The sequence below is a fragment of the Haliotis asinina genome, chromosome 8 (assembly GCF_037392515.1).
Source record: "Haliotis asinina isolate JCU_RB_2024 chromosome 8, JCU_Hal_asi_v2, whole genome shotgun sequence".
In the NCBI taxonomy this organism is placed as follows: Eukaryota; Metazoa; Mollusca; class Gastropoda; order Lepetellida; family Haliotidae; genus Haliotis; species Haliotis asinina.
The window spans coordinates 64,248,089-64,392,267 of NC_090287.1; the positions used below are offsets into that span (position 1 = coordinate 64,248,089).

The following is a 144,179-nucleotide window of genomic DNA, read 5'->3' on the forward strand; positions in this document are numbered from 1 at the left end:
GTGGATGCACGTGTCAACGTACATGTCCATGAAAATGTAAATGTAAACGCACATGCAGTTGTAAATGTAAGAGTAAATATAAACGTGAAAATGTAAAAGTTAACATAATGCAAATGAAAACGTAAATGTAAATACAAAGTAAATATAAACGTAAAAAGAAATACATATGTATGTGTAAACGGGTATATATATATGCATACGTAATAATATGCAAATGTATTAGTAAATGTAAATACAAAGTAAATATAAACGTAAAAAGAAATACATATGTATGTGTAAACGGGTATATATATATGCATACGTAATAATATGCAAATGTATTAGTAAATGTAAATACAAAGTAAATATAAACGTAAAAAGAAATACATATGTATGTGTAAACGGGTATATATATATGCATACGTAATAATATGCAAATGTATTAGTAAATGTAAATACAAAGTAAATATACACGTAAAAAGAAATACATATGTATGTGTAAACGGGTATATATATATGCATACGTAATAATATGCAAATGTATTAGTAAATGTAAATACAAAGTAAATATAAACGTAAAAAGAAATACATATGTATGTGTAAACGGGTATATATATATGCATACGTAATAATATGCAAATGTATTAGTAAATGTAAATACAAAGTAAATATAAACGTAAAAAGAAATACATATGTATGTGTAAACGGGTATATATATATGCATACGTAATAATATGCAAATGTATTAGTAAATGTAAAAGTAAATGCTCATTGAATGAAAACATCTAAACGTACTTCTAAATACAATGTACATATATATAAACAGGATATCAACCAATGACGCATTAACTTCAAAGGTCATATAGTATCCATAGGAGTTAATCCCTACGCGTTTTCGTTAATCCGCGTTGTGGATAAAAAGATGGATGTTTGTATTTCAAAAGCAAATGGATATATTTATGGGAAAATCGACAGTACTGAAATACGTCTTGAGATTTCCTTGTGGGGTCGCTTATATATTGACACATTTCGAGTTCACTTTCAGTATCAATATCCTTAAAAATCGCTAGACGAGGGTGTTTGTTGCTGGATAGCTTTGAACTGAATAGCAGCACGCCCGAGACTGCCTGAAGCCCGTGTTAGTGGACGAGGGAGGAATAGACACAGGGCTACTTGAGCCCCACTTCATGCTAGGTGACCCAGACTATGTATTAGCGGGCACTCCTCCGACCCCAACGCGGGGACAGCTGTTACCCTCCCACCTGGGAGAAGAAGAGGAGAAAGAAAGGGGAGGGGGGGGGGGGGATAAATGTATACTTGTTCGTGATCTTACCTTTGTCTGTCTCCCTGGCATTCCGGTTCTGTTTCACTTTTCTCAAATGAACCCCTTTTATAGTCATCCATTGAGTCTGTCCCTGTCTGTGTGTCTTAATATGTTTGCATGTGTCTGTATGTGCATCTGTGTGTATGTCTGTTGGTCGTCTATTTGTATGTGTTTAGTGCGTGTCTATCTTTGTATGTATGGGAATAAGAATGAACACCTGTTCTGTTACATATTCAAGTTGATCTAATTCTTTCACTTCTTGAGTTTCTCTCTCTATCAGAGGGTTGGGCAGCCGAATGCAAGAAAATGTCCTTTTAAAAAAAGTGTTCGTGCGTTACACTGAAGATCCAGGTTCGACTCCCGTCATTTCTGGTGGCCACAGTCGTGATGCTGCGGGACTATTGCGTAAAGGGGCATAAAACCATGCTAATACACTCACTCACTTACCCTGTGAGTGTCCGACGTATGCCTGTTCTTTCTGTGTCTGTATCTTTGTGTGTGTGGCTGTCCGTATGTAGGACCAAATCTTCGTCTCTTTTAGTGTAGCGAGACTAGCTATTTAAGTGCCACGTGACTAATGGTTAGTCTCTGTATATGTATGATTTTGTGCATGTATGTCTGCTTGACTGTCTGTACGTCAATGTGTCTGTATTTACGTGCAGGTATGCCTGTCTGACTTTCTGAACTTGTGTGTTTGTCTGTCTGACTGTACGTGTCGTTATGTCTGCAAGTGAGTGTATTGTCCCCTCCTCTCCGCTACAACATTACAGCAGTTCTTTCAGGCAGATGAGAAGCTAGCCGCGAACCCTCTTTCCGCTCATTTGGTTTGATATCTCCAGGGTCGGGATTACAGCCTCAACAACTGTCACGTAACAAAAGAGGGACCGCGCGGGAGAAAAAACAAACAAACAAAAATATAAAAAAAACCCCGGTGGTGTCAATGGGATCCGGGCTGTGTGCTCTGCTTGTTGGACGTACAGATGCTTCAAAGGCCAGGGAAGGGTAATGCCCTGTCGCGACTTGGGTCACCATCAGGGTAAACGTAGACATTTAGAAGTCGTGAGCGCAGCTGGCGAGATTGTGTCACACAAGGCGACTGAATCCGTCCCTCCCAATTCACTCAAATAATCCCCGTCAGCGCTTTCTCTGAATACAGCGTTGAGCGGAAAGCCCCCACACAACAACGACATCTAACTTGAAAATGTTTACAGGTAATTACATCTGAGATTTAAGAGCTGGAACGGTGATAAAAAGCAAATAAGGAATGTTTGCTCTTTGTAATTTGAATATGCCGTAATTAATGAAAATATAGAACATCCGATATCACCCAGATGAACATAATGGAAGATGACAAATCAGCTATCAGGCATAACATTTCGTACAGTTTCCTATTTTTACTTTGAAGCTGAATGTCAGAAAGAAACAAATGACACCTTTCTCTTCCAACTCGGAAACCAAATCACCAATACCAAACGCCTGCACGAGCAGCTCTCTCAGTGGGTGGGCCCATCATAATATAATGACAGTAAAAGAAACGCAGTCCACGAAAATAAGAAGAAATCTCATAAAAGTAAGCGTTCATGTGTATGTCTTCTGTTTGAGAGTTTGGAAAAAGCAAGAGATGCGTTTCTTTTGCTGTTCAGTACACATGCATTACGGGGTTAGGTTACGGGGTGGGGTTGGGATGAAGGGGAAGGGGCTGTAGGTGTGGAGGAATGTCGTCCTATGTTATCATTTGTAGTGATTGATGTTATTCGAGGGAAACCCCAATTCAACAATAGAACAGGGAATTAAATGATTGCAGCGACGGTGATGGTGTTGTAGGCGTCGGATTGCGATGTATGGGATGGTGGGTGACCTCACCATGCACAGGTATTGCCTATATATGTAATGTTTTCAAGTGCTAGGAAAAAAAACATACTCAAGTTTTACCATTGGAGGTGGCTACTGGTGCTCAATATGTTCGAGTCCATCGTTTCAGGGTGTTGTCCGTTACTGCACCACATCTCCATAACGACGAGAGTTCACTGTACGAGTTTGCACACTGTTCATGCGTTCATTGAGGAAATGTAACAAGTGTATCAGGTCTGGCTATACTTCATTGAAACAGAATATCGGGTCATTGGCCAATACGCAAGGACGTCTGTCAGACCTTAGAGATTAATTTTTTTTAAAAAAGATATGAATCTAACCCAAATGTGGTATCATATGGCATACTGAGCATTATTTTTATACCCATTTCGGTTAAATTTTCAGTTTTTAGATATGTGCTCTCCAAGAAGACAACTGTGTTTCTTGGATTATATGTCAGTATTAGTTGTCATTGTCCTTACCACACATTACCCGGAATGTTGGATCATTGTCCGAGTACATCACTGAACGATTCTAATCAATCATTAGGCTGCTGAACTGTTAATTAGGCTGGAACTTCCGTATTACCACTGCAGGCGACGAGCTGCGCCCTCCTGCGACCGACTGTGTGAGGCTGACGGAGAGGTCAGAGGTTACAGCAATCCCGCGGCACATGACTGTCATTAGCCACAAGGGCAGTGCACCGGCAACATGTGCAGCGCGTGTGCCAGGGCAGGGGTCCACCTACAGCGTGTATGGAGAATGCCTGGAGATATTTGGCGATGAAGTTAAAGACGCGAGCACTGTACGTGTCAACTGTGTCAGCTGATTATATGTCAAAAACAACCATTGATCTAAACCTCCATACCTAAGATCAGAAAGTCCTCCGAAATAAGAAATAAGAAAGTCTGTATGCGGTAGGAAAGAGCCATGTGGTGGCAGGTGGCACGAAGAGAAGCCGTGTGTGGTTGAAGGAGAGATGAGAGAAGTCTTGTGTGGTAGGAGAGACGGAGACAAGCCGTGTGTGGTGGAAGGAGAGACGGAGAGAAGCCATTCGTGGTAGGAGTCAGAAGCCGTGTGTGGTAAAAGGAGAGATGACAGAAGACTTGTGTGGTAGGAGACACGAAGAGAAGCCTTGTGTGGTAGGAGAGACGGAGAGAAGCCGTGAATGGTTCAATTAGAGACGGAGAGAAGCCGTGTGTGGAAAAAGGAGAGGTTCAGAAAAGCCTTTTGTGGTAGAAGGATAGACGGAGAGAGGCCGTGTGTGGAAGGAGAGGTTCAGAGAAGGCTTGTGTGTCAGAAGGAGAGACGGAGAGAAGCCGGGCACGTAGTTGAAGAAGTGACGGCGAGAGGCCATGTATGGTAGAAGGAGAGGTGGAGAGAAGCCGAGTTTGGTTGAATGAGACTATCCTTGTGTACCACGCGGTCAAATACACGTGCCAAATATAAACAACATGCCATATTATCATTTAAAATTAGTGTCTAATTGCCATTCAACACATCGAAACAATCAAATTTACATTTACAGCTCGTACCACTGAACGAAATGTGTATCGTGAAAATTCATGTACATCATGAATTTTAGCTCAAGCTTCGTGTACAATAGTCGTGAAATTGCTAGCACAGGGATAAGGCTAGTTGAATCCCTGAACGCCCAGATTCCCTTCCACCAGAGTGTGTCCCGGCTGGTGGTACTGAGTTTACACGACACCCTGCAGAACAAAATGCCTTTGAGCCCAGATCAATACTCCTCTTCTATACACAGCTGACTGTTTATCCGATCTTAGCCGATGCAGCATACACTAGATGCCAGTATAAATCACACATTTGTCAAACAATATTCACCGATAGTGTTGGCTTGAATTATTTAACACTTCGATTAAGTAGCCCAAACATTTGCGGCCTGTTGCGCTATTGTCCGAGTCGCAGGACTGGGACACACTGTTCCTTTGTGGGCAGCGCTCTGACATCAGGCGAGCATCGCGACCTACCAATGGGGAGATTTCAAACAAATATGGGCGGAAATAGTTCTCGACATAACTTTCTGTAGCACCTGTGTTGTTCACAGAGTATATGTTTGTTGGATGCATGAACTCGTGATGTGCCAGAGTTGATCATTAAATATGTGTTTATAGATGACAACAAAGTATATATTTGTTGGATCTAACAATACTTGATGTGACTGTGTTGACAACGAAGTATATATTTGTTGGATCTAACAATACTTGATGTGACTGTGTTGACAACGAAGTATATATTTGTTGGATCTAACAATACTTGATGTGACTGTGTTGACAACAAAGTATATATTTGTTGGATCTAACAATACTTGATGTGACTGTGTTGACAACGAAGTATATATTTGTTGGATCTAACAATACTTGATGTGACTGTGTTGACAACAAAGTATATATTTGTTGGATCTAACAATACTTGATGTGACTGTGTTGACAACAAAGTATATATTTGTTGGATCTAACAATACTTGATGTGACTGTGTTGACAACGAAGTATATATTTGTTGGATCTAACAATACTTGATGTGACTGTGTTGACAACGAAGTATATATTTGTTGGATCTAACAATACTTGATGTGACTGTGTTGACAACGAAGTATATATTTGTTGGATCTAACAATACTTGATGTGACTGTGTTGACAACGAAGTATATATTTGTTGGATCTAACAATACTTGATGTGACTGTGTTGACAACGAAGTATATATTTGTTGGATCTAACAATACTTGATGTGACTGTGTTGACAACGAAGTATATATTTGTTGGATCTGTCCAACAATACGTAATGTGGCAGTGTTGACAACGTGCAGTCGTAACTGTTGACGTTGTCATAAACGAAATGTTCGTTCACGTTGTCAGCGTCTTCACACTTGTACGACATGCTGGTTGTGGGAGGATCCAGGGTATAGTTCCCCAACTGATCAAGCGGCTAAACACGGTCACCCATTGGTGGGAAGCCATCAGAAATACGACCACCTACCCGACGATGTTAACTGTGTATTTCCTAACTGCTGTATTTGAACTGAATAACTATGATCTGACTATTGAATGCAGAGTGAGTGGGTTTGGTTTTATACCGCTTATAGCAATATTCCAGCAAGATCGCGGTGGGGGACACCAGAAATAGGCTTCTCACTTTGTACCCACGTGGGGAATCAAACCCGGGTACTGAAGTGACAAGCGAATGTCTTATCCATTATGCTAAACCACCGTCCGACTGAACACAGAAACCAGGTCAGCTTACAGAAGTAGCCCCAGGAAGGCATGTTATATACAGACATGCTGGTTCACCTGCAGAAAGACCATTTTAGCAATGGCTAAATGCACTACATGCACGTTTTGATACTGTTTTATTGAAATCAGAGGAATATTATTTCAGCTAATATGATTCGGTTTCTGATTGCAATTAATGTATTTTCATCTCCAGTGAAAGAATGAGTCATACTGACTTTAATGACTGTATTGTATTGGAGTGTAGTGGAGTAATGGTAATTGCCTGTCCTACAACAGTATATCCACAGGAAATAAATGACACTAAGAACTGCATTAAGTAACAAATAATAATTATATTATGGAATTTCAAACCTCTGGGACAGGTTAGAATTACTTCCCTTTGGTGTGAGCAGCAGCATCGGACAAAAATGGCGGCCCTTGAGATTAATCAATTTATCAACATTGTCGTTTACTACCACCGATCGGAATGATAATAAAATTGAGAAAATAACCCAAATAACCACACCGAAGAGTAGCCTTGTCCAGACGAGCCATTTACCTGAGTCTCAGACTTTGATCTTTGAATACCCATTTTCGTGGACTTCACCTTAATACTTATAGAAGTGCATCTGTTAGGGATTTGCTGACACATCGAGAGAAGCTGTGATAGAACCTATATAAAGAATACCCGTCTTAGTCACGCCACCACGCCCACTACTTCCAGCTGGCATCCACACATGTCACGGTGACTGTCTCTGGCGTTCTTCTGACAAAGTCAGACGAGGTGACGCAGTATGCGTCCTAGTGTTAGGAATCGTGTTGATAAACTAAGAAACAAAACCGTTATTCTTAGACTACGTGACAGTACCAATGTATAGGTCACGAACGTGGACGTTAGCTCGACCAGGCTGTTTGTTTTAGTAAGTTGTCATTGCCAATCTGCAGACCATCAACTCAATACTAAGATCGCTTTCAGACCTTGCTGCATACAAATAATCATAGCAACATGCAGCTGCGCATGCATACTGTCGTTATTAACATGTATTGAAGGAAATGTTTTCCAAAGGTTAGGCTCGACTTCTCCTCAGTTTAATATGACGTCACGGAAACACGTCTGTTGCACATTTTGTTGGGGCACATGTACTGCTCGCTGCGTTGACCTATTAAACCAACACATGTTTCTATTGTGCATTATGAAACTCTTCCGACTTTGTAAGCTATATAACAAGTACAAGCAGGAAGTGAGGAGCTTGATGAAAACTGCGGCCTTGTATACGTTAGAGAATCCATACCCTGCAAACACGATCAGTAAACAGTGCACTAAATCAACAAATGTATGACAAACGAATGTTTGTAGGTTCAGTCGCCTCCATCCACCACCGCGCCCAAGCCCCTTCACCCATCCTGGACTGACTGCTGAGACCTTGACTTTGCAGTGACATTGATCTTGACCTACCCATGAGTATTTCGAGAGAGAATCAAATATCTATCTGTAGTGGTCACTAGAGGCTCCTGATCGGGTGGTCAGACTCAGCCTCGTGGAAGTATGCGTGTCTTCGTACCCCGAAGTAGATCTTCATTCACAATATCTATGATTGGGTTGTCTGGTGAAGATTCGCTTGTTACAGGCCTCTGATAAAAGAGGAGATGGTCAGGCGCTGTAATAAGGAACAAACCAACAAAACATTGGCTTTGTCAAGTGCGTGTAAACCGAAAAGTTTATTCGAGCTTAATGGAGAGATCGTTTCAATGTTGTATACAAATGTCTGGTTGTTAATCTACAATTATCAATTACACTACTGTACCATAGGCAGTACCTGTTACATTGGCAGGGGTTGTCTAGTGTGTATCTGGACCTGCGTCCTGGGGATCAGGTAAACAACAAGAGTCGCACGGAGTATGCCAACGGGCGCCTTGAAATAATGTAACTTGTAAACAAGGCAATAGTTTTACGTACTGGTGAAATGTAAACATGTCCATTCACCCGATCGGTGACCTCGGCAAGAAAGGTGAACCGAGCAGCGCCAGGTCCACCCAGCAGATCTGGGGTTGAGGTAGGGAGTGCCCCCAAACCGAAAGGCAGAAAAAACATACTTTTTTAAAATTACACCTTTACAAATGCCATAAATCAAGTCGCAAATACCTTTGAGTTTTTGTTTATCGACTTCACAGGTCAAGGTCACCGTGAGCCGCACAAGTTTCATTTTCCGCTTCTTGTTTACGCTCAGCTGGTTCAAACATCAGATATTGAACTGTGACATGATAACCGACTTTGTCCTTCATAAAGTGAGTTTATATTTTTGACGTTAGCTTAACTAACCTATAGATAAAGCCTTGGTTTTGAGGAAGTATATGTATACATGTATACTCAACAGCCTTCTGTACTACTTCTGTGACACGATCCGTGACATCCAGTGAGCAGCCGTCCATACCTATAACATTCTCGTTATAACGCGCTCATTAGGCATGTCTTACACAATACTTTCAGTCACGTGTTTTACTCGTTAAATATTAAACGCCATTTGCATACGCGGTTTAAAGAGGGTGTTTCGGCAGTATCAATGGGATTACGTTTCGACAACCAACACATAGGGGGAGACATCTAACCTCAGACACAGACACAGATACCCACTCATAAACACACAGACACAGATTCCCACTCATAAACCCATACAAAGGCACACAGACACAGATACCCACTCATAAACACATAAAGGCACACAGACAGATAGACAACAGACACACAAAAACGCCCAAAAGGTGTATCTGCTCATGAGACTTATGTTACTGCATAGTATGACACCCTAGTGCTCATCATGGTCCCATTTGCCAGCGCTTCAGATACAGTTTACACTTTGGTCTCTTGAACCAGATGGGGGTGGGTAAATTTAGAGGGGCGGGCCACCTTGAACAGTCCCTACCTGCAACATGACTCGCCTTCTGTGTGGGAGATGTATGTGTAGCAGGGCGTGGAGTCATCATACAGATGACATCCTTACCTTGTCAGCTTGGTGACGGGGTTAACCTCTGTGGTCATGTGGACAAAGTGCTCTACTTCGGATCAGAAGGTCCGTCGTTCGGACTCGGATATTTTGTGGCCGCTACATCTGCACCCAGTCCTCCATCCTCACTACCAACAGGTTTTTACTGTTTCACGTGAAACAGCACTATATAAACAACAATAACATCAGTCAAGCATCTAAAATGAAAAAAGTCAGAAAAATTTATCTTCCTGTTTGAAATAGGATTCGGTTACAGTATAGATATATGCTTGAATGAATGTAAATTATTAAAAGAAAAAAAACACTTTAAAAACCATTAAAATATGTAAGTGATACTACATTAATATTTATTTGATTATTATTCCACGATAACCTGTTTATACAAATATATGTCCTCGTGTTTCAGCTTGACCCAGTTGTGACAATGAAAAATCGACTATTTACACAGTGTTTAACATTTCAATAGACAGACTGTACAAGCTAGCGGCGATATCGGATATACAAATGTGGCATCGCCTGAATAAATGTACTTATACCTACACATCAACTACACAGTACATGCAATAATGTCCGTTCAAAACATATCATGATGATGGTTAACTTGATATACTGACGTCCATACGCTGACTTTTATATCAAGCTAACACACAATGAGAAGCGATCCTGCCCCTTGTGCTGGTTGTCCGGAGGCTGGTCATTCCGGCGGATGATATGGGAGTTATTAGGTAGCGAGCATGCGCAGTGCGTGGTAGGCACCAAGGTAGCGACAGCTGGGTTCTCCACGTGGGTGAGACTGGACGGGGGCACAACATAAGGCGAGAGGTAATGGGGGTCCGTCATTGCCTCCAGGAGTAACGGTAAATGTCAGGGACACTTGTCAGGTCAGGTTATTAAACAATTACATTATACAAGCATATAAGGAAAGTAACACCTGTACATTCTACTTATAAGGAAACATACAAATGGTAATTGTACCATGGTATGCGTATGTTACTTTATAAGTAGAATATATATATATATATATATATATATATATATATATATATATATATATATATATATATGATTATTTCCTTATGTAAGGAATATTTATGTTTGTTTACGTCTATATACAATATTTTTTTACGTTCGAAAATATCAACTTGCATGAAAAGATCATGGAACAAACGTGGTTCCCATTATGCACGTGCAGTTTTGAGGAATCGTGAACAGGCAAAATCCTATATAATGCTTTTAGAGGTTTATTGACATTTTTAGCTAAATAAAAGAACATCATGATGACGCGACACACAGCTATACATCGAAACGTCGACACTTGACGTTCGAAGGCCGACAAGCTGCATAGTGAATATGTTCACGTGCACTTTATGTAGAGTAAACATTAATACGGGTCATTTGCAGAGAATAGGGAATATGTTCAAGCCGACTTTATACAGAAGCTATGCTAAGCACTTTGCCCATTACAAAGATTTGCAACATGGTGGATATGATACCAGAGATTCATCTCTAGGCATTCAGTATACTAGACATAAACAAACGCAGTTAGTTATGAAACTGATTTGGCTTTCCAGAATCTTGCACACAAATAGCACGGCCAGACCTCTCCCTGGCAGAACCTGATTCCAGCAGGTCCCGTGACCTTGACCCCACTTTGTACGCGTTCCAACGCCGGACGCAACCCCTTTCGTTCACAGAACTCCCCAGGTGTGGGACGCCGGTACTACTTACTAGTGATGACCGTGATCTTAATTGTCGTTATTGGTGCCCTCGGAGGGCATCGGACGACACGAACTAAACGCTGGGGGTGAGAGGGGCGGTCCACCGCGGGACCTAATTACTTCAAGATCGTAGATGGGTATGCCAACGGGTACGGCAGCCCAGCCGGGACAAGAGAAATCGGTATTATGATCGATCGTTTGCTTGTAGTGATTTAATATGTTCCCAATATTGGCTGTCAGTTCGCTTGGTACGGAAGCCATTGGGCTGGTTGGTACAGCTTTCACCGCCTGTAGGCTCTCTGTGGACAATCATACATGCACTGTTATCTAGTCTGGCCGGCAATGTGACTGTGAAACATAGAATATACCGGTAGTGGAAGTTAACACTCCAGCCTGTTTGATGATGGAGGATAGAAATGAAATAAGATGGGAATCATTACATTCATGGTGAACCAGAGTATTTGACTGGATGTCATAGGCGATGGTACAATAATTGTCTCACAAGTACATTTTCCAGTCATGTGAAGATTGCTAATTTTGTTTATTACATCATGTTTTCAAATAAACACTATTTTGACGGTCAGTTTATGCAGCTTAATGAAACGATAATAGTCTAGATTGCAGAAAAGGAAGTCTAGCCAATTCTAATAAATGGAGAAACACGACAGTTTTTTATAGTTTTGTAAATGATTTCTTAGAGTCCGCGACACAGTGACAAGCGTGGTCACGTTCAGCTGAACTCCAGCGTGTAGAGAGCGCTTGACGACCATTCCAGGTGTCTCTTCGGAAGAAAGATTTGGCAAAATTATCTCTCCTTACACACAAATAGGACGATTGTGAAGGTTAGTAATTAGGGTGTTCCCTGGTCTCTAAGTGAAAGGAGTGAATGGGCGAGTTGGCTTTTAAAGTCGCCTTCAGTATTATACCACTTACATAGCGAGGCATCTGTTGTGAGTCGGAGGAAAGCACGAAGGGGTGTAGGTCTCACTCAGGCAGTGTGCAAAACAGTTTCCAAATTTGTTAGTCAGTCACGCTAGCTATGCCTGAAAGTTGCCCACAAAATAGTTCACTAGCCCGCAATTTGACAGCTGAAACTAAGCAAAAGATTTTAAAAAATAGATAAAGTTGCTAATATGATGAACATTTTTATCAGACCATAATCTTGCATGATTTAACCGTGTATTATAGCTAACGAGTGATATATTCACAGAGTGATATATTCACAAAATGTCCCATGAAGATGCACTATCCAGGTCAGTCACTGTGGAAGACTTACTGGCCAGACTGGAGTTTTACTTGCCATGGGCTTGCCAGTGATTATTTCGCGGACTGGTCTCAGGTATTTTCCGCTTTCTGCAATACCATACTCATGATTGTGACAAATCAACAAACACAACGGGGGCGAACCGGGATTCGAACCCAGGTTCTGGTGCGCTCAGTGGACCTAATGAATGCATACAGACCGCGGCCATATAGCTAGAATATTGTTGAGAGCGGCATTAAACAAACAAACTAAAAAACCAACCAACCAAACACAAAAACCCCAAATAAACAAACAAAAGGTGTCTACGTGATATAATAGGTACATTTAGCTGATGGTATTTTACTGCCGAGCAGAGGGAAGATGATACTAACGGTTATTCCACGGATGTATTGGATACAGTATCGTTGTGTTGAAGCTGTAGTTTGCCGTGTGTTGGTGACTGTCAACCCCAGTTCTAAAATGAAAAGTTTCTTTTCCCCTTCAGTTTGTGTCTGTATATGCGTGTACGGTTTGGCTGCATGATCAATATTTACACCTTGACAACATGTCCAGCAACATAATTTGATGGTGATATAATACAATTTAAAAATAGTTTCATACATGTTGGAATATTCGACAGAAATGTAAATCAAACGCCGTATACTCGCGCTGCAGTTTGTTGTTGGTCACGTGGTACCAGAGTTATGCATGGAGAATGTGATCAACACAATTATACATCACCGACAAGATATCTGTCAAACCGCCTTTACCTCAAGTAACATGGCAATGTGCAGCTTAAACTTGGTTGCCATGATTTGTCTTGCACTAGGTAAACTCTCATATAACCTATTATCGATTTCCCCTCCGTGTAGCCAGTGCGTTTGACCGCTTCCCACCCAAGCGCGCACTTCCGTCCGGTTGGCTGGTGAGATGTGTCTATATATATGCATGTGGATACCGTTACATACCTTATTTTAAATTCTTCACACCTTTGAGAGGGTAGCGGCCTTGCGTATATCGAGAGACATGAAATGTGGTATGATATTGACTGTCTATTTTGGGGTGCGAGATATATGAAATATGTTATGATGTTGTATGGTTAGGGTGTGAGATGTATGAAATACTAGTATGTTAAGTTGTACGTTTTGGGGTGTGAGATATATCAAATATCAAATGCTGGCGTGACAAGTGTTGTATGTTTTAGGTTGTGAGATACATGAAATATGTTATGTTGTCCGCTTTGGGGTGTGAGATATATGAAATATGATGTAATGTTGTATGTTTAGGGTGTGCGATATATGAAATACGTTATGTTGTACGTATTCGAGTGTGAGATATATCCACTATGTTATGTTGTTGTACGTTTTGGGGTGTGAGATATATGAAACATTTTTATGATGTTGTATGCTTTTTAGTTATTTATATGAAATATGTCATGATACTGTATGTATTTCAGTGTGAGATATATGAAATAGGTTATGTTGTATGTTTTAGGGGTGAGACACTTATATAACCAGTATTACGGGTGTAAAACCTCCTCATTTGAACTTCATGAAAAGCGAAACAGGTCATTGTCAAACCTAAAGCCATTTGAAGCTAAACAACGACTGTGCCAAAGTTTACAAACTATAACTCGACGTCAACGTAACAAAGCTTCGAGTGATGCGATACCAAATATACACAGCCGATTCTGTAGACAGGGGCGAGTAAGCTAAGCTCCTGACAGACACTGGTGTGAAGGAGAGCCAACCTGCTGTATGGGTGTCAGTCCTCCACTGCAAGAAACACTGATCTGGAACTGAAAGCAATGACTGATCACGAGGAAGGTGTTTACAGAACAGCGAGATGACTGCCGAGTAGTAATGTAGATATACTGCACAACGTGAAAGAAAGCAGAGTCGTGTTGGCCTTGAAACTTTTTCACTGTTTGAAGAACCGAGATAATGCCTCGGTGTTATCGGTGTTGATTGGACCTCATAAGGTCCAAGCACTGTACTGATAAACCAAACATAATTATCTGAGATAATGTGGGATTCGAACCATGGATAAACACATTCTAGAAAGCCAGTTGGCTGCCCACCTGTAAAGAAAAGTAGAACTGTGTAAAGGTGCAGCGGTAGCAGTGACGATGTTTGGTTGTTTGGTTGATTTATTGCTTCACGCCGCTCTCAGTAATATTCCAACTATATGAGGGCGGTCTGTAAATAATCAAGTCTGAACTAGACAATCAAGTGATCAACATCATGAGCATCGATCTAACTGGGATATGAAGCAACCAAATCAGCGAGTCTGCCACTGGTCCCGTTAATCGCGACGTGACAAATGACAAGTATATATGATTGAACCTGTCACGGGTAGTTTGTTGTGGTAGAGGCAGTGGTAGTGAGAGTTGGTAGTGGTGGAAATGAGTGGGTTAAGCAGCAGTAGTAGTGAGTGAGTGAAAATGGTTTAACGCTGCTTTCAGCTATATTCCAAAAAGATCACCAATGGAGAACACCAGAAATGGGCTTCACACCTTACACCCATGTGGGATTCGAACCCGGCCTTCGGCGTGACCATCAAACGCTAAGCGTTTTAAGCACTCGGTTCTTCCCCCATCGCCCAAGCAGCAACAGCAGCGACAATAGTAGTAGTAGCAGTAGTAGTAGCGGCTGTAGTAGTAGTAGCGGCTGTAGTGATAGTGTGGTAGTAGCGGTTGTAGTGGTAGTAGCGGCTGTAGTGGTAGTAGCGGCTGTAGTAGTAGTAGCGGCTTTAGTAGTAGCGGCTTTAGTAGTAGCGGCTGTAGTGGTAGTAGCGGCTGTAGTGGTAGTAGCGGCTGTAGTAGTAGTAGCGGCTGTAGTAGTAGTAGCGGCTGTAGTGATAGTGTGGTAGTAGCGGTTGTAGTGGTAGTAGCGGCTGTAGTGGTAGTAGCGGCTGTAGTGGTAGTAGCGGCTGTAGTAGTAGTAGCGGCTGTAGTAGTAGTAGCGTTTGTAGTGGTAGTTGTTCTGATGAAGAACGTACGTGTCACGTATTCATTTGTATGTATAAGAATAGTTCACAAAACTAATGTGAAAGACCTTGGAATATACTATGGTAATATGTTCATGACAGCTTTATAGTATAGTTCTAGAGAGTGTAAGCTCACGAAGTTTGGTCAGTATATATTGGTCAAGTCCATCATGGCCAATTATAGGTTGAATTGGCATTTTTGATGATTTGTTTCGGTATGTGGATACCAAAAGGTATCAGAATCTGCAAAGTTGTGTATTACGTTGCATGTGACCTTTAAGAAAGTGTAATGATGTCCGTGACGGCGAGAATGTACAACCAATTAACTCGCAGATTGCCACTTCACATCGCTTGCAAATCATGTGTGCACGCGCCACGAGAGGAAATATCTTCCCACTCGTGACATTTGCCTACAACACGATGTCATACACTTTTATATCAGCTGATCTGATGAGACGCACAAGGAGAATTATCGAATATACAAGTCTACCGCTGTCGTAGTTGCCTCGAATCTACTAGTAACTGGCGGCTTACGCTACACATTCATAAACATTCCCGGCGACCGGCTTGGCTGGCAACCTGCCAGAAATGGCATGTGCAACTTCGGTGCTGATGTTAGAGTTGTTACGATTAACCAATCAGATTACTTGGATCCTAGAACGGTCCATATACTCAGGAGGAGTAGATCAACAATCTAAGCGGGCGAACTTGACACAGTTACATAAATAATCGGGTCTAACTTTATTTTTCTTAACTATCCAACACACCATTAGCTGTTTATATCGATTAGGGGTGTGCTACCTTGAAAAATGCAGTCTGTTTTCTTAATATTCGTGTTTCACACGTGTGACCTATTTCCTGTAGAACCTGTCTCCCCCGTGGCAGAAATACTGAAACCCACCATTCAATATAGACCATAACAGCCCTCCACACTCGCTGCAGACGAGTAGGGCTCGCAAGAAGGCAGAACTGACCAGACTCAAAAGAAACATGGGACGGATTTAATATTTTTCCGGGATGATTTTCAATTCTATATGATTTATCCGTCTTCTCAAAGGAGCTACGTGGCAACACGGGTGGTGTCACTTCTCCGCTTCGCCGAGCTGGCGAAGGGGCGTCAGGGAGACAGAACCCAGGATCTGATCTGGGGAAAGGACCACGTTAGTAGGATATTACGAATGACTTCCGCGGAAATGCTACGGTTTCTTACTCAAAAGCTTAAGTCTCAGTCTATAAATGAAGTTCAACCATTCCCAGGGCAGGTGAGTGTCGCATTTTACAAACTATGCACACCCATCACCCCTATTGTCATTAATAAACTAGTCCGCCTCGTCGCTACGAGAACCTTGATACGCTTACTACTACGAGTGTGCGGCACGCTTTTGATCTCGACGTATTTTATGTGATTTGCAGTTTTCGCTAAATTGTGGAGCAGTAACTTTTACATTTGTACTGTTTCTCACTGGGATTTATATGTATACTGTATAAGCGTAGTTAGGACCAGTTGTCATTCCCCAGGAAATGAAATTTATTCAAGTTAGACACCTGGTAAGACGACTTTTTGACAGCGACCACTTTCTTTGTTCTCGGTAAATATACTATTTATAAGAGATACGAGGAGCGGCCTGTTGTGTAGGCGAGGCGTATTTACATTACGATGACAGTTCAGTAGAATGCACCAGAGATTCTTTGCACAATTGTTAAGACCACTTGTCCCCGTAAACGTGTCTATCAGCTTTATTTATAGGCATATTGACATATACAGTAAATGTTTGATAAGTAAGGGTCCCAGTGACAGTGGTAATTGCCGACCGAAATTTTCAGCCACTGGTAATGTTGACCTTTTGAAATGTTCAGTTTGAAGAAGAATTTTGTGGATATGGCTTAAATTAATGACACCCTTGTCGTCTGCCAGTCTTGGCACGTGCAGTGCGGCAGGGACCGCGCGTGAGGCAATATCTGCTGGTGTCATCATCCTCCTCTACTCCTCTTTTGTTGCACAGACGGATGAGGAGGACAAGGACTCCGGAACTGAGTCTGATGACGAAAACGCACAATTCGAGGACCTTGAGGACAGTAAGTAGCAGTTGTATGTCGTGCCGATAACTTTCCCTCATGGCAGTGTAACAGTGGATGATGTGACAGTACCAGTGCACTTACCTACTTCGTTTGTCAGTATGGGTACTATGCAAATGTGTAGTGTGAGAATAATGAGCTGGCGTCGTTGAGAAATGTACATGAAAATGATAGGTAGAGCTTGGAATGGAATAATCTAGTTTCCGTTTTGATTTTCCTGCAAACAGTGGATGGTGTAGTCTCCTTGCATACAGTGTAGCACTGTGTGCAGTTTCCTTGTGAGACCAAGTGAAAGTGTGTGGAAGTTCTGTAGCACCTGCTGTGTGCGTTATATATTTTATGCAATGGGTGGTACAATCAATACTTTCTAGATGCTGGATGACAATACACCATATTGCAGTGAATGTGGTACCAGAAGGATGAGGGGGATGGGGGTGGGATTTCATAGCTATCATATTGCAGTATACAAGAAGATGATTGGGGAATTATTTTGAAATACTGCACTGGTGAAGAATGTAAGGTGAAAACACCTTGTATTAAACTGGTGCCACATAACAGCAACAGTGGTATTTTACAATACTTCCATCCTCTATTCAGCATTATTAGATTGCAGTCAATGAAGTATGAAACCTTTTCAGAAGGATTTTCAAAGGATGTAATGTTTGTTTTTTTTTATTTAAAACAATAGATGATATCAAATTTCTGGTCATTCAAAATCATATATACACTCTTGAAGTCCATCTCTAAAATGTATGTAGTTTCCTTTATGTTATATTTTATATTTAATGTTTTCCATACTAACATAAATATTCACACTTGTAGTCTATCATCTTGAATTATACATAATTCCTTTTCATATTACATTTATATTATTTTTTATTGCACAGTTTTAAGGCAATAAATTTCTCAGGTAAATGATTATCCTTCACCCTTACTGAACAACCCAGAACTCCTCCCCACCCTATCAACCTGCCCAAATGCACCTACCTTGATGTACTGGTCTCCCGGGATTAGCCTGTTATCATATTTATACTCAAGCTCTTAAGACGAAACATAACATATGCAGCTATGTCTATCATGGGAATTGTCTGAAATGGGAAATATATAGCTACAATGATATGGAAAGGGCAATATTTTTGTAGTGAGCTCCCACAAGCCAATGCACAAAGGCCCAGTCCCTCTGCACAGTAATCAGCTCCCATGTTGGCAGCGAGCCAAGCTAAGCTACTGGAGTCTGTGGACTGACCGAATTCAAATACCTGGTCCACCAGGCTTGCAGTGTTACCTAACCTCTCCCTGTCGTGCTGTAATGGCCACTGTTGACTTCTATTCTCCATTACTCTTACATTTGATAATACTGAACTTCTTGACAATTTTCTTTTTGATTAAAATAACACATGTCTAATCCATATCTGAGTTATTCATTTAAGCCAAGATGTACTCCCTTTAGGCTAAATTGCCCCTGAAATGGTTTATTGGTCAATTTTTAGACTGACTTGTGTGTTTGGGATTTTTGTTAACTGTGAAGATGTAAGGATTCCTGTCATGTTTCACGCATGTGAATTAATAGCAGTACTTAACTCTGGCCAAGCCTAGTCTCATTGTATTGATATGTGTGGTGACGTAGCCCAGTGGTTAAAACATTGACTTTTTATGGTGAGGACCTGGGTTCGATTCCCCACATGGGTATAAAATGGTGAGCCCATTTCTGGTGTTCCCTGTTGTGTTATTGCTGGAATATTGCTAAAAGCAGCGCAAAAAATACTTACTCACTCATTATTGATCTTAAAATATAGTACTTGTTGTTGCCTTGCCTGGGGATAAAACATGGACTGCTGAGCTGTGGTTAGTGTACATTTTGAAGCAGGGCATCCATATTACATGGCTGCATGGTGACATGGTGGACAAGCTCTAAAATCTGCAGTTGTCTTTTTAAAACACACATACACTCTCTTTCGTCTTGCTGACACAGCTATATAAGTGTACAGAGATCTTGGATAGGAAGGACATAGCCTCCTCTCATTATCATGCTCCACAACTGGAATAGTGTTCACGGGAAATTGGTAATGATGAGAGAAATGTTTACAATGTACTTTTAAATCTTTGTTTCACTTTGTATTTCGTTCATGTAATATTTTTTTTAATATTCTGAACTTAGCCTCGTTTTATGTTTTGACCTCATGAATACTGCATGATGATCATGTGACTCAACAAGGATGACAACTGAACAGGTGACTTCTGGGATGAATAGCCTATTCTTATGCTCTAGGGGGATATGAAATAGTCATGCATTGAGGGATACAATATCTTTATACACCATGTGAGAAAGATATCTACCATGTAATCTTTACACGTCTCTTGTATTATCTTTCAAATTTAGGTTTCATTGGGCATTACTTGTTAGATACTTTATTCCATATACTTTCAGCTGAAGACCAGGTCTGGCACTAAATACTCAATGTTATATACAAGTTCTGGTTTACAGAATTTCATGTGATGTTATAGCAATAGAGCAGGTATTATCTTTAATGTGTATGTACCTCAAAGCACCTGTTTTATGAGTCAAGCTCCTGAATTTGCGGTATAGGAGGATGCTTCCAAAAGTTCTGAATTGTGGTTGAGGGATACTGTAAATCTGTAAAACATGTCGCTGGTAACTGTAAACACATGATCTCTAGATACTGGAATCTGTGACTATCTGGGGTTGAATATTTCTTCAGCAACCCATCCTTGCTACAAAAGGTGACTATGCTTCTTGTAAGAGGCGACTAACGAGATCAGGTGGTCATGCTTGCTGACTTGGTTCAAACATGTTTTTTCCCAGTTGCGCGGATCCATGCCTATGAGGTTGGTCACTGGGATGTCTGATCCAGATGCGATTATTTACAGCCTGTCACCGTGTAGCTGGAATATTGCTTTGTGCAGTGTAAAACTTAACTCACTCACTCACTCTAAATGTTGGACTTTGATACAAGTCTTCTCACCTGTACTGCAAGTCAGGCAAGCTATCACCATTACTAGATGTAAAGGTGTAGAGAAATCAATAGGCTGGATCCCTATGTGCTAGATTAATACATTAAATACAGACAGGTTTTTTGCATAACTGTTAATCATGTAAAGTGCAAATGAATAAACCTATTTCAATAAGAACTATATCTTTGCCTGGTCAAGGTGACATTTGCTATTAATTTGCTTTTCCTGTAAAATCACTTATTGCAGCTGTTTTCAGGGAAGCACTACTTGTAGAATTATGCACATGCTTATGATGTCAGTACATGGCAGGATCTTAGCCTCACACTTCCCATCCATGGCCAGGGAAACAGTACTTGAAGAATTTTGCTCATGGTTATGTCAGTACGAGGGTGGGACGACAATGTGGATGGTCTAGTGGATAGAGAGTGTGCCCAAAAAGTTGAATGTTTCGAACCAAAACATGGTAGGAGATGGTACTTGATTCCCAACCTGGCATGCATTTTTAACCAGACAAAAGAGGAATGAAGCTAGCTGACTGACTGACTGACTGACTGACTGACTGACTCTCACTCTTATATAAACATTGACTTGACGGCATACCATACACCAAGTGATGATTCATAGTTATTTGTGCGCATCATATCATTTGGGATCTGTGTGAAAGTTTGTAACTGATTTCAATTATGTGCCTTAGATGGTTAAGTAATGGAAGTCACCTTTGCATAATTTACTGTGAAATCATTTATTTTCGCGCGGCTTAATTTTCGCGGAAACAGAAAAATTGACTAATTCGCGCGGTTTAATTTTCGTGCATCATCAAAGTACAGAAATCATGAGAGTATAACAACACAGGAAACTGTAAACTGTAAAGAAATGCGCGAAATGCGCGAAAATTAAACCCCCGCGAATAATAATGATTTTACAGTAAGCAGATTGATTTTGGCCATTGATTCTGACTGAACACTGATGTTATTGAAAATGATCAGTTATTACACCAAAGTGAAGATATGCTTGGAAAATATGCTTGGGATTTAAAAATGGAGTGGATATCAGATTTGATTTGAAAAAAGAAAAACCAAGTTTTCATGAATGAATTATTTGTCAGTATATAGATAATATAGCAATGCAATGTTTTCAGGTCATATTAATAAGATAGCATATTGTAGAGAGCTTCGGTCATGGTGTACTTTGAATGGTTTAGCCTACATGTAACACAAAGGCCATCTGTGGAGAAAGCAAGACACTTCCTTCCTATCTGATCAGCTTACATGTGAGAAGGACATACTCTAATCAGTATATCACTCCGACAGACAGCGTGGTGGCAGGGACATATATCAATTATGTACTATAAATCATCTCTTTTGTGGAGGTGGCAGAAGAAAGCACGCCTATGCAGATCGGACCATTATGAATAAGACATAAGATTTCCTGTTTCTTTGGGAGAGATTGTATAAAATAGGTTATTACATGCAGACTCATATGAATATATACATAAGATATGTATCACATATGTATCACATGTCACATTTAGCAATGAAGGATGCCAGATTAAGGGGTGATACACACATATTTTCTTCAAGGCACAATAAATACATTGTGAAATTCTGCATTATCTATGTTTGTTATGAATTGTAAACATTTGTTTCAAAATGTCTTCTTGCTGAATTGTAACTCTGGTTGTTCAAAAGGGCAAAAAGTAGAATAAATATGGCATTCTAAACAAATTGTTTAAAAAAATAGCACATGCTTTCTATATTTCAATTTACCACATGGGTACAGTGTGTGGAGCCCATTTCTGGTGTCTCCAGCTGTGATATGGGTGAAATATTGCTGAAAGCAATGTGAAACCCACTTTCTCACATCCCCCCCCCCACACTTTTCTTGGGCTGTGTGTCCAAGCCACTATATCAGTGTTCTGATACTGTTGTTATTTCGCTTCAAGAAGCTCCCTTCCCAAGGGTAGAAAGGTATGATCCATGCATTTTGCAACATTAGCTGTTTGTATTTTCTCCAGGGATATATGGGGTACAATGTATTTTCACCGGGTACATATTGAATATGATGTATTTTCACCAGGTACATACTGAATACAATGTATTTTTCATGGTATATTAATTATATATTTTCTCATGACGTATCAATCAAAGTGTACTTTGATCTAGTACAAAAGCTATCCTGTGGAGAGCAAAATTAGATAAAACAACCGCTGTCTCTTTTGGCTAAGTCAGGATTAATTGTGAATTAGTCTGGCAAAAAACTTCCTCTCCTAATTAAGTGCTTCACTATTTCTTACTTAAATACACTCATTAAGGACATCAAAGCTGCATTCAGCAACAGGAAGTTGTAAATTCATAAAAAATGCACAAAAAAAGAAATAAAACCATGGACAGCCCTGCAGGGTGAAATACTTCAGCTTTTTCCTCTATTAATATTGTGTGCGATTTCTCAATTAAGCTTGCAAATAACCATGACGCAAGGGAGTGTCATTCCCAGTTTTATGATGGCAACAGCAATGTGATCAAGGGTGTGACATGGCTGGCTTTATAACAGGTGGTCTGCTTGCAGTCAGCTGCTGCATCAGTAATACATCCCAGCTATTTATACAGTTTGTTTGTGGAAGTTTAGCGACATGGTGAATATTTCCTGTTTCCACCATTTGCAGCTGCATGAACAAGTTGAAAATAGCTCTGTAAGCCCTGATAAGACTCATTTTTAGAAAAGAAAACCTTCGTACATGCATAGTTACTGCTCGAAATAACTTAAACAACTCCCAATTCTTTCATTTTGGTATAGTTATCTGTCATAGCTGACAGAGCAACTGACATTATGAGAATTGGGTGTTTTAAATTCCACGTCTTTTTTAGTAGAATACTTTCCTGAGAATTTTATTAATATATTTGGGTAATAAGCAATGAAATGTTTACACTGATGAAGTGCTTCCACAGTATGTTAGGATGATGCGGCAAGTAGTGTTGTATTGTTGTACGTGGAGTGCTAGGTGGCCCCCTGGGCACAGCTCTCGCCACTGCCCATATATTAAATGGTCAGCAGTGCCTTTGATGGTATCTTGGCATGCTACTGACTAGGCATCATATACACATTATTGTGTAAATCTTTACTGTATGTAGAGATCTCAACGGACTCCTTTTGTCGGTAGTCTTGGTGGCACGCTGCCAACATTCTTTATGGACAGGAATTCAGAGTATATGTATGAGAAGCCAAGTTAGTGAGTATGAAAGTGAGGGTGTGACTGTGTGTCTTGTTGTCTGTGAGTGAGTGAGAGAGGAGGTGGCAAGTGATCAGCCTGTTTTAGGAACATCAAATGGGGAAAGTAACCTATACATTTAGTTAAATAAGATTGCATTACAATCAGTTTCTTTGCACAAAAAAACTCATGTTTTGACGTTATTTCATTCTTGTAAGTATTTGAATTTTAGTAAATTAACGTTTTTTCAAGAGAATGCCTTGGTTTGTAAGAGGGTTATTCAGCCACGCTCACTTATTGTCAGGAAACAGGTTCACACAATTTCCAGGTCCATGAATAGTCACGGCAGTTAACCCGCTACTGCAGCTAATGGTATGAAAAATGGGTATCATTTTGAAGTTAGGAAACTTGAGCTGTTTAAAGTGCTCATGTGATTTTCTGAAGTAACCAGCATGTTTTCAACTCATAAAAAATATTTTGTTATGTATTTGGTTGTTTATGAGGTGAGAGAGAGGCAGTGTTTGTGTATGTGTGCTTTTGTGTGCCCTCCTACAGCAAAACTGGATCCTTTTGCATTGTGTTAGGACAAAGTGTGGACCAAAGCAAAGGCCACTTGCACAGAGACACAGGGAAAGTGTCCTGTTATGTTGTGCGTTTAGCGTGTGTTTGCACAAGTTGATGTACTGTTTATTGCCGACACCTGGCCTAAATAACCCTTAGCTGACCAGGTCATTACTTCATGGAGACAAACAGACCCCCTGGGTGTGTAGGGCCTGAATACTTTCCTTATGTTGAAAGTGACTGCTTCAAGATTGTTATTTTGACGTCACTAATTTATGAGTTTGTCAAAGATGCTTGGCTAAATTTTGCTCCTGTTGCTATATGGCCTGACTTTCTATGGCGAGGTACCTGAAGTTTGCCCCATTGTAAGTGAATGTAAAATCCTCTAAATTCTCTGTACACACAGCACTTTAACTTCTGAGTTATACAGGGACGACTTGCCTTGCATGTCACCTCATTACTTGTGAGGCGGTTGACATTAACTTCTTCACAAGTAATGTAAATGTAATGTGTGACTGAGTGAGTTTAAATTATACACCACTTTTAGCAGTATTCCATTATCACAGTGGTGATGGGGATGCTAGAAATGGGCTTCACATCCTGTACACCTGTAGGGAACTGAACCCAAGTGGTCTGCATGAAGAGTGAACACCTTAACTGCTAGGCTTACCCTACTGTCCCCAGATGAAATGTATGAATCAGTAGGCAGCCAAACAGTGGTAAACACCACGCTCGAATACTTCATTGTTCTAAATTCAGTTACTCTAAACTATTCAGTGTTGAGTTAGATCAGTTTTGTTTCTTGTGATGCAGGTTTTTTTGGCCAGTAAGTTAGACACAAATGGTGAAATGTCTTGAAATATGTTTTGTTTAGGGCTTTTTCTCATTTTCAAAATAACAGTGTGGGTAAATTAGAATCAAAATTAAGGTTTAAGAAAATCTGTGTATTAATGTGACATGCAGACCAGTGAACTCGGACCACCACAGGTTGTGGGTGTTCTGTAGTGCAGGCTTCATATCTGGCATCAAGTTATAAATTTTACCCCTAGGAGTCCCATCCTTGAACAAATTTATGTAAATTGTGACTAAGAAGGCCCATGATCAGAGGCGGTTGTGTGACAAGTTGCATAAACACCATCCATACCACTGCCACAATCCTAATATTTTGTATCTCAAGGCCGAGTAATCCATATCCAAATCTTGCGTTCATGATGGACAAACAATGAAATCCCATATCTTCTCCTTGTCAGCCTTTCCATGAGTCAAAGTCCGCTTTTGTTTATACTGTTGAGAATGTTGCAAAGGAAAAAGGCGTTGGCTATTCATTTAATAGGAGTTAGCGAAGGCCTGTATTAATACTCAATCGCTGTTCTAATGGAAGCGAAATTGTCATAAGAAAGGGCTTCCTTTTAAGGCTCCGACAAGACGAGGGATGAGGTGAGCCTTACGATATTGATTGTTAAAGGCGAACACTCGGGAGCCAATCACTTTGTGCCATTTAGCTTGAGTGTCCTTCGTTGTGAGTGCAGCTCCGGGATGACTTAGGGATTAATAAGCAAACACAGCAACAAACAGACTCCAGCTATTACATTTAAAGAAATGATGAAATAAAGATGGGTTTATTTCATCTGTTGCTGAGTTTGAGCGGACTTCAGGACTTTATCAAGGAGGGAAATTTGAGGGTTTTCTCCAGGGCAAGCCTCCTTAAGATAGTGATTTGCAATAATTCTCTGGAAAATTGCTGAAGTTTACACTAGCCTGATTGTGTTGTCCATTGCAACTACTCCATGTAGCCTTTGGCTTTCTGTCAATGACTGTTGATCCATGGGAACATTGGTCTTCATTAAGAATATTGATGCTTCAGCTGACTATATTGCCCTGCTGAGGTGGTCAGGCACCATAGTGGTTTAAGTAGTAGCCTTCAGATTGAGTCTGGGTTCAATTCCCAATGAGTATGTCTGTGAACTGATTTGTGTTTTCTGGCCCGCTACAGCGGCTTGAAACTAAATACTTGTCTGAACTTTTATTTTTATCATTTAGTCATTATGATGGATACATGATGCTATTTATTTTCTTTATGTAAAGGAGAAAGTGTACCTTTAGCTAATTAACATCTAAATGTGAAGTCCAACCTCCCATGGTCACTCAAAAACAAAGCTTGAGAAGTAGAGCAACTGTATCAAGTTATATTAACTTGCAAATAATGTCATCAAATGAGGTCACAAAAACAGTATGCATTTCGTTTTTCTGATCATTTATGACATCTGATCTCATGTTCTGTAACAGTTAAAGTACCACTGGTATACACAGTGTACCTTCTTTAATGTCATTGCTGACTTTAAAGTACAAGGACATGTAGCAACACTATCCATAAGTGTTGAGACGTCTCCAAGTATAACTATCTCTATTGAGGTCAGTTGGTTATTAATGCTCGTATAATGCATGATTTGAAACTAATAACTAATTAGTGAAAGCCTTTACAAGTCTGTGCAAAGGAAAGGTTGAATTTATCCAATATTCCCATATAGGAATAGGTCACATGTCAGAGCCACTGGACTGTACAACACTGGCTTGTCTACATTATTACAGTGTTAGTACTGTTACAAATCAAAGCCTGGAACAGTCCAGTACTGACTGGTCATTTTTTTTCCATAAGGCAAGACCAGTTTTATATTTCTTGTTTTTGCCCTAGAAAAATTAAAGGCAGGAACAAAATAAACAACCAGTCAAAGCACGAAACCTGCATGAGTCTTTTAGTGTGTTTATCTCAACTAGAAATAAATTAAGTGAGATTAGGTGTCACACGCATATCATTAGTATTTCACTTATATCACACTGATTCAAAATAACATTAGGATTATATTTTTGGAGTGGGAAAATGAATTTATATTTTTTTCTTATCTCTTGAAAAAATACGACTGGTTGATGTGTAAAGCAAGAAATATAATTGGTCTGGCCTAGGTATTAAATAGCATTTCTTTCACTGAACGTACTGAATGCTTCCCCAGTCAGCCGTAGCCATTGCTCAGTCACACTGGTGCACTATCACAAAGAAAATACATGCATTGTACTGTCCAATAGAGGACTGTCTTTGGTTTATTTACAAGGATGTATGTATGTGTTTATTATAGCTGCCGTTCATGCTTCCTGCTGAGTGTAAGAGCTGCAAGGGACTGTCGAGTAGTTCAGTCAGACTCTTGATTAGAAAGATAAGGCTTTCCCCAACCACCACCCCACCTGGAGTAGAGCTGTAAATAGTTAGATACAGTGCCTCATGTATAGGAAAAAATGTTTGTAAGATTGCTAAGATTGGTTATATTTTTGAAGATCCAGGGGAAAAGGTTTTTTGAAAAAGTTCCCTACATGAAATTTGTAGGAAGTTCATTTAGTATTGGGTTCTCAAAAAAAATTATGCATATTGCTGAGACCTTTGTACACTCTGGTACGAACATTGGCCAGTATTGTGATATATCTGGATGGGAAAGAATGTCAGTATGTAATGTCTTTGGATTTTATCAATAAAAGGGGGACAATAGACATGGTGTTCAGAATCATGAAGGGCAGTTTGACAGACAAAACATAGTGGTAGGTTGTCTGTGTGATGCCATGGTGACATATTCTGGAGGAACACGCAATCTGACAACATGCATTTGTCAGCCTCGCCCAGCCTTTGTAAGCACAGCTATTGTCTGTAGGTCCTTAAAGTACAGGCAGCAGTAGTCATGTACTTACTATGCTCATTGTTAGTGTTTATGTGTTTCAGTCACTCTTGTGTAATCACTTAGATTCACAAGCAGCATTTCTATTGCATCCTCCATCATGATTTTTTTCTGAGAAGTTTTTATTTGAACCTTTTTCACAATTAATTTAAACTGTTTTTGACTCCTTCAGATTTAGACGAGGACCGGGCCCATCATGACACGTCCAGCTACGGGTCAGCGTCCCCTGTGAACCATCCTCCCAGCCCGGTGTCAGTGGGCTTTGGGGAGATGGATGGCATGAGAACACATGAACTTACTGTCAATAGTTTGGACTCAATCAGCTACACCTCAGACTTAGATGGACATGGGTGGGATTTTGAAAGACATAGCTCAGAAGAGGAACTTATTGAGATAAATAATCGTGAAGCTGTAGCTGAGAAGAGGAAGTGGTCACAAGTGAATCGTGGGAGTGTTGGTGACAGTGCTGGATCCTCAGATGAAGAAGTGCGCGAACTCCTTAAACCTCAGCCGGTTGTACTCAGTGCTTCCCCACCCTCGGGTGTTCAAAAACTCCACTCCTCACCACAGGCTAAGTTCTTTCTTGCCAATGTGAGTCCCACAGCAGTGGTGGCAGCCATATCGCCACGGAAACGGCACCGACAACTCTCTACCTCTGATTGTCCAACTGATTTGGATCCCAAGACTGTGATTCAGAGGCCCTGTCTCGACTTTGAAAAAATGCAGGTGAGTGATAATAATAATGTTTGTATACTCTCTGAAAAGTGTTTGTTTCATGTGCATCGTCTAAAAACAATGGCTACAAGACATGGTTGGACTGTCCTGTTGTAATTCTGTTTGTTCTGTTATTGTATGAGAAGTATTGTCTTGGCTCTATATATCTTCAATAGCAGATCATACATGAATATTACACCTATGGAGCAATGGGATACATATTGAACAGTTGGATTCCAATACAATCATTATTACAAAATACACAATGAACATATCTGTGATACATTGTATATTGCATTATCAGGAATTTAATAAAATGCATACTGATGCATCAGGATATTGATACAATACATATTACACAATCAATTGTGATACATTGTATATTGCAGTAACAGCACTTTGATTAAATGCATATTGATGCATCAGGATTTCGATACAATACATGTTACATAGTAAGGGTTATGATACATTGTATATTGCAGTAACAGCACTTTGATTAAATGCATATTGTCTTAACATTCCTGGTACAGACAGTAACAATTCCGCCTTTATAGAGATACCATCACAAGTGTGGATTATGGTTCGTTATGTATCTGCTCCTTTAGATCAGCAGACTAGTCTCCCTCTTCAGGGTTACTAAGACCTGAAAGAGAAGACAGCTCTTTATGGTCACTTGTTAACAACGTCAAGACAGTCCGACAAGTCTTCTGGGCCTTCTTGAATAATGTAAGATAGAGTTACAGGCCTACATCTTTTGATGACTGATCTTTTGAACTTGGATGGTATACTCTATAATATTGCCCGGCCATGGAGATAAGGCTCTCAGTTTGTATGTGTAGGAGATAACCATCAAGGTTACTGAAAAGGTAGGCACGGATTCAAGACTTGGTACAATCAGCCAGATCACCTGCTGTACAGTGTCAGGTGGCAGTGCACTAGGTAATACCAGAGTCTAAATCACTCTGACCAGTTGTACAGGCAAATAAACACTGTGAGATAATAGCCGCAGATTATCCTGACACTGGGGAAATGGTCCCCGGGATACCACCATCTTATGTCCGTCAGATAGCCAGATATCTGGTCAGGCAGGCTGCCGCAGGGCTTTGTACGTTTACTTACCAACATTATTTAGATGATGCAGGGTCACTCCTCGGCTATGGAAACATGAAAAAAAGCTTTGTATAGAATGCATGGTTCTCCTTTCGGGGTTGATTCTTCCGTCAGTGGGGCCAGATCCTTTATTGTATGTTTGATCACTGTGTTGGTCTCGGCATGTGTGGACGCTGTTTGTTTGGATTCATCTTCAAAGATATCCATGTGCTGACTTAGCTAGCTGCTCAACATGGCTGGACAGATACGTGCTTATCATCCACATATCTTGCATACTTTGTTCAAACAGAACTTGTATAAAATGTTAAAAAGAAATGAGCATTGTTTTTAAATGTTAAGTTTAGTGTCAAAGTTATTAGTGATATGTATTCATGATCTCTCAAATAATAATCATGCTTGTAATATCTAAGTAACATTGTTTATCTATTTAAATTCTAAATTTTAAAATTGCCAAACCATGTAGTATCTAAATTACATTGCATATCTGTTTATTTTTAATATTACACTGCCTTTAGATGTGATATCTAAATTATGGTATCTCAGCTCTTAATATCTAAATGCATTGCTTGTTTTCTCTCCATGTAATGTACAAATTTCTTTGCCTATCACTATAAATCTAAATTACATTTCTTAATCATGTAATATTCAAATTCCATGACCTTTCCATGTAATGGCTCAGTTACATTGCCTCGCCAGGTAATTTTAAAATGACATTGCCAATTCATAACAGTTGGAGGATAATTCATGTTTTATGACAGGTAAATGATATTGTCTAGGTATGTGATACTGATATGGACAGGACTCTCATTCTGCATTTAATTCAACCTATCAGTGAATAATTTGTATACTTTTTTTATTTGTCATTGAATTAAACAAAAAGTTAAAATTTTAATTTTCCCATAAACATGTCTTCATCTGACACGGCTAGTACATCACAGAATGCCCCAGTGCATAAAGAGAGCATCATGTATTGATGTCCTATTGTTTATGGTAGGGTAGGGTTATAGTGCTTTTATCATGTCAGTATCGGCTTTGTGCATTATTTAGCCTGGTGTGCGATATAACTTTTGAGATATGGTGTTTTGTAGTAGCTGATCTGCAGCATTGTTACTGTGTAAAGTGCAATTCTAAAGCAAAGAACAGTCATCATAAGTGTGTGTTTAAAAGTAAATATTAAATTGTTTCTTGACTTACGAATGACAAAGTCATGAAATTATCTCCACTTATATATAAGACCTCAAACAATGAGTCACTTTTAACTGTCAACATCAAACTGAATTGTAGGGTAAATGGAGACTGGCTGTCTTCTCTTCTCGAGTTGCTTTTGGTCTGTTGCCGCTGTGGGAGGATTGTAATAGCTCAGTGGCTTTCCTCATTTTCACCCACTAAATATGTGTTTGATTCCAACATTGGAACCATGGTCTTTCCCTCTAAGACACTGCAGGAATATTTCCATTAGTAGCATGTAAACCAGTTGCCCCAGATCCTTATTTATTGAAAGAAAAAGAATTGAGGACAGTTTGGCAAGTTGGATGGCCTCAGCTGTATAATCAAGCATTCTTTAGCAATCAATTTTAAAGTTGGATTTTTCTTTCATAGATTTTTAAATGTAAAATAATTTAATAGCATGGATTGAATGTTTGTCATAATTTCTCTCTCGGGCACAACATGAAGGAGATAGTAGTATCGATAACCAGACTATAGAAGTTAGTAGTGTTGCAGTACATGCAGAGATGCCAACCTCTACGATTTAATTGTAGTTGCTACAAGTTTTAACTTCAAACTACGCCTATACGATTGCACTAGAAATCCTACGAAATTTGAATGAAATGCATTGAAATTCAGATATTTAGACAAAAAAGTATATTTTCAACGATGAAATACATTTTCGGACTTCATGTACCTTCCATTCATTATATTTAATGACATATTTGAACTGGAATGATTGCAAGTAAAAAATGTAATTTTAGTGGTAGCGAAGCTGATTTCAATACCTTTGTGTTTTGACCAATTTAGTTAAATAATTTAACCACATGACTGTAATATCATTCATTTTTTTCTCAGAAACCAACATGTTTATTTAGTTAACTACTAATTTTATGGTCAAACTACTAATTTTGAATTTTTGTTGGCATCTCTGTACATGTATCATGTATATAACATTATAAGACCAGTAACCACAGTAATCAGCAAGTTCCTACTGACAGGGAAGGATACAGTCACTACTCTGTAAGCCAGAGACAAGTGAAATCTAAGTGTAGCTTTATTATCCTTATAAGTCTAGCAATTTTACATAACCAATAATTGAAAGTGAGCAGCCGATTTGTTGGATTTGACATATGGCGTTGACCCCTGCTACTTGTTATTACCACACAATAAGTTTGAAATGCGGTTTGTACTGACTCATTTTTCATCAGTATAGAATGGCTTGACAGTCAATATTAGTCAATGTATTGACATTAGAGGCAGCAGCATGTGCACTGCTCCGCGACTGCACCTGATGCTGACAGAATTGATTGGTTAATCCTCCTTGCTCCCCTACCCGCATGCTCTCTACATTGAGATTGTGTAGTACTCACTGCTGCCGGAAATGCTTTATTGTATGCCCATATCAGCTGTGTGGACTTCAGACAAAGGAGTTGTTTACCTGTACTACTTACTTGATTGATATAGGAGGTGTATATTACATGTGTTGTTGAAGTATACGGAGGGTATTCACCCCCTCTCGTCATGTCTATAACATCATGGTCCAGTGTTTTGTTATGTAGATAACACTGAGTGGTTTATTGTCCATGATAATAGGCATGCTTATTTCAGCCTGGAAATATATGCTGATGTAGAGGTTGTCATGCAAGAGTGTTTAGAGATGGTCAATATTCTGTGTTAGGAATAAACATTGTATTTGGCCAGCCTTGGTTCAGCTATGCTACCTGTAGACACACATTTTGGGCATCTTTGGCTATTATTTTGATAATGATAACAATTATTCCTGTCATTTGTACAGATGGTTATTTTTGACTTGATCACTGATAAGCAAGGCTGTGCCCTGTTTCTCTGATAGAGAAGGCTGGTGCTCCGTTTCCATGATACACAAGGCTGGTGCTCCGTTTCCATGATACACAAGACTGGTGCTCTGTTTCCATGATACACAAGGCTGGTGCTCTGTTTCCATGATACACGAGGCCGGTGCCCCGTTTCTCTGATTGACAGGTTTGGTGCCCTGTTTCTCTGATAGACAAGGCTGGTGCTCTGTTTCCCTGATCCACAAGGACGGTGCCCGGTTTCTCTGATTGACAGGTTTGGTGCCCTGTTTCTATGATAGACAAGGCTGGTGCCTGTTTCTCTGATAGACAAGGCCGGTGCACTGTTTCTCTATAAACACTGAAAGTACGACCTTCCAGACCATGTACAGCATATTTATCTATTATGTTGAGTCCCTGTCAGTGAATTTTCAAGGGACTGGGATCAATATTCATAAACAGCAACATCAGATCAAACTTAAAAAGTATGGTTGTTATTGTTATTCCCTGCAACGCGTTTTGGGTGGGGGTTTATTAAAATGCGCCTGTCCGTTTATCATTTATCTTTTCCAGAACAGAACTTTTAGATGGTTTAATATCTATTTCTTCACCAAACTTGGTACATAGATTGATCAGGTGGTGTACTGGTGCGTTTTGGTAGTTTTGGAATTCTGAATGAAATAAATTTGGCATTTCCATGGCAACAAGTTTGGCCTCAACTGAAATTAGTTGTGGTGCTCTTTTCCAAAACAGAGCACTGAAACCATTCCTTAATTCTTCACCAAACTTAGCATATAGCTTGGTCTACTGGTGTACTGGTATCTCTTGGTAATTTTTGAATTCTGATTAAACTATTTTGGCATTTCCATGGCAACAAGTTTGACTTATACTGAAATTGGTGGTTGTACTCTAAAACCTTTCATTACTCTCCGTCCACTTTTCTCTATACACACCAAAACTTCGGCATAATCATAACTTGTAGACATATTCATGAAAGATATTTTGCCCTTGAGGGAGGATATTGATGACTTTGTCTCCCAGTTATGTTCATTACATCAAGACCTAAACATCTGATACAACTGACATCATGGAGTTAGTGGTAGTGGCCACCATTACACTTGATTCTTGATGGATTACTAAGCCCTGATTATCAATCTGCTGATTGTGAGCAATAACCAGCTCTACTCTTGTTCATATGTGTCCAATGCATTACAATTCATCTTGCACACAAACCTTTTTTTTATTAATTGTAATGTTTTTGATAAAGCATAGCTTTTCCCCTGTTGTTTCCATATGTTGAATCAAGAAAACTAGCCTTTTATTGACTAGACTAGGCTTTTCCGATAAAAGTTTGAAAAAAAAACACAATGAATTTCACAGGCATGGTTGTATGACTGACTAACTGACTATGTATAACAAACATTCAAATATCAAAGCTTTGGGGTAGTGTTCCTGTAGCTTCTTTGCATTGCTGTACAACCACCATTTGGCCCTCTCTTTAAGACATTTATCAAGAGGGCATTGAAGGTATCTGAAAGAGCTCATCATTGCTTTGGCATATCTTTTGTTCATATAGAAGGTAATGTTAGTGATAGGTAATGGCTATGTGTCTGGACAATGCCAGACAGGCATGGTCTGGAGGATTGATGACCTCCATGTGGTCAGATAGACTGACCGTTCCAGCCAGGATGGCTTCTCCTGAAAGAACCGACAGCTTACAGAACAGACTTGTCCTGAAGCATCTTATCCAAACAGATCCTTAACAGCATCTTCCATCACTTCCATTCTGTTATTGTTCAAACACCCCAAATAACATGTTTGAAGTATCATCTTTCCCTTGTCACCTTTTTACCTCAATAATATACCTTACAAGACAATTGGTTTGTTATTAGTTACCATTATAATGTTTTTGCTTTGTTTCATGTCCATTTGTAGGAGTTTGTGTCAAGAAGTTTATTACCTCACTACCTAACTCCTGATATTGCAGGTCTAAAGATATATGAGTTGGTTCTCTTTAATGTTCATTTCGTCCCACTTTTGTTAATCTTGAGATGTCATTCACCTTTTTCTCCTGCACTGGTCAGCAGGAGCCAGATAGTCATCACATACCGTACATGTTCAACATTCAGCAAACAGGAAGAGCTGCAAGGAATGCTGGGTATGAGACAGGCTCCATTTGACCTGTGTGGGCAGCAGAGGGTGTGATGAAGCAAACCATGTCTTGTAGGGTTAGGGGCTTTCTAAAAGTGACTTGGGAACTCATTGATTTGATGGAGGGATTCATCCTGGACCATCTGGCAGCCCTGGTAGATTTGATTTAAATTATTTAAACATGATAGGAAGAATATGCTCAACTTTTCCAGATCTTCCTTTATCATCACAAATATATGTGATAACAGCTCATAAACACATGCTTATGACATGCTGGGGATTGTACAATAGACCAATCATGATGATGGACAGTGCTCTGTGATTTTATTTACTTGAATGTCAAGCAGTTTAACATTCCCCCAAATATATTTGCACAATGTCCCATTTTCAGAAAGGCTCCATTTCATGTTTGTCATGCAGGGTTTAAAAAATCCCATCGCCCGGCGCCCGAGACACATCATGCAATCAAAAATTGGCCTCTTACTTGACTGTGGGCTACTAGATAATTTCTACCTACGATTTCAAACTGGAAATAAAATTGGATTTCATTTCATATCTGAATGTATCTATTAAATTTCACAGTTTTAATAAAGTAGGCTGTCTTCCATTGCTATTTATCACTTTTCGATAAATAGCCCCGCAAACAATAACATCAACATTATTCTTTAATAATTTCATCAATATGTCATAAAAATGAGGGCAAGTGCCTTGTGGCAAGTGGCTTTTGAAAATAGTTTAGAACCCCTGGTCATGAAGTCCAGTTCTTCATATGCATGGTCTTCATAGTGTAGATGCATGGTCTTCACAATGTAGAGCACAGCACTAATTCCCACATTGGGAAAGGGCCTACTCTGTGGCAGAGCTTTGGCACTGTCTTTGCCATCTGACCATGTGACAACTCCCACTGAAAGGGGTCACTGAGATTGGCAGACAAATGTCAATTAATATTTCATACATATATATGTGTTCTGTGCTTTTTAACTGTATTTGTAAAGGTCATCAACGATTAGTTTTAGATGATTATCTGCTGTCTGCTTAAGATAGGCTTTTAGCTAGCAAGATGTTAGTAGGATATACAAGACACAAATGACATTTGTATATAGTAAATGTCATGCTTCTATCATATTTTGATGAGCTCTCATTTGTGTAGAGAATTGTTTTTGGTCTTGTTTTAAACTTGGTGTTCAGCTATATGACAAGGGTTTGAAGTGATAAGGTCAGGAGCAGACAGTACTATGATAGGTGTCATCAGTATCAAGCTACACATTTTGGATTTGATGACATGTATAAACCATATCAGCAAGTCTGACCACCCAGTCCTTGATCACTGAAGATCAGTTGTAACCCAGATCTTCATTGGGTATAGAAAGGCTGTGGAAATAAACAGTAAATGTTGCAAGATGGTACTGTATTTGGTTTATTTTCTCATCGGACCAAGATAGCTAGCCACCAAGTGGGCAAATAACATACCAGTCCCTTTAGTGGTCAGAACAGGAAAATATTGACATGTTGTCGAAGGTCATTTTCACACACTGTGGATTGAGATGCAAACAAAACCCTACGTTTGAATGGACTCTGTTTCTAGCCGTAACAACAGCTTTGTTAACCCCATAGGATTAAGGGAGAACTGCAGTCTCGGCCAGAGTTTAGTTGAATCAAACATGTGGAAGGCTCCCAGACAATTTCTGGATATAGGTTGGATGGGCCCTTGTTTGATTGTGTAGTACACGAATTGGTCCTTTATTACAACAACTCATTTCTTCAGTGCATAGTGGCACAGTCCATTCTATGAATGTTTAAAGTGAAATAAAACAGCCTTTTCCTTTAGAGCCCTTTCCTTCTATGTAGGGTAGGACAGGCTATTCCAAGAGTATGTTCAGTTACAGAACAGTCCATTCTTTCGATGAATGGTAGAATAGCCAATTCATTCAGCATGCTCGGTTGTAGAACAGTCCATTCCTGCAACATGTTCAGTGCTTAGTAGAATAGCCGTTCAGTGTGTGGCAGAAAAGCTCATTCCTTTTTTGTATGGTAGAACACTCCAAGTTAGAGTTGCTATTCCTGAAATGAGACCACATAAGCCCATCCATTAGAATGAGTTTCCACATCCTTTACCAAACATGTATAAATTAACAGTATCTCTAAGTCGGCAATCTTTGACAATGAACAAGTAGCTGACTGCTAGACATGAAAAGATGGCCCTATTGGTTGCCATGAATAGAGGGCAATAAGGCCATCTTTGCAAATGATGTGGTGTCCTATCAGACTGACAGGGTCTGATGGTGGACCTGCCTCTGGCTGCTTGGTCCCCTCAATTAGGCTGCCCCCAGGTTTATAATTACCATCAATAGGCCACTGCTGCCATCTTGGTCACCACCCCATATGTTTGTACTATCCTCTTGATGGTCATGCTAATCCTTATGCTAGGAGGTGGATGACAATGCGCAAGGTTTCATCATTACATCAGTGTCAAAAGAACTGGTGGCATTACTTACTGGGAGGGTTTTGCTGGTGGTTGAGTAGCCCAGTGGCGTAGGCGTTTGCTTACTGTGGGTTTGATATCACCATTTGTAAACCCTTGCTGGCCTATGTGTTCAGGTAATGACCCCAAATATCACAATCCTTAATTTATAAATGTCACCAGTGTAAATTTTAAATTTATATCTGTTCTGTTGCAGTCGACTTGTATCAACACATTTAAAATACATATAACATCTAGGTTAGAACTGAATAATGTTTTAAACTCTCATGCAATCATAAACAGAAAGCTATTCCTAATACATCTTACAAACAGGATAAAGATCACCAGGAACCAAACAGGGCACCATTGGGTAAATGTGCAAGGGGGCACCTGCAGGTTCTGTTTCGAATCTATGCTACAATACTTTCTTAAAGAAACAGTCAGTAGTAGTCAACCATAAAACCTTTCCTAGAATTTTGCAAGTTTATCAGTATATGCTCATGTTTGTGTTCCAACAGAAAACAAATGGGAGAATACAGGATGACTGGAAGAGATGTTCACTTCTCCTGTTTCTTGTTAACCTTTATCATTACTAAGCTGGAGCTATCTACATGTTGTAGGACTTCCAGTATCACCTAGTGGCCTCCATAGATTTCCTTACATGGGAAAGAATGTTTGCCGTTGCCTATTAAAAGCTATGAGGAAGCTTAAAATGTATACCATTCCACCTTCAAAGGTCTTTTGCCTCAAATATTGAGATTGGATTACAATTTTAGATTACAGAATGAAGTATTTTATATTCACCTTCACTGTATGTATGTGTCTCAGTGATGTTGGTTTCATCTGAAATTACTAACTTTCAAATGACAATAAATGCTACATTTAAATATTTATCAATTGAAATGAAATGTTTGACTTTTACGTTGCAGTAATGACAAACATTTGAAGATTATATGTACTTTTGCAATTCTTCCGGAAAGCAATTTAGCTAAATGCATTAATTTTTGTTACTTGTTTATCTGAATTGCTTGTATAATTTTTTTCAAATACTGATTGTTGGAATTTCACTTAGAATGAATGTAGTAGTTGTGTGAATATTAAATGTAAACACATGGAAATAATCATTTAAAATGGATTCCATTGTGCCTTAAGACCAAACATTTATGTTCATGGAATCACCGGATATGTGAAAGTCAGGTTTTCGAGAAAAGGATGAATTAATTTGAAGAATCTTTATTTTAGAATACTGGACGGATTGTGTTGTCATTTTGGCAACATGATTCCTGGAGCTTTCTCTAATGACAGAAAAAAACTGTGTTGTTTCTGTTACCAGCCACTTGGTGTGTTGGGGGTGGGGATGGTGGATGGAGAAGGGTTTGTGGGGTGAGGGTGGGGGTGAAGTTGAGGGAGCGGGATGGGGTTGGAGACACAACATGGCAGCTTGCCAGACTTAGCAACACAGCACGCAGGACACTGTGACTGTTGAATGTACAACTTATACAATTGATGACTTACTCAATCTATTACTGTTGTATATCATACCACAGAGTATGCTGATTGCCTTCTGAATCTCTTACACTGTTACTGTTGAATATATCAATTATGCCACAAACTATGCTGGTTAATTATGGTACTGTTTTTACACTTTTACTGTCAAGAATATCAGTTATGCCACTGTGAATGACTGTCAGAACTGGAAACAAAGATGTGATGTGGGCAGTGTAACATAGAGCTTATGTCACCTATAGTGACAGGAGTCCTCAAGCTTTAGATATCACAATCTGTAAATGCTTGGTGGCAGTGAAGCTGACAGGCCTAACTAGACGAGACAGAGGTTTGCTGCTGATAGGGACGGGGAGATAGTGGTGAATTCTTGACCCGTTCATTATGGACCTATAAAATGGCAGTACTAGAAATCAGGCTAACAGATTCTGATGGAGGTTTGGTCCCTCTATGGCAAGCTTGTAAATGGGAACATTATTTATGAATACTTGTTCAGTATTTGAGTAGGACTTTGATGGAAAGCTGCATTACTACCAAGGCCATAATTGCCTCTTCTTATAATTGACATAAATGAACACTGTGCCTATAATGCAATAACATCCAGCTGAGGAAATGCTACAAATTTGATTCCAGCATGTCTTATTAAATGCTTAGAGAGAAATATATGTCTTCTGATCAGTCGGCTGAAGCAGGAGGTTACTGCAATTACTGACTGATACTATTTACAAATATTTGGCCATTTAGAAGAGTACAGCCTGGATAAATAGATACTTGATCTTTGTCGATATTGTGCCCTGGTCATATACTGTCCTGTCAGCTATCCGACTCATTGCTTCACTTTGTGAATGTAATGCATATTTGCTGTACTGAACATTTGCCTTAATATGACTGGTTTCATGGTGTAGTTGTTCTTCAAGTTCCTGTGGAATGTCCTAGAACATATCTTGACAGTTAATTGTTGAAATATTGATGTGGTCATCTAATGATGATTGATTTTATTTAAGGTTTTAAGGACCTTTCTTTTACATGATTACTTCATACGTACATCAACAAAACATAATATGTATCTAAAGTGTCTGTCAAAAGTTAGTTTTAAGGATATGTTTTGTGAATCTTCAAGAATTTCAAGACTGTCGTTTTGAGGAAATAACCATGTTGACTTCTACCTTACCGACGCTTGATTCTGTTTCTTTGAGAGTATATGGCTTACCATATAGGACATGAGAGATTAGGCCTACTGCACGATGCTGTTTGTGGTGTGAGTGCAGGTCATTCTTACCCGTTTCACAGGTGTTAATATTTTAAATTGAACATTATGATCATAAATCAATACCCACAGAATATAAAACTTCACACAGTAACGCAATATTTTCTATTTTGTTTCAGAAAACATCTGTAAAGAAGCCATGTGTCCATAGTTTGAGCCGGCCCAAACTAGTGAAGATACGGGTAAGTGGATAGTTTTGTGTTTCAGCTGATGTTGTGATGTTGCCAGGTTGGTGGGGATGTTACAACCATGATCAACAATATTGGACATACTTTCTCATTTGTCTGGGCCCGACACTCTCAACCCTTCGATAACAGCACAGGGCCCTGGCAGGTAAAACATGTTTTGTACATGCCAGGTCCTCACTTGGGAGGTTCTCAAATGTTGTAGACACTGCAGATAAATGCTTTCTGAAAATCCAATGGACTTTGAATATAATTGTTCCGATTGTCATGGTGAATTTGTGTCTTGCTGGAACTGTGGTGTTCGATTTTAGAGGCTTGTATGCTCTCTGGTATTTTTTTGGTTGTGTGGTGAAAGTTTTATTGCCCCATGTTAAATGTCAACATTTTGTTGTTGTCTTGATTTCGATCAAACAAGTATGGTATCAGTACACTCATGACAGCAGGGAAACTAACCATGGAAAATAGGGTGAGATCCATTGTGACACTGCTTTCACATTTTCTCAGAAAATAGCTAGTGGCTAGTCGGCCATTATGAACACAGATACAGAGTCAAGGGCCTTTGTCAGTGTCTCGCTACGCAGTCTGACTTGACGTAGTTTAATATTCATGTATTCCACGTACATCCTGCACAACTTTTCAATGTCACTACGCTGTGTGACGGGATGTGGTTTGAATCTAACATGAATCATGTCATACAAAGAAGTTACGAATCATACTACATCTCTGATGATCCTTTCCGATTTGAATCGAGTTGAAAGTCACATATTTTACATGACATGCTTGTTTTATGGTTGCCATACAGTAGCAGTAGGGTTCCCATGTTACCATGCATGCACGCTTACATTGGACTTGTGGAGTGTGTAATTATATGGAGGGAAAAAAAAATAGGGGATCACATGAAAGCACAAGTTTTCCCTTATATTTTGGCTTGGAAAGATGTATGGGTAGTTAGAATAGGTTCTGTGGCTTGGAGGGCGTGTTTGAATCATTGTTTTACTAAAAGAATCTCATTATTGTGTTCATCATACAGAGCCAAAGACAAGGTTTTCCGAGCAAACGTAATCTGTGCTGACATTTAAGATGTGTGTGTAAATGCACAAATAAGTTTACTGTTCTTGGTGTTCACATAGAAGAACTGCGGATTCAGTAATGTAATACTAGGTTATCAATCTTAATGAAAAAGAAGACAAACTTCCTGTTGTGCTCATTTATTATCAAATTTATTGTGAAATTCAGTCAGCGAAATGATGGCTGCACAGTTTTTGTTGGTGTTGGCTCTGCTAACTGCTGTGTGACCGCATGTTGCGAATCAAATACTTTTGGTCCTTGACAACATTATTTTGAGATAAAAAGGATTGAAGTTCCTACGTTATATCTTTCCCATTAATTGATTAACTATGGAACATCAGATCTGATTTCGAACTTGTTTTTATTGGGTGATGTGGATTAAATTAGCTCAGTGTTATGATTTGGCAAGAATCAATTATTTGTAGAATTAGGAAAATGCTTTCAATAGAAAATGTCTTCTGATGTTGTTAATGAATTCTCCATTGAAGCAGCTTCAATAATGATTGTTTTTCTGGATGTGTAGCTGAAGAAATTGGCCATCAATATTTAGGTAGCTGTAGTATCAGTTGTGGCAGTGACTGGATGTTTGGGTTCTGCCTTAACGTAGCAAGTCCCGGAATGATTTACACGCTAGTTGCCTGTTTTGTCATGTAACATCACCGATAATTGATTCTGCAGTGATCTGCGATTGTGAATGTTGGCACTGAGCCAGGTGTCGCCTCAATTCATATGGATTCAGTGATGTTGATGCTGCAACGTCAAACGCTGGCACTGTGCCAAGGTCAGTTATCCCTTAACAGCAGAACACAAATAGTATGAGACAGTTCTGAGTGATCACAGGTAGTTCAAAATCACAAGTTTTAAAATCAAGTGTCATATTTTCTTTCTTATGAATGTAGGAGATCATTTCACAATGAGGACCATTACAGTCTTAGATGTCATATGTATTTGAAATCATACAAGTATGAACTGAGACTTTACTCAATTTGTGTATTATTGGTAAGTGTTTGGTAGTTGTTTTCTCCAGGATGTAATTGGAAAATAATCCAATCTGGCACTCTAGCTGTGCACATTGTGAACAAACATTTCATCAGACTCAACAAGGTTGGACATTGGGCCATTTCTTCCACAAAGAGGTTGTCGGCCATAAACTCCCTTCTCTTTCATACTGATGTTCTGCCTGAGTTTAGAAGTTTGAAAGGACACTGTCCCTATTCATGTCTGATGGGGGCGTCCTCACCAAACAACATTGCATCGGTGTTTTCATGGAGGTGTTTAGCCAAGACTTCTTATTGTGTAAGGTAAAGCTCTGGATAGAAAGTAGCTAATTAAAGCTCTCGGGCTTGCATACTGGGGTAATATTCTGTTACGTGGTTTCAGCACCCCCTAGTGTGGTTGCTTCAAAGGAGAGAATGAATGGGCTGCAACCACTCTCCTAATGTAATGGACACGTGGCAGGCCCATCGTACCAGCTGCCGTACCTGCTATTCAAGTTTCTGTCTCCATCAAACCCACTTTTTAAAAATTAAGTTTATGGGGAGGTGATGTAGAAGAGAGCTTGTGTTATGTGTTGAAATGTAAGGGTTTCCATGGCTGTCAGGATTGCAGTCCGCCTCTCCATTCCGCCACTGCACTTTAGCCTGTCAGACTCACTGTTATGGTAATGGCTGGCTGTACAAGGGTAGATCCTGTACACAGCTACAGCGGCAGCTGATACGCCAGAGTTTGGAATTACAAGTATTGAGAATCAGTCTTTTTACCTTAAACCTTTAATAAGCGTAAACCTTGGTGATTGAAACGACCACCCACTGGGGCAGAGGAGCATATAATGCTTTCTGGATGGAATAAGTGGAAATGTGGGGAACTTGCAACTTGTTGCTGTCTGTATTTTTGTTTCCTATTTGATATTTTTTTCTTGAAGTAAACATTAGAAGCTGGTGACTTTACAAGGCGTAGAGATGATAGGGACAGTTGGTTAGTGTTTGCTACAGGATCAGTGGACTTCCATTTCCAATCTTGCTGTTTTCAGACAGCAGATTTACAAACAATCATTAATGATTTTATCATGACAAACATGCACTGAATATGGTTAGAATTGCTGAAGGTCGCCTCACAGATGCATGATGGAACAGACACAAGTATTCTGGCATGACCCCAGCTCATGAAAGCGGAAATATTGGGCCAAGCAAATCACATGTGCACCACCCTGGGGCCCTTTGTTATATTGACTTTGGCTCCTTGTTTGCTGTGAGGTTTCTCATCCAAGGGAAGCAGCCATCTTGGAAATGACAGCATGTCCACCAGTCACAAGGAATCTTGGTGCATGGTCTGAGTCTATTACAAGTCTCCGAGAGTGTATTTTGGGATATAAGTCTGATGTTTGTTGATTGGCTTGATGAGAAGCGTATTGGCAGAATAAAAGGCAGTGTTGACATTGTGATTACTGCCACGTGATAGGCGCTGATGCTTGTCCCGAACCTCAAGAGGTGTTTCTAGTACACCAGTAATGGAAGGTGTTGCCCAGGGTTAGCATGGTTAGACTGGAATGAGCCAGCATGTCTACACTATCCTAAAAAGGCACAATTATGTCCTGAAAATGTGCAAGTTATAGAAACAATTGTTTCTGCTTGTTTTTTTCTATCAAAAAACACAACGCCATGCAGTTGAGGTGGGATGGGGTGGGGAAGCCTAGTGGTTAAAGCATTTGCTCAACATGCTGAAGACCTGGGTTCGATTCCACACATGGGTACAATTTGTGGACCCAATTTCTGGAGTCCATATGCACAGAGTGATCTTAGCACTGTGTAAAGAGTAAAAGAAAAACGCCTTGGCATTTAGTCTAGTCTATGTAGTCGTTATGTATCATGCGCTGGAAGCCCTGTTTCAATGCCAACATGGTTACTTTGGGTTTCCTTGGGTCTCCCTTGTTTTCAGCTGGAAAAATTGTAAAGGAACCATACACCCTCATTCACTCATTTCTTATACATGTATATGTTGAAAGTGGGTCTTCTATGATATTCTTTGCTTTGGTCCTTCCTCTACCTGCTTTGCATTTTCTCCCCTTACACCCAATATGATGTACACCCACAATACCAAGGCCCCTGTCATGATTGACAGGATTAGAAACTAATATCTTTAAAGAAAAAGCAATATTTGTGTCCAGAAATAAATCCCTATTCATGACGTCTAATGAAACTACCCAGTAATTGCATATATCTTCCTTCCTTGAGGCTTATTAAGTAGGTATGTGTGGATTTGTGTGGAATGTCAGAGTGAAATGTCTGTCTTTGTGTGATTAAGGTAATCAACTGAAAACCATGACAATAGGTTTAATATGGGGTGAATGTCAAAAATGAAAGCAGAGATATAAAGTTTACGTATGGCTCTTCCATTGTAGAAAGCATAGCACTGTGCAGCATTAGAAATGTACCAAACACCACCAAGCCGACTGGTTTCTGAATGTCTTCCTGAAAAACATGGATATGTAACTGTGCTCCATGGCATGAGGTAAAAAAGACTGATGGCTTGGTCAACGGGAATTCTCTGGGTGGTCAAGTAAATATATGTCCATGTTAAACTTCGCCATGGTACAGTAGTGCCAGACTGCTGAAATGTTATGTATGTATTTTGATAGTGAAATGAAACTGCAGTAGCTAGTTTGATACCAGTTCAAATTGTTAATTGTGGTTAAGTGGATCTTGAGAGTTTTCTGGATTTGTGTCCAGTGGAGTTTTGAAAAAAATTTCAAACCCTGCCTGATGACAGGATTTTGCTAGTTTCCGTAAAACATGAAAATATTGGATAAGGTTTATGTATTGTTCCCAGTAAACATTTGAGCATTTTTATCAAGGGAGGAAAGGTTTGTAAAATGTTCTTTTGGTTGAGCAATTTTAATGGAGTTTGTAATTTTTTTCTTGACATATTAAAAAAATGTTTGAAGGAAGCTTAACTTGGCTGTCAGGGTAGAGGCACCAAGGAGAGGTCCACAGCCAAATGGGAGTATATGCAGCTGGTAGACTATGATGATACTTTAGAAACTTGTCACTGGATGACTGCCCCCAGGACAAAAGTCACTGACTGGAGAAATGACAAAAGACAGAAATGAAAGAGAAAACTTACTGTGAGTCAGAACTAGTTTAACTATTTACACAAGAAATCATCCAAAATTTTCATGATGTCAAATTATTTTGCTCCATGTATTTAGAAGCAGACCTTGTGTTTTCTCACCTCATTTCATGCACTGCTATGGGATTAATGTCTGCAACATGTAGGTTTTGTTGAGCTGGTGAAGCACCATGAATGAATCATAAGATACTAACTAGAGTGCATTCTTTTTGATTGATTTCTTGTAACACCTGTTCTCTAGCCATTTGTTTAATGTAGAGGTCGCACCTTCAGCCAGTTTGTCAAGGTCCTTTTTTGTCTGAGCTTGTCAGCATTTACATCATAATCAATACAGTCAACATGATCTGGTTGATGTGCTGCTCGTATTCACATCTCGTGTCCTGTGATAGAGTGGTGTGTGCAATATACACGTTATCTAATGGCAGTATCCAACAGGAATCTTTTACATTAATGAATAGTAGCAGGAATAATAGCTATATTTCTTAAAGCCCTTTTCAGTAAAGGAAACATTTGAAGTAGGGGAGTGTTGGGTAAATGTGGTGTAATTTTATTGATGCCCCAAATATGATATGAAAATTTCTGTTGCAGTAAAACGATACTCACTGACAAGGACCTTTCATGGCCGACTGCTATGATTTGCTTGTTTTTGAAGTATTGCATTTGTATATGTGTATGAATAGACTGTACTTCATGGTTTGGGACGCAATACAGCTGCTCAGGCATGTATAATTCACATTGAATTGCTTGTATTGGCAGATATTGTGGTGCATGAAAGTACCAGTGGCATGTCACATTTCACTCCCCACCTTAAGTCTTAAGTTAAACCCCGGAACATCTGGGATTTTGTAAGGGATAATGATTGTATGGATGTCCTGCTTGTTGAAAGGGTTTATTGATGTGTTGAATATTTTCCAGCCTGTCTTTCAAAACTATGAGTGTACCAAAATCATTTGAAATTTATAAGAGAAGTTGAATCTAGTCTCCTTAATGAGAAATTTTGAGAGCATTATTTTACCCATGACAGTTGGTGGGATGGCAACAGAAGCAGTGGAGCTTGACATGACTATTGTCGGATACTCATAATTTAAATTAGATCGGACAGCATAATAGGATGAAATCCTCCTCACAAGAGATGAGACCCAGAGGGTCTAAAAATCTCAGCAAGCCAATGCCCCAAGTAATTTCATGTCCAATTGATCAGCAAAAGGTCCTGGATTCACACTGATGGACAAGGGAATTTCATTGCATTGATTGTTCCAGTGGCTGGAGTCAATGCGGTACAAAGCCTCCTACCCACCCCCTGGTCCTCACATGGATGTAACTCGTGGTCAGACAAGAACCTCCTGGGTACATTAACTGACCTTCACCTTAAGATGTGGTCGGAGAAGCTCCGTATTTTACTTAGCACCAATCATATTGTGCCTGGTAGAGAAACCTCATACTTTCCTAGGAACTGATGAGTTGCAAAAGTCATAAGTAGTTTTGGTGTTGAAAGCCTCATTACTATCTTATTTCTAATAATATTGGAAAAAAAATTGTAAAGTTTGATTCCTTTTAGAGAAATGTCCAATAGTCCTTGGTACTCATTATACAAGACGCCAGTAAGTTGCTTCTCTTTGTGTTTGTCATTTGTATGATTTATAAGGCATAAGTGGCTATAGCCACCGGTGCATGAGCAAGTGCTCACGTTAATGGTTTGAGTTGTTTATAAAGATCAACAATACACTTATGAATTGCATGGGCTAGTATTGAACATAAGGAGGCCGGGGTTCAATCTATTCTGCATGTCTGGGTGTGGTGTACGTGATCAACATAACCAGCATATATCGTTTATAATGCTAAAAGAAATTAAGCTCTGTTTTTTATATTTTACAACCAAACAACAGCAGTTGTTTGCGAAGTGTTGAGGATCTAGAGAGAGGTTTCAATGTACTGTGCAGTAATGTGACGGAGTAGATGACCTGCCTGGGTTTGTTTACCTCCCGATACCTCTCCAACCCCTTGTGTTGACCCAATTTTCTGGTTGTCACTTTTCCTCACCATAGCAACTTCTCACAATTGAAGGAAATATGGCTTTATAGATTAATTTTTCATTCAATATTTGTCTAACAGTAAAATATACACGACCAGTTTATCAAACAGGGATCAGGTAAAGGTTGTGATTGAGAATAAACAGCCAACACTTGAGCTATACTGGCAGAATATGACTTCATGGATATCTGCAGATACATTCAGTGATAAACTGTTGTAAAGCAGGGTTTATTGCCAAATAAAGTTGACATCCTCATACCGAGCACCACAAAAACACCATTTATCTTTGATATTGGTCAGTGTAAGGCCTCTGGAGATGTGATAACAAGGTTTGTTCATGTTGACCTCATGGTGTTTTATTACATTGTATCATTTATGAGCTAGGGTAATGAGATGACGGGCCAAGAGGGCATTAAAATGGTTATAATCTCCTTAGATAATACTGTTAACTACCTGACTGATCTTGATAAATTATTCTTCATGAATATTTTTCATGCTTATAAGTTTTAAAAGTTAATTTTTTTAAGTAATGTCTCCATGCAACATGATCTGTACCTTGAAGTGACCTTGCCTTCATTATCAGTTAATGCAGAATTGAGTGATATTTTCTTTATTTCCAGTGAAAGAAACAAGACCGTTTTGGTACCTGTGAAACAATAATTTTTTAGTACACCTGATGCAGGTGCCAAGATATCATTCAGGAATTTCTTTTAATGTTTTTTTTGTAACTGGCAAAACAGTCTCTGCCATACTCGTTCCTTCAAGGACATCTTGATAGAAATGGGTATGGAGTATTTTGGCTTATGTGTGACATGTTCAGTGACTATTTGGCAACAGGAGGTAGAATATAATTACTCTACTCTGTGGCTTCCATAAATACACTGTGCAGTGATGCTGTTACTGAGCTATGAAACAGTTTCAGTAAACACCTTGTGCCAAGGTCTGGGAAATATTTTGAAGAGAGAATGATTTACAAAAACACCAACAAAATGATGGTATTTTCCATTTGCAAACACATTTGATATTGAGGACACAATATTGAATCTTTAAGCTGACAATGTGTAGGATGTGATTTCACTCTTAGCTGTGTGTGCTTAACAGTGCTGGGTCAGGTCTCTTTGTCACATGAGAGTAAATGCCAGCATTATTTCTAATGACCGTTACCCTGCTACAAGGTAGGAAGACGGAGTGTGTCTGAGAGAGTTAAATTTGTAATTACTTCCTTTACTTACAAAACATCATTCATGGTTTTTACACATAGGTGTATAGTGCTATATTTCCTGAATTTATGGCAGAATGAGGATAAGAATTATTGCAGATTAAAATTACTTTATATCTGTATTGTCATTGGTTGAGAACATATCACTTGACCTTCTTTAGAACAGGTTATTGCCCTGAGACCAACCTAGCTGTGCAGTGATCAAAATGCCATCTTACCCTGTGTGATTAAGTCAGTTGACACAAAGGAGAAAAATACTTTCGGCAGGGCTGCACCACAGAGCTTGTGAAGCAGAATCACTCATCAAAAGCTCAAGTTGAAATATTCCTCTATTTGTATAATATTTGATTTAATAATGATCAACAGTTGTTTGTGCGAGATCAATATTTTTATGCCCATAACTGATATTGACCTTGGCCATGGTCCTCGGATCAGTGTCACTTTCTTTGGGCCATAAAACATGATATCGCCCTCATGAATGGTCAATAATTGATAAATCTGCTGTTTGCTTGGCAAACATGCCCTGAGTAATATTTCCCCCTGAGTAATATGATTTATCACAAACAGCGTCAACACTGAATGCACTTGAAGAAAACTGGATGTGCTTCTCATAGACCTATGAGTTTGTATTCAACTTATCAAACGTTCTAGATGACACCTTTGACAGTACACGTGTATATTATTTTTTAGCAGTGGCATATACAGCCTACAGTGGCAAAAACTGTAGTCGATGTTTAGTGGTTCTGAAGTTGAGGTGCCGGGTGTGTGTTTACTCTTCTTGGTCACGGGTGAATAACGCTTGACAAAGACTGGTCACCTTAGTACTTGCTGCCCCTCTGGACCAAGGTTCCCCGAAAGCTGATCCCAGCCTGTTCCACCCGCCTCCAAGCTGACCTATCAGTTGAAATGTGACCGGGGCTATTACACCCGACTGTGACCAAATGTAAGCTTATCTGGAAGCCAGAGAAATAATGGCAGATCAGAGTGCAGTATGTTTTGTGTGTGTGGACCTGGTGACCCACACAGTACATGCTCAAATGATGAGAGTCATTTCCGTGTTTTCTCTTATGCATGAAGTGACTTATCAGAACGGCAAACAACACATTCTTTTGGTATCTTTACATACGAAATGTGGCTGATCTGAACTTAAGTGCTCATTTATTTTGTATTCATTTAGTACTGAAGATCCAGCTGATAAAATTTCATTTCAGGAATGTAGTGTACTATTTTAAATGCCATCTTGGGAAAGAAGTGTGATAATCACAAAATGTTAATTTGTCTGCTCAAAACAGTGCTTCAGTGCATCCATACAAAGATGTTCACTGTGGTTCTAACTTGAGTGGTGGGTTAGCCTTGTGAAGATCAAGGTTCTATTCTCCACAAGGGTACACTGTGTAAAGCCATTTTCTGGTGTCCCCTGTCATGACAAAGCAGTGTGAACATACTTGCTCACTGGTTCAGATTTGATTATTTTCAAACTGTGATCATATGGCTGGAATGTAGCTGGCATTGCTGTGGTGTTAAACAACAAAACATAAACAGAGGTGCAACACAGCATACATATTAAGGAAGGTTACAGTGATGTTCCTGTGACGTGATGCATGCACATGACCATCAATAACTTGTCCAAGGCTGTGATTGATTGAGATTGGTTACAGGCTTGTGTTGCATATAACGCTGTAGGCTAAATGCTTTTGTCAAATTGTCCCACAACATGATTGAAGCAGTAGCTGCAGCATAGGAGGAAAGAGGTGATTGTAGTGCAGTAGCAGAGAGCTACCTTCAGCCAGAGAGCATACACTGATATTGGTAGATGTCCCTGCTTTAACAGCCCCTGAGTATTGGCAGTTTGGGCTAATGATGCTTATATGAGAGAGGGGAAGCAGGGTGATCACCACCGCAGGGGAGGATGACCTGTTGGAATGATGGTGATAAGTTTAACACCGCTATAATCTTTGTCTTTTATCATACTTGTTTTGGGACAATCGTCCATCAACACTAATTGGTCAGTTTACATTGGCATGCAGCCAACAAGTGGATAAACCTATCTGCTGAGTTAGTCCAGTATGAGAACAGATACACCTTTTGGCAGAATGAGATCTGTGCCACTTTTTTCTGGAAGGATGGAAGCATGTTGCTTTAGTGTAACATTTCCGGAGTTAGCTTATTTATAGGGCAGTATTCTTGGACATTTTTGCTGTTACTGCCACCACTGAAAAATGCAACATAATGAGGGAATTATACAGTGTGAGATGATTGATCATTTTGGAAAGCATTAAATATATGCACCTTGAGTTGACTATGCATAAGTATTTATTTTCTGGTATTTATTTCTGTTATAACCTGAAAGAGTATTGGATAAATAATGTATAGTGCCAGGCTAAAGAAAACCTGTTTCAGCATTTACTGGCATTTCTTCCAGATGACAACTTTCACATTTAATTTTGATGGTATCTGGACTTGTGAGCCCCGAAAACAGAAGCTGCCTGATATAAAATGTAAACGATGTATGGGTGTTTTTGCTTGACCTTTCATCCACAGTCAGTGTCTGTCTCTTCTTCTCAGGTTCCGACAGCAGGAGAAATAATTGTATATTTATGGAAATGATAACGTTTGTTATTTTGCCTGTAATATTGACCAGAGTGTTGGTCTGATGGTCTTTAATGAGCAGCAGTGTATTTTTTCAAGTAGTTATATGCCTGTGGTCTGTGATAGAGAAATATGCTCAGAGTAAATATTTATTATATACTGACATATTGATAACATCTCTCAGCTAGTTGATGTAGGCATCTTGTTAAAATGTGCCGGCTTCTCATCCCCATTATGAAATAGGGAGCGACATTTACAGCTGCTCTACCTTGCTGATAACCCATTTCTCCAGGAGGTATTGTTGCTGGAACCGATGCTTGCTATCTCAGAAGTTCTTCTCTGGATGATGATGAGCATACCGGAGATAACTGAAAGTGTCTTTGGTTGTTATACATGTGTATTGGCTGTGTTCTGGGATTGCAGGTCTTGTCTGAGGGGAAAGTGTCTTTGGTTGTTATACATGTGTATTGGCCATGTTCTAGGATTGCAGATCTTGTCTTGGGGGATGGTGTCTTTGGTATTTATGCATGTGTATTGGCCAGTTCTGGGATTGCAGATCTTGTTCTGGGGGATAGTGTCTTCTGTGTCAATGAAAATTGTTGGTAACATTTCCCATGGAACATAATAGCAGTCTCTTTAAGACCAGATCTTCTGGCCAGATCACTCTGACAGGTAGTGGGATATCCTCTGGTCTTTCTTTTTGTAGCAGAAATAAAGATATGATTTTTGCCAGATTGGACTTTGTGACTGATCACCATTTTATTCCATCATTATTTTACTTTTTTGGAAAATAAAAGGTAACTGATTGGTTGGTAGGTCATGCATACTAGTGGCAGGTGAAACAGTTCCAGTATGGGATGAGTCTGAAGAGAGGCACTATGTGATACTGGGATGTAACAGTAGCCCTCACATGGCAGTGATAAGGATGTTTTGTGAGTTATTGTGTGGCTAGCTTCATTACTAAACACTCCTCACTGGTAACGGTAGGCTGACACTGGCACTGATAGCTATCACAAGCATCTAGTTGTGTCTGGATGGGCCAAGTAGGACTCACTATAGCTCACATGCAGAACCACTGCTTCCCTTACAGCTCCAGTGCAAGATCACTTTCATGGTTATGCATTGCTTGCGGAACCACTGCGACCAGGAGAAACTAGAACCATGTTACTGAGCTGTGTGAGGACCTGTTACAACTAGTATTGACTCTTGTCTTGTGAGTGACCTTCAGAGAACCATTTTGTCATTGAAGTGTCCTTGTGTCTACCCTTCAAAGGTGGTCATAATTACTATGTGTCTAGCTTTGCTTCTTGTCTTCTCTCCTTTGTGCTAGATTGTGCTAGTAACATTGTCTAGTCCTGACTCAATTACAGATTGCCAGCACATAGAAGAATATTGCTGACTGCAGCATAAAATTAACCTCAACTCACTCATTCAAGTAAAAGAAATTAGAATGCATATCAGTTGTTTAACATAATTAGCTTGATCAAATATGTATGAAGCCAGAATTATCACAAGTGTATTTAACCAGAAATATTGCTCAATATCATTCACTGTTGTATATGATTTATGTTGTAAGTTAATCACATCCATTAAATATCACTGATTGTATGTGTTCATTATATCGACCAAAAATCGTCTCACAGGTGAATACAAATATTTTCTTTCAAAGGGTATACTTACTTCCTTCCTTGAGTTTATACTTTGGAGTTTCCATAACAGGCATGTTTCTACTAATAAGCAGTATTTAGCCTGCAATCACGTAGAGCCAAGAACAAGTGGTACCTAATTGAGTACCAGTAAAACTTAATCAAAAAAAAGTTTGCGAAAGTAGATTTATCAGGATCATCTCCAGCATCATCGCCAACATCCCTCCACAGTAAACAAATAGCACCCGAGGTCTTGTCTCTTACTAATAGGCATAAAGTTGCTTATGTCTACAAATACAAAACAGCTGTCGGTGAGCTGTTTTTACCCAGTAGTTGGGTTTGCGAGCAGCTTTCCCACGCTCTGAGAGGTGAACTTCTCTAACGCAATACTCCTTGTGCCTTCAGTTTATGATCGTTGAGTATTCCCTTGCTGAGATGAGGCAAGCCACTTGTCATGAGGGAAGGGGATGGGAGGGAAAGGTGCACCTCCTCTCAAATGTACAAATCTGGAAATAAGTTTTGCCAAATCCATACCACTGTCCATCGCAAAGCCCATGTCAATCTTCTGAAACAATATGTATCTAACCATATTGTCTCGTTGAAGGTGTTCTAGCCAGAAAACAGTTCCTGGCTGTGTGAAATCTAAAACAACATGCATCAAAACCTGGTATTTTGTTTATCTGTTGTGAAAACCACATGGTTTCCATGTGCCATATGCTCATATCTCCAATTCTCCATTACATATTTCCCTCATTGTATCATGTACACGGTGTGCCAAGGGAATGTTAGTTAAACTTGTATGATCCCTGATGACGTCCGTCTTAATGCTGCAAGGTAGTCTTTGATTTTTTGTGTTTGCTCATTGGTGGAGTTTTATGAAGTGATACAATACATGGGACTATTCCTTGAGTAGGAACCTGTGTATGATACTCATGTCCTTGGTACATCAGAAACACATGGTCCCACAAGTGTTCCTGGTTGTTGATACTGCCACCCCCACAAGATACTGTTACCTCCAGGGCATGCTGCCCACTCATTGCTCATTGATACACAAACCTCAGCCTTATACCAGTTCATTCAACGGCACAGATAAAGCTTGATGAAAATTAGCTTCAATACTTATTTTGAATTTGACCATTACACAGATTACATAAAATATACCTGTATTAGATGTATATCTGTATAAGGTAGACTATGCAATAATTATCTTATCTTATCTGTAAATAGAAATATAGAAATCGAAATATATACAACATTTAAAATCTTTATTTAGCATACTGTATAGGGTTTGAAACTTTTCCGTTTAAAATGTAACTCTTGAATATTGTCTAATACAGTATCATGCAGACGGACCTTTATATGCATTCCATGAAAGCAATGGTCATACTGAATGTGCATTATTGATGCGAGTGTCCTATCTCGAAACTTAATAACACCAAATCTCTAGGATCAAATTTTTGTTTCACTGCACATCTACTGAAATATTTAACAGTGCTTTAGTGGGTATGTTCTAGAAATGTGTTGATAAATAATTCAACAAGTTTTGTGTTTTGGAGGAATGTTGTAAAGAAAAGAAGTTGTAGTTACTTCAAAATGACCTGGCTAGGCTATGTTTTTCTGGACACTCTTAATCCAGTGATGTAAGAAGTGATTTTTTGTAATATTTGCAAGTGCCCTCACCCACAGAGATTGGCCGTGAATCCCAGAGTAAGCTTTACTTGCATTGTCAGGACCTATATATGTATTTTATGAAAGTGAGTTAGTTAAAATTTAAGTTTTAGGCCGCACTGAGCAATTTTCTAGCTATATGGTAGCTGTCTGTAAGTAATAGTTTGGACCAGACAATCCAGTAATCAACAGCATGAGCGTCAATCTATGCAACTGAGAACTGATGATGTGTCAACCAAGTCAATGAGCCTGATTACCCGATCCCATTAGTCGCCTCTTACGACAGGCAAAATGGCAAATATGGGTTGCTGAAGACCTACTCTAACCCAGATCTTTGTGGGTCATTATGAAAGGAAGCACATACAATCTATATCCTTTATAGCTTATATCTTTTTAGTTGATGTGATGTCACTGATATACTAGACAAGAACCTTGCTCACTCACTCATGGCAAGAGATGACCTAGATTTTGTGATTGGAAAAACTAATGTGTGTAATTATATTAGCAGACACCATCTCGAATTATTTAAATTTGTAACCTGAGTTTCTGTAAATGGACAGTTTGTTGTCTGTGATCCAGTCAGTACAAATTGTGTCATGATCTGCTGGTGCTGGGGATGCTATAGTTACGTGAGGATGTGGCACCTTCAAGGAGATGAGTAGCACACATTTGGTGGAAAAACAGAAAATGTTCATTTTCCCATGCCATGCTGCCCGGAGTTCACCATCTTCCCATGGTTGGGAGGATATTCCGATGAGCTAAGGTGCTTCTTGTAAAGACAGTAATGCTGTAAAAACAAGCTCATCTCTGCGATGTTCAACTTAATGGAATCATTTGCTCTGAAATGGTGATACTTCTTGTCAGATAACGATGTTTAAAAGCAAGGGAACGTTTAAGATGTTTCACTGTGGATGACATCATGGGGATTAATTACTTGGGGTTTTTTTTGTGTGGGAAACTCAGCACTCTTCTGTTTCTCGTGGAGACTGTTATTTATCTATCTGTAGACATATTATATATATTGCTAACTTAAGATACGAAGTAGGACTAAAGTTTCTGTTTGGTTTTGATACAGATCTGATTTACAAGGTCATAAACAACACGGAATCTTTACATGATGAATGTTATATCTTGGTTGATGATTGGGATATGTCTTCTCCACATTGCTTATGTCACAGAGATATATTATGATATGATAAAAGAATTCCTGTAATTCATAAAAAAAGAAGAGATAGTTCATATCGTCTTTGGTGAAGGAATTTTAAGTTTGTCTGTCACAGCAAGTTTGACAGGGAATAGCAGATAGCTCTTCCCCTAGGGTTTCATTCTACTGACCTCACCATTAAACCACACTTCTACAAGGTGGTTTGTACAAGCCCTGGCAGGTGGAACATTATTCCAGACATATCAAGCCAGAGGACACCAGAAGTAGACTCTCGATGAAACCATTTGGGATTTGAACCATTGGCTGAGGCATCAGATGCAAACCTTTCAACCACAAGGCTCTGTGGGTTGCGTTGATGGAGGGGGTTGTGGCCAAATGGAACGTACCTCGCCCGATGCAGGTGTCCCACATGTTCATCGTGGTTTCATTCCTGATACCCATGGCTACATCTCGAGATACTTTGTTGTAGACCATTTTGCCTGTCAGCTCGAAGGGAAAAGTATTTTACAGTATTGAATGTCAAAAAGGCTATGTTATTTTTCTTGTAAATATTTTGTTGACTCGGTTATCCATGAGTCATGTATGTTGTGCTCATGACTGAAATATGTGTGAGTTTTGAGCCAGTTTTCTTCATGTTGCCTTTGTTGGTGATGTAGGTTGCAGTCCCTGTTTTATGTTGCCACTTGATGATTGTCTCAGTTGGATGTCACAAGTGTTACATGCTCTACAGGGTGGTCGTGATGGACAGCCTTTTGTATTTGGACAGCCCTACAGGGTTACAAGAATGTCCGTTTTGACAGAGTGTCCTTTAGAGAATCATTGAGATGTCATACTGACCCTTCTGGAAGACAGCTTATCATTTGTTCTATTAGTTGTCAGAAGGTGCTCTGAATGTCAGTAATGGAGGCCCTGTAGGCCTGGTTCCTGGAACAGGTGCTTGCCTATACCTTGTCATGATGTGATCAACACATGTGCCCTCTCTGGTGACAGTAGGAAGTGTTTTTGATGCAGTTTGAAATCTCTTTGTGGACAATACCTGGAACAATCACATTCCAGTCACGTCAATTCACATGCTAATATTTCACTTCCAAGATCATTTTAGCTATCTTTCATTATGTTGTTTTTTCATAATTAGGCAAGTCATATTTTTTGTGTTAGGTAATGACACTAACAGCTGCATTCCAGTGATGACTCTGGCACCTTGAGGCTGATATGATCTGACACTATACTTGGCACTGCTTCCGTAGCATTGTGTTGTGCTTTGCTTGGATGTAATTAGTGGTGTAGCAGCACCAGGAATCCACCTCCACCACCACTCCCTGCTTACTGCTGGTGGAGATGACCTCTACACGCAGGATAAGATAAACCCATATACATGGCTTGATGGGCTTACCAGAGACTATCTTACACCATGCCTGGAGTGTGGGAACTGCTCACTTGAAACAACTCATTATAACATTGTTCGTTAGGAAGATAGTCTTGGAGAATATTTGTCTTCTTTGGAATGCTTTGTCATGGTTATTCTGACAGCTTTAAGAACACAGAAACAGAAATGGGTTTGAATTTTAGGTTATCAGTTTTTTGTATTCAAAATCAAATAATTGAATGTGTTATGCCAAAACCAATACACCTTACCCCCATTTGTGGTGGAGTAGCTTAATGGTTAAAGCCTTAACTCATCACGCCAAGGACCCAGTTCGATTTCCCACATGGGTACACTATCTGAAGCCCATTTCTGGTGTCCCCACACCGCGTTATTGCAGGAACATTGCTAAAAATGGCATAAAACCAAACTGACTCATTCAGGACTCACTTATGACAGTTCACAGGTCTGATTAAGTGGATTGTTATATAGATATTATGGCACACTGAGTTAACAACTTGCATATAACATAAGGTTTGGAGGGTAACCTTGTCACTGATAATACCAAAGGGGGCAGTGGGGTAGCCCAGTGCTCATCAGGCCAAAGACCTGAGTTAGATTCCCTACACTGGTACAATGTGTGGAGCCCATTTTTGGTGTTCCCCACTGTGATATTGCTGGAATATTGCAAAAAAAAAACCCGAAACAAAACAGAAAAAACAGCGCAAAACTAAACTCACTGTAGTACCCACGGTCCAGGCATTAAGATTACAACACATCAACCTACGTGTATTTAAGAGGCTATATAATGTATTGGACTTTTGGATTGATAGCATCATGGGCTGTTGCTCATAACAGCAATCCCTCTGGTCCAGACTAGATCATACAGGCCGGACCCCATGTTGCTTACGTGAACCTGCAGTGTAGCAATACATCATCATTTAACATGTGTATCTCTACATGCATTGGGATAACCCTGTGGTTAAAGTGTTCACTCGTCACACTTAAGACCCGGGTTTGATTCCCCACATGGATACAGTGTGTCAAGCCCATTTCTGGTGTCCCCTGCCATGATATTGCTGGAATATTGCAAAAAGCAGCATAAAACCCAAACTCACTAACAAACTTTAAACTTCTGCTACATGTACTTGTCACAAGAATTGACAAATAGAATAAGATGGTGAGACTTGCTGACTCGTGTGAAACATGTCATCACATCTGAATCATTAAGAAGGATCCTCATGATGTTACTTAGAGGATCGTCTGGACTGGATTATTTACAGACTGCATCATATAGCTGGAAAATTGCTCGGTGTGGCAAACAAAACACACAATAGCCATTTTGTACATCGATACAATATTGAGACCCATTCCGTAAGAATGTCGATAATTCCCCTCTGGGTGATCTGCTTCTCCATGGCCCTTTGTACTTGACGTACATCTAGTGCAGTAACTTGCAGATGTTGATGAGCTGCACATGTGCTTGCACCTCTGTACATGAGCAGACAAATAACACTGGCATTTACATGGGATGTAATGCCTGAAACAGGCACACATCACATATGTAAGAGTAACCCTATTTGTACTGAGTGCTGTGTTATTACAAAAAAAACCATATAACAAAAAAATCGTCGCAGATGGAAGTGGTGCTTACTGCACTTGGTGTCATAACAAGATGTTGTGAGATACAGTCATTTCATGCTTTATAGGATAAGTGTTCATATTCATATCATGAATTCTTGATATGGGGATCAAATTTCATGGATCTAATGAATATTGTTCACTGATCTAATGGTTTTTGAAATAGGGGTGCATTATACAATTAAACTGATCAGAGTTGTTGGTAATTTGATCAAAGGCCCATTAACTTTCATAATCAGTGAATGGCACTGTCGAGCATCACATGAATACAGTGTTTTATTGGATGTCAGCTACACCAGACTCAGACAATGGAACCGATAACGCAGAAGAATCACATGGTATCTATGTCATTAGTACGCATTTTTGTAATTATCACTTTTTTCACCAGACATGTTATTTGAAGCCGAGGTGATAATTTGAAACTTGCTCATTATGTGGTTAACCTTGAGTGTTTTTGGTGACTGAGCAGAGCCTGCAGGAGCACCTGCTGAGTGCCCCGGGAAGAGTCCACATCCACAGCATCTTGCGCCAGGTGATTACACCTTGTGTCACGACTGACAGTAATGGACCCAGTAGTCTGACACTATTGTTAAGTTCACACAAATAGCTACAGTGTAATTACCCTGTCAGCCTCACAGCCAGTCGCCAACCTGGCCACAATCTGTAATTAATAGGTAATTTGTATCATAATAAGTCTTTTGACAACATCACTAAATTGTGGCAGTAACTTCAGCCTTGTTGCAGGTCTTTATGGCAAATGAATTACATTATTAGGGTGTTGATTAGCCAAGGGAAAGTATCTCTGTAGACAGTGTATAGGTGAAACTACCGACAAGTCATTCCAGAGGTTTCATTGTTACTGTAAGCTGTTGTATTCTATAGCCATTATGTTGGATTGGGCTTGATGGGTGCACTAAGCCTTATAATTCATACACATATTCATTGTCTGTGCAAACGTTGTGGTCATTTCTTTGTCTGCAATAAATGTAAGGTGGAGCATGACTGTATGTTGAAAAGTAACATTTGGATTAGGAACTGCACTGACGTAGATGTGGGTGTATGTTGATAGAAATGTTAAATTAAAGATGTGTATTTTTTAGGGTATATTTTGATGACCATTTTGTTTGTTATTTCAATATATTTGTTTTCATAACCTTCTAAGGGACATTAATATGATACTGACAGAAATATTTTTGCTATGGTAACTCTCATGTTTGCTGATATAGCAAGAATATCTGAACACTAAGAGACAATTCATGCATACCCTGCAAATGTTAGTAATAGTCATAAAAATATTCTTTTTGAAATTCCCATTTTTGGTGTTGATTGATCCGGAATATTGCTGAAAGTGGCATAAAACCTTTTGAAAGAGATGAGATTATTTCATATTTTAGGGTTGAGCAGTATCATCATAATGGAGCTATGTTACATGTTTTGTAGCTGGAATTGAAAGTTATAAATTAAAATTATCAGTGAACTCCATATTGTTGATTCAGTGGGGTCTTGTTATGTATTTTGGGGTTTTACTTCAATGAAGGTAAGAACAGTAATGGGTACTGTTTCCTCAATTTAAATATTGGCAAAATAAATGTGCTTTCACATCGTTCTCAGTGAAGGAGTCATCATGGTGCTAGCACAGGATGGCATAGGAATTATTTCAAATTTCTTTTCGTGTGAAACATCTCTCAACCTGTCTTTAACACTTCAAACTAGAGATAAACTACAGTAATGGTATGCAGAGGTTATTTTTTGGGTTGTTAAGGAAAAGTATTTTATCAAAGATACTTCACCTGCACTGAATTCACACCAGTGTAATGGGAAATAGCAAAATAAATTTCTGTAACATTTCACACCAGAAGCCATTTTTATACTTGTATTGGAAATATAAATATTTTCATCGTTTTTCTCTCCTCAGTGGATGTATTTTCTTTGTCGTCCTATTAGGGTACCAGGTGTATACTTCAACACTCCTAGTGCACTAACTTGCCATCAGAGCCAAGTAACATTCAGCAAGAAGTATAAATGGCCACTAGTTCTCTTTTTCCAATCAAAACTACAAGCTTCTGTCTTCGGCATGTTTAAACCTTTGATGTTTTCCTCAGTGCCTCTTTAGCAAAGCAGCTTATTTTTCACCACCAAACTAGCACCTTAGATTTTGGCCAGACTTGGGCCATTAACACATCAAGTAGGCTTCATTAGCTGAGCTGTTCATAGGCCTCAAGTCCATTCTAGCCCTGATTCAAGCTGGCCATGTCCGTCGACGCATCTGATTAGAATTGTGTGTTATTTAGGAGTCAAGAGGCACCTTTGTTGCATGTTAAAAGAGTATTGCTGTATTTACATTCATTGGGATAATGCATAAGGGAAGTGAGCATTTCTAAAGGTGGTAGTTCTGTTATAAGACATTTGTGAGCTTCATAGAATGTGGACAGGTGAGATGAAGGTTACACAGATTTGTGGTCAAGATTTAGGAGTTGTCAGATTGTGCGGAATACTCACATTTACATACCTGAGGATGTTCTTGAGAAACAAGACATTCACCACTGGGCCAAGGCTAACATATTTGTAGTCCCTGAAAGGTGGCCTGTATTACACCCAGAGTTTATGGCTGATTCGGTTTTATGATGTTATTGCTCATGTATAGCTTGCCCATTACATAACCATAATTTATGAAATTTTATTCCTAGTTGCTCAGTTTTGCATGAAGATGAATGAGACAGAGGTTCTTCTTGTGTCAGTTGTTAACAAGGGTTGCACTTAAAGCATATCATGATTAGTGTTATGGATGCTACACACCAGTGCTATAAACTTAATATCATCATTTGATAAATATGCAAATGAGGTCATCGACTACATCATGAGGTAATACTTTCAATAAACTCTTGACACAGATGAGATAACATCTGGCAAAGTGTCCTTGTGTAATGCTTCCTAAATGTTAATCTGGGTTTGCTGAGGTGCCACTGCTTATGTAAAGAAACATGGCTGCAAGTCATGTGGCACTTTATTATAAATGGGACAGTTCACTCAGACGTTTTGTTTCTAAGCTAAAGTTAAATGAAAACATGTCTTAACCTTCAATTATTTTCTGAATTTTATTATATCTTTAGAGATGATTACCCTTCTATGGTTTGGCAATGTACATGTCCATCTTCGATTATAAAGTCTGTTTTATGCTCACCAATGCTTGCGTTATGCTAAGGTAAAATCTCTATGTATTTGGGTTATAATTTGTCAGTCAATAGTGACACGTCTGCCCTTTAAGAATCTTCTAACAATGTTAATTTGTTCACCTATGTACAGTTCCCCAGTTAGCTCTTTGATGTATTGAAATGTGTCAGCTTTTGCAGGGCAAATCAAATTCACTTGCACATCCAACCGAAGACTTCCCTGTACAGGGAGACCTGTTAACATTACGCTTTCTTTGTTCTCGGCAACACACGGAAGCTATCACCACAACCCTGGATAGAAACAGTGGTTCAATCACCCATGTTGTTCCGACTCCGGGAAGGGTACTGTGAATTACCACTAGTCCTGAAGGGGGAAGGTGGGTGTTGACTTAAGTCCAGGGATGGGGAGATTGGTGTCGGTGCTCTCTTACCTATATCCCTGTAGAAGGAATCCATAGTGTTATATGCCCCCAGATCTCTTCTTGCTGCAGATATTGAAACCTTGTTTATCATATGCTCAGGGGCAAGGGAATGCAAATAACATATGTATTGAGATTTGACTGAATTTATTTTTAGACAGAGGATAAACACAAATCCCAACTTATGTATAATGCACTAAATATTCAGCACATATTTTGTGTAAAATGAATAATAAATTAGTTCATTACAGGAAGAGTTACTTTTGAAAGGCATCATAAATATGTAAGACGGAAGTTGAGGCATCAGCATTGAGCATTAAATACTTGACAGCAGGTGCTCTGTGTCCTACCTGGGACATAAGGTGATTGTCTGGCTGAACAAGTCACTCCAGCACATGTGCTGATGTGGAAGTAGGCACATTTAGACACAGAGAAAGTTAGTTTTTGTAGCTGTACCTTACTGTGACCATGTTATACCTGGTCACTGTTGAGTCAGTTTTAACCAGATTCAGTTGAAAATTTACCCTGTTTTTGTAGTTGACACTCGCTCATTTCATGGCTAAATCCCAATGTTAGATGTTTCTCTTATGTCATTCATTTACTTTGTGCAACTGTTATTTGTCAAGTTAAACACAGGTCCACTGAAACATCATATTTACATTTTTATGGAAACTAGCTGAAGCAGAACAGGTTGGGGGTAATTTGAAGGGGATTTATTCATTCATGATTCATGAAAATGAGGGATAAACACACCTATATCAACAACGAAACAATTTCTTCTCATTACAGGATTAAAGATTTATTCTTTCTTTATTTACACAATCTAACAGATGCCTTCAGACACAGGTCCACTGTATATTACTTTATGACATTTTATTTCCTTAAATGGTGCAGTGTTAGTTTTCTTCTATGGATATCATTTTGTCCCACATTAGTCACTTAAGAACTTGTTTTAGATTGAATATACTATATATAACATGTACTATTTTCTGTACTGCTAAACAGATTGATTTTTCAAATTACTAGACATGGTGTCATGATGGACATGATGGTCATACGGAAAACCGGGGTGCTGTTTGACTTCTTTTGAGCAGTATATATACTGTACCCTGTATAAGTACTAGCTGAAAAGTCTGTTTTCTTAATGCTGTACCCTGTTCTTTGAGCTGGTTACATCAAAAACATAAAATATAACTGGCACAACAACCTTTGAAACTGTTTCCTTGAAGCTGGATATGAATCTTTAGATGATAAAGATTGAAAGTTCAGATATGTATCAGAGTTACACACAAAGTATTTTGTCTCATGGGGTCTTTGACTGTTTGTTTCAAATATCATCAAACAAATTTACAAGAGTCTTTCTTGTGGAAGTATTTTTGGCTCTGGTAATTATCACATATATCATTGGTATGTTAAATAGTATAGCGTCAGTGACTATATACACCTTGGTGCCAGTATTTTGCTTTGAAGAACCTGTGGTGATATTGTGATTGTTAGATGTTTACAATGCGTATAGTAATAAAAGTAATTGCCATTACAGATTACAATTTTGATTTTATAGAATTAAGTAATCCTTAACATTTTTGTAGTATACACTGAAATAGTGTATTCAAGTTAGTTTTCGTCAGTTTAGCATCAGGTGCTGGTGAAGGCATCTGTTAGATTGTGTAAATAAAGAAAGAATAAATCTTTAATCCTGTAATGAGAAGAAATTGTTTCGTTGTTGATATAGGTGTGTTTATCCCTCATTTTCATGAATCATGAATGAATAAATCCCCTTCAAATTACCCCCAACCTGTTCTGCTTCAGCTAGTTTCCATAAAAATGTAAATATGATGTTTCTCATTTTGCTAATGGTTATGAGATTAGGTATAACAGTTGATGCAGTTATGCATGGCATAATTAGGTTATAACCTGAATATGTAGTAATGACTGTGGGATCCACCAACTTTGCACAGGTATGCCAATACCAGTTTATGGGGGAAGGGGCTTAAGATTTCAGTGAACAGCCCCTGAAGGTCGGGATGTCAGATACTTATTGCTTACATCTTACCCCAAATCCTCCACACAAAGATGTAACAGAATGGGAGGACATGAGTTTGATGTACGACAAACGAAATCTGGGACTTGTTGTTTTTCAATAAGGAACTACAGATATCCTTTGTGAGTGAGTGAGTTGGGTTTGCACCGCTTTTAGCAATATTCCAGCAATGTCACTGCAGAACACCAGAAATGAGCATCACACACTGTACCCATGTGTGGAATCGAACCCAGGTCTTCGCCATGATAAGTTAATGCTTTAACCACAAGGCTACCCCACCGTCCCTACATGTATTCTGAAATATCAGTTAAATGCATTGTTGATTTACAAGAGTGTGGAAAATTGTCTGGGGCTTGATAAAATTTCTAATTTCTTATACTGCTTTGAACTGAAAAAAGAGTGAACTGCTCTCCACCCATGCACAGAACGTATTAATACTGCACCTTCCCAGGCCCTGTTGGGCTGTGCAACCATTTGCTGCATCCAGGGAGAGGTCTGAGGTATGGGTGGGTATAAAACTTGCCCTCTGACCCATCTTGTCCATGGGGCAGTAAACTTGAAGCAGTCTAGTAAAAGTGAGAAGGACTTCTTCATGTGTCAACTCTGATCTCGCTTCCTGTATGCAGTGTGTTTATAGTAAACAACCTGGCCTCTGCATGTTGGCTGTAACAGTTTCCAGATTGCCATAATCTTCACAATCACAGGTCCCATAAAGCAGATATGGCTATAATATGTGGGCGAGGCCTGCTATATATCAATCCCCATGTTGTGGAGAGTTACTGCTTCTGATGGCCAGATTAGAAAACCCTACCTAAATGTGTAAATGATTCAAAATCCATTTATGAAACACTCATTAAATGCCTATCAGTAAATAGACTGTATGATGCTTAACCCCTGGTCCTACGATTCACCACCGCTAGAACACATCTGTTGTGACTATGGCCAGTGCAGTGGACTTTGTCCACGGTACCATTTGACCTGGCCAGGAAATTGTTAATCAAACAGACCAGGGTCCCAGACTAACAAATTAATCTGGACATCTGTGTTGACCTGTTATTAGTATGCACATTGTGTAAGATCTGAAATGGTCATTTAGATTAATTACTGTTTTTCAACAGAGATTAAAGATAAATTTGATGTGTGTATAAACTTGATTTATGGCAGATTGTAACATCTGTTGTGGAACATGAAGCAAATCCTCAGGAAAATCACAGCATGGATTCAGAAATCGTCACTTATGTTTCAAGACCATACTTCAGTTTGTATGCAGAAAAACTAAATCATATTGAAACTATTTATTATCACTGTGCAACTATCCGGGTACAGTGTATGCAAAATTGAAGTTCATATTAAAACTCAGTAGCCGCAGAGCTTGGATTTTCTTAAAATTGATATGACATTGTTGAAAGATAGACAGCGTGAAAGGTTGGCTCCTTAAGTAGTAATTGCTAATAATATCCATCGGTTTGCCTCTGCCTGAACCAGGTTGTCAATTACCCAATAGACCATAAAGCAAGATATATTGACAACACCCACAGTTTCTCTAAACACAGCTGCAACAACAAGCAGGACAAATGTTCATGTTTGAGGACAACCTGCTAAAAATAGGCATTTTCCTCTTACAGTTAAAATCCAGGGTGTTTAACTGTTTCTGCTTCAGCATGTTTGGAAGAAAGGATGTGTACACGAGTTGATGAAACCTTCCAAGATTCATTGATTCTTTCATCCAATAATGGCCGTGTTCCACTTGAACTGTTGATTATTGATTCATGTGTGACCAGGAAGTGACCAGCCATTTTGTGCTCCAGGGAATGTCATTGTCCCCTGCACAAAACGGAGCCAGAATCTTATCCTATTGTGCATTATTTTGTGGCTTTTATTACTGTATTAATACTGATACAAAGAAAGACATCATAAATCTGTCTATGTTAATAACTCATGGTCTGTTGCCATTGTCTTAAAGATGGCAGCTGGGGAGGAATGGATTTTTATATTAAGCTAAGGTAGTTTTGTCTCGAAGGATGGTATGCATTAACATCATGGGTTACCATGGTCATAGAAGCCTTCATGGGCTGATTCCTGATTTGTTCATTTTGGATTTATAAGCATTGATAATTGGCTCTTGCGTTCATGTTGTTTAATTATTTGATAACGTTACTAAATGATATATGAAGACTTCTAGATGTAAGCAGAAAAACCATTATGATTGGAAACTGCTAAAGCTGGATACAATATTTTATTCCTTCTGTATCATGAGCTTGTGTTTTTGAATCACTGTCAAATACTGATAATACAAGGTATTTTCAGAAAGGTGAACACATCCTTTCCACAGTAACACTGGGTGTCTCTATAGATTGCAATGAAAGATAGTTGTCTTCATGAATTCACCTTCTCTGATTATTAAATGTCTCATCAGTATTGGTTGATTCCATTTCCATACATCTTATCATTTGTTTGACACAAAAACCAGTCTGCCAGGTCAAAGTAACAGAATCTCTTAGAATAGTGCACCAGAAGCCCTATTCAAAATAAATTCATCTTAGCATATGTTCCAAGGCCTGCCTGTCAGTACAAGAATATTAAAAACAAAAGTCCTTCAGACTTACTCATTCTGAAGAAGGTATAACAATTGTTTAAGAAAACACTAACATCTGTATTGTTGTTACATGTAAGTCTGTATTGGAATATATAGATGTATTGCCACAGAAGAGGCATTCCAGCTGGAGGTGATACATGACAATATTTTCCAAACAAACATTTACATTAATTTAGCTTATGCCTTATTTAGCTTAAGTTGGTATCCGACACACATTGCAAACTTCAGCCAGATTGATTGTTTTGGTTGAGGCTTGTCCAGCATCAGATTGATGTTCACATCGTTCCTGACCTGTCTCTGCCAGTCCTCTGTGGCTAGTTTCTACCTCTTCTGTCAGGCTACTACTTCTCCCTGTCCCACTTAGGTCATGTGACCTGACTACAGGTAAGATCCTGTTGTTCTGCACATTGTACTGATTAGTGTTGAAATAGTTTGTACTGTATGCTGAAGGGATCGTGTTTCTAAAAACAAATATACTTTTTTTGTTGGTGTATTTTCCCATGTGATGTAAATGAGATGTTAGACTTGCCAAAAACATTCCTGATTCCTGGTTTAACATTTTGACATAATCTTTGGGCGAATTAATGACTTTGATGCCAATGCCAAAAATACTTGAAAAGGTGGCATGTTGGGTGTGTTAAAGCCGACACTCTACAAAGGTTAAGCGGAAATTCATTTAGGAATAGCTTGTAAATTTGTGTAGTAGGTTACATACAAGAAAACTAAAGAATTTACAAGCATGCTTCATTTGTCAAAGATGTGTGTTGTAGACAGTTTCTTTAGATTTCCTCATCATTACATGGCATAGTACAAGGTCTGGCAGTGGCAAATGGGGAAGATGCAAGCCCCAGTAGTCTGTATCATGTCCCCTGTCAGGGCTGTCACAGAGAGGAATGCTGCATACATATCAGGTGTGTCAGTGTCGGTGTACCTGTCAGGTAACAATAGGTATCGTTAAACAGATCAAAGACAGCTGAGTTTAGTCACGTTTACGAGACCTGGTCACTGAAGGTCAGTGGTCAACATGTGGCTACCATGTGGGCGTGTTGTAGATTGGCATTAGATGGTTGTTGGAATCAGGTGCTCATGATTTCTGGAAATGCAAAAAGAATTATGGGAAGTGATAAATGTTATTTCATTGATGAATTATTGAAACCATTGCTGTTAAACAATTTGTCTTTAAGAACAACATTTTTCTCAAAGACAAATAAAAGATTGCAAGGGAACTACATATATATATATATATATATATATATATATTCCTGATTGAATTCTTGTTTCTTATTTTAGGTAATTTTAGGAGATATTTTAGTTTTACACTCAGATGTATCAGAATATATGTTGATAAAATATATTTCTAAGCATTGATAACTATTTGTTCAAAAGGTTTTCTTACTGCGAGGTTTAGTAGATGAACAAGGAGATAATACTGTGTACGCAGAGTAGATGAAATATATTGGAGAAAGCAAAGCAGGAAGAGAGGTGAAGCACTTCCTGCTGTGGGGTTGATGGGATAGATTGTATCAGATCTGGCTGCAGCTGTGGATGAAAAGGCAGTTGCAGTCAAGCATGTGTATCTAGGCTGTGTCAAGCACATGTATCTGGGACGTGTCAGGCATATGCAACTGGGGCATGTCCACCACTTGTGCCAAGGACTTGACATGACTGTGTCAAGCAACAGTCAGTCATGTGTTTCTGAGCTGTGTCAAAAACATGTATCTAGGCTGTCAAACACGTATATCCAGGTTGTGTCAAGCCCATGAGTCAGACACATACATGTATATCTAGGCTGTGTAAAGGATGCAAGTCTAAGCTGTCTCAAGCACATGGGCAACATGAAGCATGTGCATCTATGTCTCTTGTATCTTTGTGATGGTGGTGATAAGAACATTCATGAAGTAGCTGGTGATGAATGTGATGGTGTTGATAATGTTTGTAGTAATGAAGATGATTGTGATGATAATGATGAAGTTGGCAATGTTGATGATTTTGGCGAGGATAATGAATATAGCATTCATATTGTATCTGGTGAAGAACATGATGTTGTTGGTGACGATGATGACATTGTAGATGTTCCTGCATATTTGTTGATGTTTATTTTCTGATACTGATATACTTACACTTGAGTGCACAGACTTTACCCTGCCCTCCCTGCTGCAGTCTATGTGTGGAACAATAATGATATCCTGATGTGTAAACAACATACTGTATCCATACGCCCAAACGTGGGATGTATCTCAACCTGTTTGTTTGATAGAGCAGACTTCCTATTGTTTTTGAATCCTTGACAAGATTCCTTGTCTTTAAAAATGAGAAAAAATCACTTTGCCTGTCTTGTAGATGTTTGTTCAATAGAGGAATGATGGGGAGTCTGAGACACCCATCCTGCTCTGCCAATTACTGATTGCCTTTTAAACCTGCAAGAAAGGAAAGCACCCTGACTTATAGAAGAATCATGAATCTGAGCTATTACCTGAACATTTGATTGGTCCCTTCTGTATTTATTTAGAAGATATCAATGCTTCAGGTACATAAGGTGTTCAAACTTCTCCATCATATGCATGTTAAATTAGTCACATTTGTAAAATAGCATCCGAATTACAAAACTGGAAAAAATCAAAAACAAATTTCCAATGGCTCTGCAGCTTCCAAGAATGATGTAAATTGATTTGATGGGCATGCAGTCTTCACAAGGAAGCAGCTCCAGGATGCACGTAAAAGACAGATTTTTGGCAGCATTACCTCTTCAGTTGCCAGATGGCGCCAAAAGCCACCAAGCAGTAGAAGAGATTTACTGGCATGGCTCTGGGTTCTCACGGCTATACAATGAAAAGTTTCTATGTATAGGTTCTTTGCCAAAATACATGGATGCTACACTGTGGGTTTTTACCAACAGTGGAAGATGAAGGATAAATACATCACCTCTCGCTCTCTTCTCTTAGGCAGCATATCAGCTCACTTTTTATAATAGTTGGCCAAGTGCCAGCTTTGTGAGATTGAAGCTTGTTGCTATCAATACTGTAGGAAAATGGATAGCGTTTGTCTGTATATCAGACTTTCTAAGCCATTAATGAAACAGTTATTTTTTCAACCAAATGGCTTGAAATTGTTTTCTATATTGTGATGGCCAGTAGTAATGTGATATGTCCTTCGGCACAGATAACCCCACCAGTTGTCAGGGAACTTGCGCTGTGACTGAAAGGGGATGAAATTGAAGTTTGATAAGAATCTTGGTATTGTGTGATGGTGTATATTGCTTTTATCACATGGCCAGATAGTAATCCATTATGTTCAGGTTATATAGTGTGAACAAAATAGGGATCAGCAGTTATCAAACAATATACTTTGCTCTTGATTTTTGTGTGTCACCTAAATCAAATTTTCCATTACTGAACTGGGTTTTAAAGTTCTAAAACTGAATTTTATCTAAATTGGGGATACAGTATTTATCACAGAACTTCAATGTCAGCATGTCATGGCTTTTCGATGTTTATTATTTTAGTATGGTTTTGTTTTCGCTCTCGCCTTTAGCACTGCTGTATTTTACATCTGTTGATGAATATGTTTCTTTGTTTCAGACGATCAATGGAAATAGTAGAGGACCGAAGTGTTTATCAGACCCTGCTGTCTTCTCTTTCCGATCTATCAGCAGTGGGTTGTCTCCCCTGACGCCAGTGGAAGAACCATCATGTGCATACTGAAGAAACTACCAGTATCAAGTAAATTTGTAACTATGAGCTTCAGATATGCCACTGTTCTTCTTTATGGCCAAAGAAGTGACCCCTAGGGGACTGAACTGATTATCTCCCCTTATCTGCTGACAAAGCTTCTAGATTATGGGGAGGTCCACAGAGGTGCTGAAGACTACCAACATTGGAGTATTGTGTTCTGAGAAAACTGATGACTTTGTGTTGAGGGAGTGAGTCCCATTAGTTGGAGGCGGATTGTATACAAAGGCCCACAGTGCTTAATGGAGATCTACGCATGTATGTACGCACAGACGAAGCCTATGGCAACTAGGACTTACATCTATACCATTAACTTATACTGCAGGTACAAGCACCTGCCTACTGCATTCATTCAGTTTACCTTGAAGCTGTTGTCTCATTAGGAGTGTAGTGCACGTCTTGTTCAGCATTCAGTCAGCCATTTATCATAAGTCAATCAATATTGTGATTTTTTTATCTAATGAAGACTGTTTACATGATAGATTATATATTTAATGCTAGAAGTAGCTGCTGTGGAGCAGGTAGATAGATAGCCCAGTGATACTGACACACACACGCATGGCAGACTGACAAGCTTGCTTGCTTCAACACTCATCTCCTTTTCATGCAGGCAGACATATATATATTTTGTCATCATTACTAAAGATGTGTACAGGCTAATTTTTTTTACAGACATTGTTGTTCAATTTTCCCTATTTTCAAAAATTTGCATGCTTGATATTTTGAAGCTGAGGAATGCTTCTTTGTTAGCGTCTTGTTTATGCTCACTGGCGAAGTGACAATACCTGTGGTTGGCGGCTAGACGGCCCACTCATTGCCATGACATGTCTGGAGGACAATGGATACAGCCACTGAAGGCAAGATGTGGCTGGTATGTGAAGTAGAGTTGGACAGGGCAAAGACATTGGAGTCGGTGACCATGGTTCAGAAACTGCCAAGGATATGATCTAGAAGAGGAATGTGCTAATTCTTGAATGGTTCACACTTGACCAAGCTGCTTATGGATGTCAGAACAAAACCAGATTGTGCAGATCTTATCGTTGTTTCATCAACTTTGTATCATCAGTAGAAGGTGAACCTTTGATGAATATTTATCGAAAAGTTCCTAACATATGGCTTTGTTTTGCAAGACTAATGTACTGGCAAGCAATACACGTTCCTCCAGTAGATGTGCCATGATGCATCACACCTTTACCATACAGCATACTGCAGCAATAGGTCAGTCTGAACATGTAATGTTGCAGCTGCAGCAGTAACAGCATCCTCATCATCACTACAACAGCTACAGCAGCAGCAGCAGCAGCAGCTACATGAACAACAATGTACTTGTGCTCTTCTGTGTACAGAGACGTTCTTCCTGGCAGCTGTTTACCTACCATGTGTCATGTTAGTACGTTGAAGATTCAACTGGATTCTTACTTCCACTACACTTTGTTGCTTGGCAGAATGGCAGCTTGCACTACATAAATGGCATTGAAGCTATTGAAGGGCTTCATTATGTATAGGACCACAGCTGTTGAGTAAAACATTGTTTAACTACAGTTTTATTACCACATTCAGTGTATAGCCAGAATTGATTCCATTGGTTTGCTGTTGTCATAGCCTCTGGATCAGCTACTTTGTATTTACTTACATAGAATGTTTGACAGTGATCAATTGGCTATGTATGTTTGATATAATTTTGATTAATTTATAGAACAATAATGAATTCTTTGTTTGGTAATTGAATTAGCAATCAGTGAAGTTGATTTTCATCTTTTTGTTGGGGGAATGATTGGGGTGAATTGACAAAATGTTATTTTAACAACTATACTTCAAGATTTTCACTATATTTGTGCTAGAACCATTCTTATTACACTCTCCATGGTAAGAAAATTTTGGTAATAAAGTGAAGTAATTTAATATTTTTTTCAATATTAACCTTTATGATCTATGGTCATGTCAAAAATTATTTGAATTTACTAACTTATAATTTAGGATGAACCAGCCTTCCTTTGATTCTCTACTCAGCCTCTTGCCATTTAAACCATCATGGTGTATTTGTACAGTTGTAGTATGTAGTGATCCAGTGATCTATGCTTCAGCTGTGGAGTCTTTTTAGGATATGTGAATATGCATTTTGGAAAATACTGTTATGATATTTTTATGTATACAGTAAAATTAGACTATGTAATGAATTGTTTTGATGAAAGAATTTACATTTGTTATTGAGATTTTTTTGGTAAAGCTTGGGTGGGAGTGAAGATGTACGTGTTGAAATCCTGTTATGATAGGCACATATGCTGCAAATTTGTTTCTCTATTTCCATATTAGCTTCTGTTGAGCATGACAAGCTGTCCAATTTATGGTACATCTAATGTAAATTGTTTATAGGAAATATGCACCTTGTGCGTCACTCGGATGCATTTGGACGTATGTGATCAGACAGAATCAATTTCAAGACAACCTTTAAATAGAACCCATGTTTTTATTGCCAGCAAATCAATTTTATGGTCACGACACTGACATATTAAACACTCACTGCTTTTGTTTGAGTTACATGAAGCATTTTGCAGCATGGCGGACCTGTCCTTGAAAAAAGCCTCAATTTCAGGGGATGTAGATATTTTATATTTGTAAGATCGTGAACAACTTGGGCGTCCTATGTGGAGCCACCCTGCAGCTGACCTACCTCTACAGATTTGCACTGTCTTACACTGTTTGCACACCAGGAAATCATGTTGGTCAACGTTGTATCATTAACACCATGATCAGTCCTCATATTGGCTTGACTAAGACTTTAAGATTGTGCTAATGTATTCAAAATAGTATATAATAGTATGTATCTTAAAGAAGGACTACCCATGGGCCAATTTGCAGTCTTAGTGAGTTGACAGAAGTCATTCAAATCCCACCTTGTCAGCAGATTTCGAATCTTGTTATACATATCAAGCTAGCTATTAATTATTACCTAGAAACCACACAAATGCAATGTTTTGGTTTGACACACTGCTTCTGGTGATTGGATCAAGACTGGAAATAGGTCCAGGGATGTGGAGCAGTTTGACCTTTGCTTGGGAGAGTTACTCAATATGTGTAATACTATTCTGAAGGGTGTAATGATAATACATGGTGTATTTGAACGTTTGATATTTATGGGGAATCTTTGTGTCTCATTCAGTGCATTTAACATGAACTAGTATCGTTTTATTCAGAAACTGCTCCTTTAGATAAACAAGCAATTTTACAAAGTATGTGATCGGTGTTCCACAACAACAATAAGGTTGTGCTTGCGAAATATTTATTTAATATTTTAAAATAGACATGTTTGAGAAGAGCAGTTTCTGAAAACATTTTGTTTATCTACCAATGTTTTGAATATAACATGAAAAACTTCACATAATTGTTTCTGAAAGACATGAATATGTTCGACCTGTCAGTATTTTTGTTATGATAAATCTGACTATTAATCTCTTTCTTGTCTTGATGAAGCGTATGGAAGTGCGGCAGTGTTTTGTTAAAGAAGGAATGATGCCAGCAAACTTTCCAAATGTGCTTTCACGAGCTCAATTTGACTTAGGATCATTTCAGGGCAATTTGTTAGCAAATTTTCTTGAACTTTTAATGGCATTTTGGAAGTGCTGTGGTAACTTTCAGTCGCGTGACTGTCACATGTCTAGCAAATGGCGGTGATAGTCCAGTGTGACATAGGTGGCGCTACTACTACAAGTTCATGAGAGAGTGACTTCCCTCAGGTTCCTCACTAAAGCTGTGATAAAGTATTCCAAATATAAGTCAAAGGTCTTGAGTGGACCCTGGCATCATGGCTTGTTTTCGGCCATGGTTGAATTGGCCAGCCCAGAATGAAATGTTTTTGAGACAGGTACACATAATTGCCATTTCAGAGAAAGATGAATCATATTACTGCGAGCGCATTTACTTTTATGGCAATTTAATGTTACATAGCTTTCCTGAAGACCCATCTTGGCCTCTGAATTCACCAAGAGGTTATGTCCCACAATGGCTTCAGCCTCTGAATTTCCTCCAGGCTCTTTATCTTGCTGCTGAACTGATGTCTGACCTCATCTTTCTTGATACCTCGGTCCTCAGGTATGTTTGATCTCAGTGTGGCAAGCCACTTACTCCCTTCCGGCTAAGGAAGCTGAGGCACATTCTGCTATATAATTCATGCTTTTAGGGAACTCGAGTCGAAATTCAAGGAGAAATTATTCTGTGTTTCTGAATTTAGAAGCTGGATTTCATCTTGTTAGTTTTCATCTTAGATAATTAAGTTAAGGCGCATTTTGAACATAGGATATAGTTTGAAGGAAATGTGATTGAATTAGTGTTTCCTTGATCAATATGAAGGAAGGGAACCTTTACAGCTGTCGGTCTCTGGCAAGAGATAGGTAATTATATTGAAAGAAAACTTGATCTGGTAAGACAAGTAACCTGGAGGTAGCACATAATCAATATATGTTTTTACGCCATTCAAACTAATTTATTCCTGCCCAGTTCTTGTTGCCCAGGGGCCAGAAGTTACTCCTTGTATTTTCCGATTTAGCAGTGCCAGTTCACTGTCGATCGGTGTTTAAGTGAAAAAAATTGATGGTCTCAATGCCTCTTTTTTTAACTTTCATCACATAACATCGGCAGCCAGTGCTACTATGATTTTTTATGAGGGTTATTTTGAAGGTGATTACTTCCTGGTGAGATGCTTTTATTGATTCCTAGCCATGCAGGATTCTTGGTTCAGAGCGTATTGTTAGTCCCATCATATGTATGATTCAACTTACTGATGGTGTTAGAGGGTGTGGTCAGTGGACCAAAGAGTTTGCTGTAATTGCCCCTGACAACCGGGTACCCATTTATGGACCTGGCTTAACTATATTGTTTCCCTGTCCCGTGTATCAACTGCCAGTTTAATTCTGTTGATGCTGTTGTTGACCTGTATGATTATTGGAAATGTTCATGTGAAATTTTTTAACTAGCACTTCCATAGGTTTCAGTCACACTTCCCCTTGCACAATTTTCCTCATGTTTCTTCCAGTGTAACCTTGTCCACTATGTAGAAGGACGTAACTTGCCTTATCTGTATACGGGAGTACTTGAGAATTATTTGACAGATTTTTTTATGCATCACTCATCGTACTACCTCTTGGCGTCAACAGAACACCGGTGTTTTGTTGACACTTGATGATGTTATAATGGTTGCCAGGGAACCAATGATAACGTTCCCATGGTAACTAAAACTTTTTTGTGTTGATAAATACTATGAATACAACTGTTCATGGTAGTCCTTGTACGAGTCGATATTTTTGGAGAGAGTCTGTACACTTGGTTTTGTGGATATGTACAACGTTGTGCAATGTCCATGTTCACGTCTTGCACGTGCATTCAGAGAGTGGATCGCGAGAGAGGTTGTGAGTGCTGTTTGGGACAACATGATGCGAGTCCCATTTGAAATGGTTCAAACTAGGTTCTGTCTATTGTATTGGCAGGAAACAGTTAGGTACTGTATACTGTATAGTGAAGGAGGAGGGCGAGTGCACGGACGCGACTGAAAGAGATGAGATTTTCTTACTGTGAATAAAAGTTTAATCTGTGAATACATCTTTGTTTTGTTTCGAAGACCGAAATGTCTGCAGGTCTGTTTGTGTTGTAACCAATGAGACTGGGCACAATAGCCATTGACACTGAATACCCGTGGAATATTCGAGCATATTAGCCAATGGCTGTGGCATATTCGGGCACATTAGCCAATGGCAGTTGAATGCACGGGCATATTAGCCAGTGAGTCGATGTTGTATTTTGCGGCTGTCAGTTTTATCACTGCTACATAACGGCCTGTATATAGTCACAAAGCCGTTTCAGAGAGATGTTGCTGGAAGGCTTCAGTGTTGGGACCCGATGTCATAGGCCGTCCTCTTTTTTCCAAAAGCTCTGTTTACACAATGCCAGAGTATCACTGTTTACACAAAGCAGGGACCATCAAGCCTTCTCTATAACCATATTTACTGTATTCGATACATTGCTATTGGTTACTCTGCCATACGCAGCAAGCACTTTACTCTCTCTACACATATTGCGGGCCTTCTGTATACCAATAGTACTTACAGAACGCTTTGTCATTGGCTGGTCTCCTACATATCACAGGCACTGATTACGCAGTGAGTGACTTTGACGTGCCTTCTTTGTACCATGGGTGGTTTGGTAGCTTGGTGGTCAAAATGTACGCACGTCAGACAGAAGATCCGGGTCGATTCCTCACATAGGAACATCGTGTGAAGCCCATTTCTGGTGTCCCCACGCAGTGATATTGATATTGCTGGAATGTTGCTAAAAGCGGAATAAAACCATGCTCACTCGCACTCTATACCAATAGTACTTACAGGACACTTTGTCATTGGTTGGTCTCCTGAACCTGAATCTGAAAATGGTTTATTCTCCAAATACTGAAAGCTTGATATCGACATGCTGCTAGATTCAAAACATTCATGATGATGTTTGTCAATTATAAAAATTGACACTAGTCAGCATCACAGCGCGAGCTGTGTCTATGGTGTAACGGGTTGTCCCCCCCCCCCCCCCCCCCCCACTTTATCCAGAACACAATCGTAGTGTAAATATCAAAGGGACCAGGTAACAATATTTGAAGTGATTATGTAACATTAGATTGGACAATGCGGAAACGGGTCAGAAATACGGTCGATGCCATTGCTTTGCAAAACATTGCCTGTGATATGAAGGAAGCCAGCATTGAAACTGTGTCCTGTACAGTGGTCTTTATACCACTGACGCTCTACAGAACACTTTGCCACTGGCCTTCTTTTCACCACCGGCACACTATAGGACACTGAGCAGCTTGGAGCTGTGTACCATCGGTCATATGACGTCCATACATGAATACCATGAACATTTAGCAGCTCGAACTTTCAGAACACTGTGGTTGAAACAGATAGTCCAAGAACAACCATTGATTTTCAACTTCCACAAATTTAACATTCATTTTGTAGACTGATGGCATTTAATCAGGAAACGCTGTAATGAAGTCGCTAGCATTTCAACCTATATAAAACATTGATGATGCCTGTATGCGAGTACAAATAGATCGGTTTTAACCACGGACATAGTGCACTGCAGGTCGTCGCGCGTCTGGTTTTAAAAAGCACTGTTTACACGACACAGTGTTTTTCACTGCTTTTCAGTTTGCCATGGACATAATATACTCGACTTATGTCCATGTATGTACAAATACCACGAATTTGGAAGAAAAGCAACGTATCGCTACAGCAACCGTTTTGAGATTAGTTATAGCTTGTAGCTTTGTCTCCCGTCACACTGTAGTAAAGGTATTGCTGACCATATTTTTTACCCGTTTCCGCTTTGTCCAATCCAATATTCATAATCATTTCAAATATTGTTACCTGGTCCCTTTTATAGTTACACTTCGAGGATGTTCTGGATAAAGTGGGGGAACAACCCGTTACACCACAGACGTAACTCGCGTTGTGATGTTTGCCATTGTGGAGTTTGACAAATAACAAAGGTCATCACGAATGTTCCTAATCTAGCAGCATGTCGATATCACTACGAGGATGTTCTGGATAAAGTAGGGGAACAACCCGTTACACCATAGACATAGCTGTTTAGGAACACTCACGCTCGCGGTGTGCCACTGGCTGTTGTTGAGTTTGACAAGAGACAAACATCGTCACGAATGGTCTGAATCTCGTAGCAGCATGTCGATATCACAAGCTTTCAGCATTTGAAGAACATACTGATGGCGAGTTATGTTCATTGCCCGTTCCAAGAAGAACACTTGTAGACAATGAGGGCTATTTTCATTCCCATTGTGCACAAATAGCATATTGTGGTATGCCTTGAAAGGACTTCGATTTTATAATTAGGAGGACAGGTTTATCGCCGTTTAGACCAGGTGCCGCTACGCGCTGAAGGGCGGCTGTTAAACACGACCTATTGTGATCTTGACGTGATGTTATTGGCGACTGGATGTGACCATCTAGGCATGATACACATCGTAATGGCCTGCCATATAAACCCAACATAATCTAGTTGACCAGGGGTAATGCTTTATGTTTTCTCAATAAATTTGAATTGGTATTATGTCCACGAGCAATTTGTAGGGAAAGCATCACCATTCAAGAACGCTGAGTAACTCACGACAGTATGATCTATCCATTACTTTACAATGTTGCACCACATGAGTGATATTTAAGTAGTTTTGTATTGTCGTAGCTATATTGCTTGCCATTTAGTCTGGTAGACCAGCAATGAATATACCTCAGTTGCCGACGGTAAATATATATATATATATATATATATATATATATATATATATATATATATATATATATATATATATATATATATATATATGAAGTATTGGGTCTGTTCTTAGTAATCGTGCTAAAATGGCTAAATGTGTGATATACCGCATATAGATATTCTAGAAATAGTCTGTGACGAAATATGTGATAAAACCTCACATATTCATGTGCGTACTTGGAACAACATCTGAGAAGAACGTACTTGGGGTAGAAACTTTAAAGAACATACGGTGTGTAATTGAATGTTTGGCATTCTAGAAGTTGGTGAGTTAAAAACTAAACCTACAACTTTATGGATGACAACGTGTTTATTGCATTGAGTGATGTTTCGATAAAGAGTCTTGCACCATTATCAAGACAAAAGCCTGATAACGATGTAAGAATCTACATCGAAATGTGTCTCGCAACGTGTATATGCACTCCATGCCCTGATGCAGTGTATGTAACACCTTCAAAAGGACAGGAGGCCCACCGGGCTGATAACTAAAATATGTTGCCGGCCCTGTTAACATGTAACCAGCCCTGAATTGAATATAGGAAATTGAGATATGTTGTTAAGTACTTCATGAATTACTTGCAGTCAGATACACGTAAACATGTGAAAAAGCAAATTTAATAATGGCTTGGTGGTCACTTGTAGTGTCACTGCCATCAGAAAAGAACGGCATTATTCATTGGCTGAAAGCATTCTCTAGACCAGATAAATGGGTAGGCTGATATGTGGAAGTTACAGGTTGATTGATCATGAACTATAAGACATCTTCTAGTTACCATTGTTGTAAATAATTTTCGAAATATTCCCGTAGTCAATGACATAGTCAAATATATACCCTCTGAAAATGTATTGGAGCACAGGGCTGGTTATAAAGTTGTAAGCCCCCCATGTAACTAGCAAGCAGCGGGCCGCTGGGCAGACACAATTTCATACTCTGCCGGATGTGGTCACTATGTCATCTAAACCTTCGCCAGAGAAAGTGTCCATATCAAAGTGAGATATACTATTGGCGTGTTTCCTTCAAAGAGTGAGTATAGGTCTTCGTAATATTCCAGCACTACTACGGCTGGGGACACAAAAAAAAGGGCTTCACACATTGTACCCATGTGTGGAATCGAACTCTGGCTGAACATCAGCTTGACGCCTTAACCACGTGGCTACCCCACCGCTCCCCGTTTATTTTAGCAGCTTCAAATTAATGCAATTGACGTCAATATGAAACGTCAGCACCAGAGAGCATCCAGGCTCGATTAGACGCCGGCCGTCAAAGGCAAAATAGCCGTGAAAGTTATTTGAATTGAAATCATGCAGTGATGACGCCAGATGTTGCGACTAATTATGTTCAGTTCTAATGGAGGCACCCACCCACATCGGACACAATTTGCATAAAAAATGTTTGTCACCTGACGCCACATTGCAGGAAACAAACGGGTCACAGAGAATATGCTGACAATAGGTTTAAACTAAATATTCCAAATCAAGAGTGACATGTCCACCAAGAACTGAATCTTTTACTATTTTTCTGAAGTTCGAGATGTTGATGTGGAAACACGTGGAAGCATCCCCCATACTCGCTGAACCTGAAACCAAAACAAGTAAATGTGATTCCCTCTCTCAGTATCAAGTTGATGCACCCGAGTTGAAGAATTTACACGCACCTGTCACGTTGCTGTGTGCATGGACAGGGGAGCCACTGCAGTCCAGACAGATGGTGTGCTCTCAGAGTCGACAGACATTGACACAAATTCTGAAACTGAGAAATCACTCCGGAAGGCAAACATACTACTTGTGCGTTTATTCTGTTAGTATATATAGCACCCGACGCTAATGTTTGGAGGTGCTTATGGCTCTGTGACAGCAGGCACAGGTAACCACCTCAACGTGCCCCTTACTTCGAGCAGTCATCCACTAGTTTAAGTATTGGGTGATAAAATTTCACGACTATTTAAGGTCTCAACGAGCATACGCTGGTTCATGGAAGATTTCAAACAACATCATATGGCTCCTTCACAAGATTTTTTTATTACGTCTTCAAGGAATTTTTAAATACAAATCAACAACCACGTTTTTGTTTCGAATATTCTTTTTGACAAAAATGACGCTTCCATATTTGACGCAACAGTGGCACAATGATGTCTGATGTAATGCCCTGTTGTCAGTTGAGCCAATTTTAGGTAAAAAATTGACACGTCTTTGCATGTGTTTGTGACGCGGCAGGATACACTTGACACGTGACAGCCAGCATCATCTTTAGGTGATAGCCATTCATGAACACATACATACTGTTCATGGTGCGATGAGTAGTCTTGTGGTTAAAACGTTCGCTCCTCATACCGAAGACCCAGGTTCGATTCCTACATGGGTACAATGTGAGAAGTCTCGTTCGGCTGGCCCTCGTTGTGATATTGCTGGAATGTTGCTAACAGCGGCGTAAAACCAAACTCATTCACTAATTCTAGCTTTAAGCACACATTTCTTGTGATATTGGGATGGGTTTGGTTGCTTCTGATATGCATCATCCAGTCGTGTATATGCTAACAAGAGGATGAAGACTTGTATATACAGTCGCCAGACTGAGATTATGGGATCTGCAGGTTAATGACTCATCTACACAGCACTCGTGGTGAATCTTGATTTCAGCATCTGGGCAACACTCTTCACTACCCTAAGCCATGCTCTTCGCACAGCACCGTCTAGCACGCTCTAGTATATCCTCCAAACTGTAAACTCTAAAGAAATGACAAAAGTTATCTATATTTCCCGACTGGCTGAACATTCTTAAAACATTTCTGTTATGATATATCTGGAATATGATTACTCTGTCTTCATGCTGCAACGAAGCTGAAGAAAAACCTGCTATTAATACCAAAACGCACCGTGATGCCAAAACAAACCTCGGTGCTCACCGAAATGCAAGATAGGCACTCGAAAAACATTTAACATCCTTAGCTAATGCAGATTGATATTCCGTAAAGACACACACCGCAGCTTTAATCCACGATAACCATTTCCCCAGTAGTTTGTGTTACGTTCATTATGGTTTATAAAACCACATTGCACCGACATCCTCCACGCTTTTTCAGCGTCCACGGGTCGTCAGACCTGCGTTCTCCCATGCAACGAGTGGGAATGCATGCACGTTCACTCACGTGTGACTGCCAGAAGAGATTGAGAAGGAGGCAGCGTGTTATTATAGTTGGTCTGGTATGTACGAGCGTGAAGCAGCCCCTCGTAAGCTTGTTACCAAGCACGATGTATGTGTTTCTCCTGTGGAAAAGTACAGATAACACCTGTAATGGAAGAAACGGGCTTTGGATTATTACTTCATTAGGTCATAAGGGTACAAAAACCTGAATCTATTCTTTGGGTCACTTCGATTTTGGTGTACTGACACAAACACAACCGTAAGAAGTTATTGATACGTTTCTCAGGGTTATACGAAGAAGGTTCTGTATGTGGCAATAGATTCAAGTGATCCCGGTGGCTCGCGTGTCACGACTCCGTCGAGGTTCGATTCAAGACATATACAATCACTACTGCTAATACGTCATCTTCTATAGCGCAGAGTCTCCAGACAGTCAGTGATTGATTGCTTAATCAGAATCTATTATTACCCCGTATAACCGGGTACGCTAGGCGCTAGAAAGTTATAGTCAGATGACTATATCATGACAATAATATAAAAAACAATGATGATATGAGTTGTGTAAGATTACAAGGTAGGATTACAGGGCATTACAGTTCATTACAGGGTAGAAGACAATACAGAACCTGTATATGAATGCTCACGGCATGCCGAAACATTAATTTTTAAAGGGACGGTTTTGAATAAACTAATTGCTGGTTCTGAAAACAGCTGAAGAGTTGAAACCATACATACGAACACATTTGCGTCAATGTTAACATGAAATTCATGAACCTCAGCTCTTACAATTATTGTAAGTGTGAATAGTTCAGTTGCATTGTAGTGGATCTAATTGAAGCATGTCTGTGAGCAGTGAGAATGTACGTGCTTGTGCAGGTCTCCCCACGAAGTGTATGCCAGCTTGTAACAGCTCTCCTTATCTAAATGTGCTGTCACGCGTCTTGTTGTGTCCTTGCACGTACATTGTTGTATTGATTGTATTTTCTCATTTCCAGCAGCTGTCGCCAACCTTTTTCTATTTTTGAAATAGGATTGCATCTTTAATCCTGTTTAATAAAGGCAAAAGTTTTCCTCTCACACATTTTACCGCTTCTCAAATATGGTTCACTGAACAGCAGCCGGTGGCAACGAACCGGGGCAGCGGAGAGTTTATGATCCTGTAACGCATCTTCCTGGGAGCCTTGTGTCAATTGTCCTGCAACTGTTGTAGCTTCACGTACAGTGACTGCTCTCTCTCTTCAGAAGACAGATGGCTACGTAGATGTTTGGATGTTTCTTCAGTGCCAAAGTGCAGATCCTGTGGTGGTACCCGTCCTTCCCCTCAATCACGTATGATTTCTCACAAATATTTAGTCCAGGTGTAATTGCATATTAACCATTATTTTCACGGTATATGCATTCTAGTCATGCCTATCAGGAAATCTTCACTTCACTTACCAGGTTCTGATCTGGTTTCAACCAGACTTTAGGGACCTTTTCAAATGCGTCAATAACGTTTCTACAACGATGGTGTGTAGATGTTTGTATTTTGTTTCTTGATAAAGTTTTAATAAAGTTACACTGAGCGTGTTCAAAACGATTCAAAGCGTTTTGAAAACATACTGTTTTCATGAAACATTTCCCAGAGAAACCATTACGAAATGCTTTATTAACGTTTTGTGTTAGCTGGGAAACAATGTTTTGTGTTAGCTGGGAAACAATGTTTTGTGTTAGCTGGGAAACAATGTTTTAAAAAGAAATCTATCTACTCGTGGATTATGCACAGTGGCTATTGTAATGTTTTATGATTAAATACATCTGAAATACAAACGCCCCTTACTATAACAATGTCTTGAAAAGACTTCCACTCCCGACATGGATTATGCTTCCCGGCACTGTATCTGTAGCTTTGGCGGTACTCCCCCACTTCCATTCAAGGCAGCTCTGCTGGGAAACCCGAAATATACAGGCTAGCCTTCCCATGACATTTGAAAAAAAAAATTAGCCATCCCGGGACGACACCGGGGCACTTGCTCACTCGTTCGTGTCACATATTAAAAGGGTTTAAATGCTTTCTGTGTGAGTTAATTACAAATTCTTAAACGTTATACCAAATACAAAATGTGTATACGTCCTTTCAGCGAAACAGTATGAATGTTTTGTCGCATCTATTTACCAACCGACAAAGCGATTCAACAAAGGTGTTATTAGTTATCAGGAAAACTACCGACTTCGCCAACATTAAACAGAGGCTGAATGGGTGTCCTCACAGCAGCGACATGAAGTCAGCTGTTAACTAATTAGGTAATACTGGGTAATCCTGGGCCCTGGCAGGGTGCGGTGGGTGGTAGATACGTTCAAGTCAGTACTACGTCTACTGTGATGCGCCCAAGTTAGAACTACGTCTACCCTCACTGTGATGCGCCCAAATTAGAACTACGTCTACCCTCACTGTGATGCGCCCAAGTTAGAACTACGTCTACCCTCACTGTGATGCGCCCAAATTAGAACTACGTCTACCCTCACTGTGATGCGCCCAAGTTAGAACTACGTCTACCCTCACTGTGATGCGCCCAAATAAGAACTACATCTACCCTCACTGTGATGCGCCCAAGTTAGAACTACGTCTACCCTCACTGTGATGCGCCCAAATAAGAACTACATCTACCCTCACTGTGATGCGCCCAAGTTAGAACTACGGCTACCCTCACTGTGATGCGCCCAAATAAGAACTACATCTACCCTCACTGTGATGCGCCCAAATAAGAACTACATCTACCCTCACTGTGATGCGCCCAACTTAGATCTACGTCTACCCTCACTGTGATGCGCCCAAATAAGAACTACATCTACCCTCACTGTGATGCGCCCAAGTTAGAACTACGGCTACCCTCACTGTGATGCGCCCAAATTAGAACTACGTCTACCCTCACTGTGATGCGCCCAAATTTGAACTACGTCTACCCTCACTGTGATGCGCCCAAATAAGAACTACATCTACCCTCACTGTGATGCGCCCAAATTAGAACTACGTCTACCCTCACTGTGATGCGCCCAAATTTGAACTACGTCTACCCTCACTGTGATGCGCCCAAATAAGAACTACATCTACCCTCACTGTGATGCGCCCAAGTTAGAACTACGTCTACCCTCACTGTGATGCGCCCAAATTTGAACTACGTCTACCCTCACTGTGATGCGCCCAAATAAGAACTACATCTACCCTCACTGTGATGCGCCCAAGTTAGAACTACGGCTACCCTCACTGTGATGCGCCCAAATTAGAACTACGTCTACCCTCACTGTGATGCGCCCAAATTTGAACTACGACTACCCTCACTGTGATGCGCCCAAATAAGAACTACATCTACCCTCACTGTGATGCGCCCAAGTTAGAACTACGGCTACCCTCACTGTGATGCGCCCAAATTAGAACTACGCTACCCTCACTGTGATGCGCCCAAATTTGAACTACGTCTACCCTCACTGTGATGCGCCCAAATAAGAACTACATCTACCCTCACTGTGATGCGCCCAAATTAGAACTACGTCTACCCTCACTGTGATGCGCCCAAATTTGAACTACGTCTACCCTCACTGTGATGCGCCCAAATAAGAACTACATCTACCCTCACTGTGATGCGCCCAAGTTAAAACTACGGCTACCCTCACTGTGATCACAGACCATATATCACTGTGATGCGCTCGAGTCAGTACTACGTCTACCCTCATTGTGATGCGCCCAAGTTAGTAGTACGTCTACCGTCATTGTGATGCGCCCAAGTTAGTACTAGATCTACCCTCATTGTGATGCGTTCAAACCAGTACTACGTCTATCCTCTGTGTGATGCGCCTAAGTCAGTACTAGGTCTACAATCACTGCGATGCGCTCGAGCCAGTACTGAGTCTTAATAACGCGCTCCAGAGAGAAGCAGAGTCTCACTGCGTGCAATTACTAGATAAGTTGCAATGCATCATACTGTGATGACAGCCGTGTGCCATTTCAAAGTAAGTAAAAAATTACGTATCTCGATTTTGCAATGACAAACAGCAGACCACGTGAAGATAGACATCATGCATATGTAAAGAGATCCCTGACAGTATATTCCACTTCTTCTAGGCACCGGACCTGACAACGTGGGGGGCGCCACAAACAACATTCCCTGTACCAGCAGATTACGCGGGCTTATCAATTGAGAGGATTAAATTGCATATTACTCAGATCAGTCAACACGAGATGTTAACGCGACATGAACATGAATATTGGTAAAAAATGTACCAGTCCCGCACCTGTGAACTTCACCCTTGTCTACAGAAACGGTGTATATCGTGTGTGAACGGCAAGGCTAGGTAACGTGAATAACTGTATGCAGTATAGTGGCAACAGGTGGACAATACACTGGTAATAGATAGGAAACTCGTGGTGATAAACAGGTAGTATAGCTGCTTTGTTTGTCTTTTGGTGTTGTTTGGTTTTTGTTTAACGCCGGATTCGGCAATTTTCGATCTACATGGCGGTGGTCTGAACACAGTCTAATCTGGATCAGACAATATAGAAAACACGATAATCGATCAACGCAATTGGGTTACATAAACTATCAAGTGATAATGATAGTGTCGAAGTGTGGTGTACGGTGACGGGAGAATTAGCTCGTGATTTTGATGAACATTACGTTGACGAAGACAAATGAATACATTGATGAAGACGAAGGTATAGTTTAGTTCGAACGTCTTTAGTTGGTTGAATGAGGTGAGCGGACTTCCAGCTCAACCCCAGGGCCTTTCCTGCAAACGGCTTAATCCTGCTAACTGTCGTCCCTACACTGCCTTGTACAGCTGATGTCATGACAGATGCAGCCAAGGGGGATGACCGATAAAGGCCATGTCATATACATTAACTAATGGGCGTGACAAAGAGGAACAAGGTAGCTGACAAGACAATGTACGCTGTGGTAGTGATAAAAATTAAGAATGCAGATTAAATAATAACAAATGATCAAATGGACTGGTTACGTGGTTTTTGTTTTTGTTTAGAAATATTTGGATGATGGCTGCCATGAATTAGACACTATAACAATAGAAACAGAGACGTATGCGAGATTTGTGACAATCATTTTACAAACAGAAATCATTCCCAATAATCTGACTGGAAATGCATTTGTAATATGATGGTTTTGCGTTTTCAGCAATTCATTAAGAAAAAGTCAAGGGGTTAAAATGAAAAATTACACTAGTCAGAGTTCATAAAAATCACATAGTGAGACAACAGTCAGGGGACATGTCAACAATGGTATAAGCAACTTGGGTATCCAAACACTCCAACACACGCCTCCTCATTGACGTTGTCGGATGAATCCTGTTCCTGAAGGTACAAGAGGTTCTGTTCAAGTTCCTTTCTTTCACCGGAGGTGATACACGCTGTCTTAGCTGACGACCACCATGATCCCAGAGAGAACGCACTGGTCAAGTCAACACAGTAACGTTGTGCGGGTATTCTCGAACCATCCTGTCGGTGCGCTATTGCAGCCTTGAGTGTCAAAATGACTTATCTTGCCACAACAAAGGGTGTCCACACTTCATCCATGTAAACTGGGCATTCAGATTTCCTCGGATGATAACCAGTCTTGTTGTTCTATGGCCACAAATGGCTGCCCATATCATGACGCCGCCCCTATCGAACATCGTTTGGCTCCACTCGATCTACTCTACGTAGAAAGCCTCTAACTCTGCCATCCGTTCTGAAAAGACTGAACCGACTTTAATATGTAAAGGGCACCTTTTCTCAGTCATGCCGTTGCCACGGACATACAGTTCTTGCTTTAGGCACTCTGCGTTCCTCGGAAGGGGCGGTAGACCCGTATACCTGCCATACCAAGTCGTCGCAACACTGTTGTCTGCTGATGGCGTGTCCTAGTGCGTCGTCGTGGTTCATGTCTCCGTCACAAATCTGTTACGGATCTACCGGATGTAGCGATCTTCGGTCCTTTATGTGACTCTGGGTCTTCCCGGTTGTGATCGGTCTTGTGTCTGGCCTGCTTACTGGTTGCTGTTTATCAAGTCGCTGATGGTAGCCTGGTTGCAGCTGAAGGCTCTCGCCAGCTGATATTGTGAAACCCCAGTATTGGCCATACTGATCACCATGTGCCATTGCGCTTGCGTAAGTCTTGGCACATTCGTGTTAGTTTTATGTTTTATGTCGCAAGTATTTCGACCAATGTCCCATGATAACATTTTACACGTTTTGAAATATCTTCGAGTCCAACGACGTTTTCCGACAGCTGTGTTGTTATCAGGACCATAATGCGTTTTGTCGAATGTTTTCAGATTGAGCTCCAACCTGTATCACCATGTTTTTCACTATTTTAAAAGTGATAACTTTTAACAAACACGAAACCTAGTTTTCATATATAATATTGGTACCGGAGACGCACAGACAACATATATTGTCAACATACTGATTATGTTTCAATAAAAATGCTTCAGTGTAAACGGACGGATCGATTTCTGTTGATTGTATACTGTGTGAGTAGTGTGTCAAACTATATATAGTATCACCGCCACTACTGCTACTGCTACTGCTACTGCTACTGCTACTGCTACTGCTACTGCTACTGCTACTGCCACTGCTGTTGAGCTCACTAGATCGGCCGACCATTTCAGACTGACATAACTAGTGCTTCGCGCTTTAGAGCGTCGTATATTCCAGCAGGTTGTTGACGTATAGTCAACGTATTGTTTGCATGTTATCAGCGTTGACCTCTGCCGAGTACTTGTCAAAACATTAGTTTCATATACAATGTAAGCCGTGCTGGTACACGATTAACCGATATCACTGTGAACTGGAACACAGATCGATCGCATACTGAGCTAACTGTATGCATATAGTAGTAGTAGTAGTCGTAGTCGTAGTCGTAGTAGTAGTAGTAGTCGTCGTCGTCGTCGTAGTAGTAGTAGTAGTAGTAGTACTAGTAGTAGTAGGAAAGTAGGTGTATCTGTGAAGGACGTATTATGTACATGTGTATCTGTGACCGATAACGTAGGCAGTGTTATCTGTGGTGGATTGCGCAAGGAAGGATATTTGAGAGGGATACGGGTACATCGTTACATGAATACAGTGACAGATGTCCAATTCATGGACGGGCCAGAGAAGGTGTGCAATGGACCACGAGATTCATCCTTCACTTCTACTTAGTTTGGCTAGCACTAGAAGGTACTCGCTGGCGAAACTGTTCCATCAATCACGGGACAAAGTAAAATCTCAACTGTCGGTTTTGCTTAGAGTGTAATGATACACAGAAATGCCTCACCGCAAGAAGGTGATGCGCGGAAATTTCAGAACAGTACATGGTTTGGTAAACGTCCCTAAAACAAACACAAGTGTGTTTGTTGCAATATATCAAAATGAGGATTTCCAATGGATTCTTCGTGAGAAACTTGTAGGAAATAGTTGAGCAGTTTTTAGACGTTGTTGCTCTGTTCTCAGGAACCTGTCGGAATGAAAGGTTCCGTCGTTTTTAAGAAGATGACAGAAACGGCTCTAACACACAGCCTCTATATCCCTCAGTTCTGTTTTGACGCCAATGTTTTTGTGGACCCCGAATCATCATGGAGTTTGTGGAAGGTTCATTCTGCCGCATGAGTTGTCAAGAATTATTACAATTCATTCAACGCTGTTTATACTTATCGCTGCATGTGTGTTATACCACCCTGACTGTATATTTGGACTTGATCGCCTCGTCACATCACCAAACACGGCTCCAACTTTCTAGAACGATCCTCGGTTCGCCACAGAACATCATGTGTTGGTTTCTTTCTTGTTTAATGCGACACTTACACTACAATATTCAATCTATATAACGGCGGTCTGAAAATGTCGAGTCTGGATATGAAAATCAGTGATTGACGTCATGAACATCGAACGCAGTGGGAATGCGAAGACGTGCATCATCCAGGTGAACGAGCTTGGCCATACCATCCTATTTGTAAGGGATGCTGAAGACCAGCTCTAACCAGGGTCTTCACTGGGTTAACGTCATGACGCACTTTTTTTTGACTTTATAGCACCACTGCCTTGCCACTCGAAATGTGATGCCAGTGTGACAGTGTATCTCTGGGTTTGTAACCAACTGATGAGCTAAATCTAACGCTGAAGGGGGCCGCTCGGTGGTTAAAGCGCTAGCTTGTCACACCAAACACCAGGGTTCTATTCTCAACACGGGAAACCTGTGTGAATCCCGTATCTGTGGCCCCCTTCCCCTATGATTTTGCTGTGACGCTGCCAAAAGCAGAGTACAACTATATTCACTCCCTCTAAAGGGGACATGGATGTCCAGAGCCCACAGCTTTGATTCCTGTTTCGTGAGGAGGTATTGTATTTCATGATCAGTACAACAGTACCACAGAGCTGTCTTCTCTGGATTTATTGATGTACTACTAGGCACAGGGCAAAAGGATATTCACACATCTTCATTGCAGTGAAATACAATAACGGGATCATTAAACCAAGTTTATGAGAGCAAACTTGCGGTGTACTGCTATGTACAAAACGTCCGCCATGCACGAGGTGTGATTCCGTTCATGCGCACAATTCCTCTGATGACCCAGCAGTACGAGAATGGCTGAGGTTAATCAGCTCTGGATTCCACGCAAGCCACAAGAAATGGTCTTTGGCAACGGCATAAAATACTCAAGAAACTCGAACCCCGTCAGCTCATATAGTCAGTACAATCGGGGTTACACGAAATACATTCGGATCAGTGTCGTATCGGAAACACTCTCGTTAATCCCTTAAAACATGTCAAGATAGTAGTTTCTAGCATGCAGACATTATAACACAAGGGTTTCAAGAACGTATTCGGAATACGCATGCCTTTTCAAAGCAGCATTTTGTTCCGTTTCCCCTCTGGCCTTTCTTTGCCTGTATTACTGACAAGAGCCTGGTCTTCCGGCAAATACTACCACGCTGCTTCCTTTCGACATTGGTTTAAAAGTGAAAAAAATGGATATTTGCAGATAGTTTTGATCATGAGAAAAGTCATAGTGTAACCCGTGAAGATCAGGGTAAGAACTGATCTTCAGTAAACCATGCTTGTAAGAGGCGACTAATGAGATCGTACAGTCAGGCTCGCTAACTTGGTTGACATAGGTCATTGTATAACAACATGAGGCACATGCTGTTGATCACTGTATTGTGTGGTCGAAACTGCATTATTGAGAGAGCGGAGCCATATACGTATAGCTGGAATATTGCTGAGAGCGGCGTTAAACAACCAACCAACCAATATACTTTTGGTTTACGTATTAATATATTTTTGTGATACTGTTCGACACACTCCATATTTCTATACATCCATAACACAGTGTATGCTTTCCAAAACGTACCACGTGACCAGCTGTCAATACGTTATGATTGGAAGTAATGCCAAGTTTGAACAGCGTCTTGGCGAAAGAGGATAGATATGGTCCGTGGTGTCGTTTAGCGTGCAACATATTTACAGAACGCTTTTCCCGATTGTATGTACAATGAGTTGCGGTTTATTTAACATCAGAGGTAGACAAGTAACGCATATATAGGACGTAACAAGTAAAGAAAGGACGTTAACCATTCAAAGAATCGTTTCTCCAAATCTGACACTAGCATGTCTTCACCCCTTCTCCTTGATCTGGTTGCCTTGGTGTTAATCGGTGCTATCTCATCTGATGCCAGTTCTAGTCAGTCGTTACGTGTTTAAATCACCTACAGCGCTGTTGACGCCGCCGCCGCAATATTGACAGTACGGATGGAACGTTTAAAGTAGAGCTTATAAATTGTTAGATTATATTGAGGGTAGGACAGACTGCATGGTCTGTCTCTGACTAATGCGTCTTGCCGTGACACTAGTTAGCCTGTTTACGGAGATTTACAATAGTCAATCACATAAATGGCGGTATTTGAGGCCACGGCCTGACACTGGGTTGTAAACAGCTTCTGTTCCTCTTACATTAATCGACACATCGCCGGCTGTATTGATCTCCACATAGACTTGTAAGTATATCACTGGACCGACTGTTCTGCCAAGGAGGCAGCGATATTGCGACATTACACCGCCACGACCTTGCCCATGCGCGATCAGGGAGCATTAATTGAAACTGTACATAATTTATAGACATTCGTGTCTGTGGTCATGAACCTGTAACTGTATGTTTCCCGTGTCCATGTTCCTGTTTATTTGCTTCAGATCTCCTCTGGGTTCTGTGTATATGTTACAGATCTCCCCTGCGATGTTTTTTTTCCAGATCTCCTTTTATCTTTTCGTGAACTCTCTGTTCATTTTAAAGATGCCTGTTTTTCTGTTTCAGATCTCCTCTGCATAATACTTTTATAATCTCTGTGTACCTGTTCCAGATCTCCCTGTATCTGTTTCAGATTTCTTTATTCCTGTTTCTGATTTCTGTGTACCTCTTTCGGATCTCTGTGTTCCAGTACCAGAAGTATATGTTTCCATGTCAAGATGTGGGCATGTCCGTTTTTAGCTACAACATGAATGTCATGTAAAAATCAAGTCAACACAAACAATAAAAGTGCATAACTAACATGTAACAAGTGGTCTACAGATCAGCAAATAACTCCAATTTTAGACAATGGATAATAATAGCTATGTATTCTCATAATAAGAAAACAACGATCACCCCCACCGGTAAATGCGCCAGCAACATCAGGTAACATATCTATGTTTAATGACACACGATTGTTTCCGTGGAGACTTCGACTGCCCAACGTTGCCGGGTGTCGTGTAGTCGTCAGGCCACTTCTTCCATCAGGGTGTAAAGACTCTAACAATCGAATCCATGGCAATCGAATCCTATTTACTTCAACATGGCTTTTAAGATAATAGGTTAATTATTTAAGGGATCATTTAGAATCACACGCCTGACCGACTTTGAATATTGACTAGTTTTCCCAAAGCGAGAACAGGTGATTATGTGTAAGATAATCTTAATGTCTAATCCTGACTGCGAGTGAATATATATGACGTTATAGAATATTCATGGACGCCATACCTGGACGCAAACGACAGGTATTTGAAATGAATATGGCTGAATGAGCAAGTGGAGAAGGTAATTCTCCATCCCAGCCATTGTCACGTGACTGAAAGGTCAAGCTGACTCTTCAGAGCCCCTCACGTGTGTTCGCTGACGGAGGTGCCACAACAGCCTGGAATATTTTAATCAGGGCCACGCGTGACGACCATGTGCTCGCCACCTTTAAGTATGTAGTAATTGGGAACGGGTTATGGTACCTGCTACTTCTAAATAATAAGGAACCCTAAATACGTGCCCTAAAATAAACAGAATGTAAATAACTGCATTTGTCTATTTGTAGATATATTCCCACACATATCAACCTCGTGGTTCACTGTTCCGTAACCTGCAGGCACTAGATAAACATTTACAGAAATTACAATATCGGGTTTCTAATCTTCGATCTAGAATCACAGAAAATCTTCCAAATGGCAACAGGAATCTGCCACTGGTGTCATGTTATATTGATACCGAATTCTCCTTGTACAATTGGCAGAGAATATCAAGCAAGCATACGTACAGTAGCAAACACCAGAATGACTGTTACGGGTGCATGTGGTTGGCAGGACTCATTTAACATGAGAATGTAAATGTTTTAATACGAAAGTATAAATAGCGTTATTTGTATCTAGATATTTGGAACTTATATATACTACTGGGCAAAAGGTAAATTACACTTGCAAGCTACTCTGACAAGGAATTACAAATGTTATCAAAACTCAGTCGACAAGGTGGAAACTAAGGTGAGTGAGTGATTTAATTAAGTTTGACACTCGGCAATATTCCAGCAATATGGTGACGGTCTGTAAATAATCGAGTCTGAACCAGACAATCACGTGATCAGTAACGGTCTACGCAATGATGACATGTGTGAACCAAGTCAGCAAGTCTCACCGCCGTAGTCGCGTCTTACAATAACCATAGGTTGACGATGATCAGTACTCTAACCCGGATCTTCACGGGGTGGAAATTAAGGCCCGAAACACAATTATGACACTGCACCAGCTACGTCAACACTGGATGACCAGTTCTTGTTTGATACCGCCTTGCATGCCTTGAAACATGGACGTATACTTTCTTCTGCGTATCAGTGTACTTTATCTTTAAGTAGACTTTATCAGCCGGGGATTCTACATCAGCCTAAGACACCTATATCCCGCTGAGGGGAAAGTAAGAACTTTATTGAACGGAATCTCCGCAATTACCATTAAGCACACCAATAACTCATGTTTTAATGTTCTCGTCAAAGCTGCTGTGGCTCCCCAATGTGAACCCCTCTGTCATGGTATTCTCCAGCTGCCGTCGGTGTTGAAATCTCCTTCAGTTATTGTAGCAAACATTGAACTGTCGAATCTACCTTTGTCGATGGAATAATATACTAAATATCGTTTCAATACCTGTGTTTACGGACCTGGAGAAATCTTTTCCGTTCTTGGTCTATCTCGATTTTGACAGGTCCATAAAACAAGCATAGACATCGTTAAATCCGCAAATGTGTATTACTGGATATAGAAGTATTATTCCGTAATATTACTGATGATCCCCCATACGTTTCGAAGACTTTCCAACAATATAGCAGCCTCTCCAACGTCTGTACAGCCACACCTATATGGAATCCGTGTCTGGACCACCAGTCATGAAACGTCAGTGACGTCATCCATGTCTCGGAGAAGGCTAATGCGACAATAAAGAACCGATCTCTAAAACCAAGGTGTTCTTCAGGTATATGTACAATGCTGCCAGTGTACATGCTGAAAGTAAGTAATATGTGTGTTCCTCGACTTGCAGCGTTTTGTACTAGAAAGAAAGCTGGGTGTTTTCCCGAGAGTGTCAAATATTTTACCCTACAAGACAATCGTTTTCACAGAATGTATTGCTGTACGAGATACTAGCATAAAAAACATTTGTAAATACTGGATAAAAAGGGAAGTGTTTTCAGCACTTGTCATACCCCAGATTGAGCTCTTTTCCGAACTATCAACCGAGTTAACAGTCGGAATTCATCACGGGTTGTTATCAACTTACAGCACAGGACGATGTAGCCGTTAATGTGGGCAGTACGGTCTAGCACGCTGGTTACGTTGTTCGCCCGCCGCAGAGGTTTCCCGCGGTTTGGTACTCAAATAGATCGAAATGATGGTATTGTAGAAATGGAGGAAAGTTTCCCGTAATGAACTGTCAAAATGTTGTATTGTCGGGTTTTAATGGTTACGACGGAATTCAAACACTGTGACAAGCATGAAGTCCGTAGGTTAAAGGTAATTGTGATGAAATACCTACCTAATTTACCAAACTCCCTGAGCCTTGAGTGAGTGAGCGAGTGAGTGAGTGAGTGAGTGAGTGAGTGAGTGAGTGAGTGAGAGTGAGTGAGTGAGTGAGTGAGTGAGTGAGTGAGTGAGTGAGTGAGTGAGTGAGTGAGTGAGTGAGTGAGTGAGTGAGTGAGTGAGTGAGTGAGTGAGTGAGTGAGTGAGTGAGTGAGTGAGTGAGTGAGTGAGTGAGTGAGTGAGTGAGTGAGTGAGCGTAGGTTTCCGGCATCCCAGGGGTTTGCAACTCTGCCAAGCGATTTCAGCGTTTTTTTATATTTCATATCATTATGATAACAGATTACTTGTATGGCGTTTGACATTGTTCAAAGCCGACCTAAACAGTCCTTGATGTGCTGGAGGATTAAGTCGTATTAGCGTTTCATTGTTCTGATATCCATCCACTGCTGACTGAACAGAGGTAGATCTGGAACAGGACTGTCCAGAGAAACTCTGTTGCGAGCCAAACTGTCGAACATAGTCAGTCATTCGAGGAATGATGTTTATGCCGACGTTGCCTGGATTTTAACAATATTTCAGTTTTTTTCACAAATTGTCAGCTTGATATTGGTGAAGTGTCCAAAGTGATAAACGTGTATGCTGGGATTCGAACCTATGATCATACCTTTTACTAACTGGCGCAACCCTAATCAGTGAATGGCTTGAAACGCCAAGAATGGCCGTGTGCCGTCATTACAATGAATAGTGACGGTAGTGATTTGTCTTGCTGATAAAACACACTTGATCGGCTGAAAACATTTACAATATATGAAATAATTTTTAAAGCAACAATGACAGACTTAAGAATGAAGATTTTTATGGATATCAACTTCTTTATGAGAGAACACAACGTTTCGGAGTTAATGCTTACTCCTTCATCAGGTGATTGAGAAAGGGATACAGAGGTGTATTTATATGTACAGGTAAAACAATAACAAAGTAACAAGTGGAATGAGTTAACGAAAGCTAGTATAAACAAGCACTGATAGGAAGCCGATAGTTAAGATAACAATGATGGAAGCCAATGGTAATGCATTACAGTTGATTGGATATGTTTACATAACATGATTGGGGATAAGGATGGAAGCCAATGGTGATACATTACACATGATAGGATGATGTACATAACACACGATAGGGGGTGAGCATGTTTACATGAGGGTTGGTGATGTACAAACACAAGTATGTACTCGGGTAGATAGGCTATACATGAATTACATAGATAGAATGTACACAGGTAGATGAGATTAATTTATCAATAAGTGCCAGGCACTTGGTAGGTACACTCCTTGGTCGCGGTTGACAGACTTGCAGTAAGTTCAAGAAAGGCAGCCCCCATTGCCATTACGACGACTACGCTAGCTTCGTTATTAAAACCACTGGAGTTAACAAAAGACCTGTGAAGTCTGAAACAGAGTATAATATTTTCTGCGTATGCGTAGATTAATTCACTTTCTACACATGCTCACCGGTAATCGAAAAGAGGACAACGCGAAAATGCGACATGTTCCTTGTCACGATGTAGCTTCTTTTAAGCCTTATCAGGCATTTTCTTATTACCAAACATCCTTTACCCTTTGCGCGTTAACCATTACACGTTACCAGTTACCCATCATCAGTTACCAACTGCAAATTATGCAGTACCAGTTACACATCACCAGTTAACAGTTACCCAAATACGCGTTACCAGTTACCCACTGGCTGCTTCTTTGTTATCATCTATTTTCCGTCTCGGTTGTTTACAGGTCACCACAAAACAACATTCACTCAACAAATCAGATTTCTATGCTCGCAAATGCTAAACGAAACTACCCAATGTGTGAACCACGGTATGATCCGCCTGTGGCCACGCAATATATTCCAACATCGGCCTTACCACTGTGTGTCCTGAGAAAGCCAACATAATACGTCGCTCCTACTGACATCAGCTATTTGCGTAATCCGAGTCATTAATAACTCACTAATAGTTCCGTTCCTGGAGATACACCTGTTTTAACGCTAGCCTGGATTTATGATATCAACATTTATACTGACTAAGCTTTGCCGCTGATGGCCAAACGCGTGGATCACACGTTGACAGAGAGAAACACATCAGGGAACAAAGATTCAGTGTCAGCACACTGTTGCGTATCTTGAACAATCTTGAACATCTGTTCACGCACGTACACGCGCACGCACAGACGCTCACTCGCACCCAAACGCACACACTCATACAAGCACAACAGGGAACAAACATGCCACTTTCTCTCACACACTCACCCTTTCACAACACTCACGCATACACTCAGTCACACATAAATTCTAAGGGGCGCGCACGAACGCACGCACGCACGCACGCACACATGCACACACAGGCCAAACACTCTTTGGCCACTCCGATTCAGTGTCTTCAGGCCCTGTAGGGTCACTGGGGTGCAATTTAATCCGACTACCCCGTGGTTGAACATGAATGTGTCAGCTGATCCGTGGTGATGGAGTCCCTGGCCATTCTCACTGTACACTGTACACAGTACGAACACTGTACGGACACACAGAGCCACCTATCATACACTCAGGTCAGGTGCTGGGGCTGACGCTTGTGGCCTTGACATCGACAACTTCAACCATTTTCCCAGAGTTCCAGTCGGCCGGTTCCGAAAGGTGGTTGATATGAGATATATAGAGTGCCCCTCCACATTCAGTGACAGGGTGTTCAGGACAGGTGGTCAGCGGGGAAGTCGTCTCCAAATTCTCCGTCACAGCGCCCGCTCACACATATCAATGGAAGATGTCAAAATCATCTTAACCTTCTAAATCATAAGAGAATAATTAGTGATAGCAGCTCATGCGATATAGGCCCATTATTTTGTGATTCTTGTTTATGACGTATGTATCTTCAGAGTGGGATAGGTATGTGAGCGTATACAAGTCAGTCTTGTCAGGGCACGTTCACTGGTCACTGCACATCTAAACGCAAATGGAAAATGGTCTTGCTTGACAACAACCTGTGACGGAGGATTCCATGGGCACACAATCAGTTCATATGGTTACCACTTCTCCAGGAACAGTCTTGTCGAAACAACGAAGGTCGGCAAATATATATAAGCTCTCAAATTCTGTATTTGTAATGTTATTTCACTAATTTTCACTTGGAGATCTTGTTTCCTTTTGCTTGGGTATGTCCGTGTACGTATTAATGCTATTTTCAGTGCGAGATACTTTTTAACGTGGCTATCCAACTTTGATGGTCTACCATGGCGGTTTGCCATGTTAACTGGACCTAACTGACCAGTCCCCTTATAATCCCTTCACGCCGAGTGACAGACAGGGTATCACCAAGTACAGTCTTATAACGTGTTTTATGAAACACCCGGGATCAAACCACCGATCCTCCGCTCCAAGGAGGACAGCCCATCCACTAGACTAGACTAGACTAGACTAGACTAGACTAGACTAGACTAGACTAGACTAGACTAGACTAGACTAGACTAGACTAGACTAGACTAGACTAGAATGCTGTGTGTCTAAGGTGGTGGTTTTTCAATGACGCTCTCAAAGGTGTCTATTTCGACGGATAATGAAGGCTGATTGTATCCCGGTGTTAATTTCCACAAAAGCGTATTGTGTATTTCGAGTACATTTCGGGCCCAATTTTATTCACTTTACATTCTTGTAACAATGCGATACATTTCGTTTCCACGCGTGTATACTTTCTTCGCCGCCAGGCTCCTGTTTCTAATGCTGCCTTCCATTCTCAAGGGTTACAAGGAATCTTCCTCAGCCTGCCTCAGTAAGAGTGCGTGTTTCGTTCAGCTCGCTACCCTTGGATAGAAGCACTTGTTTCTCATGGCTTACCAGGATTACCTAGCTCTTTGAGGCCTGGATTAGCGGGCTTCTGAGAGATAGCCCCGCGATAGAGCAGATTGATTCCCATTCCGCTATGTAGCCTAACCTTAGACGTATAATGAACCTACTACTCAATGTTCTTGGGCCCTACTTGATTGGATCTGCTAGACATTAGTGTCCGTATTGGACCTCATGGACAATACGTGTCCTTAGCCCATCCATACGATAAGGCAGCGGTCATGGCCACAGCTATGTTGTATATAATAGGCTGGCATTGCCCTCTGGCATCATGGACAGAGATGTGAAGAATGGTGTTGAAGTATGTCTTGCAGGGCGTCTTGTAGCCATGTAGAGAACAATGTCCGGGTGCTTGGAGACACGTTGTTCCCGCGAGCTCCCTCTTTATTCTAAAGGGCTCAATCTGTCAGCTGTTAAACCATTCCCTAAACTGCATACATTGATTTGTCCTGTCATGGAGTTAGGGAATTGTGTTGTTTAGGAATTTGAATTACACGTCAGAATTCACCAAAAGAGTAATTCCATGTCAGTCTGAAGTCATCGTAATGACTATCATGACGTCAGACCCTTATACGATTCACTCCTGAAGTGAGTGAGTGACTCAGTGACTGACTGACTTTAGTTTAGTTTTACACCGCACTCAGTAATATTCCAGCCATGTGGCGGTGGTCTGTAAATAATCGAGTCTGGACCAGACCATCCAGTGACCAACAACATGAGCATCGATCTGCCCAATTGGGAACCGATGACATGTGTCAACCAGGTCAGAGAGCCTGACCACCCGATCCCGTTAGTCGCCTCTTTCGACAAGCATAGTCGCCTTTTATGGCAAGCGTGGGAGGATAAAAGCCTATTCTACCCGGGGACCTTCATGGGTCTTCTCACCTGAAGAAATCACTAAGCGTATTTAACAGGTTATGTTCGCTTCTGTACATCCATAAAGAAATTCAGAAAAAATATATATTGAAATAATCACACAAAAGGAACTGCTCTCCGTGTTTTAGTTTTATCTTCTGGACAAAATCATCACAGTTCAGTTTTATTTCATGTAAATGTTTTGCAAATTTCTTTATACATGTACGCATAGACAAATATATTCATTGACACAGCCAGGCACCATAGAATGACACTGCTAGAGGACGTGCTTCTTCCCTGCATCATCAGCTCCATGTATCCTACATATGTGCCGGCTACAATACAACATGCCCACACATGTGCTCTGTAGATAACCCAGGGCAACTCCCATCTCCTCCACTGTCTACAATGCTTTGAGACTGAATGCCATGGTTGTATACACATGTGCATTGAATGCTAGAAGGATGTTGATGATAAAGGGCACCGCCCTGGCTAAAGGACAGACTGCATGACCCGGTGCAAGTATTACGTAATGGGTCACGCTGACCTGCTTGGGTATGCACGACGTCATTGACATTTCACGAAAAAGGATCCCCTTTTTCTGCTGAGTCATCAGAAGACTTTGCGTTTGAAGCGAGACGCCAGGACAGGGTTGTAAGATTAGTTGCGAGAATGCCATCTGGCAGGAAGCATGGCGGGAAACACACGTCAGCACGTGCTGCACGTGTAGCTCGTGCACTTACATTTGTTATGTTATGATAATAAACTGCATTGACCTGCAGTAATGGCTTGAAGAAACAGACATAATGTTATCAAAACCCTATTAGGTGCACGCAAGTGTAAAAGTGTAAAAGTATCAATATAAAAAGACTCGGATTCATAACGGCAGTCGGGAGGGCCATCGGCATGTTCTACTTCTCTTGACGACAAAGCAAGATATGACACATTGTGAGTTATTTACACTTTAACTTTTTGTCCAGATTTCTATGTAAAAATATCAAATTTCAAGACATGCGAAAGAAACCTGTATTTATATGCAACCAATCCGACTTTATAGGAGTGACAGTTCTCATGTATCGATTATTATGCATCAGGATTATAGATTATTGATCAGGATTTAGTATAATCAGTTTGGTCAAGGCGTTGTTTCTTTGCAAAATCCGGCATAGATATAATCTCATTCACATCTTGTCTCTTGGTACAACGTAGAACCTTCGCTAATCACTCACTCTCACAAAATGACTCAAGTCTTCCATGCTGACTAGACAAAAAGGCATGAAGTGCACACCAACTGTACCAACACCACCCCTCCCCCAATCACCCCCCCCCCCTACCCCAGCCCCACCCCATCCAACTTTGGTCCCCTTTACCGCCTACGTGAAAACGCAACTCATGGCCTAGAATTATTTTTTCTTCGCCTTTTTATCTCTAAAATCCAAATCCTGATGCGATACTGTTATGATTTCTGTTTGAACAACCTTTTCGTCCCATTTTGTCTCGTAAAACACTTGATGATAATTTCCTCATTCCAGACGTTCAATGTGTCGAGACTGTTAAAAGTACAGCGACACACAGACAACGACATCTCCAGATGTGAGCATCAATAAAAATGTCGGCGAGACCCTTGAACTGGAGTCTGTTGAAAATCAGCGAAAGTCACAGTCGTGCTTGGGACGCGAGACTTTGATATATGGGTGTTTAGGAAACAAAATATTAACCTCCAAAAAGCAGTAACCCATACCAGTCCGGATACGCTCCACAGTGTGAATCGAGATCTGTTTCTGTCATAACCAAACATAACCACCCCTCCCATCCCTCTATCCCCGCTCCCCTCATCAGCGTTAACCGACTCATGGTAGTAAACGTGACGTCACCTTGGAGAAACGATATGCATTAATGTTGGTGTAATGTATACACGACATAGTACTAGTGTGGCTGACAAAATATTTCACCAAATATTTAATGCCATGCTTTCTCATCTCGGGATCTGCCCATGCTTAAAACGCCACATGCATCGGAACATATTCTTTAGTGTCCGGTATTTTTGGAAACGTGTTACAAGAATACAAGATTAGAATGACGACACCACTACCACTAGTATCTCAGACAAAACCTTCTCACTGAAAATACCTTCTCACAGACAACACCTTTCCACAGACAACACCTTCTCACAACCATATCACAGACAATACCTTCTCACAGACAACACCTTCTCCCAGACAAAACCTCACAAACAACACCTTCTCAGAGACAAAACCTTCTCAGAGACAAAACCTTCTCAGTGACAATACCTTCTCACAGACAAAACTTTCTCATAGACAACAGCTTCTAACAGACACCTTTTCACAGACAATACAATACCTTCTCACAGGCAACACCTTCTCACAGACAACATCTTCTCACAGACAATGCAATACCTTCTCACAAACAATACCTTCTCACAGACAACACCTCCTCACAGACAATACCTTCTCACAGACAACACCTTCACACAGACAATACCTTCTCACAGACACCTATTCAGAGACAAAACCTCTCACAGGCAATACCTTTGTACAGACAACACCTTCTCACAAGCAATACCTCCTCACAGACAATACCTTCTCACAGACAATACCTTCTCACAGACAACACCTTCTCACAGACAACACGTACCGGCAGGCTATATCAACACTCGGGCAGTACCATCTCCCTGATTGTTCCAGCCCTCAGTTTTTACGACCACGAACAGTCACTCATACACTGCCCTCAACTAGACAATACCAAGATCAATAGTCGGGCAATAACAACAGTCAGACAATATCAACTACTAGACACTACCAATCCTCATCAGACAGTACCAGCACTCATCACAAGGTACCAACATTCAGATATTCCTACCAACTTTCAGACACTACCGACACTCAAACACTACCAACGATCATCAAACACTACCAACAATAAGACAATGCTAACAATCGGCCAATACCAAGAATTAAGTCAGACAAAACCAACAATACCAATACTTAGACAATACCAAGAATTAGACAACCAACACTCAGACAATACCAAAAATTAGACAGCCAACAGTCAGACAATACCAAACCCTCACATGATAACAAGCATGCTACATCCCAGAGAATATTTCTCTTCAGCGTGTATTTTTTCACATATGAAGAACGCGGGGAACATGCGCGTCTTGACAAATTACCAGAAAGAATGGGAATCTGTTTCCACCCTACCACTCCGTGATTCCTGTTATTCCATGAATGCTGAATCCATTCCTAGGTGCCCCGCCGATACATACCCCCGGCCCATTCCCTGTTAGTGGGGTTAGTGAGTGAGGTGTGTCACTATGGTTTTGAAATTATTTGATGTGGGAGGAACATCCAGACTAATGCTGCCTTAATACATCTGCCACATCATGGGAATGACATCACATACATCTGCCACATCATGGGAACGACATCACATAGGTCTGCCACATCATGGGAACGACATCACATAGATCTGCTACAACATGGGAACAACATCACATAGGTTTGCCACATCATGGGAACGACATCACATAGATCTGCTACAACATGGGAACGACATCACATAGGTTTGCCACATCATGGGAACGACATCACATAGATATGCCACATCATGGGAACGACATCACATAGATCTGCCACATCATGGGAACGGCATCACATAGATCTGCCACATCATGGGAATGACATCACATAGATCTGCCACATCATGGGAACGACATCACATAGATCTGCCACATCATGGGAACGACATCACATAGATCTGCTACAACATGGGAACAACATCACATAGGTTTGCCACATCATGGGAACGACATCACATAGATCTGCCACATCATGGGAACGACATCACATAGATCTGCCACATCATGGGAACGACATCAGTTAGATCTGCTACAACATGGGAACAACATCACATAGGTTTGCCACATCATGGGAACGACATCACATAGATCTGCTACAACATGGGAACATCACATAGATATGCCACATCATGGGAACAACATCACATAAGTCTGCCACATCTTGGGAACGACATCACATAGATGTAGCATGTAGCATGACTCACACAACTGTTGTATGTATGTGTTGGTGAGTGGGTTGTCAGTGCAGTTATGTGAGTGTTGTGGTAGTGGATTGTGAGTGTTGTGGTAGTGGAGTATGAGTGTGGTGGTAGTGGATAGTGAATGTTGTGGTAGTCGATAGTGAGTGTTGTGAGTGTTGTGGTAGTGGAGTGTGAGTGTGGTGGCAGTAGATAGTGAGTGTTGTGGTATTTTATAGTTAGTGTTGTGGTAGTGGAATGTGAGTGTTGTGGTAGTGGAGTGTGAGTGTTGTGGTAGTGGATAGTGAGTGTTGTGGTATTTTATAGCTAGTGTTGTGAGTGTTGTGGTAGTGGAGTGTGAGTGTGGTGGCAGTGGACAGTGAGTGTTGTGGTAGTGGAGCGTGAGTGTTGTGGTAGTGGATAGTGAATGTTGTGGTAGTGGAGTGTGAGCGTTATCGTAGTGGAGTGTGAGGAACAACATGGGAACGACATCACATAGATCTGCTACGACATGGGGACGACATCACATAGATCTGCTACGACATGGGGACACTCTGGTGGACAGGTTGTAGAACTGCTGGACCATCAGTTTGCTGGTCTGCCTGTCACACAGGAGATAGTGGATTGTCGATTGTAAATGAAAAGCATTTGGATAGTGATTATAATGGGTATGTTAGTGAGTGGGTGGTCAGTATAGTTATAGTGGATTGTGAATTTGAAGACAGCAGACTGTTAGATTCAGGTTGGAGTGGATTTTGATACGGAACATTATAACTCTAGACCTGACTGAGACTACATAAACCGGAATGTTATTAACGTGTTATTTCCGAACTAAAATTGAACCGATAAAACTGTGTAACATACATACCGGTTCACAAATCAGTATCAGTTACTGTATAGAGACATTGGCAGTTCTCTGATGACTGACCGTCTAGCGCAGTAGCAGTGCTGACAGCAATGAAATCAAGGGCAGCAAGCAGAAACAGTGGTCAAGCCTTTTAAAATGGGGGGGAAGGGATAGCCTAGTGGTTAATGCTTTGGCTCGTCACGCTGAAGACCCGGGTTCGATTCCCCATATTGTGTGAAGTCCAGCGCTGGTTTAGCCAATAGCTGTACTATAGGATCCCACAAGCATCAAAATAACCCTATTAAAACACAAAGTAAATCAGTGAGCAGCCTCAAAGATATTTCAAAAGCAGTAGCACACACAAGTTCGTATTGTTAAACCAGATTCTAATGGACACCCACTGATTACTGACAAGGTATCACATGAACAATGAAACGTAACAATGAATTACTTGTAACCATATATTGCCATAAGAAAGTGAGATTTTGGATTGAGGACGCTGACATTTAGAAACCCAGATAGATACCTAGTGTAACTGCTGCTAAGCCCCTCTAGTTTTTCACATGCTGTTAATGAAAAAACTGAATAACAGATCCTTTTTTGTCAATATATATATTTACTGTAATATGTATGCATGGTAAAGATGAGAAAACATGTATTTGACAAAAATCAAATGCGGATTCAGCAAAATTAGATATTTCACAATTTGAATTCATTTAACAAACGACGTTTATTCATGTGTTTTGTAACCAGAATAGTGACAGTATATATGAATAATATTCCTGATGCATCAAAGCACTGACTGTCAAGCATTGAGAATTGATGATATCGCACCAGCATCACGTTTGCTGCTTGAAATGTTTAATAGATCAACATCCATGCATCGTTCGTGTTGTATATAATTAAACATATAAAACACTTTTCTTGAATTTACTGTTTCTGGTTTGAAAAATCAAAACATGGCAACTAGGACAAGAGGGTCAACTTGAGCTCCAATTAATCGATGACCTGATATTTTTCAGTGCTGGCTCAATAGCCACTCGCTGTCTACTCACAACTATTCCTGACTTACAAATAAAAGAGTAAAGCAGTTCAACGGCCGCATCTACTTCATAATTAAATCTGTGCACGAAGATTCGGACTGGGAATCTGACTGATCACTTCAACGTTTTAACAGATAATATTTTCCTTTATTTCGAACAGTTTTCCTTCAGCTCCAGACTTTATACAGGGAATCGGCGTATAAGGTTTCAAAATTGTCATACGGCGCTTGCTCAGAAGTTATTTGATCAGGGAAGCATCAGTCAGTGGCTTAATAAAGCTTTCAAAACGTTTTATGGTAGAAATGGGATGCGTCTAGATTCCGGGGATGGTGGTGTAGCCTAGTGGTTAAAGTGTTCGTTCGTCAAGCCGAGCACCCATGTTCTATTCCCCACATAAGTACAATGCGTGAAGCCTGTGTCTGGTGTTCCCCGCAGTGATTCTGCTGGAATATTGCTTAAGGTGCACAAGTCACTCACTCACTCACTCACTCACTCTAAACATCGACGCTCTAGTTACACCGCATATTTTGACTTTAACCATATGGCACCGTGCCTTTTTAAAGACGAGCTGTTGACTTGGTCTTGCAAGTGTTTGCGACATGTGCCTATAACGGGGGTGGTTTATATTGCTCCAACACACGTATATAATACAGTAGGAATTGACGAAATGCAGTCAGTCCTATTCTAACATTTAGCCGCTTTAATTCAATGGCAGAAATTCTTTTATAGCAGCATTATTCACATCACTTTTGTCCAAACTGACTGGGACCATTCTCTCGTGCAAGGGCTTGAGTCAAAATTATATTTTGCCGACAGACAGTCAGACAGTTGGACAACAGAGCTGCATATAGGTTGCAATAAGGAAAACATTATATTAACATAATGTTCAGAGGTAACACTTGATGGGTTTGGGTTGGAGTATATACACGTGACTTAACATATATGTAAGATATATAATCATTTGTTTTACGCAAGCTTTATAGCAACATGAAAGGGCCTCGTGTGGAGCACGTGCAGGCCGAATGATACTGTTATGTGGGGAATCCACCAAAGGAGTGAATCGGGCAGCTGTCTTCTTCCTGTCTCCGACAATTGGAGCAAGCTGTGGGTTCGTGACGACTGCTGAACAACGATAGGTTCAAACATGGCCTTATTTAAATTTTAAAAGCATTTTAATCATGCTGTCACTTTGAATGCCAGTAAATGTTACATGAAAAGACACACAGCAAGCTCGAAAGAGACGATGCTCATTTCCTGCTATGTGGATTGTAATACTTCAGTGACTACTACTGCTACTGCTGTTGTCGCTGCTGCTGCTACTACTACCAGTACTACTACTGCTGCTGCTGCTACTACTACCAGTACTACTACTGCTACTACTGCTGCTGCTACTACTACCACCAGTACTACTACTGCTGCTGCTGCTAATACTACCAGTACTACTACTGCTGCTGCTGCTACTACTACCAGTAGTACTACTGCTACTGCTGCTACTACTACCAGTACTACTACTGCTACTGCTGTTGTCACTGCTGCTGCTACTACTACCAGTACTACTACGGCTACTGCTGTTGTCGCTGCTGCTGCTACTACTACCAGTACTACTACTGCTGCTGCTGATACTACTACCAGTACTACTACTGCTACTACTGCTGCTGCTACTACTACCAGTACTACTACTGCTGCTGCTGTTGTCGCTGCTGCTGCTACCACCACCAGTACTACTACTGCTACTGCTGCTACTACTACCAGTACTACTACTGCTACTGCTGCTACTACTACCAGTACTACTACTGCTACTGCTGTTGTCACTGCTGCTGCTACTACTACCAGTACCACTACTACTACTGCTACTGCTGCTGCTACTACTATAACTACCAGTACTACTACTGCTACTGTTGTTGTCACCGCTGCTGCTACTACAACAGTACTACTACTGCTACTGCTGTTGTCGCTGCTGCTGCTACTACTACAGTACTACTACTGCTGCTGCTGTTGTCACTGCTCTACTACTATAACTACCAGTACTACTACTGCTGCTGCTGTTGTCACCGCTGCTGCTACTACTACCAGTACTCCTACTGCTGCTGCTGTTGTCACTGCTGCTGCTGCTACTACTACCAGTACTACTACTGCTACTGCTGGTGTCACCGCTGCTACTACTACCAGTACTGCTACTGCCATTGCTGTTGTCACTGCTGCTGGTGCTACTACTACCAGTACTACTACTGCCACTTCTGTTTTCGCTGCTGGTGCTACTACTACCAGTACTACTACTGCTACTGCTGTTGTCGCTGCTGCTGCTGCTACTACTACCAGTACTACTACTGCCACTGCTGTTGTCACTGCTGCTGCTGCTACTACTACAAGTACTACTACTGCCACTTCTGTTTTCGCTGCTGGTGCTACTACTACCAGTACTACTACTGCTACTGCTGTTGTCGCTGCTGCTGCTGCTACTACCACCAGTACTGCTACTGCCACTGCTGTTGTCACTGCTGCTGCTGTTACTACTACCAGTACTACTACTGCCACTTCTGTTTTCGCTGCTGGTGCTACTACTACCAGTACTACTACTGCTGTTGCTGTTGTCGCTGCTGCTGCTGCTACTACTACCAGTACTACTACTGCTACTGCTGTTGTCACTGCTGCTGCTGCTACTACTACCAGTACTACTACTGCCACTGCTGTTGTCACTGCTGCTGCTGTTACTACTACCAGTACTACTACTGCCACTTCTGTTTTCGCTGCTGGTGCCACTACTACCAGTACTACTACTGCTGTTGCTGTTGTCGCTGCTGCTGCTGCTACTACTACCAGTACTACTACTGCTACTGCTGTTGTCACTGCTGCTGCTGCTACTACTACCAGTACTACTACTACTACTGCTACTGCTGCTGCTACTACTACCAGCACTACTACTGCTACTGCTGTTGTCGCTGCTGTTGCTACTACTACCAGTACTACTACTGCTGTTGCTGTTGTCGCTGCTGCTGTTACTACAACTACCAGTACTACTACTGCTGCTACTGTTGTCGCTGCTGCTGCTGCTACTACCAGTACTACTACTGCTACTGCTGTTGTCACTGCTGCTGCTACTACTACCAGTACTACTACTGCTACTGCTGTTGTCGCTGTTGCTGCTGCTACTACTACCAGTACTACTACTGATACTGCTGTTGTCACCGCTGCTGCTGCTACTACTACCAGTACTACTACTGCTGCTGCTGTTGTCGCTGCTGCTGCTGCTACTACCAGTACTACTGCTGCTACTGCTGTTGTCACTGCTGCTGCTACTACCACCAGTACTACTACTGCTACTGCTGTTGTCACTGCTGCTGCTACTACTACCAGTACTACTACTGCTGCTACTGTTGTCGCTGCTGCTGCTGCTACTACTACCAGTACTACTACTGCTACTGCTGTTGTCAGTGCTGCTGCTACTACTACCAGTACTACTGCTGCTACTGCTGTTGTCACCGCTGCTGCTGCTACTACTACCAGTACTACTACTGCTCCTGCTGCTGCTACTACCAGTACTACTACTGCTACTGCTGTTGTCACTGCTGCTACTACTACCAGTACTACTACTGCTACTGCTGGTGTCACTGCTGCTGCTACTACTACCAGTACTACTACTGCCACTTCTGTTTTCGCTGCTGGTGCTACTACTACCAGTACTACTACTGCTACTGCTGTTGTCACTGCTGCTACTACTACCAGTACTACTACTGCTACTGCTGGTGTCACTGCTGCTGCTACTACTACCAGTACTACTACTGCCACTTCTGTTTTCGCTGCTGGTGCTACTACTACCAGTACTACTATTGCTGCTGCTGTTGTCGCTGCTGCTGCTGCTACTACCACCAGTACTACTACTGCTACTGCTGTTGTCACTGCTGCTACTACTACCATTACTAATACTAGTGCTACTGCTGCTGCTACTACTACTACCAGTACTACTACTGCTGCTGCTGTTGTCGCTGCTGCTGCTGCTACTACTACCAGTACTACTACTGCTACTGCTGTTGTCACCGCTGCTGCTGCTACTACTACCAGTACTACTACTGCCATTGCTGTTGTCGCTGTTGCTGCTGCTACTACTACCAGTACTACGACTGCTGCTGCTGGTGTCGCTGCTGCTGCTACTACTACCAGCACTACTACTGCTGCTGCTGTTGTCGCTGCTGCTGCTGCTACTACTACCAGCACTACTACTGCTACTGCTGTTGTCACTGCTGCTGCTACTACTACCAGTACTGCTACTGCCACTGCTGTTGTCACTGCTAGTGCTACTACTACCAGTACTACTACTGCTGCTGCTGCTACTACTACCAGTACTACTACTGCTACTGCTGTTGTCGCTGTTGCTGCTGCTACTACTACCAGTACTACTACTGCTACTGCTGTTGTCACCGCTGCTGCTGCTACTACTACCAGTACTACTACTGCTGCTGCTGTTGTCGCTGCTGCTGCTGCTACTACCAGTACTACTGCTGCTACTGCTGTTGTCACTGCTGCTGCTACTACTACCAGTACTACTACTGCTACTGCTGTTGTCACTGCTGCTGCTACTACTACCAGTACTACTACTGCTGCTACTGTTGTCGCTGCTGCTGCTGCTACTACTACCAGTACTACTACTGCTACTGCTGTTGTCAGTGCTGCTGCTACTACTACCAGTACTACTGCTGCTACTGCTGTTGTCACCGCTGCTGCTGCTACTACTACCAGTACTACTACTGCTCCTGCTGCTGCTACTACCAGTACTACTACTGCTACTGCTGTTGTCACTGCTGCTACTACTACCAGTACTACTACTGCTACTGCTGGTGTCACTGCTGCTGCTACTACTACCAGTACTACTACTGCCACTTCTGTTTTCGCTGCTGGTGCTACTACTACCAGTACTACTACTGCTACTGCTGTTGTCACTGCTGCTACTACTACCAGTACTACTACTGCTACTGCTGGTGTCACTGCTGCTGCTACTACTACCAGTGCTACTACTGCCACTTCTGTTTTCGCTGCTGGTGCTACTACTACCAGTACTACTATTGCTGCTGCTGTTGTCGCTGCTGCTGCTGCTACTACCACCAGTACTACTACTGCTACTGCTGTTGTCACTGCTGCTACTACTACCATTACTAATACTAGTGCTACTGCTGCTGCTACTACTACTACCAGTACTACTACTGCTGCTGCTGTTGTCGCTGCTGCTGCTGCTACTACTACCAGTACTACTACTGCTACTGCTGTTGTCACCGCTGCTGCTGCTACTACTACCAGTACTACTACTGCTACTGCTGTTGTCGCTGTTGCTGCTGCTACTACTACCAGTACTACGACTGCTGCTGCTGGTGTCGCTGCTGCTGCTACTACTACCAGCACTACTACTGCTGCTGCTGTTGTCGCTGCTGCTGCTGCTACTACTACCAGCACTACTACTGCTACTGCTGTTGTCACTGCTGCTGCTACTACTACCAGTACTGCTACTGCCACTGCTGTTGTCACTGCTAGTGCTACTACTACCAGTACTACTACTGCTGCTGCTGCTACTACTACCAGTACTACTACTGCTACTGCTGTTGTCGCTGTTGCTGCTACTACTACCAGTACTACTACTGCTGCAGCTGTTGTCGCTGCTGCTGCTGGTACTACTACCAGTGCTACTACTGCTACTGTTGTTGTCACCGCTGCTGCTAGTAGTACAGTACTACTACTGCTACTGCTGTTGTCGCTGCTGCTGCTACTACTACAGTACTACTATTGCTACTGCTGTTGTCACTGCTCTACTATTATAACTACCAGTACTACTACTGCTACTGCTGTTGTCACGGCTGCTGCTACTACTACCAGTACTACTACTGCTGCTGCTGTTGTCGCTGCTGCTACTACTACCAGTACTACTACTGCTACTGCTGTTGTCACTGCTGCTGCTACTACTACCAGTACTACAACTACTACTGCTTCTACTGCTGCTGCTACTACTACTACCAGTACTACTACTGCTACTGCTGTTGTCGCTGCTGCTACTACTACCAGTACTCCTACTGCTACTGCTGTTGTCACTGCTGCTGCTACTACTACCAGTTCTACTATTACTGCTGCTTCTGCTGCTGCTACTATTACCAGTACTACTACTGCTGCTGTTGCTACTACTACCAGTAGTACTACTGCTACTGCTGATGTCACTGCTGCTGCTACTACTACCAGTACTACAACTACTAGTACTGCTACTGCTGCTGCTACTACTACCACCAGTACTACTACTGCTACTGTTGTTGTCGCTGCTGCTGCTACTAGTACCAGTACTACTACTGCTGCTGCTGTTGTCACTGCTGCTGCAACTACTACCAGAACTACTACTACTACTGCTACTGCTGCTGCTGCTACTACTACCAGTAGTACTACTGCTACTGCTGCTGCTACTACCAGTACTATTACTGCTACTGCTGTTGTCACTGCTGCTGCTACTACTACCAGTACTACTACTGCTACTGCTGTTGTCACTGCTGCTGCTACTACTACCAGTACTACTACTGCTGTTGCTGTTGTCGCTGCTACTGCTACTATAACTACCAGTACTACTACTGCTGCTGCTGTTGTCGCTGCTGCTGTTGCTACTACCAGTACTACTACTGCTACTGCTGTTGTCACTGCTGCTGCTACTACTACCAGCACTACTACTGCTACTGCTGTTGTCACTGCTGCTGCTACTACTACTACCATTACTACTACTGCTGCTGCTACTACTACTACCAGTACTACTACTGCTACTGCTGATGTCACTGCTGCTGCTACTACTACCAGTACTACAACTACTACTACTGCTACTGCTGCTGCTGCTACTACTACCAGTACTACTAGTGCTACTGCTGTTGTCCCTGCTGCTGCTGTTACTACTACCAGCACTACTACTGCTACTGCTGTTGTCACTGCTGCTGCTACTACTACCAGTACTACTACTATTACTATAAGTACTAAATACCTCTGATACTGGTACACTAAAACAAAAATATATATTATGTACTTGCCAATTTGTATGATAACAACTTCTTTTTATTCTTTATCAAGAGGTTTCTGCGTTAAATCAGGAGTCTGAATCCCGATGAAGGAGCAGGAATTAGCTCTTCAAATTTCTTAAGGAAAAATAATACACTCTTCAAAAAAACAAACAAAAGAAACGCAAAACCCAAATCTCAATGAAAATTTGGACGTGTAGATCAGCGGAAAACGCAGATACATGAATGGAATTTTGTGGCACAATGCTATCTTTTCCATATTTCTTGAGAATAACTGTCATCACACTCAATACTGCTGTTCACCAGGTGGTGTTGAAGTCACCTCCAGCTGACCACCTGCAGCTGCTACCACTGCCCGACACCTCATGGGTACAGATCGAATCAGTCGTTGGATGTTTTGTGGAATCCTTCTTCATTCCTCCTGCAGCATGTCGAACAACTCTTGAAGATTCTGCGGTGAATTACGACGTCGACGTACCCGTCTATCGATCTGACCCCAAAGGTGTTCGATTGGATTTAGATCCGGGGATCTGGAGGGCCAGGGGAGGGTATTGATGTTGTTATTGTCCAGGTAGTCCACGGTGGCACGTACTGTGTGGGGCCTGACGTTGCCCCCTTGGAAGATCTGCCGCTGACGGTCAACAAGGTGAAGGACGTGCGGACGGAGAATCTGGTGGATGTATCGATTGGCTGTCAGATTGCCTTAGACAAGCACAAGTTCCGATCTGCGGGTGTATGAGATGGGATTCATTGTTAAACCATATGCGCCTCCAGTTTGCCAGGTTCCATGGCAGCACCTTGTTACACCATCTAACTCGTCGATGTAGTCGTGTCAAGGAGGGGGCAACTTTTGGACGTTTGGCACGTATTCCTACTTCTCGGCGACGTTTCCTGATTGTCTGATCGGACACTCTTCGGGCTCCAAGCTGTTCTTGTCTTGTGTCCCGGTGCCGATGGCGGTCACTTTGGTGGGTTACCCGGATGTACCAATCTTGGGCAGGTGTGGTGACTCTAGGTCTTCCTGATCTTGGACGGTCATTTGTCGAGTTTTTTTTTATGACACCGACCGATCCCACAATCGAGTTGTTGTGCTAGGATGAACGTTGAAGATCCTTGCCACCTCACTCTTTGATTCGCCATCTTGCAATCGTCCAATAGCCTGATTTCGATCACCAGCGTTGAGACGTCCCATTTTCGTGTACCGTACTTGAAAAGATCGTGGATGAAATTGTGAGATTCATTTGCGTCTTGTATAGTCACATGTTTTGCACGTGAGAGATTTTGATAAAACCGTTCAAAATCACTTTTGGTTACGTTTGGTCAAGCGTGATCTTCTAAAACGTTCCAGAAACAATGTGCAATCCTACAAAAGTGTTTGAGTTTACATATGTGTACGAAATGGTAAGTATCACTTTTTAATTTCATTTTGCGTTTCTTTTTTGAAGAGTGTATAATCATCATTTTCATCATCTATAGCTCTTACGGTCCCCATCACATCCAGGAGAGGCTCCACCTCCACACCCATATCTGGTGTTCCCCGCTGGAATTATGCACAAAACCATAGTCACTCACTCACTCCACCGTCACACACAGTACAACCTACCGCCCCTAGTCTACTGAAGCAGCCCAGCAATGGCTGTTGTTGCTGAGAAGGACGATAATGCAACGACCGTCATTCCATTGTTAAACATATCACCTGTCAGCACCCACCGCTACGCTACCTCATGGGTCTATGTATATACTACAAACAAAAAGTATGGGATGGGAACACCCTAAAATGTTATAGTCACATATAAACTTCATCGTGGTGAGGTCATGTGTACTCTAAGGTACATGCAACTTTTGTGTGCTTAATGGACTCTTTAAGCAACGTGTTAAAACTTGCAAGGAAACAACTGATTTAATATTCGTTGAGTTTGAGTGAAATGAAACAAAAAAACATTGTCAAAAACAGAGAAACACAAGGGTTCTGAAACACCAGCACCTTGTCTGATTCAAAGGCCAAGTCTGTGGAGGACTGACGTCCCAATCAGCGCTTGGTAACTGGTCATTGGCAGTTGTGAATCGGTACCGAAAGGCTTAGAGCACAAAAACCAGTTTTCTGCCCTTGATGTTTTTGTGAGTGTTACAAAGCATGGTCTGTCGTATACATCTTAAGTTGTTCCCACAAGTTTTGTTTCTAATGTTTGTCAATTCAAAATGCATCACTCTCTGTGTCACCAGCTACTATTACCAGTACTGATGTTTGACACAAACGATGGTGGCCACCTTGCACTCTTTCAGTGCTGACAGAAGTCACAACTGAGATTAAAGTTTCCGTTAATTGGATTTCCTAGAGTTTCCCCCTTGATTCCAGCAACATTCGCGGGATCGTGCCTGTTGCAAATGACCTGAATGCGTGTCGGAGCTGACGATGACTGTCGTTGGCGGTCATCGGCTTATTAAGCGAGGGTGACCTACATTCCAATCCGATTCTGCTGCTAATTTGCTTGATTTCACTGACACAGATGACATATATTTACAAGGAGCTTCCACGGGGCATTTACGTATCATTTCCAATCAGGTCAATTATTATTGATGCTACTTAGGGCGTAAATCTAATGAATTCATTTGGGAGACTAACGATGACCTGTGACTTAATGCAAATCCGTCTGAACCAGATGTTTAATTATGTATATGTTTGAAGTCCCCATCGACGTCTGTATGGGGTTTCCGGTACCGGGATACGGGGCCTTGTTCTGCATGAATTTTCATCCTGAACACAGGCCATAATATAATAGAATAACAACGAAATCAAATATTCCCGTCATTGTGATTAAAATTGTGACCACTGTACCATTTTTGCGATATTTCCTCCACAGCTGTTCCTGTCGACAATGACGAGATTGCTTTGTTTAGCTGCACTGACAGTCCGAACCGGCTTTGTCCATTAAAATAACTGTAGTACAGATATTCATTTCTTTGAAATGTCTGCGGTTGCGGCTTAACGTAAACATATGTTTTTGACAACGTAATGGTTCAATTCTTATAAATTGTGTAATTGTCATGCCTCGTCTCTTAATTAAATAGCTTTCGAATCTGGACAATTCACGCACAATAATAATAGGCTTATCTTGCGTTCTAGTCTGTCTCACAGTCCCTGAACCACATCATTTTCCCTACTGCCAAGCCCTCTCTGCAAGGCTGTAGCCGTAAATAAAGCAAGTCTAGATTTCCTTGGGTCTCCTTGTCAGTTTTAATGGGTTTATTTGTTACAATAAAAATTATATATTCCGTGACTAAGCCATAGTGTACTTGAGGATATCGTCACAGAACCCGGGGGTGGTGGCTTGGGTTAGTGAGGCTGTGCGTTGAGGGAGGGGCTGTAATTGAAAAAATTGAGGGGGTTGATGTGGAGATGGACAGTCCGGGATACTGGTCAACACGTTACCTAGGGACGCTCGTTGCTGGGGTCGCGACCTGAGCCTGATGTGAATTATAGCGTGTTATATCGCTGCGGGTAGGCATGTTAAGGCGATCCCTCGTATGATATACAGGCTGATGAGACATCAACAGATCAATCAGCGCGTTCGGTCTCAGCGATAAACATAATTTGAATTGAGAAAACAACACCTTAGTTTACATCCAAAAACAACAGAGATGATGATCTAGACGTGACTTTCACGTTTAATTTACAGTTGGGATCAATTCCTCATTATAACTTGTATCATTTAGTCAGGTTATATATAAACGTCTTAATCCCGACACACGGGGTCACATTTTGAGTGAGTGAGTGAGTATGGTTTCACGCCGCTTTATCGATATTCAAGCAATATCGCGACGGGGCAAGCCAATTTCAAACAAATTACCCATATGGAGAATCGAACCCTGGTCTCGGGCGTGACATGCGAACGCTTGAACCACTTGCATGCCTCCCACCGTCCCACATTGCTTGAACGCTGGAACTGGAACTGGGAACACGTAGAGTAGACCCTCTTCATAATGTAATTACATCGACGTATAACGCAGAATATATGTTGACACACTGAAGAAAACATCTTGAAAACTAATGTTAGCTGTGAAGTTTATTATCAGACACTAAACCGAATCTGCAAAATACGAAAGTTTCAATATGAGAATACCATTAGAACATTCCTGCACTTAATGCAGCTGGATTGACTCTGTCTCCCCCTCCTCTCCCTCCCCCCTCACCTTACCCCAACACGCGCATCAATCCCAAGCCTCACCCTGTTGGTGTATGGAGGCACTGTTAAATCTGCCGAGTCTGCTATTGTGTTCGGAAATGTTAACAAGTCTGTCACTAAATCGAATTATTTGCCGATGAGATTAAACGTTTTCCTTTCAACAGTGATATTAGACGGCAGTGCTACAGTGGTTCATCCTAACACGTCATATGAGGTGTGATCTTCATGGCAGCAAATACCGCGGGAGGCCAGCCGCGTTGATTATGCACTCAGCATCACTATTGAAGTGTTCAGTATGTCATATATACACTTATCACAACACTGGACTTTCTGTGGCGTGTCGTGCCTAGGACGGATGTAAAGGCCCATGGAAGTAATCGTTCGTGTGTCTGAGTTCATTTGGAATAATTATTCTTTGTCTGTAATGATAATCACAATGGCACTCGCCCCACCCCGCCATTTTGGTACTGTATGTGGCTGTTGGCTCCGGAAGTTCTGTAAGTCATGCTGTTTCCCAGACAATGGCGATCACCAGATTAAGATGCCTCCCTGTCTTAACCCATCGTCATCCTGTCCCTCCTTCGGCATACACCTGATCCTAGGTTCTGTCTTCTTTAAATGTTTCATAGTGCATTTCTTCCATTCCGAATTTCACCTCCCGTACTCTAAATCAATCACCCCCATTCAGTACACCCCTTCTGTGTACGCTGGGGAGCCTAGAGGTTAAAGCGTACGGTTATCAAGCCGAAGACCCGGGTTCGATTCACTACATGAGTACAATGTGTGCAGTCCATTTCTGGTGTCCACGCCGTGATATTGCTAAAAAGCGATGTAAAATCCTACTCACTCATCCCGGATGTCTTACTGAATATACTGACACACTTTGTTATACGGAACCCACTAACTCCGTATTTCTTCTTCATGTCTTCTTCACATCTTCTCCCAGTATGCTCTATTTCCTCCCGAGCGTCATGGCCTGATGCCCCTTTCTCATCTTTGCCCATTTTCAAATAAATCTTCTTTTTCCTACTGTAACCTTACTTCTCAGTAATCACGCATCTGCTTCCTCGTATCAAATGTCAAAACCAATTTTAATTTTCTTACAGCAACCGTGAGATACATTTGCACGAATGATCTTCACTTTCAAGAAAGACAGATAACGGTTTCTGAAGTTCATCCTGTGAGTCCTTCCCACAGCTTTGGGCAATAACTCGCCGGCATCTTATACATAAGCGTGGTGTTTGTCAGTGCTTTCTTAATGCTTGCGCGACCTACTGATAACGGCTTGAAGAGAGGGCTGGATTAATCTCAACACCGGCCTTGACATGCTTACGTGCGGCAATGACTAAAGCTGACAGCGACGTCTATTGAAGTCCTCAGCTCTGCAGTCAACGTTCAAACAAGCGGCCGTGCCTCTAGCTACACTCTCAGTCTTCAGCGATAGCCCGGCCAGTTTCCAGCTCAGAATTAGGAGAAATAGTATTCAGAATCAAAGAAGTCTTTCCAAAGAACTGATTCAGATGTAAAAGATTAAACGGGGCTTGATTGCTGTATAGTGCAAACCTGTGGGTATATTCCAAGAGATATCGCCTGATGTTGTTCATTTACACAACAGATGGCACTATTTGTCTGTTGCTGTCCGACAGTCTGTTAATATCAAGACTCTACAAGGCCATCCAGTGATCGATGTCATGAGCATCAGTCTAAGGCAGAAAGGACATGGTCAGAATCTGACCACTCATTCAAGTTGCTGATCATCAGCTCTAGCTGACAGGGAGGCGACACAAGCACAGGCTGCTGATTCGAACACCAATTTACATAATTGGACACAGAATTCGTTCGAATTTAATAAATATGCGTGGAATTTAGTATTAATTATTGAATAGGATAACCGGTCTGTTTACATTGTATTATTCATGTCATAATGTTAGTGTAAAGCTGCTTGTGACAAAACTCTCGCTTTGCATTAGAAAGTAGCCTGAATGACACTCGATGCCATTATGTCATCAATTAGTTCCCAGTACTTCGTTACCAGATGTCATAACGTGGGTTCTATCACATCAATAGGCAATAACACTGAAAAGCACATTAACCGAACTGGTTGTCAAAAGAAAATCCCATCAAAACAGGAAGGCACACTACAGCTCCTTCAAAGGCCAGAATATTCGTGTACGTTTTTCGGCTGACATCTTTTTGCTCTGAACATCCAGAAATACCTACAAGATTAATTTATTCGAGTCCACATATATTTTGGCATTTCATGAAAGTATTAAACGCACAGCAGGCTGGAGGAAGCGTGTGCAGCAGGTGCGTTTTTGTATAATTCAATTACATTTGTTCGGCAGAGTAAAAAAAGTGTTCTTTTCAATTTTTACACATTTCTTTCTGTCACAGACGTTTAAACAATCTGACCATACAACACTGAAATGCGTTATCAACATCAACAGTTCGTCATATGAATGTAACGGCTGTTGAAACATGCATGCGTCACTGATGTTTTTGTTCAAGAGATGTCGGGGACAACAACATTCTTTCATATAACTATACTTAATCTGCCACGTCAAAGAATCCTTTACTTCTTTTGAGTAGCATATGTTCCAAACATATAAAAGACATTCGATAATGGATAACTAAGCCGTAAAATGTTGACTTTTAAGATCATGGTGTTTTTTCAAACCAACGTCAACATAACACATAGTACGGTAGCCGCTGGTGAGGGAAGTTTTTGAAATTGAAGCAAACACTCATCTTTGAAGTCTATCACTTGATTCTGGATTCATGAGTGAAGTTATCGTGAGCGTCCATGCTGGAGTATATTTGATGGAATCAAAGTTATCGTTGACAGCCTAGACACAGGTCAGTAGTCAGTAGCCACTGGGGTCTGTGTCCAGATAACACCACTTACTGGTTATTTATACCTGTATTTCAGCACATAACAGTTACTTCACAACACTCTACCATATGATAACGCAGATAACATCGCCAAGACCTCTCCATCTCTCTCTGTTGGAGGTACGATAACATCCTCGACACGTCGTCGAGATGTTTGCGAGCGCGACCTCATCGACTCTGGGCAGTGTCTCTAATCAGGATGAGCACAGTTTCCAGGTGAACTCCCTCCATCCCCCCAACACCACCTCCCTTCCCCCGTCCACTTCCTCCCAGGGGATAAACCCCCGTGTAACTTGTTCGTGTTAATGACCAGTGTGTCAATGCCCGTATGCGTGATAAGCTCTCTGCATTAATGGAATGCCTTGTGTCAGTCGAACAAATCGTAAGTTTGGAGATTACCAGAAAGATGGTCATTCACAGCTTAACGTCCTCAGGGAGGATCATAGGAACCTCCCACCTATCAGCATAGTTTACAAGTAGCTTTGTGGAATACAAAATGGTTGTCTCAACGTGAACGTTATATTTTTGTCAGACAAGTAGGTACCCACGTGTATTGTTCTTTGCCATTCATCGAGAGATGGACAAGGCGCCTGCAGAACGTTGTCCTCAGACGCACTTGTAACGCCCCTGGCTAAGGAGCCACTCCACAAAATAGTTTCATGGGCAAAGACTGGAACTAAATGAGATGTATACAAACAAAATCTCTGTATATGATTCTTTGTGAATGTCATATAAACATGAATCTCCGTATTCATACAGACAAAACTGTCAGACAAAAAACCCAGCTCCAGATGGCCGATCTAGCTCTGCTTAGACTAATGTTTAGTCTCTGAATATATATAATTGTGATGGTAACAAGCAAACCCACATAAACTGAAAGGGGCCCAGGGAGACCAGAGATTAAGAACCTGAACCTGAGGAAATCTAGATTTGCTTCATTTAAGGTTTTAGCATTGCAGAGAGGGCTAGGCAGTAGGGAACATAATGTGGTTAAGGAGCTGTGAGACAGACTGAGATCTGCTCAAGATGTCTGGTCATTGACATGCATACGAACGTCACGCGTAAACCGCTATAGCATAACGCTAAATATCAATATTTGCCTTAAATGTGAGAATTACTTTCCTTATACCTCACCCGAGTTAAAACTTTGTTATGTACATATACGCCTGAATAATTCACTTTGAGGTTTTGCGTGTGGGTATATATAAATGACTCACATAAATGCATGTCCTACACCTTCATTAGAGCCGTGCTGTCACCGCAGATAAACATCTAGTCATGGACAGTGTTTATATGGAAACATCTTCAGAAGACCCATTGATTGGAGGTCTGTCGCGGTAGTGATTATATCTTCGTACGTATATGTCTCAGTTATATTGTATTTCAGCTACATCACATCTTTATCTCAGACGATGAGTAATGTGATATTGTAACTCATGTCATTTCTGTGATACAACATCTCTTTCAGTAAAGTTAGGTTATTGCATAGCTGTATCATCTGTCAGTTCGCTGACCGTCCAGATTGTTGATTGATGGGGATTTAGCATCAGCCTTGTGGTGACGGTTGTCTAGGGTTCGCTTGTTCATTGGTGGATATCTAGGGTTCACCTGCTCTGTTTGGTGGAGATATAGTGTTCACTTGTAGACTGTTGGAGATCTAGTGTTCACTTGATGATTGGTGGAGATCTAGGGTTTACCATGGCCATTTGACTGAAGGTGATTTAGGGTTCACCTGTTGATTGAGGGAGATCCTGGGTTCACCTGTTGATTGAGGGAGATCCTGGGTTCACCTGTTGATTGAGGGAGATCCTGGGTTCACCTGCTGCTTGAAGGAAATGTGGAGTTCACATGCTCTGACTGATGGAGATCTGGGATTCACTTGTAGACTGATGGAGACTAATGATTCACCAGCTGATTGAAAGCGATTTAGACTTCACCCGTTGATTGGTGAAGATCACGTGTTCATCTGCTCTGATCGAGGGAGATCCTGGGTTCGTCTATTACCGAAGGCGAGTTAGGGTTCACCTGTTGATTGGGGGAGGTAAAGGGTTATTGGCTGTGGGAGATACATGTTTTACCTGTTGACTGGGGGAGATCTGGGGTTTACCTGTTGATTGGGGGAGATCCAGAGTTCACATGTTGATTGGGGGAGGTAAAGGGTTATTGGCTGTGGGAGATACAGGTTTTACCTGTTGACTGGGGGAGATCTGGGGTTTACCTGTTGATTGGGGGAGATCCAGAGTTCACATGTTGATTGGGGGAGGTAAAGGGTTATTGGCTGTGGGAGATACAGGTTTTACCTGTTGACTGGGGGAGATCTGGGGTTTACCTGTTGATTGGGGGAGATCCAGAGTTCACGTGTTGATTGGGGCAGGTAAAGGGTTATTGGCTGTGGGAGATACAGGTTTTACCTGTTGACTGGGGGAGATCTGGGGTTCACCTGTTGATTGGGGGAGATCTACTCCTTAGGGTACCCTCTACCTAGCATGATGCCTTTCATTGTGGCTCTCCATAAACACGCCAGAAAAGACCCGAAGTGCGAGTTTACCGAGCGATCTGTTTATTATAAACAAATCCAGTACATGTTTGTTATGAACACAACCAATAACTACAGGGTTATACTGAACTGAATGACATGCAGACCGGCAGACTGATACCTAGTCTCTGAAATGAACATATTTTACAGAAACAAACATGTTGGGGGGACACACGTACACCAGTGGAGGCACACGTGCAAACATGGTCGGTTTGTTTGTTGTTGTCAAACGCCTAAAATATTCCAGGTATATATGGTGGCGATCTGTAAATAATCGAGTCTGGACCAGACACTCCGGTGATCAACATCATGAGCACCGATCTATGCAATCGGGATACGATGGCATGTGTGAAACACACGTGGAGACACACATGGAGACACACGTGCAAACGTGGAGATATGCGTACACACGAGGACTTATTTGGTTTTCAGTTACCTCTGCCTGTCGTAAGAGTCAGCTAACGGGATCGGGCGATCAGACTCACTGATTTGCTTGACCTAGGTAACCGTATCCCAGCTATGTAGATCGAAGCTCATACTGTTAATCACTGAATTGTCTGGACCAAACGTGTTTACGGACCGCCGTCATATAGCTGGAATATTGCTGAGTGCGGCGGAAAACTAAATTCACTTATTCTGTCAACACGAAATCGAAACGGGAGCACAGGATTGTCAAGGACTCCTTATGTGGATATAAGTATTTGATCTCTTCGATGTATGTTAATATCCTCCCTGGAAATATACGGAATCTTAATTAATGACAACGTCTTATGAAATGAATATCTCCAATGTTTACTTCTACTCATTCAGACCAACGCGCTTAAACCATTGTTAATGTAGTCCCGTTCAAATAGTTCCATCTACCGTCTGGCAGCTCTTCATCAACAGCGGCTGTCATGTTCGACTGGTTCATTCAGCAAGTGGATTGATGGACCCAGACAAGGTCGATGTGTTGACCAGTAAATTATCCGACAGGAATAGCCTGCCTGATAAAGCACCAAATATCATGTTAATACAATGATTATGCCACATGCCATTATAACAACATATTCGGTTCCCCGCGTGACAAGGCTCCCTGGTCCTTGACAGATCTCCAATAACCAACTGTTTGATGCCGTCGACTGCAACACAGGTCCCCGGGCAGCGAGACTGAACCCCACAGCAGTAGTAACCGATCGATTGCGTAAAAAACAGCAGGGCTGGTCACGTGTCCGTGGTGCTAGGGGTCAGGTATCCAGGCAGAGACCACTAGCCCGACAGGTGGGCGAACAATGATTGTTCTGATGGACAACTTTCATCCTTGTCCTCACAAAAGTGATGCCAAGTGTCTTTCCCGTGATCAGACAGAGCCGTACCATTCGACGGCCGGCCGATTCCTGGACAAGGAAGCCCATGTCTCCTGGGAGTATATGCACTGAACCCTTTTCATAAAGACGATGTCCGGTTTAGGGAGTGATGAACAGCATCTCCGTAGGCTGAGCAAATGGATTAAGTCTGAAGCCTTTCCTTGATGCGCCTCATGCAATGGCATAGGTGGACATTGACCACACAAAGCAGCATTGACCACATTGACTCACAGATTCACAGACTCACCCTCACGCAAGTTTCTTCCGGTTTGATACCGTATATGACCAAAAGCCTGACCATTACGTCCGTGTTTCAGATTAAACCGCTAAGTGACAGAACCATTCCGCTCATACACTTTAAATGTCATTCTTATTTTCTGACTTGATTCCTATGGGCATCGTTGTATGAATGGATGTTCTGTGTTCAGAGCACAAGCATTGAAAGTACACAAACTGTCGTGGAATTCACATAAACTGTATCATGTCACATTGTGCAAGCAGATATACGTATTGCGTCACTTGACGCCGTCCTCCGACTATTGGAAGGACAGGGGTGAACGTCGTTCACGCCCACTTTAGTCACCTGCACTCATGGAGTACTGGTCGCTGATGTTGCGAACATTCCTCAACGATTCGCTAGGCTAGCTTCCAGCGTCCTTGTGTAACATCTGGTCTGGAATTCTTGATGTCGTTTTCACAAGTATAAATTCATTAAAAAATCATCATGCACATTTCTACATTTATGGCCAAAACACTTCAGTACGGGTCTGTGTATATTTGCTGAATATTAATTAGTTCTAAAATAAAACCATATTTTATGTCATGTAAAACAACATCTGTGATACTTCCGCATCCGGGACCTCAGGCAGCCACGGAAAAGCAGTCACGGCGTCAGTCACGGACTGTAGGCACGACAGAACAATCGTCATTTCAGGTCTGACATCAAAGCCAGCTTGGGCCGTATTGATTCGTGTTTGTATCTCGACGTAGAGCAAATATTTTCAATGTATGTCAAAGAGCACATATAGAATTTTATGATCATATATTCATAATGATCCATAACTTCAGCTGTATACATTTACATATTGTTGATCAAAATGTTATTTGCTTTTTTGAAGTACGATGTACATTCGTAAGTAATATATGCCATCATGGGTAGAGAGTACAGATGCCATTAGTGTGTACAACGACGCTGAGAGAAAAGACGTTATGAGGGTGTATGGACAGCAAAGAGAGATTGGAGAAGTATAGAAACAGTCAGCATGAGGGTGTATGGACAGCACAGAGAGATTGGAGAAGTACAGAAACAGTCGGCATGAGGGTGTATGGATAGCAAAGAGAGATTGGAGAAGTACACAGACAGTCGGCATGAGGGCGTGTAGACAGCAATGGGAGATTGGAGAAATGTAGAAACAGTCGCCATGAGGATGTGTGGACAGCAAAGAGAGATTGGGTAAATGCAGAAACAGACTCCATGCAGGTATATGTGGACAGCAACGAGAGATCAGTTAACACCACACCTTGTGTAGTGTTCCTATCCCCGTGGGGGCGTGGGTAATAACGACATGTTTCACATGACCAAGGGTTCCAGTAAAACAGCTGCAGGAGATAATCTCTCCCAGGGAAAACACCATACTGTTATATTTGTTGCTTCCCATGGTGTTCTGTTACTAACAGAGATGGAAGATTATAACTTTATGATATGTCAATCATATCTGTGATGTGTTTGGGGCGCATGTTTATTCGCCTTGGCCGGAAAAACACTCGCGGAGGATCTAGGTTCTCTGTAGCGCTTCCCGGCCGGCGCGGGATCACCTCACGCGAGAACCCGGGTGAAATAAACACCGAAAAAAACCTCAAGTGTTATTTCTCTGCCATTACGAAAATATATATTTTTAGCTTAATGCTTATACCATTCATGCAGTTATAACTGATGATAACTTGTAGGGTTGATAGAGCGGGAGCAGAAATGATTTCTTGGATTACAGCTTCGTGTAATCGTTTATATACTCGCAGTGGCAGTGTCTGTAATGCAATAGATCTATGCACATTTTCCGAAATGTATACACAAGACAGGCAATGGTTGGGCTTTGTAACATGTGTCAGAATGAAGTCATATCATAGACCTTAAACGTACCAGTGAGAGCTAAAGTGGCAGTAAGACATCATGTGTGATGGTGCACAAACGTTGACAAGGTGACACTAACACGTCATATTTTATGGTGTACTAGAGAGCTGACAAGGTGACACTAACACGTCATATTTTATGGTGTACCAGAAGTGACAATGTGACAGTATAACGTCATGTTTGATGGTGTACTAGAGAGCTGACAAGGTGGCACTATCATCTCATGTTTGATGGTGTATCAGTGATTACTAGGTGACAGCATCACGTCATGTTTGATGGTGTACTAGAGAGCTGACAAGGTGGCACTATCATCTCATGTTTGATGGTGTATCAGTGATTACTAGGTGACAGCATCACGTCATGTTTGATGGTGCACTAGAGTTGACAAGAGGAAACATTAAATGCTAGAACAGTTTTTTGGCTGTTCTGTCCCTTTCTTGTGTGCAGAAGCACTGGGCATCGTTTCTGACCATGGGTTTGCACACTTTACATGTAGATGTTTGCTGCATTGTAAAGTAGTTACATTTACTACAATCAAAGCATGTAATTCACTCACTAACCACAGTGTCGCTCTCTCACCTCGGTGTACATGTGCACTCCACTGTGCACTCCACTCTCACAGGTGCACTCCATATACGCTACATTTTCCTTGCTGCATTTTCTTTTTGGAAGAGACGATGACAGATATTAAGAAATACGATCAGTTCCACTGCAGACCATCGTTACTGCCATGAGATATTTGATTCCAGCGTCGTAACAACAAACTGCAGCCACCAGAAACAATGATTTATTACATAATTGCACAATTAGCCGAGCCAACAAACACTCTTCGCGGGCATTGACCGATAAATAAGCTGTTGTAATGAGATGGATGACTTAAGTCAGATGACCACCACCATTAGCAACAGGTGTCTGTTGTCTGTATCCTGGATATCTTCCTATATCCTGTCCCTCAATCACACGACACCCACCTTGAACCACCCCCTTCCAACATTGTCCTCCACCCCGACCATCCCAACATCTTTCTCCTCAGCAAACAACGCCATTCCTCCCACCTTTCCCACCGCCTTGAACCTCCCTTCCGCTACCAAACCACCCCGTACTTCACAACCTCCCTACCACCTCGAACCTTCCGTTCCCTATCATACCACCCTATCCCTCCCAGCCTCCACACCACCTTAAACCGTCCGTTCCCTTTCATACCTCCCTATCCCGCAAAGCCTCCACACCACCTTAAACCTTCCGTTCCCTATCATACCACCCTGTCCCTCCCAGCCTCCACACCACCTTAAACCTTCCGTTTCCTATCATACCACCCTGTCCCGCACATCCTCCACACCACCATAAACCTTCCGTTCCCTGTCATACCTCCCTATCTCTCCCATCCTCCACACCACCTTAAACCTTCCCTTCCCTATCATACCACCCTATCCCTCCCAGCCTCCACACCACCTTAAACCTTCCGTTCCCTGTCATACCTCCCTATCTCTCCCATCCTCCACACCACCTTAAACCTTCCGTTTCCTGTCATACCTCCCTTTACCGCCCAGCCTCCACACCACCTTAAACCTTCCGTTCCCTATCATACCTCCCTGTCCCGCCCAGCCTCCACACCACCATAAACCTTCCGTTCCCTGTCATACCACCCTATCCCTCCCAGCCTCCACACCACCTTAAACATTCCGTTCCCTGTCATACCACCCTATCCCGCCTAGCCTCCACACCACCTTAAACCTTCCGTTACCTGTCATACCACCCTGTCCCTCCCAGCCTCCACACCAACTTAAACCTTCCGTTCCCTATCATACCTCCCTGTCCCGCCCAGCCTCCACACCACCATGAACCTTCCGTTCCCTGTCATACCACCCTATCCCTCCCAGCCTCCACACCACCTTAAACCTTCCGTTACCTGTCATACCACCCTGTCCCTCCCAGCCTCCACACCACCTTAAACCTTCCGTTCCCTATCATACCACCCTGTCCCGCCCAGCCTCCACACCACCTTAAACCTTCCGTTCCCTATCATACCACCCTGTCCCTCCCAGCCTCCACACCACCTTAAACCTTCCGTTCCCTGTCATACCACCCTATCCCTCCCATCCTCCACACCACCTTAAACCTCTCGTCCCTGGACAACCTGTCCATCCCCAATAGCGTTTAAGCTGCAGTGGAAAAATGATATAGGTATTGCTTATCTGAAACGTAAATATCCCTGAAGTATCTCCAGACACTGACGCTACACAGGCAGACAGACACGCAAATTGTTACCTCTTTTACACCAAGTATAACTCTTTATCTATGTTGAACCTCAAATAAAAACACATATCGGATGGCTTTGATTAATCAGGACATTCTAATAGTGAAAACGTGGCAACGACCTTACTATATGCGTACCGTGGTATAATACGGTGCTATATACAGTAGAGATCATGAAAGTTGTTAATACCAACATAATTGTCTGTAAAACTAACACCAAAACATATCCCATAGTTTGCACAAAATGACCGCAGCAAAGCCACACAGGGCGGAGGGTTCCCCTCCTGATTCTGACATTTTCAAGGAAGGGAGAATGATCCCAGATTGATTGTCATATTAGAATATGGAGTAATAACAAAGTTAGGACTCTTTATGGATGACAGGTTCTCTATTCTAAACATGACGAGGTTTAGATTCTTATACATTGTATACGTCGTCAAAGCAACAGTGGAAACTGACAAGAGAAGTCGCATTTTTGTACCATACATTCTATATCCTTTTTCTTCTAATTTCAATAAGAAAGAAAAAAACAAAAAATGTTTATATTTTAGTTTTTTTTTAGGTTAAATCATCCGTGAATAATGTCATTAGGCAAGATGGCGATCATACCAGAGCAGTGCCCGGAAGATGAAGCGACAATCCCTGACACCGACCACATCCGCAGCTTTTAGTCATGAACATAGACGTTAAGTAAAGGTTTTGTGTCAGCCAGTTATAGTATTGTAGGACATTAAGTAAAGGCTGTGTGTCAGCCAGTTATAGTATTGTAGGACATTAAGTAAAGGTTGTGTGTCAGCCAATTGTATTGTAATACATTAAGTAAAGGCTGTGTGTCAGCCAGTTATAGTACTGTAGGACATTAAGAAAAGGTTGTGTGTCAGCCAGTTATAGTATTGTAGGACATTAAGTAAAGGTTGTGTGTCAGCCAGTTATAGTATTGTAGGACATGAAGTAAAGGTTGTGTGTCAGCCAATTGTAGTATTGTAGGACATTACGTAAAGGTTGTGTGTCAGCCAGTTATAGTATTGTAGGACATTAAGAAAAGGTTGTGTGTCAGCCAATTGTATTGTAGGACATTAAGTAAAGGTTGTGTGTCAGCCAGTTGTAGTATTGTAGGACATTAAGTAAAGGCTGTGTGTCAGCCAGTTATAGTATTGTAGGACATTACGTAAAGGTTGTGTGTCAGCCAGTTATAGTATTGTAGGACATTAAGAAAAGGTTGTGTGTCAGCCAATTGTATTGTAGGACATTGAGTAAAGGTTGTGTGTCAGCCAATTGTAGTATTGTAGGACATTAAGTATAGGTTGTGTGTCAGCCAATTGTATTGTAGGACATGAAGTAAAGGTTGTGTGTCAGCCAGTTGTAGTATTGTAGGACATTAAGTAAAGGTTGTGTGTCAGCCAGTTGTAGTATTGTAGGACATTGAGTAAAGGTTGTGTGTCAGCCAATTGTAGTATTGTAGGACGTTAAGTAAAGGTTATGTGTCAGCCAATTGTAGTATTGTAGGAGAATACACTCGGACTCTAAGCAGGGTCGTCCTACAGGTGAACCAGTTTGCACAAGCTGTTTTGTTATTTAGTACTTTTGAATAATGAAAAACTGAAAAACGCCGGGTTTGTTATTTAGCCTGTTGGTATGAGACACCTTTTTCCCCGCGGGTTTGTCTTTTGTTTTTCGTTTTTGCCTCTCTCCCCAATTTTTACCCGTAAGCCATTGCTCAGGTGTTCCTACACATCAGATGTCCTGTCTATCGTCGTATATGTTTTGATTGTATTTTCTCCGTAAGATCAGGGTCGACGTTTTAAGAAAAATCAGAAAGACCCATCTTGATGAGTAGTGGCAAACCCGCGGAGCTTCTACAGTAATATTTACATTGCTTGAGGGCCATGCAAACACGGAGAATCATCATGGGTTGATAAGGAAATACAACGACATGCGTAATGCGCAAATTTGTGTAAGTTAATTCAATCCAGATAAATATTTGATAATATGGAGATACTGAAATTACGTTATGCTGCAGCTTTGTAGGTGGTAAGAAATATAGATAACAGGACCACACCTGATCTTCGACCACGAGGGGACGCTTTGTGATACTTCCGGGCCAGAACCCAGTAAGTGACGACTATTTAAAAGAGGATAGGTTGGTCAGACTCTGCGCCGTGGTGGCTTGAATCGATCACCACTGCTTGGTCCAGATTTATCATAAAGTATTTAGAAGGCACTTATACCGGTAACATATTTATCTGACAGTAGGATCTACAAAGCGAGAACAGACTTAATTATGACGCTACGCGCATATCACTCAAGATCAAACGTTTTGAAGACTTGACATCAGTTCAGTATTGCTAAATCATTTACAAGAGGTTTTTACATGACTGACCAGTGGATAATTAGATTCTTGGAATCATCAATGTTTATATTCATGTCGCACTGCTGATTTTGGCGTTAAACAAAACTCACTCACTCATAAAAAACACTCATTCCGTCACCAACTCAAACTAACACTCATGCACTCATCCATCCAGCTGCTCACTCACTCACTCACCGTTGCTTAATCCTCTTTTAGACAATAGTATCCTTGAGCTTGTGTATCTCTTCATGCCAGACAATTATTTCATATTCACTGTCAGCGTTCGTCCTAATTTTGGCGCTACAGTAGTACTGGGCGCATGTACTATTTCCCCAGTTGGGAAGAGATCGTAAATCATAGGGAACTAATGGGCATCCCTGGCTACCTCCCTTTGAGTCGTGACATCAGCCTCCTGATATTGGCAAGATGAATGGCCATCGGAATTAACCCAGATTGGCAGCATATGTCATCAATCGTGGTGAACAGCACAGAATGTCCGGAGCAATGTGACCACAGTCTCCTCGTGCCGGCCCAGTCTCTCCGACTCAACATCAAAGTCAGGCACCCCAAGACGCGTCATCGCAGCAACGCATAACGCCAGTATAATTGCGCAAACAATATCATTAATGGCGCATGTTGGTTTGATACCTGCAGGAGTCTGTTGTGTTTATACTGGTCTGGAATGATCAGTCATGATGGTGAGGTAGATGCCGTCGACGTCAATGTCACATATGATGTGTACGTCATTGCCACAACGTGAACGATGGACGTGTTTGTACACGCACCACCATGCATGATATGAGAAGGGTCTAATCATTTCCAACAGTACCTCATGCGGTGGTGCTGCCATTGTGGAAGTCGAAGAAAATATGCCTCAGTTCCACAGCCCCATCTGCGTGGAATGGTAGGCAGCTAACATGAAAGACCACACCATGTCTTCAACGGTTTAAATCAGTTTCATGACCTTCCCTTTAGGCCAATAAGAAGTTCTCTGGACGAACGTGTTGTTTCCAGAAACCTTGGTTGGAATCAAGCGCAGAATAAGTGACCGTACTTTTCAGAATGGTTTCAAGATGTTTTAACCCACCACCATTTATCTGTAGTAAATGAAACTATTTAAAACACCATCAGTTAAAAAGTTTAGTAGGGTTTCAAACAATATAGGAACAACTCTCAGTCTGCTCTTTATCAATGTCAAAACTATCACCCCAAAATTGGACTATCTGCTACTTACATGTTACTGTATTCATGCTATAAATATCGTATTGTATGTTCTATGTTTAATTGTTCTGGCCCTCGTAGTTGACCCGTGAAGGTCCCGGGGTAGATATAGGCCTTCAGCAACCCATGCTTGCTATAAAAGGCGACTCAGCTTGCCGTAAGAGGCGACTAACGGGATCGGGTGGTTAGGCTCTCTGACTTGGTTGACACATGTCATCGGTTCCCAATTGCGCATATTGATGCTCATGTTGTTGATCACTGGATTGTCTGGTCTAGACTCGATTATTTACAGACCACCGCCATATAGCTGGAATATGGCTGAGTACGGCGTAAAACTAAACTCACTCACTCACTCATTCATTGTAGATTAGTTGATAAATGATTGCATCTTAATATAGTTCTTGATTTTGTACTGACAGTTAACTATGCCAGTAATGACAAGTGTATTAATAAGCAATGCTGGACCATAACAGTAAATGGAGCTTTTTAATCACACCAAGATAATGTATTTTATGTCCATCTCAATTCCAGGCTTAGTCTGTCAAGAGTGAAGAGTGACTAAACTCACACTCACTAGTCCCACAAGATATGCCAACACAAGTTCAGGTAATGAACACTCTCTGGAAACTAGCCGGCGAGAAAAATGACCAGTTTACTAATATTGCAAGACTTGCATTCTACGGATCAGCTGAAATTACTGCTAGTAAAGATATAACCGTTGCCAGTGATACTGTAAAACACACGTATTCCCGGTATGATCATCATGGATGACCGAAACGTACTCTTCAACACCACATGTGACAGTCTCAATATAGATGTTAGAGAAAGATGATGATGCTATTTACATGGTGGATATCCAGTAGAATGTACCACGAAGATTGCTTACATATATCACTGATCCATGTTAACCATCTGACGAACTATCACTGCATATTGTAGTCGTCATTCAGTGGGGGGAAGGAAAGAATATCTATCTACCTGTTACAGCACAGTTGATGGTTTAGAATATACACCATGTCAATACATTGTATGAAAGTGGTGTAAGTCAGCGTGTATCTATGTGCGCGTTCGTGCGTGCGTGCGTGTGTGTGCGTGTACGTGGTTGTGTGTGGAGGGGGAACAAGTCAATGCAGTCGTGACCAACACCTGGTTTGAGGTCCATTCACCTCGCGGAGGAGATAAGCATGGCAAGTATACAGCACATTCGCGAGGTGAGAGCGGAGACTGGGAGACGGGCTCCATTTATCATTGCGCTCTTTATAAACGCTGCATCTTCTCCGTTGGCTAAAACGAATTAACATTCCATAAACAATGATTTAACAGGCCGGCCTGTTTTGTGTCAAACAATCCATACGTGATGATAAGTTACGAGAGCAGAGTCTGTGTTTAAATTTGTTTTCTGACAACATTCCTCGACTTTTTTTAAAGAATGATTAAGAGTGACACGTGCTCTGAAGGCTACAGTGAGGGAAACGCAATACTTCAAGTCCTGTGAAGACCTTCCAACACTAAACTTGTCGAGGCAATAGATAATATCGTCTATTACAAGCTTTATGTTATCTGAATATCTGACAGCTTTTAAATATTTTCATGATCAAATCCCATCCAATGCGGACATTAAAACTCTAGATAGGCTAGACACTAATGAAGCAATGTGAATAATGAATTCAAATGCGAGGTAATATACAATTGAAAGTAATTTTATGCCGTTTTAGCAATATTACAACCATAGCGCGGGGTATGGGTGAGAAACAGGCTTCATACAAAGGTGATTCAAGCTCATGTGGTCCGTATGTGGCTTTAACAACAACACTCCTTAATACTAAGGACTTAGATTCCACAGCGTATATCTCTAGAGTAACTGGCGTCTGTCGTGACCGCGGTCGTAGTAGACAAATCGAAGTACGGAATTGGACTGGAGACGTTTCTGATACTTGCATCTGATACAGCATAGTGTAAGGTATGGAATGGATTTTGGAATGGAATTGGGATTGGAATGATGGAATGAAATTTGGAATGGAGTTTGGAATGGAGTTTGGAGAGACGCAAATTTGCTCTTTGTAAACAAGTCTTCATTCAAATATGCTGAGACAGTTTATTAACAGTTGGTCACTGATAGGAGCTAGAAGACATGAGTGTCAGCTTCTCTCTTCAGCCATGCCCCTCCACCACATGCTCGAAGGCACATGACAAGTTTAAATAATACTTTCCAGGTTATGTAGATAATATTAAGAACAAGATGTCCAAAATTAAAATGGTTTACATATAGTGTATGTGATTCCTGTGTTAGGCTTTTACGTGAACATAGTGGAAAATAAAACAGTTGAGGGACTGTCAGACAGGCTGTTGCCACAACTCTGTTTGCCACTAGCCTTATCGTCCATCTGGAGGGGTGTAAGCGGGAGGGAAAGTGTCTCCTGAACTGTTTACTGTCAGTTTAGTTTTGGTTTGGAGGCCGTCACAACTCTGGTTTGTTTAGTGTAAGATGAGTATATTCCATTTATTTCCATTCCAAATTCCACTCCATCATTCCAATCCAAACTCCATTCCAAAATCCATTCCATACTTTACACTGTGCCATCTGATACCCCATGAGATGCCTGGCCCAAGTCACGCGCATCCCCAGGGTTAGATTACACAGAATCAGAACGTCTTGTAATTTTTCAAGCAACTTTGCTAGTCTTCATTTGAGTTGAGTTGGACGAAACATCGGCATTATTCCACAGTAACGAGATTAAGCCAGCATTCATACACATTCCAAGTACAAAATACAAATTAGTTTTACTTTGAAAAGATATATATTCATTACATTGTTATTTGAAAACAGAAAATGCCCTAGCACCACAATGCAAACGCAGGCAATTTGTTATTCACACTACGTATCTAGAATGTATGGTACAGGTCAACTTCCTTCAGGTAGCTAACATGCACATAGCCGTCAAGCACATCTCTGATTGGCAGGCTTGAGTAAGGTTTTCGTAAATGTAATCTAATCAGTAAAAATCCCAAAGCTAACACACATACACACACGCGCGCACGGACGAGCGCGCGCGCTCACGACCTTTTATAAACGAAGTATGCAAATCATGAACTAACATTGAAAATCCCGCTCTAGTCTGTGAATGTGTGGCAAGTCTTAAATGAAGAAAGTCCCAGGGCTCCCTTTCATTATACTAGTATATTGTTTTCTATGAACTGTCTTTTCTCTGTAAAATATGTTCATTTCAGAGACTAGTTGTTACGCTTATACCGCTCCACCTGCATCACTTATACAACATTCATGACAACGACCCTGTTACGACGTGAATTGTAATAAAGCGCGTCATAACAGACCAGGGAGCGTATCGAGATACTTTATCGGTACAAATACAATCTTATCACTACAAATGCAATCTTATCACTCCTAATACAATCTTATTACTACGCTTATGAAAGTCAATGTTAAGGTACATTGTATGAGAATCACCTCACCACTAAGATGACTGTACGTGTGCAACGGCGCCCCTATGCATAAGGAGGCCCTTCTCTCCATGCTGTCGCTATACGGGATCTGTATGAAACAGATGGACTTGATTATGTACAGCAAGTAGCTGGACATGTGTGGCCATATGGTGAATGTGTTGTTTTTTCATTAACGGGTCCCTATCAAGTCATGGTACTTCTTCGTTACGTGTGATGAGCGATGACAGTGGTGGGGGCCGCTTCCATGTTTTATTAAGTGCTACAGCTTGTATCCTATCAGAGGCATTACTGCCCAGTTGTGGGTATGCGACACACCTCAGTGCCACCCACTCTCACCACACACGAGACATTGTACGCGTCCAACGCATGGGAGTTGCCTGTCATAGCTCTCATGAAACCCAATCCTTAGAGTACGCCGTTCAACGTCACCATCACCAACACCGTCACGAAGGTCAAACACGACTTTCGTCACTGCAAAACCAATGTCCATCCGAATGAACTTGTCGTGGTCGTCTCTTTACGGCCTTGCATGAGTTTCTAAGGTGAAAAATAATAGTTTAACTAATAATTTCTAAAAGATAATAAACAACAGTCTGGAGTCCTTAGAAACCCGTTGCGTCCGCTTACCTAGACTTGCCTCTTCGAAGGATAGAATATGAGCGGAGGTTTTGTTTATGATTGCCTTGAAGGCACGTTACAGGAAGTGAGAAATCCTCCAACTGGGCTTTCAGATTGCTCATGTGAGTGGGTGTGATGGTACCGCCGACACCCAGGGTATGGTAACTGGCGTTATCCAAAATGATAACGCTTGGTTCGTCCAAGTGGTAAAAAGCGGTAAAAGTTGGTTTTCGAACCAATCCAAAAATACCCGCAGAATCATTTCGCTATGGTAATCACCATCTGATTTCTTGGCCTGAAACACTAAGCCACAATCACCAGTCAGACCCTAGCTACGTATGCCAGCATACAAGATGATCAACATCTGGCGCCTTAGAACAATCTGAAGGTAGTCACGTCCAATCGGTTGAGTGAGTTTTATTACAACAGGTTTCATCAAGGTGTATAATTTGAAACCCCAATGTGTGGTATTCTTCATCTGTTCTGAGATAGGCTGATCGAATGGACAGGGTTGGGTATTTCCTTTAAATACAGCTCTGTCATCTTCCCTTTAGGTGTACCTGAAGCCCATTTCTACCAGGGCTACAACAAATGTTGTTTTCGAGACATTTATCGTATCTTTGACATTATCTTGTATTTTAGCACATGTCGGTGGGATTTTGCGTTCATACAGTTTATAATCTGCAATGCGCGAGACACCCTTATCAAAGCTACCCAGTTTGTGATTCCTACCTGTTTTTGATTTTGACACGACCTCTGAAGTAACTGATTTGTTTACAACTTTGTAAATCTGACTATATGTCAAAGTACGGGCTTTACGCATTCTATTGTAAACCCTGTCACAGCTGACGAGAGGTTTCCCCTTTTGTTTCTTCATTATGAAACACTGATAATTATATAAATGTGAAATTAATTGTTCTGCAGAGATATCAAGTCGCATGTTGCAGTTCAGTGCTCATACACGAAGTAAAACTTCTATGGGTGAACAATATTATCTGTGCGATTTGAATTAAGACTTTACGTAGTCATTTTGAATATAAGGCTATATGAATAATTATTGTCAATGTCAAAACTACAGTTTGTACTTTGAATATTTATGATTGTTGTTAAAACGTCAAAATGTCCTCCTGTACGTGAAGTCCCCCCAAAGCAGCCCAAAGCATGTTCTTCATGGGCTCAGCATACAGTGCATCCCTGGAACAAGGTTCCTTATGGCAATTTTGTTTTCTCTTTTTCTGCGTTCCGATAATTGTTTCCAACCCAGTAAGGTTTTGACACCGTTTGTGTCCTTATGTGAAATACATACGGTAACAGAATCCACGGAAAGGAATAACGTACATAGGTACTGTTTTAAACGGTTGTGGTGAATACGGACGCAGTACGCCCTATACGCCAACGTGGGCGGTCGGTTTCTATCGGCAGAATAGATCCAGTTATCAACTCGATAATATCAGATCGATAATCTTTCTTAATTACATCTGGAAATCAAACATAGTCAACGAATCCCATTTCACGCTTGATACACATGGACAGATCATATGTCCACACCGCCTGGTCACTGCCGGTCAAACCGGAAACATAACTGACCGGTAACAATCACATACTTTACGCGTATATAACATATGGATGTCTGTCGGGGCCAAAACACTTGTAAATGCCCGCGCGGCCACAGTGAAAAGACGAGTGTTTATCTGACTATATTCAGAGTGTATACAGAGAGTCTATGGAGTGTCTACACAAAGTACACAGTGTAAAAGGGCAACTGGTCATCGGGGACCCAGTAAGGACAACATTGCTATCATGTATAATACTTTGTTAAAAGCCATGCTCCTTTACATTGAGGCAGGATCGGAAACATGAGCTTTATCCCCTTTCCTGAACCGATATACACCGTCGCTCGCAACACGCTCAACATGCTGTCTATCTACTAACATGAAACCAGAGGCTGTGTAACAGCGATGAAGTTTACCGTTTGATGGCGATAAAGGCTCGATTTCTCCATGATATTGTTGGATTGGCTAGACTTTCTGTACACCACTAGCGGGCTCGTTGTATGTCATTGTTAAAAGATAGACGCGCTTACAGGGAAGGTCGGGGCTATAGATATCAGGTCAACATACGCCGTGTTTAGACAAATCTTATTTCAGCCTAAATGAACAATCCATGGGTAAATTTCGCCCAATCTGTTGCCATGTATTGCAAACGCACGGTCAATTACATGAGAGTCTTTTTCTGTTGTGACTTGTTAGTACTAGTAATCCAAACAGTTAATTTCCCCTGTCTCGATGGCTTTTCTATTACCAGCTGAAACAGTGGGCAAACAAAGACACGGGTCCGCGGAAGCAGCGCGGTGAGATATGGCATTTAGGTGTAATTACCTTCATTAATTTTGGTTCCATCAGGGATCGATCTGGGAGACGCAAAACAGAAACTATTCCCTGGTCACACGACTACTTTTAAGTCCTGTCACTCACGTAGCTATCTGGCGGTCAGGGAAGTCCGTCGCCCTTTAACGGACAAGAGACGTGTCGGGGCTATAGGATTGGCCGGGAGACTCGGACCTTCGAAGAATGTCCACGAGCTTTCGGGAACGTCTCGGGGCTTTTCAGGAGTGCCATAAGGGCCCAAGGAGACTCTTGAAGGGCGGTCTTTAACGAGCGTTTGTCCCTACTGATGCAGCAATACAATTACGACATTATCAAAATATTTTGATAAACTGTGTTTCCCTTACTGTACTTCTGATGTGGTGTAGTGTTAAAGGAAGTTTACAGGAGAATATCGTTTTACGCCAACAGGCAGACAATATCATTGCGGGGAAGACGAGTAATGGGCGTCAAACATAGTACTCATGTGGGAATCGAACCCGGACCTTCGGTGTGACCAGCAACTTGAGACACTGAGTTGAGTCTGAAGACACTTTGAACAGTTTAACAGTTCCGGTTATTTCAGCTTTTCCTGGGTAGAAATCCGGACGTGACTGGGTTGTTACAATTTGAGAGTTCATACTGGTGTGGTGCTAACAAACCTTCAATAAAATGAGTACGAACCAGAGATTCAAACTCACGTTTCCGGGGTGTCTATAGCCGTCCGGGCAAACGGGCCACGCGTCAACTCGACATGAAGTTGTGTTCTCAGGAACTGATATGCACTATTTTATGTTGATTAAAAGCAAGAAAACCTTTGCATGATCATACAATAGCCCTGCTATAAGCAGAGTCCAGTCTCTCGCTGTCTGGTGTATCTGGTATCTACTCAGTCTCGCGTTTCACTGTTGCGATGGATTAGTGTTTCAGTTAATAACCCGAACGTTGTCCATGCCCAGCAACTAGCGAATTCCATTATTAAAGATTGTTCAGTAATGTTCAATATGTTTACTATCATAGTCTGAGTGTTCCATGTTTGCCAATAAATAGTGTTTACAGTCACTGATTTTCTTACGTGGAATTATTAGTGACTCAAATATCTTTGAAATGTTCTATTTTGTTTAGCGTCTTTTAAAAACGATTTTTAAAAGAAAATTTGATAAATTCCTTAGCTAGAACAATGTTAGCGAGTATTTTCTGCACGAGACACGACAGGTGGTGTCACAGTACGGCTCGATATACATCTTTCGTGTAAACTTTCTAAAGTTGTTGAATTTCAAGGATCCGTTCTCATCGTTCCCATCATGACGTCACTTTAGGTTCAACAGAATTTGTTTCAATCGAAAATCAAAGCTGATTACTGCCTGCTTCGATTTGGAAATGGTGACCTTAAACCGCCGTTTTTCTTAAATGCAAAAAGTACACATTAATATCTTATAATTAAACAATTAATAAATTTATATCTTTATTTTCTATTTTATATCAGTTAAACGGCGCTACAGAACTGCACGGACACCTGTAGTGACCCTGTTTCTGTATGTAAATCACATAGGTCACGTGGTTTGTACCCGGACTGTCGACAACAAAGAACAATCCGTTCAGATTACTTGTCGACAGTCCGCCGAAAGGGACATGATGTTTCACATGAGTGACTTCACGCCCTGGGTGCTCGCAATTAACAAACCAATTAAAAACGCAGTGTGATATCAACAGTGCACTATATGTTTATTATACCCCCGCTAAGTAACAGGGGTATGTAGCGTTCACTCTGACCGTATATATTCGCACAATATATTTTGATATAGATATATATTATATTAGTGAAAAAGGTATTGACATTTGAGAATTGTGATGATAGTCCATTTCAGTAATCTGAATGTTCAGGCAAGATGAAGCAACTCTGACACGTGGTCTGTGTACTTCAAGTCAGTCAAGTCAAGTTTGTCGGCAGGAAGGTCGGCCTTCAGCCAAATACGATGGACAGGGGGCATCTGTACATCCCCAGTTTGTTTTCTGAGCTCTGCGTCTGTTGACTCTGTACTTGAATCCATTGTGGTAAAGATTCTGACCTCCATTAATGTTGCCAGTCAGTGTAACCCGCACCATCGCATTTGCCAATTTGACAGTGATAACAACAGTTTCCTGATCTATTATTTATTCCCAAATAATACATGGTTTCAACAGGACGTCAATCATCCTGCTACTCCCAATTTCACAACATAATTTTCGGGGATTTTTTGTTTTGTGGTATGTGAAACTCCGAAATAGTAATCCTCACACGTGCATAACGTAAGATAATACATGTAGTTTGTTTGCAACCTTCATTCTCTTACAAATTGTTGAAAAGGTAAAGTTAATTAAATTACTCATGATTGACTAAGTCACTAAGTAAACATTCTCTTTAACACCGTCACGGTTTGTTGACCACGCTATGTCGACACTCCGGGATTTTACTCTGTCGAAGATTAGCAATATCATAATTTTCATTTGTAGACAGATCGGGCTGACACCGGCCAGTGAAACAACAAGGTTGAAACAACAGGGTTGAAACCACAGGCCATCTCGGTAAGTATATTTCCTTTACCTCAGATTTTGTTTACTGTGTTTGACTGTACAAGGCAAGACGTGTTGTGAAAATACTGACTGGATCCGTATAGATGTTAAAATACTGTAACTGATGCGTGCGCACAGGTATATATGTTGATACTGACATGCAGTAATGTTGAACGCAGCTCGTATGTTCCCTTTGAAAATTGGAAGGAATGGTAAGCACCGCTTCTATGACACACACACACACACACACACACTCACACACACTCACACACAGACTCAGAGAGAGAGACACACACAAACACACACACACAGAGGGAGACACACACACAAAAACACACAAAGACTCACACGCAGACACACGCAGGCACACTCACACACACACACACACACACAGGCACACCATCTGCACGATGTGGTAACTACGTGTAAAAACGTACGCCCATGTAGGTGTAATTGCCGTTGTATGATATTTACGATTTCACCACCAACAATCACAAAACGATGCGAACCTGTCTGCCGCGAGAAGCGATGTCTCTCACTCATACCGGGTATGCGCTGTACTACCCAAACCCATTTTAATATCATCATCTAATATTCATTTGGAGAAATACTTTTATTGTATATTCATCTTGGTATTTGGTGGTCTCTACTTACTTTATGTGAGGGGACTGTTCTATACTTATATAAATACTGCTATTTTATTACGATGCTCGTGAGTTATAGTGGTGACACGCAAATTAAGATATCTTCTGTCTGTCTGCAAACATCACACACCTGAAGATAAAGCAGGCCGAGTTTTTACAAAGTGGTAAATATCGGAGAAAGCATGTGTTAATCGGCTGTTTTAAACCGACAGTGGAGTCTGCTCAGTTACGGATGGCGCCGTGGTGTATCATCTTACATCGTGAACCCTTTCATGTCCACGTTAGATGATTTGGTGATTTGGCAGATTCTGTTTTAAAGACCGAACCCCTCAGGTGTACAAGGTGTCCACGGTTCAGGTGTAAGAGGTATTCAAAGTGCATGTGTGAAACGTGCATTGTTCTGGCGTACAAGGTATTCACAGTGCAGGTGTGAAAAGTGCATTGTGCTGGCGTACAAGGTATTGACAGTGCAGGTGTGAAAAGTGCATTGTGCTGGCGTACAAGGTATTCACAGTGCAGGTGTGAAACGTGCATTATGCTGGCGTACAAGGTATTCACAGTGCAGTGTTGGCATGCAAGGCGTCCATGGGGCAGGTAAACAAAGCGTCCACGGACCAAGTGTACAAGGTGTTTACGGTTCAGGTGTACAAGCTTTAAGGTGTCTGACAGTCCACGGTTCATGTGTCCGCGGACTAGGTGTACAAGGTGTTCAAAGTTCAGGTGTCCGCGGATCAGGTGTACAAGGTGTCTACGGTCTAGGTGTATAAGGTGTCGGACAGTCCACGGTTCAGGTGTCCACGGACCAGGTGTACAAGGTGTCGGCTGTTTAGGTGTATAAGGTGTCGGACACTTCATGGTTCAGATGTCCACGGACCACGTGTTCAGGTGAACACTCACTAGCTGTAAGAGGTGTCCACGGGTCAGGTGTTTAGGAGCCAGGTGTGTGAGGTGTCCACAATGAAGGTACACGAGATGTTCACGGGCCAGATGTGCAAGATGTCCACTTTGTCCATGAGGCAGGTGTTGGCGGTTAGTCCTTGCCTCGGTGTCAGCACTTAATGACACTCAGGATTCAGCGATATAGGTCATGCCATGGTAGCAGTTAGTGTGTTCTGTTTGGCGTATTTCCAGTCAGAAGGTGTACACAAGATTGATCGATGTCCGCATTCATTTTTTTCACAATTACATTTAGTAACAATGTCACATTAACATAAAACACTTCTTTGACGATGCATAACATTGCTTCTTTTATTTCATTGTTTTTAGGTTCGTTCATTATTGCCTGTATGCCAGATATGCTCAGCCTATGAGTTCGTCTGGCACTTCATCACCCTCAGCGGAAGTGAGTCAGATGAGAGGAAAGCAGACCTGGAACACGGACTAAAATGTTTCGCTGACCGAGGAGTTATCTCCCTTGCTAGGCGCCTTCCTTCTCTCATAAGGTCGACCTGATGTCTCCTTGTAATTCCTGTTAAACGGAATTAACGAATTCGGCATTGTGAAGACGTTTCGAAGTAAATTGTTACGCTGTTCTCAAGATATAGTGACTGCAACAACAAAGTATTTAATATGCTTTCAGACAGCTTGTGTTCAACAAATGTAGGGAGAGGTGGTGTAGCCTAGTGGTTAAAGCGTTCACTCCTCACGCCAAAGATTCTTGTTCGATTATTCTCACAGGTATACAGTGTGAAGCCCATTTCTAATGATATTGCTGGAATATCGCTAAACAAAACCTACTCACTCACCTGTTTAATTATTGTCCAGTACACCTTTCCCCAGTATAACCTTTACCGAACATGTAACGTCAGCCAATTGCCATTATCTAGGCAGTCCATGTTGTCCAATGGTTGAAGTTAATGTTAATCTGCTGCTTATCACAACACCTCGTGTATATCCCCGCCCATTACCCGGGTGTAGAGATTCCGCCTTGATAACGCCGCAAGACCAACAGCGACACGTCGCTGAATGCTATAATCCAGACGTTGTTGTTTATAAAGCTGTACGTTTCCTTATTTAATAACACACTTTTTGTCTTTACTTCTGTACACATTATCCATTCTTTGCACTGAGGTACTTGGCAATAATAGTATGGATAAATGAGTGTGCATGAAAACATTTAGACAACATATTTTTCCACTTATATATTAGTCACTGACGTTAGAAACATACCTATACTAATCCTTTTGCATTACTCTTCATGTGGAATATCTTCCAATATACTTGTTCACGTCGAGAATGTCAGGTTGTAATATTGCACAGTGCGGCGTTAAACAGCAATGTGTATTTGCTTTGTTTAGGTTAATGTCTTTTTTCTGTTGGTGGGTGAGGTTTTGTAGATTGGATGTACTATTTGTTACGTCACCAAGAGCATGTATATTATTAGTCTTATTTGT

General features: G+C 41.1%; 1 protein-coding gene across 2 annotated transcripts; it reads left to right on the forward strand.

Annotated features, from left to right (window-relative positions):
* Positions 1 to 16,266: 16,266 nt before the first annotated feature.
* LOC137293683 (uncharacterized) lies at positions 16,267 to 76,339 on the forward strand. Of its 2 annotated transcripts, none has more exons than XM_067824381.1 (5): positions 16,267 to 16,599; positions 17,341 to 17,413; positions 28,044 to 28,597; positions 40,217 to 40,279; positions 70,602 to 76,339. In XM_067824381.1, exons 1-5 carry the CDS (start codon positions 16,372 to 16,374, stop codon positions 70,722 to 70,724), a joined length of 1,041 nt encoding a protein of 346 aa, XP_067680482.1. In that variant the 5' UTR covers positions 16,267 to 16,371; the 3' UTR covers positions 70,725 to 76,339. The 2 variants fall into 2 exon arrangements, with proteins under 2 accessions (XP_067680482.1, XP_067680483.1); XM_067824382.1 differs by lacking the exon at positions 16,267 to 16,599 and adding an exon at positions 16,719 to 16,885.
* Positions 76,340 to 144,179: the final 67,840 nt, after the last annotated feature.

Bases quoted from the DNA above. Each gene is read 5' to 3' on its own strand.
- LOC137293683 (XM_067824381.1), top strand. From the start codon at position 16,372: ATGATTTATCCGTCTTCTCAAAGGAGCTACGTGGCAACACGGGTGGTG. The intron at 17,414-28,043 runs GTAAGTAGCAGT...TGACTCCTTCAG, and splicing joins ATTCGAGGACCTTGAGGACA to ATTTAGACGAGGACCGGGCC. The intron at 28,598-40,216 runs GTGAGTGATAAT...ATTTTGTTTCAG, and splicing joins TCGACTTTGAAAAAATGCAG to AAAACATCTGTAAAGAAGCC.